The sequence below is a fragment of the Aquarana catesbeiana genome, linkage group LG10, assembly GCF_042186555.1.
Source record: "Aquarana catesbeiana isolate 2022-GZ linkage group LG10, ASM4218655v1, whole genome shotgun sequence".
Lineage (NCBI taxonomy): Eukaryota > Metazoa > Chordata > Amphibia > Anura > Ranidae > Aquarana > Aquarana catesbeiana.
The window spans coordinates 38,249,314-38,393,492 of record NC_133333.1 but is presented as its reverse complement, the minus strand read 5'-3'; the positions used below and the strand labels follow the sequence as shown (position 1 = coordinate 38,393,492).

General features: G+C 43.1%; 2 protein-coding genes across 9 annotated transcripts in view; both read left to right on the top strand.

Moving 5' to 3' along the window:
* Window positions 1–34,029: 34,029 nt before the first annotated feature.
* On the top strand, window positions 34,030–110,764 carry POU2F2 (POU class 2 homeobox 2). The gene is made up of 16 exons (XM_073602022.1): window positions 34,030–34,232; window positions 46,589–46,648; window positions 53,471–53,505; window positions 53,588–53,632; window positions 60,852–61,010; window positions 62,886–63,080; window positions 66,553–66,658; window positions 67,291–67,382; window positions 67,729–67,875; window positions 72,800–72,941; window positions 73,027–73,175; window positions 80,682–80,861; window positions 82,790–82,853; window positions 84,683–84,845; window positions 91,122–91,195; window positions 93,413–110,764. Exons 1-16 carry the CDS (start codon window positions 34,205–34,207, stop codon window positions 93,694–93,696), a joined length of 1,923 nt encoding a protein of 640 aa, XP_073458123.1. The 5' UTR covers window positions 34,030–34,204; the 3' UTR covers window positions 93,697–110,764.
* Window positions 110,765–141,647: 30,883 nt separating this feature from the next.
* ZNF574 (zinc finger protein 574) overlaps window positions 141,648–144,179 on the top strand; it is an 11,882-nt gene continuing 9,350 nt past the window's right edge. For 2 of the 8 annotated variants that reach the window (XM_073602019.1, XM_073602016.1), the window contains exon 1: window positions 141,677–141,881. The gene's annotated coding sequence lies outside the window, so the exon portion shown is untranslated. Of the gene's footprint in view, window positions 141,882–144,179 lie in introns of all 8 variants that reach the window. The other 6 variants (XM_073602020.1, XM_073602018.1, XM_073602014.1 and 3 more) reach the window with 5 other exon arrangements.

The window sequence follows — 144,179 nt, the reverse complement described above, 5'->3', positions numbered from 1 at the left end:
GTCCCGGATTAAGTGTCTTAAGGAGCGAAAGAGATTTTCCTGTGTCGGGATGGATGCTATCATGAGATAATCTATAGGACATAGTCCAGTGATTCCCAGTCATTGCGGTTAGACATGTTTTTGTGTCACAAAGATCGACAAGCTGCAGTTCGCAAGACTTTTGTTGTCATACCTCCAGAGATAAGTCGTAACAAGTGAAAGGGTTAGAGGAGATGCCGTGCTTGATTTTTCATTTGTAGATTTCATTAAAAATTAAAATAAATAAATAAATAAATAATACTTTATTCATTTTTATTCTTATTGGGAATTATTGAGGATGTTTATCTATATGATTTTATAGGTATTAAAATGGATCTTCCCCCTTCCCAACCACTTTCCATCATTGCACTCCCAACCCCGCCCACAATTGTATACTTAATTTTTGCTTATCCTTTTTAATACCTTTTTTCTCTCCGGAACCTCCTATATTCTCTATCTATCTGTCTATATCTCTATCTATCTATCTATCTATCTATCTATCTATCTATCTATCTATCTATCTATCTATCTATCTATTGTACATCTCATTGCCTCGTATAAATTGCTCACTTATGCTTTTACTCTGTATGTTACATTAATATGTACTCTTATTCTCCCTGGAGAAGAGACGCTTAAGAGGAGATATGATAGCGATATACAAATAGCTCAATGGTGATTCTAGCATAGGTAGAAAACTATTCAGTCCCAGGGAGCTTAAAGTGGAAGTAAAGTCTCATTTTTGACTTGTACCTACAGGCAAGCCTATAATACGGTTTACTTGTAGGTACTTTATAGGTACGAGAAGGGAGGGGAGGGGGGAGGAGGACAGAGGACACAGACAAAGGGAGAGCTGCAGATAGGAGAGCTGTAGCTGACAGAATCACGCAAACAAACTACGATGTCAGGGTTTAGCAGCCATGATTATCGTGGTCTGTTTGCACGGGGGAGGGTATAATCAGGCAGGATCAGCCAGGTTTTTTAGGGTATACAGGGGGCCAAATGACACAGCACAAGCACTGTGCTATATAACATGCTTTAAAAGAACAGTATCTGTTTTTTTTTTTTTTTTGTTTTTTTTTGGGTTAACAAACGCTTGAGGTTGTAAACCTCCAAAAAAAAAAAAAACCCTGCAAGACAAAGGCATAATGAGCTAGTATGCATCACATACTAGTTCATTATGAAATACTTACCTTAGAACAATGCCCTGCAGTGCCGCCCGCACTCCGCTCCCGCGGCCGACATCTTTCACTGGAGTTACTCCCAGGATCACAGGCTCCAGCGATGTGATTGGCCAGAGCCGCAAGGACGTCACAGGCCCTGAAGAAACGGCACCAGCAGGCCATTTCTTCAGTGCGCACGCGCCGATGACGTCGGCAGCAGCGTATATAGTGAATATCTCCTAAACTGTCCAAGTTTAGGAGATATTTTCAGTACCTACGGGTAAGCCTTATTATAAGCTTACCTGTAGGTACAAGTGGGGTAACAGAGTTTACAACCACTTTAAATGGGCATCTTAACAAATGCAATATACAGGAATATGGGAAATGGCTTTGACATAAACACACACACAAAGGTTGAACTGGATAAACTGGTGTCTTTATTCAATCTTACAAACTATATAACTATATTAGATCAAATAGCCATTTCCTATTAAACAGTCAGTATCAACCCCAAGCTGAATATTCGTGGTGCTGGGGGGCTGAATCTCCCAATGTCTTCTTCTGTCTATTTCAGGTTCTCCCCACACGGTTTTCTATAACGATATATTCTCTGTATGGAAACAAATTTAAATGAGTCCGTCCTGTAATCAATGCAGTAGGTGGGTGGAGTCGGGAACCCAGGTGAACATATTACACCAGCAGGGTCCTAAAGGGCTTACTCGCAATTTTTCTTTTTTCTACAGTAAAACATGTTTATTTTACTGCATGAAAATGAAATATTTCAGATAGAAATCCTATTATTTCCTGTGTGGCCGGTTCACATTTCTGTGCTGTAGTTCAATGTGTTTTTAAGGAGGAACTCTACAGGCCCATTTACATGTGCATTACTATTTGCATATCTTAGATGTAAAAGGACCCTTAGAGATAAAAGGTGCTTATCACTGATATATCATGCTGGTGTCTACGTGGAACTGGACTATACCTTTTAGGTGGACGTGTCCTTTAAATTGTACGGCAGGCGCCTTCCATTGAACATGAAGGCTGTGCTCCAAAGGGGTAAAATGTATGAATTTTTCTGGATGTTACTTGTTATATATTGGTGCGTTCTAGTGTTACCGTGACTACAGGGGTAGTATATTCTTGAATTCATACATTTCGCTGTGTGGTCTTTCACATTGGGTTATTCAAGAGGTCTGTGCTTGTCTGGGTCCACATCAATGTTGTATGTGTCTGCTCAATATTACATTGTGTCTACAGAATCCACATATCGACATTGTGTCTATCCACCCGTCTTATCCCCCCCATCCGTGCCAGATCCAGCTCGCTAGATTGTATACACTTCTTGTGAGTCTGCACATTATTTGTAGGTCTCTGCTAGTTACACTGAGCTGTATATACAAAAAAAAAAAAGCGTGCTCTAAACTAAATGAAGCAGATAGCATAGTAAAGAATCAATAAAGAGGAGTATAATATAATTGAGGGAGGGGAAGATGAAGACAAATACTGGCACATCCAGCAATTGTGATAGTGGCTACTGGGTACCACACTCTTCATCCTCCTCTGTGTGAGGATGTCAGAGGCTTTTACTAGTCTTAGAGTGCCCTCTGCTGGTCAGCACTGGAATTTCCTCCCTTTCTTATTTTGTAGAGCAATACAAAGGGCAATGATTTATTTCCCGTATTTGTACAGCACTGACATATTTCCCTGTATTTTATAGACTGCCCTGGTCCATTTACATCAGCCTCTGACACTGAAGGAGCTTAGAGTCTAAAGGATGTAGTACATGTACACACTCACCTATTGACACCATAGCTCCCAACTGTCCCTGATTTGGAGGGACTGTCCCTGATTTGGAGCAATGTCCCTCTTTCCTCCTCATTGTCCCTCATTTTGGTCTGATCTATATAATTGTATATAAAATGCACTATTTATCTTTTAAAAAGTGTTTCCCAGTGTTAAACCTTTCATCCAAATTCTAAATTGCTGCATTTGCAAATTTTAAAAGGAATAATAGTGGTGAAAATAAAGCCCTTGTGGATTTAATTAACCTTTTTTTTGGTTAATTCTCCTTTAAAGGGGTGTGGCAGGGGGCGTGTCCTATGCCTACATATGTATGCTAGTAGGTGTCCCTCATTCCCATCTCAAAATGTTGGGAGGTATGTTTACACTGAGGTCCGTTTTAGAATGCCATTAATTAATTTCTGGTTTGTAGGAGAAAAACCAAACATGAAACGCCATGCAGATTTTGTCAGTGGCGGGAACTGAATTCAGGAGTCTGGTGTTGCAATGCAGGAGTACGGCATGTATTCTGAATGCAGAGAGCATGTGTGCAAGACCCAAAGTTGGGTCCCCTTCCTCAAGACTTTACGCTATTCCACCCTATGTGAGCGCTTAGCTGCACCCAGCGTGTATGAGTCCAGTGACTGCTAACCTGTGTGCAAATGATTTGTGTCCAGGCTTGGACAGAGGTGCTGATCACATATAACCACTTGTGTGCCAGAGCCAGCCATTAACTTGCCTCCAATAAACTTGTGCTTCTCATATCTAAGACCTTTAGACTGCACACTATTACCTATTTTTTTAACTAGGATTATTTAAAGAACCAGTACTTGATTTTATTGGATTTAAAAAAACAAAAAAAAAAACTTTTATTATCTGGAATCGTTTGTAGGGACTGGCGAGGCCTGTGCATCCACTAGTCTGGATGTGAGAGGTGCACGTTCATTTTCTGCATGCTCTTGGCCAAGAACCTATTGTTGACATTGTAGTGAGCAGGTAGAGTGCCGTCATATGCAGATCTCGTTTGAGCTGCAGCTGGAAGTGACAGGCATGGGTAAAGCTCAAAGGATGGCGCTGTGGCTCGAATCGATCCTCAGTGTGTGCATTGAGTGCACAGTGCGCCCATTGGGGATCCTGTGCACTGCACACATTAGGGACACACCAGTGACAGGAGTGCTAGCCACTTAAAGCAGTTCTTTGCCCTGTTTGGAAAAAAATATAATTCAGCAGCTTCAAGTCCTGTAGCTGCTGACTTTTAACATACCTCCCAACTTTTTGAGATGGGAATGAGTGACACCTATCAGCAAAAGTATGCAGGCATAGGACACACCCCCTTAAAGGAGAATTGTACAAAAAAAAAGATTGGTTTAACACACAAATGCTTTTTTTAACACTACTATTCCTTTATGTTGGCTTTTGGAATTTACAAATGCAGCCATTTAGAAATCAGCTGAAAGGTTTAGCACTGGGAAACACTTTTTGATAGATAAAAAGTGCATTTTATATACATCTATATGGATCAGATCAAAATGAGGGACAAAAGAGGAGGAATGAGGGACAGAGGGACATTGCTCCAAATCAGGGACAGTCCCTCGAAATCAGGGACAGTTGGGAACTATGCTTTTAATACAAGGGAAGAGGAAAGAGCAGTGCCATCTAAGTGCAGCAGGACAGCACCAGGACATACATGTCAGCCTCCATGACTATGTACTGGGTTCTTCTACACCATACTGTGACCTTTACACCCCCTTCCAGCATATAGACTTCATCTCCCCTTGTGTATTCACAGTACTGGGCCTATATCATTAATTCTGTCAGCTTGGATCTCCTTTATTGTTCTATTAGTGGCTTTTTTCTGTACAACCATCAGTGTCGCCAACATTATTTGTATATTGTGCTGACTTTTAATAAAAGGACACTTACCTGTCCAGGGGGTCCAGCACCATGCTCACATGAAACCCCTTCTTCGGCAGTCTTCCGGTCCCCGACACCAGCATGTTTACTGTGAGCAGCCAGCTGTGATTCCTTGTGGGATTCACAGCCGGCTGCCTGCTGCACTTTGTGAATGATATGGCAGCCTTCTGGGACCTATGATAGAACTCAGAAGGTTGTGGGGGCAAGGGAGGGACTTCCGGTGGATCGGCATGGCAATCCAAAGGGAAGTAGGAGCGGATACCTGTCAAAACTATGTACCTGCTCCCCACCTCCCCAAAAAGTGCCAAAAACTGAAGGAGGGTGGGAGGAGGGCATAAAGCAGAACTTCCCTTTTAGGGTGAAGTTCCCCTTTAAGCTGAAACTAAACCGCCAAAGGCATTTACCTCCACCCTCTAGCCAAGCAACAGTCAGATCCCTCGCCAGCCGTTGTCATCTTCTCCTGAGTGCCAGGTTTTTGGTGATGGGGAATGATGTCCTCTTGCGCATGTGCATGGGAGTCGGTCATTTCCGGCACAGCTGAAGTATGTTGGGAGTGCACACTGAGTTGTGCATGCGCAGCCCAGTGTAGATCCTGTAGAAACCTGCAGGCAGCAGGTAAGTTTGTATTATGCAGAAGAGTCATAGGGGTTGATTTAGTAAAACTGGAGAGTGCAAAATCTGGTGCAGCTCTGCATAGAAACCAATCAGCTTCCAGGTTTTAGCCTAGGTTCACACTGACAGCGGGAATTAAATCAGGTGAGTTCAGCAGAACTCACACAATTTCATTCCCACATGTCAGTCCTGACTTCGGGGAGGGATTTCGGAGACATCTGTGCGAGTTTCTGAACAGATGTCTTTTGAAATCACACCCCAAAGTCGCCAAAAGTAGTACAGAAACTACTTTTGGGAATCGGTGCGGTTCAGCGATATCCGCCGATTTGGGATGGGATTTGACACGTCAAACCTTATGCCAAATCGCTGCAATGTGAACCAGGGCTTATTGTCAAAGCTTAAAGGGGTTGTAAACCCTCGTGTTTTTTCACCTTAATGCATCCTATGCATTAAGGTGAAAAAACACCTGTCAGTGACCGGCCCCCCAGCCCCCCCCCCCCCCGTGTAACTTACCTGAACCCTCAAACTTATCCCATGGGGACGTGCTGTCTCTCTGCCCAGGGTTCTTGGCTCTTTATTGGATAGATTGATAGCAGCGCAGCCATTGGCTCCCGCTGCTGTCAATCAAATCCAATGACGCGGGCGCCGCGGGCGGGGCCAAGTCCTGCATTCGGCCTCTATGGACGCCGAATGCAGGACTCTGAAGGTAAACCCCCTGGAGAGCGCTTCTCCCAGGGGGTTATCTGATGTGGGGAGGGGCCGAGAGAGCCACCAAGGGACCCCAGAAGACCAGGTTCGGGGCCACTCTGTGCAAAACGAACTGCACAGTGGAAGTAAGTATGACATGTTTGTTATTTTTTTAAAAACGAACCTTTAGTGTCACTTTAGTTGAACAAGATGAAGTTAGAAGCTGATTGGCTACCATGCACAGCTGCACCAGATTTTGCACTCTAAAGTTTTAGTAAATCTCCCCCAAATAAAAAGCTGTCTGCTTGCAGTTTTTGAATATGTAGGTTTGGCTCTACTTTAACCACTATGCCGCCTCCCATTGAACACCATATGTGGCTCCGGTAACCCATAGCTAACTGTATAGTGTAGCCAGATTAATGAAAGGTGATTGCTGTTGGATAATACCCTTTGTACTTCTCATACTGCCTTATTTTTATGCAGTAGAGTCTCTCCAGTGTCATACTGGTTATAAAGTGCCGCACCCACACTCATACCGATATCGTACCTAGCTTCTGATTATTGAGGATGATGGGTCTAGAAGATATTTTGTTTGGGTGGTACTGTATACTGTATGTACCCAATGCAATGGCTTAGGATATGATTTTCCATAGAGAACTAGGTAGTCAGGTGTTAATCTATAGGGAAGTGATTATGTGTAAGAATGGGTCTACTTGCCAGCAAATATGTCCATGTCTCCGAGTGTCATATCTGCTGGCTGTATTTGTCATTGTGTGCGTATTTGAAGGGTCAGACGCTCTCGTGCAATTGGCCAGCAGTGTCTCTATGGAAACCACCAGGATGTAGTCACTGGCTTTTCTGTAACATCTTCAATAGAAGAGGACCTGTGCGGACATCAAGTCACATGATGTCGCCAACACATAAGTGAGTCTAAATTGGAAACAGCGTATTTGACCTGGTCAGGAGAGGGGGAGGGAGGGTTGCAAAATCCCTCGTATGTTCTGTATGACTCTTCAGTAGCAAGAAGGTTAACAGAACTCCGTATTATTAACCTACCTTTCTGGACAAAAAAATATGATTTTTTTTTGCTGGGATCTGTAGTTTTAGGCAAGGTTCACAATTTGTGCGCGTTGACGTATGTTACTTGGCGTGTTAACGTGTGCTGTCTTAGGGAAGCTTGCTTTCTAATGCACTAAAATGCACTAAAAAAAAGGTTCAGGTATGCGTTTTTCAAAGGCAGCACACCACAACGAAGGGTAGTTGGGGTGTCATTAAGAATGAACGGCACCACAGCACCCTAATGTGCAACATGCATGTTTTTGTGCATTGCTCTATTGTGCGCATTCCCGCAGCACACAGGTGCAAACCCAATACACGGGCAGCAGGTGTTGAGGCTCTCTGTCCTATACCCACAATCAGGACATTCCACAAAGTTCTCCCCAATTTGCCTGATTGATATTTAAGGCACAATCCTCAGTTCCCATTTCTACATTGCAGAAAATGAAGTGGCAGCAAAACACACAGCAAAAAAAGCTGTTAATTCAGCACAGTTTTCTTCTCTATGTATACATTGGGGTTGATTTACTAAAATTGCAGAGTGCAAAATCTGGTGCGGCTGTGCATGGTAGCCAATCAGCTTCCAACTTCAGTTTGTTCAGTTCAATGGTTCTGCACAGAGCAGCCCCGATCCTCCTTTTCTGGGGTCCCCCCCCCCGTCGGCGCTCCAGGCCCCTCCTCTTTGGCGAGTGCCCCCAAGGAAAGTGTCTATTGACACAGACTGGGTGACTCGGCCCTGTATCCCGCTCCCTCATCGTGGTATTGTATTGACAGCAGCGGGAGCCAATGGCTGCCACCGCTAGCAATCTGCCTAATGAGAAGGAAGACAGCGGCAAGAGCCACTCCTCTCGTGCACGTCACTGGATCAGATCAAGCTCAGGTAAGAATAAGGGGGGGTGAGGGGCTCTCCTGAAGCACAGAAGGTTTTTTTACCTTAATGCATAGAATGCATTAAAGCGGAGGTCCACCTGAAAAAAAATGTTTAAAGTCGGCTACAAATACTGCAGCTGCTGACTTTTAAAATAAGGACACTTACCTGTCCAGGGCGCCCGCGATGTCCTCACCCGAAGCCGACCCGTCCCTCAGCTCAGGGTGCAGACGCCGGCATCTTAAGTAAGGGAATCAGGAAGTAAAGCCTTGCGGCTTCACAGCCTGGTTCCCTACTGCGGCAGTCGCGCTGCACGGTCTGAGTGGTCCCTGCTTTCTTCTGGTACCTGTGTGTCTCCCAGAAGACAGCAGGGGGGCTGGAGGAGGGGCATGGCGTAGATTTCCGCGGATCTTGCGGCGATCTTTCGCTGAAAGTGGGAGCAAATATCTGTATTAGACAGGTATCTGCTCCCTCCTCCCCCCTGAAAGGTGCCAAATGTGACACCGGAGGGGGGGGGGGGGAATCCGGACAGCGGAAGTTCCATTTTTGGGTGGAACTCCACTTTAAGGTAAAAAAACCTTGAGGCTTTAGAACCACTTTAAGCTTTGACGAAAAAAAACCTAAAAGCAGATTTTGCACTCCAGTTTTTGTACATCAACCCCATTGGGATTAGTGTTTTTGTTTTTTTATTCAGAACAGGAGTTAGGATTCATTGTGCATTTGAAAAATTAGCAAATTTCCATTTCCATTTAAAGCGCTTGTATAATGGATTTCTATATATGTTCGTTCTTCTTTTTACAAATATTTAGCTTTTTTGAGGGGGAATTTGAAAAATTGCATATGAATATATTGTATTCTCATTTTCAGGCAGCAGGCCGAGCTTTAGACTCCCTTTCACGTTTTCCAGGCTATCCCTATCTGCTTTACTGAAATAAAGCCTGTTGTTTACAGAGCCTATAGCTCAAGCTTAAACTGTATCTCTAGGCAAAACCTTTTCTAAATGTTGGCACCTTGTTAAGTTTTAAAACATAACTAAACTCTCTCAATCATCATTAACTACAGGCATACCCCACTTTTAAGTACACAATGGGGTTTATTTACTAAAGCTGGAAAGTACAAAATCAGGCTCACTTCTGCATAGAAACCAGGTATTTTTAATCCTTATGCTGCTAGTCCTAGTAAATAGATAGGAAGGTATATTATAGTTATTTACTTTTTACAGTTCTTGCATTACTTCCTGGTTTCTGGCCTAGGCTAAAATGATGTCATACGTCCCCAGGAGTCTTCATGGGCATTTTATTCCTTGCATCTGAAGGAGAGGAGGAGGGGCTTTCTCAGCTAAGCACACCCTCCTGTCTGCATGCCTGAGCTAAGGATAGATGGATGCCAGAAAGTAAATGCTACATGAATCATACGTAGCTACCAACTGTCCCTGAATTTGAGGGACTGTCCCTGATTTGGAATAGTGTCCCTCTGTCCCTCTTTCTTCCTCATTTGCCCCTCATTTTGGTCTGATCTATATAGTTATTTTTTAAAGAAAGCCTACAAAACATTGCAAGTACAAAGCTCCCACTAACATGTAAAAAAAAAAAGGTTTATCTTTCAAAAGGTGTTTCCCAGTGCTAAACCTTTCATCCAATTTCTAAATTGCTGCATTTGTATATTTAAAAAAAAAAATTATAATTTTTTTGTACAATTCTCCTTAAAGTGGCGTAGCAGGGGATGTGCCCTATGCCTGCATACTTTTGCTAATAGGTGTCCCTCATTCCCATCTCAAAAAGTTGGGAGGTATGATCATCTGCCCTTACTCAACTGGCATAACAGTTTTACCTTCTCCGAGGTTTACCCCCCCTCCCCCTTCTAGATTTACATCAAAACCAAATCTTAAGTGGTCCCGTCCTTTCATAAACCTACTAGGACTTTGGTCCTGAGAGAGTGCTCAAGCCTAGAGATTGCCTGCTGGGCCCCAAAACCATCACAGGGGAGCGAGTTACATGCTTCCCAATTACCGTCTTACGGTGTAAGACGATCAGGCAGGGCTTTTTTTTTCAGCGGGAACGTGGAGGAACGCAGCACACTGAATGGGGTGCTGGAGGGTCTATTGATCCCGGGCCCCGGCTGATATTGTTGCTGGGGGGGGGGGGGGTCATTTGTTGCTGGAAAAGGATCTACTTTTGAGTGAGGGGTCTATTGTTACTGTCTGCTTGGAGATCTACTCTATTATCACATTGAGGGTCTATTGTTGATGGGGGGGGTAGAATCTATTGTTGCTGGGGGATCTATTGTTGATGTAGGGGGTTCTATCGTTACTGTGGAAATCTATTGTTGCTGGGGGGATCTTATGTTAAGGGAGGGGCTATTGCTACTGGCTGCTGGGAGATCTACTATATTTTTGGGAGTCTATTGTTGATGGGGCAGTATATTGTCGCTGAGGGTCTTTTGTTGCTGGGGGGGGTAGAAATTATTGTTGCTGGGGGGGGGGCTATTGTTGCTGGTGGATTTATTCTTGCTGGAGAACTATTGTTGCTTCAGGGCTCTATTGATGCTGGGGGGTGACTTGTTGCTGGGGGGGATCTACTGTTGAGGGAGGGGTCTGCTGTTACTGGTTGCTGGAAGATCTACTGTATTATTACATTGGGGGTCTATTGTTGATGGGGGGTTATTGTTGGGGTAGTATTTTGTTGCTGAAGGTCTATTGTTGCTGAGGGATCTATTGTTGTTGGAGGGGGGTCTATTGTTGCTTCAGGGATCTATTGTTGCTGGTAGGAATCTGTTGTTGCTGGGGGGAACTATTGTTGCTTCAGGGATCTATTGTTGCTGGAGGGGGGTCTATTGTTGCTTCAGGGATCTATTGATGCTGGGGGTCACTTGTTGCTGGGGGGGTCTATTGTTGAGGGAGAGGTCTACTGTTACTGGCTGCTGGGAGATCTACTGTATTATTACATTGGGGGTCTATTGTTGATGGGGGGGTTATTGTTGGGGTAGTATTTTGTTGCTGAGGGTTTATTGTTGCTTCAGGGATCTATTGTTGCTGGTAGGAATCTGTTGTTGCTGGAGGGGGATCTATTGTTGCTTCAGGGATCTATTGTTGCTGGGTATCTATTGTTGCTGGGGGGGGGTATCTATTGTTGCTTCAGGGCTCTATTGTTGCTGGGGATCTATTGTTGCTTCAGGGATCTATTGTTGCTGGGGGATCTATTGTTGCTGGAGGGTCTATTGTTGCTTCAGGGATCTATTGTTGCTGGTAGAAATCTGTTGTGGCTGGAGGGGGATCTATTGTTGCTTCAGGGATCTATTGTTGCTGGGGATCTATTGATGCTGGGGGGGTATCTATTGTTCCTTCAGGGATCTGTTGTTGCTGGGGATCTATTGTTGCTTCAGGGATCTATTGTTTGCTGGGGGATCTATTGTTGCTGGGGACCTATTGTTGCTTCAGGAATCTGTTGTTTGCTGGGGATCTATTGTTGCTGGGGGATCTATTGTTTCTTCAGGGATCTATTGTTGCTGGGGATTTATTGTTGCTTCAGGGATCTATTGTTGATAGTAGGAATCTGTTGTTGCTGGAGGGGGGTCTATTGTTGCTTCAGGGATCTATTGTTGCTGGGGGATCTATTGTTGTTGGGGGGGATATCAATTGTTCTAACTGCAGAGGATCGTGCTCAGAGGTGGGTAGGGGACGTAGACAAGGGGTGAAGCAGGGAGTCCCTGTACCTATTCTCTGGGAACAAGTGGGGTATCATTTCCAGAGACACTGCCACTTTCCCTCACATGGGCGAGGTGACAGGGTCTCTTTAAGCAATTATTTCTAAAAAAAAAAAAAAAAAAATGCGGCTTGCCTAAATCTTCATACAGAAAAGTGAACGTTGTTCCTCCGGATTAATTTAGTGATTCACAAATGGTCTTCGCAGCTCTGGATGGGGCTTTCTGCTTCCTCCGTAACCTCCTGCTGTGCTATTTACTAACATTCAGCTCACATCGCCGGCTAATAAATAAAAAAATAATATCACATCCCCTTCGCCCTCCTAATCATTAACTGTGATTTGTTTTGTGAGAGTTCAGGCAGCTGCTCATATTTGGGAACCACAAAGGGTTTCTCTTTCAATACGGACATCCAGCAGCTTAACTAGCAATCTCCATAAATTAGAACAGTAAAAATTGTATAAGCAGATCGAATATGTCAGCCTTTCATTGATTCGCCCACTCAGGCAATACAGCAGAAGGACAGGTTTAGAGCGGGATAGCCTTGTTTACAAATCCGGTGGCTGTCTTGCGGTTAATATGACAAGCGGCTGTTTCGATGCTCGAAGTGCGTAATGAAATTATCGGGATTAACTGCATACTGTATACTTAATTGACTGGCTTGTAATTACTGCACATATCGGCGGTGTGTGTTTACCGTAATGGGAACACTTGGCTACATACAGTATATCAACATACATAAAATACACCTTAGGTGGACTGGGGTGGGATTCAGTATTCTGCTGTCCAGGACCCCCGAGATCTTCCCCCACCTCCCCCACCAATCACAGCCTGAGAGGTGAGCTGAAAGCTACTTTTGTCACCGGTCCATGATTTCTTCATATATCCCTATTAAAGCGGAACTAAACTCAATCACAAACTATTTTTTAACCACTTTACCCCATTCATGACTAGGGCATTTTTTTGCTGTTCAGCTGGCAATTGCGCGGTCATGCAATGCTGTACCCAAATTAAATTTATATGATTTTGTTTCACACAAATAGACTTTTCTTTTGGTGGTATTTGATCGCCATTTTATTTTTTATTTTTTTTCCAATATGTGAAAGAAAGACTGAAAACTTTGAAAAAAACTCCAATATTTTCTACTTTCTGTAGTAAAAAAAAACAAAAAATATAATTTCTTCATACATTTAGGCAACAGTGTATTCTGCTACATGTCTTTGGTAAAAAAGAAAAAAAAAAAAAAAAAGCCCAATGTCTGTATAATAATTGATATGTGTGAATAGTTATAGTGTCTACAAACAATTTTTTATAATTATTTATAGTTATTTATTATATTATAATTTATGATTTTGTGTTTCAAACTTTATCATACCCGGGATGTCTACTAGACTCTTGTTTGGACTGATTTAAGTGAGTTATTCCAAAGAATGACAGGCCTACAATATAAAACGCCAAATTTCCATGCAAAACAATGTACCGCTTTGACATTAAAAAATCAGACATAATCATACCGCCAGAGAGGTTAAGGTAAAAAACCTTCAGCCTTCAGAACAACTTTAAAAGAGACTGATAACAGGTCAAATTCAAGTACTTGCACTACCTGCAATAAATAAAAATATATGTGTAATGATATATTAAAGAATGAATGTATATACACTATCTCACAAAAGTGAGTACACCCCTCACATTTTTGTAAATATTTTATTACAGGCATATCCCACTTTTAAGTACACAATGGGGTTTATTTACTAAAGCTGGAAAGTGCAAAATCAGGCTCACTTCTGCATAGAAACCAATGAGCTTCTAACCCCAGATTGTTCAATTAAGCTTTGGTAATAAAACCTGGAAACTCATTGGTTTCTATGCAGAAGTGAGCCTGATTTTGGTATATCTTTTCATGTGACAACACTGAAGAAATGACACTTTGCTACAATGTAAAGTAGTGAGTGTACAGCTTGTATAACAGTGTAAATTTACTGTCCCCTCAAAATAACTCAACACACAGCCATTAATGTCGAACCCGCTGGCAGCAAAAGTGAGTACACCCTTAAGTGAAAATGTCCAAATTGGGCCCAATTAGCCATTTTCCCTCCCCGGTGCCATGTGACTCGTGTTACAAGGTCTCAGGTGTGAATGGGGAGCAGGTGTGGTAAATTTGGTGTTGACGCTCTCACTCTCTCATACTGGTCACTGGAAGTTCAATATGGCACCTCATGGCAAAGAACTCTCTGAGGATCTGAAAAAAAGAATCGTTGCTCTACATAAAGATGGCCTAGGCTATAAGAAAATTGCCAAGACCCTGAAACTGAGCTGCAGCACGGTGGCCAAGACCATACAGCGGTTTAACAGGACAGGTTCCACTCAGAACAGGCCTCACCATGGTCGACTAAAGAAGTTGAGTGCACGTGCTCAGCGTCATATCCAGAGGTTGTCTTTGGGAAATAGACATATGAGTGCTGCCAGCATTGCTGCAGAGGTTGAAGGGGTGGGGGGGTCAGCCTGTCAGTGCTCAGACCATACACCGCACACTGCATCAAATTGGTCTGCATGGCTGTCGTCCCAGAAGGAAGCCTCTTATAAAGAAGATGCATAAGAAAGCCTGCAAACAGTTTGCTAAAGTTTGCTGAAGATGAGACCAAGATAAACTTATTTGGTTCAGATGGTGTCAGGCGTGTGTGGCGACAACCAGGTGAGGAGTACAAAGACAAGTGTGTCTTGCCTACAGTCAAGCATGGAGGTGGGAGTGTCATGGTCTGGGGCTGTATGAGTGCTGCCAGCACTGGGGAGCTACAGTTCATTGAGGGAACCATGAATGCCAACATGTACTGTGACATACTGAAGCAGATCATGATCCCCTGGACTGGGTCGCAGGGCAATATTTCAACATGATAACGACCCCAAACACACCTCCAAAACGACCACTGCCTTGCTAAAGAAGCTGAGGGTAAAGGTGATGGACTGGCCAGTGGCAACCTGTGAAGCTCTGGGGAACTCCATGCCCAAGAGGGTTAAGGCAGTGCTAGAAAATAATGGTGGCCACACAAAATATGGACACTTTGGGCCCAACTTGGACATTTTCACTTAGGGGTGTACTCACTTTTGTTGCCAGCGGTTTAGACATTAATAGCTGTGTGTTGAGTTATTTTAAGGGGTATTTTACATTGCAGCAAAGTGTAATTTCTTCAGTGTTGTCACATGAAAATTTATAATAAAATGTTTACAAAAATGTGAGGGGTGTACTATATACTGGAATTTATGCAGCTATGACATTATACTAGTAATGATCAGTGATTAATAACCATTTAGTGCCGCGCTACCTATTATAATATACTCCTCACTTAGAAATCCACTTTTATGATATCCCTATTGTATACCATCAATACACAATCAGTGTCAAACTATATGTGCCAAATAGTGACTTAGTATATGTCAAAATATATATAGATCTATATCTATATCTATATATATAGATATAGATCTATATAGATTTATAGATATATCTATATCTATAGACAGATATAGATATCTATATATATAGATATCTATATCTATATATATAGATATCTATATATAAAGATATCTATAGATATCTATATATATATAGATATATACAAAATGCCTACAATCACATGTAAAAAACATATATGCATCCGAAAATCATATATATAGCACAATTATACTCCATTTGTAAGTCCCATCCCAATAGGGGATGCACATGTAATTGCATTAATAACTTCTTTGGAATTAATCTTCTGTGTTTTAAAATCACGTCTTCGTGCACCAAAACTGCTTGCAACTGTGTTCACCCTCCACTTGATGAATTCTCACCTAAAATATATGACCTTACGACTAAGTAGGGTCACAATGCGTTTTGTCTCACTTCTGGGGACTCAGTTCTTGGAGTGGTTCAGATGTAATCAGCCTGCTCCTCGCTTTATTATCCCTACTAGTTAGGTTTCCATTCACCCATATGTGCATGAAGAGAGAAACCACCAGACATAGAGTTTTATCACTTAAAAAACATAAATAATTTATTAAAACTCTAGGTAGAACATTCACATTGTGAAGGTGCTTAGAGCGCACCACACTGTACATACATATATTTGAACCCTGATAACTGACCTTTGTCAGTATTCTAGTGCAGTGTAATCGCAATGCATCGGATCCTGGTGTCATGATGTCATACAGCCTCTCCCCTACGCGTTACACCACAGGGTCACATGGCTTCATCAGGAGGACTATTATAGTGCGGTGATCAATCTGGCGCTGACTGGGAGGTATACTAACTGACTGACACTGACATCAATAGGGAGATGAATACAGTGATCAGTGCTAATGCTGTCAACAGTCACTGTACTATTGAAACTGGCTGGGAAGGGGTTAACATCTAGGGGCAATCGAAGGGTTAACTGTGTGCCTAACAATGTGTAATGTGTGCTGCTTTTACTTAACTATCTGGCTGTTTTTTCTCCCTGCTTTGCAGGGAAAAGAAACAGCCAGATCGCTGTTCATAGTACACAGAGTTCTGTGTTTTTGTAACTATGTAGTACTCATTTAAACTCATACGTAAGTGTGTGTGCGTCTGTATGAGTTGAAATGCAGTACAGATCACTTTTTACACAGGATCTGGCTGCCAGCAACATAGGATATGGCCATGTGCATGGGGCCTTACATATTGCTGGTTCCAGCTAGGGGCCACTTCTTTCTGAGTCAGAGGCACTGATTAGCAGTTCAAGCCACAAAGCTCCTTCAGCGCACTGACAAAGCACAAATACGTCCACCTGTAACATCCGATCAGATTTCAGTTACTGGTCAGATCAGAGGATCATGACCTTCATTAGGTGTTATAGGTCAGTGCAGTCTTTCTTTGTTGAATAAACCAGTGTCAAAATGGTCGCTACTTTGTAACTGAACTCTCGCCTGTACATTTAGGCTTTGTGTTGAGTGTCAAAGCTGACAGTTTGTGATTTATGTGGTGAAATTCTGGTTTCTGTGGTGGGATTCCTGTCTCGCTTACAGGAAGTTGTTGTCTAGAGAAGTGTTTAAAGGACCACTAAGCTCAAAATATGTAAATCCCGTAATATGCGTGATGTAAAATAGCCCTTATTGCTCTGGAACGCACACGTTACATTTTAGGGGAAAGAAACATGTTGCAAATAACAAACAATCAGCTTTCAGCTGTGATTTCTTAAGCAGTAACTCCAGTTTCGTGTCGAAAAAAAATTGTGAAAAAAATATATACAGTATCTCACAAAAGTGAGTACACCCCTCACTTTTTTGTAAATATTTTATTATATCTTTTCATGTGACAACACTGAAGAAATTACACTTTGCTACAATGTAAAGTAGTGAGTGTACAGCTTGTATAACAGTGTAAATTTGCTGTCCCCTAAAAATAACTCAACACACAGCCATTAATGTCTAAACCTCTGGCAGCAAAAGTGAGTACACCCCTAAGCGAAAATGTCCAAATAGGGCCCAAAGTGTCAATATTTTGTGTGGCCACTATTATTTTCCAGCACTGCATTGACCCTCTTGGGCATGGAGTTCACCAGAGCTTCACAGGTTGCCACTGGAGTCCTCTTCCACTCCTCCATGATGACATCACAGAGCTGGTGGATGTTAGAGACCTTGCGCTCCTCCACCTTCTGTTTGAGGATGTCCCACAGATGCTCAATAGGGTTTAGGTCTGGAGACATGCTTGGCCAGTCCATCACCTTTACCCTCAGCTTTTTTAGCAAGGCAGTGGTCGTCTTGGAGGTGTGTTTGGGGTCATTATCATGTTGGAATACTGCCCTGCGGCCCAGTCTCCAAAGGGAGGGGAACATGCTCTGCTTCAGTATGTCACAGTTCATGTTGGCATTCATGGTTCCCTCAATGAACTGTAGCTCCCCAGTGCCAGCAGCACTCGTGCAGCCCCAGACCCTGACACTCCCACCACCATGCTTGACGGTAGGCAAGACACACTTGTCTTTGTACTCCTCACCTGGTTGCCGCCACACGCGCTTGACACCATCTGAACCAAATAAGTTTATCTTGGTCTCATCAGACCACAGGACACGCTTCCAGTAATCCATGTCCTTAGTCTGCTTGTCTTCAGGAAACTTTTTGCGGGCTTTCTTGTGCATCATCGTCCTTCTGGGATGACAGCCATGCAGACCAATTAGATGCAGTGTGCGGCGTATGGTCTGAGCACTGACAGGCTGACCCCCCACCCCTTCAACCTCTGCAGCGATGCTGGCAGCACTCATACGTCTATTTCCCAAAGACAACCTCTGGATATGACGCTGAGCCCGTGCACCCAACTTCTTTGGTCGACCATGGCGAGGCCTTTTCTGAGTGGAACCTGTCCTGTTAAACTGCTGTATGGTCTTGGCCACTGTGCTGCAGCTCAATTTCAGGGTCTTGGCAATCTTCTTATAGCCTAGGCCATCTTTATGTAGAGCAACAATTAAATTAAGATTACATTTCCTTTTCAATCTGCAGCTGCTGTCATTTTCTGTAAAATTCAATGTAATACGGCCAAAAAGTCCCTCTTTATCATGACCTAAATAATGAAATAAGGACATCTGTGGACTCAAAAGGGCTAGTGACCAGGGAGATCTGTAATAATTCTAACTATAACCTGCTGATAGACTATTGATGTGCGAACAAGATCAGTGGCAGTTGGCTACATTTGGGTTGGTGCAGCATGAAGTGAAGGCTCAGTATACACCTGCACCAGCAGCGTAACAAGAACCTTCAGGGCCCTGGTGCAAGAAACCATGAAGGGTTACCCTGGCCCCCGACCAAGGCACTGCCAACTGATTCTGGGGCCCTTTACTCCCATCGTGGGACCCTTTAAAACGGTCTCGCAGTGGGCCACCTTCCTGCCTTCTTGGGGTCATACCATGGTGACAGTATGGAAATATTTGCCAGCACACCATGGAACAGCGTAGATAGCGTCCAAACATGTAGTTTATTGCATGATCACAACACAAAGAGAGTGCAACGTTTCGGAATCACGCAGGACCCCTTCGTCAGGCATGTGTATCACATGCCTGACGAAGGGGTCCTGCGTGACTCCGAAACGTTGCACTCTCTTTGTGTTGTGATCATGCAATAAACTACACATTTGGACGCTATCTACACTGTTCCATGGTGTGCTGGCAAATATTTCCATTTTGACTTGAACCAGTATCCAGCTGGTTGTTGCTGCAGCACCCATATTTCATGAGCTTATCCAGGAAAGTGTGCGATGGGAATATGAAGTATTACCATGATGACAGAACACCAGAGCTCAGTCGCAAGTGCAACCTTTGCGACCATGGTAGTTCCGCCACTGGTGTCATAGTTTTTTTATTTTGTTGTTTAATTTTTGTATTATTTTTTAAATTTTATTTCATTTTATTTATTTTTTACAACTATATTTTTTACATTTTTTTAGGACCCCCATTAGGGGGCCATGGTGAAATATCAGGGGTCTAAACAGGCCCCTGATGTCTCCCTTTTGAGAAAGAAAGGGACTGAGGACAGATTCATCAGTCCCCTTCTCTGCAGCCTCAGCTGCAGAGAAGAATGAACAGGAATAGCTCTGTACAGAGCTTCTCGTTCATTCATAAACTGGGGCATAGGAAACACAGTTTCCTATGCCTCCGCTATGAATGAAAAAACAAAACAAAAACATGGTACCGATCACTGACACTATTCATTAAGACAAGGAAGGGGCCTGTAAATGATACCTTCCTTGCTCTCCATCCTGACAGATCCCCCGCAGCAGCCGGAGGGAGGTGGTAGGGGGAAACTTGGCAGCACTGCAGAGGGCAAGGGGGGCCAAGGAAGCACACAGGGGCCCAGGGCAGCAGGACAGAGATAGGGAGGTGTGGGAAGCGGCATGCAAAGGAACCGATGCGCTCAATTTACCTCCTGCAGCTGCTGAATATCTGCAGGAGGGAAAGGAAGAGAAGCAGGTATTCAGCAGCTACATGGAGGGACGGGTATCTCTACATGCTGCCACCCTCCTATCTGGGTGTACAGGGGGGCCACACGGGCCCCTGGAGCATGGGTCCGGGTTGCAATGGTAACCCCTAGTGTCTTTATTCATCCTTACAAACTATGTAACTATGTAAATATACCCTATCAGACCTGGTGGTTGGGGTTTGCTTGACAGGTGTTGAAAAACCTTGACAAGTGTCCCTTCTTGACATTCCTGTAAACTAACACTTAGCCTCTTACAAATCAGTAGGTGCCAAGCAACCCTACCTTACATCTACGCATCTTTGTTCTTCGCGCTTCCAGTAGACAGTTGTGTTGTGGAACGGGATCAGAGAGAGACATCAGTGGAGTTGGAAATTCTTGGACGGCAGAATCTTGGAATCATTGTTGGGTGTTCCCAGAAAACCAGGTTAATGTGAATTGGAGAATTTTATACAAAAATGTGGCATGGTGTACCTAGAATAAAACTATAGAATTAATCATATCATTGTATCATAACTGGCCAAAGATAGGCACTGCAAAGTTTGGCACAGACTTTTCTTGACAATCTTTTCCTGAACACTTCCAGGTCCCTCAGAGAGCGAACAAATATTCAAAAAGAAGCTTTAAAATCCTAATAAATAAAACTCAGTGGCTTTGGTCCTGGGGGGCTCTAATGGGGGTCCTCTCCCCATCTCCCCAAAACCCTTTACCTCTCCTACTCTTCTCTCCCTATTTAGGTACCTTGACCTCCCACTCCATCTACCTAAATATACTTTACTCTTGTTCCTGCTTATCCTTATTACACCCTCTTTCTTTCTCCTCTACCCTCTCATCTGTAACCCACCCTCAATGCTGCCTCGCTTTTTCCTTGCAACAAGCCTAAACCCACCCCACTGTGCTCTTCACAACTTCCCTATCTTTAATATCTAAATAAGCTCATCTACAACAAACAGGGGTTTCCCCAGCCCATCTCCTTATCTTGGATATGATTAGTATCGCTCCGGTTTCTGTAATTGAAGATATTGGCAGCATTGTTTGCATATTTGGTTTCCATCTAGCTACACTTTTTCTTTTATGTTACAGTAAATCTTAACTTTTTAAAACTGAATAAAAAAAAAGATTTTACAGGAAGAAACTTAAAGCTGAACTCTAGTTAAATATATAAAATACACAAATAAATGCAGATTTGTAATGATTAATACATCATTACATTTTTTTTTTTTTACTTACAAGTAGTGTAAGTACCTGAAGTTGACCTGCTATCAGCCTCTTGCATTCCCTATACAGCAGGGCTGGAGTATGAGAAGAAGAAGCAGCACAGGCAGCCAATCAGTTCATGTGGATGCTTAAAGGAAGACAAAACAGGGTGACAGGGGAACAGCACTGTGCTGCTTCTCCTTTTACTGTCCAGTCACAGACTGGGGTGGGTCCAGGATGACCTGGGTTTAGAGTAAGTGGGCATCAAGCCAAGGACATCTAGTGGTAGTAAAAATGGACTGCAGGGGAAATCTCTGGATCAAATGTGAATATTGCAGCAAAAGTTGTTTTTTATTTCATCTCTAATGGGCTAATACATTTTATCTTGTTATTTTTGGACGAAGTTTTGCTTAAAGCAAGCCTTAACTTTTTTAGTGTTTCTAAAAAACACTCTCGAATTTGAAATTCTAATAGGTAACCAGAAACTCTTTTTACAAGTTATTCCCCTCACTAGGCATTGCTATCTTGACTCTCATACAACCTAGAGAACGTCAAGCAAAGCTAGGAAGTAAATGTGCCTAGGCCACCTCTGCCCTTCCTGTGACAGTCATGGGTTACTGCTTTCTGTAGGGCAGAACGTGTATAGCACAGGCCAGAGGCAATGGTTTAAAATGGAGATGATGATTTGTTGACTTTTGACAAAAACATGTCACATTTTGGAGAAGGAATGAGTGTATTTGAAGCAGTGAATAGAGCAGATTGTAAAGGTATCATCAAGCTTACTGCATATGCTTGGGGAATGGGAAAGTTCACTTTAATTTGTATGTCAGAGCCCACCTGCTGCTGAAGACACCATTACTGAGATCTCCTGGGTTTGGGTTGCTACTGGAGTGGTTAGGAATTTAATTAAAGCAGACCTATGATCAAATGGGAACAAGCTAGGCTAGGGGATAGAAGGACAGATCTACTCATCTTGGAGAAAATACAACTCCAAGTTCTTTTCTTTGTTGACCGCATGTCAAAAAGCCTGGGCACTTGGTCACATGATCTCTGCTAAAGGGGAGACTCGGCCAATCTAAAGACTATTAACAAATGTTTATGTTAACATTTCATAGATGCTTTTTTGTACCCTTGTTGGACAAGCTTTTAGATGGGTGTGTTCACCCATGCATGTGATGCTGAGCCTCCATGACAGAAACGTAAATCCAATGAATGAAAGGGATGGGGCAGAGACAATCTAGCTGGGGAGAAAAGGCCTAGATTAGGCATCACTAAATGGCAGACTGCGGATCTGATCCAGACACTGTCACTCCGGACCTCCATGGTCCCACCAGGAGGCATTTCTCTCCCCCAGCCTCTGCACCTGTCCTTCTCAAAGCAGAGTGGAGAGCAGGAGGCAGGACAGCTCTGGATGGAGGGCAGGAGTGGGATCTGCCGGACTTAACCTTTCAAGTTAACCAGCAGGTGATTGGTTGCTAGGGAGCAGGGCGGTCCTAGCAACCATTCACCAGCTTGTTAATATAAAAAGTTAACTTTGGCTGCTCCCGCCCTCCCTCCACAGCTGTCCTGCCTCCCGCTCTGTGTACCCACGTAAGGTAGGAGAGTGAATGGGGCAAAGGACATAGTTGGGGGGCGATGTGACAATGTGAACTGGGGGAGAAGGACACCGCTGTGGTGGTGGGGAGGGGGGAATAATGTGAAGAGGGTAGAGGACATGGCCAGACTGTATATACACAATACAAAGTTTTCTAGGGCAGAGGACATGGCTGTGAGGGGGGTTGATGTGAAACGAGGCATAGGACGCTGCTTTTGGTTGGGGATGATGTGAAACCAGACCAGAGGACACTGCTGGGGTGGGGAGAGTGATGTGAAAGGGGGACATAGGACACCACTGTGTGTAGGGGGGTGATGTAAAAGGGGGTCAGAGGACACTGCTGGGCTGGGGCTGGGGGGTGATGTAAAAGAGGGACAGAGGACACCACTGTGTGTAGGGGGGGGTGATGTGAAAGGGGGCCAAAGGACACCACTGTGGGGGATGGATTTTGGTGAAGGGGGGCAGAGGACACTGCTGTGAGGGGAGTTGATGTAAAAGGGGGCAAAAGACACCACTGTGGGGGAAGATGATGTGAAATGAGGCCAGAGGACACTGTGGGGGGGAGGGGTGATGTAAAAGGAGACCAGAGGCCCCTGCTGGGGTGGGGTGATGTGAAAGGGGGCAAAGGACACCGCTGTGGGGTGTTGATGTGAAGGGGGGCAGAGGAAACCGCTGTAGGGGGGCAGTGATATGAAAGGGGGCAGAGGACGCCGCTGTAAAGGGGGGATTGTGTTATGCAGGGATGACTAAGGAAACTCATGTAAGACCGGGATTGTGATATAAGAGGAAGGAGGCTGTAATTTGAAGGATCGCACAAATATGCAAATCTGACCTTGGCTGGAAGAAAACTTTACTGATCGGACCTCAATGAATTTTAAATTCAGTACTCCATGGCTAGATGATGCCGGACATCCTCCAGGCAGGAAAAAAGGCGGACTCTACAGTATCTCACTTTCTGCCGTTTTTAATGCCCTGTCAGGGTTGTTTACTAAAACTGGAGAGTGCAAAATCTGATTCAGATAGAAACTAATCAGTTTCCAGGTTTTATTGTCAAAGCCTAATTGAACAAGTCGAAATTAGAAGCTGACTGGCTACCATGCACAACTGCAGCAGATTCTGAGTGTTCCAGCTTTAGTAAATCAACCCCCATTGTGAGAAGCTTGCAATGTGCAGTGAAATCAGAGTAAGCCAATTCAGTACACGAGAGGAGCCAGTACAACTGTTCAAGGCTGATGTTCAGCTTTAATAAAAATTTAACAAGTCCTGCAGTGGAGGCAATACATCCTGTTTACCTCTCTGTATGCCAGTGTACAGCGAAAGCCCTGTGCTACGTACGTCACATTATAACAGGTGCTGTCTGTGTCAGCATGCCACCGAGATCTAGGAGGGACCTGTTCCAGGTCGCTGTGTTATTGCAGGATGTGGTTTACGGGACAGTCCCACGCTCCAACGATCTCGCTCTGACTCTTACCTTAGTGTCAGAACATGCAGTCATATCGCACCCTACTTCACTTTCTGTAACTGAAAACACATCTAAAGTATTTATTTTAGTAAACACACAAAATAAAGTTTGCTTATTCCGAAATGAAAAGCCGCAAGAGCATCTGATGTCAATGTAAAGAGTCACCATGGTTTAATATTGCAAGGTAAGGATTACCGCTTTGTTCAGAGAATCTGTACGTAAAAAAAGTGTTGTCAGCAATAGAGGCCGTGGGATAAATTATTTAGAGCAATTTGGTGAGTATAATGCTTTATCTCTTTTTTTTTTGGGCCAAAACCAAAAAAAGATGGGCTGACCTATATGGGTCCCTATCCTGTGATTACATGCTCTGTATCTCCTTATTCACCTGAGATAAGTCTTCTACTGAGATACAGGGAGGTGGGCTCTGTCATGCCAGTTGCTATTTACCACAAGCCTGCACAATACAGATACACATATCCCAGCTGTAAAGTGGGCAGATAATTCATAAGGAGGATTTTTTTCCATCTGTTTATTGACTAGTTTCTACTCCTAGTAATTTTAGTAGCACAACTGAGTTACTACAAATCTTCTGTGTAACTCTAGCCCAGTCATTCTCAACCAGGATTCCATGAATTCCGAGTATTCCTTCAAAGGTAACTAGGGGTTCCTTGATCTGTAGCTATGTAAAATCCAGAAGTCCGTGCGGCTGCACTCCAAAACAACATCCAACTTTATTGAGTAAAAAGCAAGCAAATAAAGGACAGCAGTAGTCAGTGTGTTTCATGACTAGTGAGTAAGTGCTGAGCTAGCATGAAACGCATTGACTACTGCTGTCCTCACAGTGTCGTGGTACTATATTTGCTTGCTTTTTACTCAATAAAATTGGATGTTGTTTTGGAGTTCAGTTGTCTGGACTTTTGGATTTTACATTCCATGCAGTCAGATGAACTGGGCTGGCACCTGAGGCTGAACGGAAAGGTGGGGAGGATAGGGGTGGTCAGACGACATGGAGCAGTGGCTTGTCTGTTACACTATACCAGATTGAGCTGTGGCTTATTTATCTCCATCTGATGGTGCCTGGTTAGTTTTGAATCCAGCATCTTTGGCAGAGCCTGCGACATGACACCCGTGATCTTTTTAGCTGCCTGTAAGGGTGGCATTATGACCCACTGACCACCAATAAATTAATTTTACAAGGAGCTTCCTGAAACCTGAAAATGATTAATTAAATTGTAACTAAAGGCAAACCTGTCAGATGTTATTGCTGTCTGTGCCCCCAGATTCACCCTCTCTATTTGTCCTGTTTACTGTTATCATTGAATGTGAAAGTAGTAGAACATCCCAAATTTTGGATTGACATCAGAAAACTAATAGAGGGGAAATACTCCAATGGGGACAATAGCTCTGGTGACACCCTGGAATACCCTCACTTTGGAGGGATTTCCTCTCACTTTCTGTTTTGGCTATGAGACAGAAAGTGAAGGGAAATCCCCCCCAATGGGACACAAATGGCAAAAAAAAAAAAAAAAAATTGACAGGGGTTAAAATCTCCCTTACTCTATTCAAAATGAAAAAAATTGCCTTTAGTTATACTTTAAGGGTTCTTCTACTGAGAAAGGTTGCTCTAACCCAGTGGTAGTTAGAAGTCCCATGTTGAATAGTTGTCTACCTTAGGCTGACTTACTGTCAGTGTTAAGGTTTTATGGCTCAAGCTTCATAGGTGATTACATAGTCAATCACACAACATTCCCTCATTCACTTTTATCGATCATAATAGGTTTTTGCAATAAGATCATCTGCAATCATACAATGCTACTACTGTCCAAGAGAGCATAACAGTAGCCCACAATCACTGAAGATGGTGAGAAGACTTAACTGCAACTCACCAATTGAACATTTCTCCAAAATGGCCCATGTACCTCACTGCTTCTGCAGCTGGAGACCATCCAGACTTTCCCTTTTAGTGCTGCTGGCATTCTCCTTCAACACATTATATTAGGAGACAACTCAGATCCCACAACGCATTGGGAACCAGATGGCAGACAAGGTTATGTCATCCAATCTCCTCCTTTTGGTTGGTCGATTGTGTGCTCTGAGTCATCCTTGATGACCTGTGACTTTGCTTATAGGTGTTCTAAATAAAAACCCAACTTTTTTAATTTTGAAAACAGTGGGGAAAAGTTAGAAGCCCTGGCAGGTTTTTATTGCTACCCATGACGCCATTGCTGAGATTGACTTTGTGTCCCTGTGACACCAGAACAAGAAAAGAAGGAAAGCGAGGGGGTTACAGGGATGGAAAAGAACAGACAAAAATTAAAACTTTCATTATAACCTTTACATTAAAACAGAGGTTCAAAGCTTTCCACACTCTGCTAGAAAATCTATTGTCTATTGTACATACTTTGCATAATTTCCTATCTCACTAACCCCATTGTCCGTGAAATAGGATGTAAAGGCAAATCTCTTTAATGGGGATACAGACGCCAATAAAAATCTGAGAACGTTCTAATCCTTTTCCACACTATTGACACACGTGGCAACCAAATGCCAGAAGACTGGTACACTGAATGCGCATATTACTCACTAGGGTCCAGCAGATGGCACAAAAAGGAAATTAAACTTTGTCTGTGACTAAATGTATTTGGGAAGTGTTAATAATGCTTTTGTACTTAGTAGTTTGCCCAAGGATCCCTTTTATGTTGACTTGTAGTGTATGCACACATCAATCTGTGGGAGACTTTAGGTGAAGGAATTGTATTAAGAGGCAGGTAAGAGTTAACTTGTAGGCCTGTCACAGTGAATACATTGCAATAAAGTGACATGCTAGTTATTCATAAATGTATAGGGGGTATAAATTATGCAGCATTTCTATCAATGAGTACGACAGAACCGAGCTCCAGGGAATGTGGTTTTATAATGTAAATGTAGTATGTAGAGATTTATACTGTAAGGAAAGCAAGATAATGCAGGGAGACAATGGGCTTTATTTGATAATATAGCACAAAGTGTGCTTCTTTTGTGCAGATAATCACAGCTCAGCTTTTTATTCACACTACTTTGCACTGTGTTATTGAACGCATGATAAGACAAATAAACAAGTCACCTTCATGTAAAAGAGTGAAATCATTTACAAATATATATGTATATAGATTTTCATATCTTGACTTATGTGGTTACAATGCTATGAAGCAAGTATAGGCTATCATTATCAGCTATATTTCAGGATGGATAATGTGATGATCAGATGATGTAATATTTACGGTAGCAGTGAACCCCTTTCAGATGACTGGCTCTTAGGGAAATGAGAAAAGATTGATTGGACAAGTTTGGCAGGTCAATAGACTCTAGGAGAAGTGAGGAGAAAGGAATCGGTTGGACAAGTTTGAAAGAGCAATAGGCTCCTGGTGAAGTGGGGAGAAAATATTGGTTAGACAACTTTGAAAGTGCAATGGGATCTTGGGGAAGTGGAGAGAAGATCAATTGGAGAAGTTTGAAACAGCAATGGGCTCTTGGGGAAGTGGGTTGAAAAGATTGGTTGAACAAGTTTGAAAGAGTAATGGGATCTTAGGCAAGTGGAGAGAAGATTAGTTGGATAGGTTTGAAAGAGCGATGGGCTCTTGGGACAGTGAAGAGAAGATCCGTTGGACAAGTTTGAAAGAGCAATGGGCTTTTGGGGAAGTGGGAAGAAAAGATCGGTTGGACAAGTTTGAAAGAGCAATGGGCTTTTGGGAAAGTGGGGAGAAAAGATCGGTTGGACAAGTTTAAAAGAACTATGGGCTCTTGGGGAAGAGGGGAAAAGACAGATTGGACAAGTTTGAAAGCCTTACACAATGGCTTTTTTTTCCATCCAGAGATAAGCAACAGTTGGATCATCCTACTTCGCCTCCTACTCCCATCCTTATTCCTCTGAACATGTACATTATGGTCCAAGGTATGAGGACACCCCCCCCCCAATTACTGAGTTCAGGTGTTTCCAGTGAAGGGTACTATCAGTGCTACAGCATACAAGATATTTTAGACAATTGTGCACTTCAAACTTTGTGACAACTGTTTGGGGAAGGTTCTTTCCAATTCCATCATGACTGTGTCCCTGAGCACAAAAAGTTCCATGTAGACATGGTTTTATGAGTTTGCTTTAGAGGAACTTGAGTTACCTGGACAGAGTCCTGACCTCATCCCTACTGAACACCTGTTGAAATGATTGGAAGGGAAACTTCAAGCCAGGTCTTCTTGTTTAAATTGATGTCTGACCTTACAAACTTTATTTTGGCTGAATGGGGCCAGCTACCTATAGACATGGCTTCTTCAGAAGAGTAGAAATAGGAAAAAAAAGTCCGGGGGGTGGATACTCCATATTTTTAATATGACCATGGTTTTGCTAAATGTCAGCTTTAAATCATAGTGTTGCCTTAAATCAAGCAAACCCGTCACTATCTAGGCAAAGTACATGTTCTCTTTAAGGCTAGGGTCATATGACTGCTGTATGTGCCCGCGCTTTCTTGTCTGCAATCCTTTCGGATTAGAGGATTACAATAACTGCTGGCAGTCAAATGCATTGTGCCCTAGGGGTGCGGTCAAACAGTTGGTTTTATGTGCCATCTGACAGTTGAAAACTTTAAAAAGCAATTCACTAGAGCTTCCTCAGGCCCTGTTATGAAAATTTTGCACGTTTTACGTGACAGGACCAGGGGGATTTCTATTCAATAACTTGTGAGTGATGTCTACTGAGATGCTGGCCGCAAAATGTCTTTCTAAAAATGATCCTCTAACATAACCTGCTGAAAACTTTTTAGCCGGTTTAGTTACTTTGTAGCACAAACGTCAGAAAAGGCGTCACGGAAAAGGCGCATCGTAACAAAATGCCTTCTGATTTTTTCACCAACGTTGTCACCAAAGTGTGATTACTGGGCAGGAAGTCATCTGTGTAGAAGAATATAGACATAGGACAGCGTCAAAAAATCTGAGTGCTGTGTGATCATTCTATAGCATGTGCTTGGCATGAATGTACATGACTGTATAGGCTGAGCATGCAGGTTTATGTGTAGTGATCAGCCAGGCAGGTCTATCCTGGCTAATAATTTCTCCAACGAGAATGGTGACTCTGGGATATTTTTCCAGGTCAGGGCTAGATTATAGATTATGGATACTTGCCAATTTGACCAATATTGGCTTGATCGAGTAGCTTTCATTTACAGCTGTGCCCCAATGCATAGCAACATACCTGCTTTAGCTACAGTGCATTTTGGTGCCATTCATCATGAATGGCACCCCAGTACATTGTACAGTAGAGCCCAACATATTGCAGTGCACCACAATGCATATATGTTGCATTGCCGTGTGCTGCATGTTGAAAAAAAATATGTGCATGGTTTTAATCCAGTACCATGCATTGCCGTGTGTTGCATCTTGAAAAAAATGATTTGCGTGAGTTTAAAAAACTCTTGGCTTGACATATACTTTAACATTAGCTGATCCATATCAGGGGGTGCTTTAAAGTCTTTAGGCCCCATTCACACCTGGCCATATGGAATTGCGGGCAAAACTGGCACGATTCATTCTAAATGGCACCCCAAATGCAGTGAGATTTTGCCTAGTTTGTCATATGATAGAACTGTGCGGCAGTTGTGGAAAACCGCGTCCTTAAAAAATTGCGTACAGCCTATCACCCACAAGGGTGCAGAAGCTTATTTTGGGCGACAAATGGGCATAGGGTAGCCCCTTGAAGTGAATGAGCTACTTTATGTGCAACACACCGAATGGCCTGAGAATCACGGACACAAAATCGCAAGCGGTAATGTGAGTTCCCACTATGCAAAGTGTGAGTCGCCATTCACAAATCATGTGGCAATTGGTGCAAAACATACAATGCGTGTTTGGGTGCCATTCATTTTAAATGGCACCCCAAACGCAGTGCAGCCCCTTGAAGTGAATGAGCTACTTTATGTGCAACACACCGAATCGCCTGAGAATCACGGACACAAAATCGCAAGCGGTAATGTGAGTTCCCACTATGCAAAGTGTGAGTCGCCATTCACAAATCACGTGGCAATTGGTGCAAAACATACAATGCGTGTTTGGGTTCCATTCATTTTAAATGGCACCCCAAACGCAGTGCGATTTTGCCACGATTGACAGTTCTGCAATTGAGCCAAAATGCAACTTTAAATAGCTTGCTGTCCAAAAAGGAGCTGGAGCTTCATTTGGGGTCACAAATGTGCATAGGGCAGCGAATGGGCTACCTTACATGCAACGTGTGGAATTTGCATGAAAATCGGCCACACAAAATCATGAGTGGGAATGCAAGTACCCTCTAGGCAAAGTCTGAATGATGCCTTAAAGCCCAGCTGTGGGAATTATGCAAAAGTTACCCTTGCTTTGCCCCCCTACACACACACACACACACTGCAAGGGTTAAATGCTTGTTAAGTCTATGGGTAGAGGAATAAACTGTAAGGCCCCTTTCTAATGGGCTTTTAGCCGCGATGAAAACCCCAGCAGTTGGAATCTACTGATTTCTGCTGCTTGGTTTTACAGTTGCGTGCGGACAGCAGAGGCTACCGAGCCTGTACTCTGCAATGATAGGCTGTTGGTGGCCGCAGATATTCTTGCCTGTTTGCACAGCTTTTTTTGTGTGCATCCAGCTACGATCGGTGGCTTTGCACACAGGCGCAAATAGCTGCAGCCACCGACAGCCTGTCATTGTACTGTACCCGTTTAGGCGGCTGCTACTGTTCGCAGGCAGCTGTGGATCCTAGCAGCGGATTTCTGCTGCTGGGATTTGCACCGTGGCTAAATACACGTGCAAATGCAGCGTTATACTTATCTTTTTCCTCACTTTGTTGTGCTTCAGGGCTCTCCTCTTAACTCTGTTGCTCCAGGCTGTTGATGTTCATTTGCCATGGGACAGAAGGCTGCACCCTTCAATGAGTTAAGATATAGCAATAATTAAATATGGTACTTAAGTTAAATAGAAAAACACACACACAAATAATTTTGGCATAGAAATGGCCGTGGCACTTTTATTGGTTTAATATGAATAAAAAAATCCTTATTAAATCAAATAACATTGAGATAGTAAAAAATTAAACACATATCGCTTAGTCACAGAACTCAAGTGAAATATAATCCAGAGTAATCATAACCAAAGTCCCCCTTTGAATCAAGGGTGACATACCACATAAAGTGCCTGCGACAAGGGTGGGATAGAGGGGAGCCCACCAAGCAGATGCCAGTCAGCGGTGAAAGACCCTGGCCGGGACCCCTTTTATATAGAGGTACCAGAAAATTTGAGAAGGGTCATGTGGACTTCAGCCTCCCCGTCACTATTCACGCGACAAGTGGGCTGAAATCTTGAAAGCCTGTCGCCCAGTAATTTACCTAAATTTTATTTATTTTTTAATTAAAGGAGGCTATTTTTTTCTTTTTTTTTTTTTTTCTTTTTTTATTCATAAGGTGCCATTCTCTGTCCCATATGCGTGGGCCCTAATTATGTTCCCTCTTTTCCATTCTCAAGTGCAGTGCTGGGCTATTGGCCCTGCATTGTATTTGATGACGTAAGCATACAACTGCCAGCTGGAGTGCCCTAGGCAAGCCGTGGATCAGTGATATCGAGCCTTGGCATCCCAGATGTTTTGGAACTACATTTCCATAGCTCTCAACTGTCCCTGATTTCGAGGGACTGTCCCTGATTTGGATCAATGTCCCTCTGTCCCTCGTTCTTCCTCATTTGTCCCTCATTTTGGTCTGATCTATATATAGATGTATATAAAATGCAATTTTTATTTATCAAAAAGTGATTCCAGGTGCTAAATCTTTCATCGGATTTCTAAATTGCTGCCTTTGTAATTTCCAAAAGCCAATATAAAGGAATAGTAGTGGTAAAAAAAAGCTTCTTTTTTTTTTGTACAATTCTCCTTTAAGGGGGCGTGGCAAGGGGCGTGCCCTATGCCTGCATACTTTTGCTGATAGGTGTCCCTCATTCCCATCTCAAAAAGTTGGGCGGTCTGCATTTCCCATGATGCTCATGTACACTGCAGTGTAGTTGAGCATCATGGGAAATGTCGTTTCAAAACATCTGGGATGCCAAGGTTTGTCATCACTGCCATATAGGGTTGCCACCTCATCCCTTTAATCCCAAACACATATGAATTACACAGGTTCTGAGGCTAATTTAATGCAGCTAAGGCACCAAGTGAGTTTAATTACCACCTTAATCAGCCACAGAAGCTGTGTAATTACTGTTTGTTGGGGTTTAAAGGGATGAGGTGGCAACCTCAGACTCCTTTCACACCGAGGTGCTTTTCAGGCGCTTTAACGCTAAAAAAAGCACCTGAAAAGCTCATGAAAACCTATTTTCAATAAAATCAATGAGTGCTTTTACACAGTGGGCTGGCAGGGCAGTGAAAAAACACCCCTCTCCATTGAAATGAATGGAAAGCTCTTCAAAAGCACCTGAAAAGCTCTTCAAAAGTGCTCAAATGTTTTATTGGCAGTTTAGAAGCGCCTCAGTGTGAACGGGGGCTTACTGCCATAGATGATTCAATTTTCTTTCCTGCAACCACAGGTCATTTTTGATGGGAGAATCCCTACTGCAGCACTATTGTGTACTGCCAGCAGGTGGATGCGGGGAGCCTTCCTGGCTGGCAAAACACAATGATTACTGCTAACAGCTAAGAATGAGCTCAGGTGTGTTCGCAACCGCACGTGCAGAGCCTGCCAGGAAGTCGGCACTGCGCAGCGCTTATCACAAGCAGTGAGACATTTTCCTGATCCGCGGCTGCAGAAATTTGGGGAAATGTCTCACTGCCCGTGATTAGTGCTGTACAGTGCCAACCTCCTGGCAGGCTCTGCACGTGCGGTTGTGAACACGCCTGAGCTCATCCTTACTAACAGCTATAGCCGCCGGCAGTAATCGCATGACCCAAATCCGACAGGGTGCTTGTACTGAAGTCAATCAATTAACTGACATGACCATACATGGATCGAATCTCGGCCAGTCCCTGCTGAACGGGCTGAGATTCGATCCATTTATGGCAAGCTTTAGGCACAGTTCACACTATTGCGGGCCGTGTGTTCAGGTTGCGGGAATCGCACCGACTCCCACACCTGCAACCACCCACAGCCGAATTGCACTGTTCTTGCACTTTGAATGGCACGCCTCTCAGCCCACATCGTGATTGCAGGTGCGGGAACCCCATGGTCAAAAAGACGATGCAGTTTCCCTGTGGCCGCGTTTTTAAGAAGGTACATGCACCTTTTTTTTTTGTTTGTTTTGCATTTCACGCGGCAGAGCAGTCAATTAAATTTATTTCAGAGCAACTGCGGGACGCACGACCTGCACTAGTATGAACCAAGGATTCAGGGGACCAGTTGCACAGATGGAAGAAGCCTGCCAGTGCAAGTAATAGCATAGCTCCCAACTGTCCCTGATTTCGAGGGACTGTCCCTGATTTGGAGCAATGTCCCCCTGTCCCTCTTTCCTCCTCATTTGTCCCTCTTTTTGGTCTGATCTATATAGTTGTATGTAAAATGCACTTTTTATCTTTCAAAAAGTGTTTCCCAGTGATAAACTTTTCATCCAATTTCTAAATTGCAGCATTTGTACATTTTAATAGCCAATCTAAAGGAATAGTAGTGATAAAAAAAAAACTTGTGGATTTAATTAACCTTTTTTTTTTTTTTTTTTAATGTTTATTTCCCCCCGGTAAGGGCGTGTCCTATGCCTACATACATTTCCTAGTAGGTGTCCCTCATTACCATCTCAAAATGTTGGGAGGTATGTAATAGTGTAAGTTTTACACCGTATTCCTCTACTCCTGGGTACAACAAGCATCTACCCATTGCAGCACAGGGAAAGGCGCACGCGCACTACAAGGGTGATTTTTGTGTAATCCCCAAAGTTGAGCTCTATTAAAGGGGTACAATCTATGGTAACATGATTGCAGTAGAAGATTATACAGCTGTAGAGAAAGGCAATCCTGCAGAAGACTGAGAGTGCCTCAGTGAGAACGAGAGTGCACAAGCAGCAAGTGCAGTTCAGCTTACTGTCAGCAGTTTCACTCTCCTCCCTAAAGGGTTAATGCAGTGACTGTGGCAGGGTTGGGGTTAATGCCGGGTGTGGGTGGGTTAGTTCCTACAGCCGGTCTCTGTCTCATCGCTCTCACATTCGCTGTGATCTGTACTGGCTTGCAGCTCCCATCATGGTGATCTCTAATCATTGGGCAACAGGTGAGCAAAGTGGTTGGGGAGGGGTGATGGGGACCGCATTGCATTTTCAGCATGTTGGGATGCTGTGGTTAGATGAAGGATGCTGGGGAAGCATGGCAACATCTTCTCAGGGTATCCATTCAATAGTGATTTGTTTACAGCCAACTTTGTGCCCGATCTAGGTCAGCCTGAGCAACCAGTAAAAGATGGGATGGCAGGGCGCGTTAACGCACCAATCAGCTTCTAGTGTTAATGAATGCTTTTCTCTCATTGGATAGAGTTATTACAGAGAATTGACATTTTCAGAAAGTTTTTGAATAATTTTTCCAGTTTAATCTTTAAGATCTTAAAATTTGGAGCTGTAATAACAAACTGATGCATTTTTACTATTATTTTTTTTTTTTTGCTTCTAATTGAGTAAGAAAAAGGCAAATTAAGACCCTGACCCTAGTTGTGCACTGGTGCCTACCCTCTCCAAAGCATGTGCAGGAACAGAGCAGGGAAAACTCTTCTAGAGCTTGTTCACACTCCTATGGTATCAGGGAGCATTTGACCCCCTTGATCTCGAACTAGCCCGTCGCAGCTGTGTGCTTTGCGGGGGGGGGGGGGGGGGGGTTGTTGAGTGGCCCGATTCGCTTGAACGGGTTGCGCTCAACAGGCAATAAGGTTGATGGGCAGCACACTGGTGTAGTGGGTAGCACTTTCGCCTAGCAAAAAAAAAAAAGGGTCGCTGGTTCAAATCCAAACCTGCCTGGAGTTTATATGTTCTCTCTGTGCTTGTGTGGGTTTCCTCCGGGTACTCCGGTTTCCTCCCACACTCCAAAGACATGCTTGTTGGTCAATTGGATCCTGTCTAAATTGGCCATAATATATGTAGGAATGTGAGTTAGGGACCTTAGATTGTAAGGTCAATGAGGGTAGGGACTGATGTGAATGTCCAATATATATGTAAAGCGCTGCGTAAATTTTTATTTTTATTTTTTTTAATTCTATATTTTATTTTTTTCAACAATTATTATATGTATAGACAGACACTTTTTTTTTTTGTTGTTGTTGCATGCATATCACAGAATATATCTTAACATAAATCAATTCTTTTTTTTTCATCCGATATATTTAAGGCCATTATTTAAAAAAAAAAAAATACAAAAAGGGAAGGGAGGGGATACCCCCCCCCCCATTCTCCAATCTATCCATTCTACCGTTCATAAATATTTTCCCACCTTCGCATCTCACTTATACACAGATATATTTTACTACAGCGGGAGATATATATATTTTAATAATAATAAAAAAAAGGGGGATTTAGAGAGAGCGTAAATTGACAGCGCTATAAAAGTACCTTTAAATAAATTTGCACTCCCCAATTTTAGTAAAATCTGGTGCACCTCTGCATAGAAGCCAGTCGGCTTCCGGGTCGTTTTTTTTTTTTTTTTTTGACAACGCTTCTTTGAACGCGCTGAAGTTAGCAGCTGATTGGCTACCATGCACACCTGCACCAGATTTTGCACTCTCCAGTTTTAGTACATCAACCTCAATATGTCCAACAAAAGCAATAGGGGGTATAATTCCTGCCACAAAGCAAAGAATCACGGCTGAGGCATGTGTTTGCACCTGGCTGCTGCCTCTGCAGTTAAAGGTGGAATAGCAAAAACGTGGCTGAACGGTGGGGTTTTAGCACCCGTTGACCGTTAGTGTGAACAAGCCCTTAATAAAGGCCTATTTACGCATGTGCAGTGCATTAATGCATGTTATGTTTAGGCAGCCCATTGAAAATGAGTGGCCTGCCAAGGAACCCTAATGTAATAAAAAACATACATGACCCTTTATTTATTTATTTTTTTTATTATAACACAATGTACCACTAGAGTTGCCACCTCATCCCTTTAAACCTAAACACATTAATTACACAGATTCTGTGGCTGATTAAGGTGGTAATTAAACTCACTTGTTGCCTTATCTGCATTTAATTGGCCTCAGAACCTGTGTATTCATATGTGTTCATGTTTAAAGGGATGAGGTGGCAACCCTATGTACCACCGTGCGTTGTGGTGTACTACAGTGCAGGTGCCTTGAGATACCATTCAAAAATGAATGGCGCTGCAGTGCAATAATGCATGTTACATGCCTGACAGCGTGTTGCAGGGGATTTTGCTTGCATTACCGCAATGTAGATGCGTCAATGGGCCCTTCGCCTTCTATACTACGGCATGCTAAGGAAAAGTAGGAAAAAAAAAAATACACAAAGTTTCTAAACTTTAAATTTCCGCCCGAATTTAGAGACATTGACCAAACTGTATTTTGGTGGTTGTTCTAAGGGACACCATACACAGTGCAATCTTTTTACAATCCACTTTAACTTTATATTATAAGCGGGCCTACCTTACCTAATCTATCTTTTCAATTTCACTACATTGTTGCTGGTAGATCAAAAGGGGATTGTACAGTCAGATTGTAACATGTGTGGTGAGCCTCGGATTGCGCTGAAGTCATATTATGACCAATTTGAATTTTGGGCCATTGAGCATAAAGCCAGCCATAGGCGGTTTGAATCTCGACCAGTATGTAATGTATCTGCTGTGTGGTCTCCTTTTAATTCACCTTTCATTACCCTTTTCATTGATTACTATCCCCTCCCCACACATTACGGTAGTTGCTATAAACTGACCACAGTGCAGTTCTGTATTTAGGGAAATTAGCTGCGGGAATCATGCTACTGACTGTATCTGCCAGGTGTGCACAATGCAGCTCACAGCAGCCTCTGGAGAGTGCCAGTAAATGATTTGCCGTATTATCGGCTGACTGCACCGTGCAGGGATCAGGGGTAGCTGATTTAATCTAACACAACGCGTTAATGCAATAGCGTTTGGTCAAACCTTTCAAAACAGACATTTCCGAAACCTCCCACACGAGCGCACAATACTCTCGCAATGCATTTTTATCATAACATATAATCGCTTTATACTTTTCACTCCACGCAGACCGGGGTAGAATGTTTCTCTCACTTTCATTTCCCATTGTTCATGTACAGCAGCACTCTCACTCTGCCTACTCTATATACAAAGAGTCGGTACCATTCAGGAACAATTTAGAGCAGACCTGCTATTTAAAATTCTTTTTCTTTGCCTGAATCATTAGGGGGCATGGAAGCATTACCAAATCAATTATTTTGAGTCACAGCTGAACTCCAGGAATAAAAAACCGTCATTTAAATATATATCCCTAATAGCCACAAAGAATACAAATCCACTTTGTGTTCGCTGATCGCCTTTACAAAACCAGGCGTTACCTTGTAAAAGTAGCAGTGACCCAGAGCAGAGCTGTGGGAGTGGCCCAGCAGGCTCCACCTACTACAGGCTGTCTACAGAAAATGACAGGAGGGGGGTGGAGACAAGACCAGTCAACCCTGCACAAGGTGAGAGAGCAGCAGTGAGCGGTCTTTAAGAAGGAAAAGTCACAAGCCTTGTACACACGATCGGATTTTCTGATGGGAAATATGTGATGACAGGCTGTTGGCGGAAAATCCGACCGCGTGTATGCTCCATCGTGCAATTCTTGGCCAACTTTCCATGGACAAATGTTGGATGGCAGGTTTTTAAATTTTTTGCTTTAACTGACAATTGCGCAGTCGTGTGATGTTGCACCCAAACAAAATTGACGTCCTTTTTTTCCCACAAATAGAGCTTTCTTTTGGTGGTATTTGAGCACCTCTGCGGTTTTTATTTTTTGCGCTATAATCAAAAAAAGAGCGATTTTGAAAAAAAAAAAGCAATATTTTTTACTTTTTGCTATAATAAATATCCCCATAAAATATATAAAAAAACAATTTTTTTTCTCAGTTTAGGCCGATATGTATTCTTCTACATATTTTTGGTAAAAAAAAAATCACAATAAGCATATATTGATTGGATTGTGCAAAAGTTATAGCGTCTACAAAATAGGGGATAGATTTATAGCATTTTTATTATTAATTTTTTTTTATTTATTAGTAATGGCGGCGATCTGTAATTTTTATCGTGACTGCGACATTATGGCGGGCACATCGGACACTTTTGACACCATTGTTATTTATACAGCGATCAGCGCTATAAAAAAGCACTGATTACTGTGTAAATGACACTGGCAGGGAGGGGGTTAAGCACTAGGGGGCAATCAAGGGGTTAAGTGTGTCCTAGGAAGTGATTCTAACTGTGGGGGGGATGGGCTACCACAGACATGACAGCGATCACTGCTCCCGATGACAGGGAGCAGTAGATCTCTGTCATGTCACTAGGCAGAATAGGGAAATTCCTTGTTTACAAAGGCATCTCCCTGTTCTTCCACTGCGTGGCACGATCGCAGGCACCCGGCAGACATAGAGTCCACGGACACAGAGCACGCGCCCACAATGCGGTGATTTAAAGGGGACATACCTGTATGCCCATTTGCCCAGCCGTGCCATTGTGCCGACGTGCAACGTCGCGCGCTGGTCGGCTAGGGGTTAAACTCTGCAGAGCTTGATGAGAGCTGATTGGAAGGAAGGGACACACCCCCTTCACACAGCAACAGAGCTGAGGCTGTCAACCACAGGCTGTGTGCTGAAGATCCCTGTCGCCTTTTGTCTCTTGGTGTCAGGAAAACTTAATTGATTCATGCAAATAGCAGAGGATTGAAGCAGCAGACAGAAATCACACTTGTTGCTCTTAATTGGGACAAGTACACACTATAGAGAGACATATTTTGTTCATATTTCATATCTGAGGTTTACAACCATTTTAAAGTTGGCCACACACAGATTTATTTTGTTCAAACTGAGGGCTGAACAAATGACCTCTAACAGCTTCCTCTATCCACACTATAAAGCCCAGATGGAAGAATCGCAACTGCAAGCTATTGTATTCTGACAGCCAGCTCTGTCAGCTGTCAGAATACCCAAAGAGAGTCGACAGCTGATTGGCTGCTGTCACTGCTTTACTGACAATTTTACATCCAGCTTCTTCTGCAAAAGTCGACTTTGACAATCAAATTTTGTCGAGCTAGGTGGTGCTGACAGGGGTGCAGTGGGTGCTCCTGTCAGCACCAGCTGCCTATAATGTTGACACGAATAGGCAGAAATTCTAGGCCTATATCTGTATGCAGGCTTTTGAAGTATAAGAAGTATAAGACCTCATGCACACAAAGCTAAAATAATGTCACTTATGAAGGCGTAAAAGACATAAATAAATGCAGCTCTGTGATCCTTAATATTTCATTAAATGTATTTTTTTTTGCATGCAATGTAAGTATCTGACTTGGTATCAGACACTTTTAGTCTACTGTACAGTCGGTACAGCAGAGCTCAGAGAGAGGGGAAGGAGGAAGCAACACAGAACCAGCTAGGTGTGCTGAAGTGCAAAGAGCATGCTGATAGGAGGAGAGAACAGAGTGACAGAAAAATTAGCTCATCAATGTGCTGCTGCTCCTTTCAAACGAATGCAGCCACCACAAATAAGGACTAGTTAGCTGCAAAATATTACATATTTGTGCTTGGATTTAGATATACTTTAAAGTGGAACTGCAGCCTTTTCTAGACGCCCCCTTCACCCCAGTTGATTTTAAAACGCACAAAAACCGCTATGCATACTTTTTTCCTATTATCTTCTAGCCAGTTCGGTAATGTCACAGCTGCTTCCACAGCGGCGGGAGTATTCTTACAGGATTGAGCGGCGCTCACATAATGATGTGTGAGCACCACTCAGCCCTGGAGTACGAGCCCAGCCTGCATCACGACATGTGAGTACCATATGCCCAGTGTACGTCATGACATGTGAGTGCCCCTCAGTCCTGGAGTACTGTGAGCCCAGTTTAAGTCATGACGTGTGAATGCCCCTCAGTGCTGGAGTGCCGTGAGCCCAGTCTACGTCATGATGTGAGTGTGCCCCTCGGTCCTGGAGTACTGTGAGCCCAGCCTGCATCATGACATGCGAGTGCCTCTCAGTCCTGGAGTACTGTGAGCCCAACCTGTGTCATGACATGTGAGTACCATATACCCAGTGTACATCATGACATGTGAGTGCCCCTCAGTCCTGGAGTACTGTGAGTCCAACTTGTGTCACGACATGTGAGTACCATATACCTAGTGTACGTCATGACATGTGTGAGCCCAGTCTATGTCATGACATGTGAGTGCCCCTCAGTCCTGGAGTACTGTGAGCCCAACCTGTGTCATGACATGTGAGTACCATATACCCAGTGTACATCATGACATGTGAGTGCCCCTCAGTCCTGGAGTACTGTGAGTCCAACTTGTGTCACGACATGTGAGTACCATATACCTAGTGTATGTCATGACATGTGTGAGCCCAGTCTATGTCATGACATGTGAGTGCCCCTCAGTCCTGGAGTACTGTGAGCTCAGTCTACGTCATGACATGTGAGTGCCCCTCAGTCCTGGAGTACTGTGAGTCCAACTTGTGTCACGACATGTGAGTACCATATACCTAGTGTACATCATGACATGTGTGAGCCCAGTCTATGTCATGACATGTGAGTGCCCCTCAGTCCTGGAGTACTGTGAGCCCAACCTGTGTCATGACATGTGAGTACCATATACCCAGTGTACATCATGACATGTGAGTGCCCCTCAGTCCTGGAGTACTGTGAGTCCAACCTGTGTCACGACATGTGAGTACCATATACCTAGTGTACGTCATGACATGTTAGTGCCCCTCAGTACTGGAGTACCGTGAGCCCAGTTTATGTCACAACGTGTACGTGCCCTTCTGTCCTGGAGTCCTGTAAGCCCAGCCTGCATCATGACATGCCCCTCACAGAGTGGACAGAGTGATGCGAGTTCTACTTTACCTAATCGGCGACAATGGAACCTATGCACAAGCCACACATCGCGCCTGTCTACAGCAAACTCTGAGAAGTTACCAGTAGGCACAGTGGATAATTCAAGAGCCGTAAAAGCATAATGTAACTAGATGGATGATAAATAATATTTACTATTCCCTTATATTATTAAACTTGCCATAAAATTTATTTTTTTATTTAATGCTATTGTCTATCACTCCGGCACCAAAAATAATTTCCATGAGAAAAGAGTTGAACAACATTGTAGGTTCTCTTGGTGTTGTAAGCATAAGGCCACGTGTCTGTGTATAGAATATGCGTGTATTTTTAGTTGATTTCGGTAATTAGTCTGTTTAGCAGGGAAGCCAGAAGCAGAAGTGAGAGTATCCCCTGAATAACCTTCTCACTAGACTGGTTATCCCATCACCTCTTACCTCGCTCGCTCTCACATGCAGCGCTGTGCAGCCGACCACTGAGCAGCTGTTACTGGATGCAAGGGGATCATTTTTTTTTTTTTTTTTTTAATTTGCTTCTTTTTTTTTCCTTTTCTCTCCCCCCCCCCCCCCCCCCCTTTTATTTTCACCTGGTGATCCTGCCAGCAGAGGCGGCTCTAGGCTTTGTGAGGCCTTAGGCAAATCTGAGACATGAGGCCCTACTCACACCCATAATGGGAAAATATATTCAAGCAATAAAAATTATAAACGGTATAAATAGAATTTATATTCAATGAACCATGAATTCACTGTTTTATAGAATTTTCTCTAACCAATTCTTCTTTAAATATATATATATATATATATATTTTCTGCATTTACATGAAGGTCAGGTTAATATAACCCAGCCAGCACAGAGTTCCCCCATATATCAGAGTCAGCAGGATTCCCCCTTACAGTGCAAGGGGAATGCTAATGTAAAGGGGAATGCTGCGGATCGTGAACTAAGGGGGAACCTGCAGACTTTAGTGTAAAGGGGAACCCTAATGTAAGGGAGACCAAAGATTACCTTATATCAGAGTCCACTGCATTCCCCTTTACATCATTGTCCACAGAGTTCCAAATTGCATTTAAAATAGAAACTCTCTAACGTGGAGGGGGCTCTGGAGCACCATCCACAGAGTGTGAGAGTCAAAGACATTATACAGGAGATGATCAGAGACAGCAGACGTGTTACAGGAGATGGTCAGAGACTGTGCAGACATGATACAGGAGATGGTCAGAGACTGTTCAGACATGATACAGGAGATGGTCAGAGACTGTTCAGACATGATACAGGAGATGGTCAGAGACTGTTCAGACATGATACAGGAGATGGTCAGAGACTGTTCAGACATGATACAGGAGATGGTCAGAGACTGTTCAGACATGATACAGGAGATGGTCAGAGACTGTTCAGACATGATACAGGAGATGGTCAGAGACTGTGCAGACATGATACAGGAGATGGTCAGAGACTGTGCAGACATGATACAGGAGATGGTCAGAGACTGTGCAGACATGATACAGGAGATGGTCAGAGACTGTGCAGACATGATACAGGAGATGCTCAGAGACTGTGCAGACAAGATACAGGAGATGCTCAGAGACTGTGCAGACATGATACAGGAGATCAGTGGCGGCTTGTGCTCAACATTGTTTGGGGGGGGGCGCAAACAAACTGAAAAAAACCCAAGTGCAGCCACTGTGCCCCCCCCGGCGGCATTTAACTAGCACCCGCCTGCCTTGTCGGGTCAGGCAGCTGGTGATGGCGGTGAGCTGTGGGACAGGCAGCGGCGAACTGTTTCCTCCATGCTTCCGCTGTGCATCTCTCTTTCCTGCAGCTAGGCATCCAATAGGATCGCCTGTGCTTTCAGCCAATCAGGTCACTGGTATCAGACCCGTGCTTCCTGATTGGCAGTTCAGTGTTAGAAAAGCGAATATTCATTTGCTTTTCTAACACACCTGGGTGGGCTCCGAGTCCACCCTATTTTGAAGCCTATTAGAGCCTCTGGCTCTTATCAGGTGCTTCAAAAAAACACCCCCGTCACTGTAATTCAGGCGGCCGGCATCCTAAAAAAGGCTGGACGCATAAATAGGGGGTGGCCGCAGCTGCCATGGATAGATTTATGCTATGCATGAATCTATCTAGTAGACGTATAGGGGGGTGGCATGATAGAGGGGGCGGCGCCCGTGCGCCCAGTGTGATCGCAGACATTGCATGGGATTCACACCCGCACCTGCCGTGCCAATCACATGCGATGTCTGTGAGATGCGAGTTCAGACATACAGTTGTTAGATTCACAGGAAAAAAAGTGCAGGAACTTTTTTTCCCTGCACTGAAATCGGATTGCATGGGTGTTCTCACCTATGCGATCCGATTCCTGTGCGAATTCACATTTTGCACTGCGGTCTGTGAACCGACCTGGGGGTGTCATTAACATTGTATTGACACCCGCAGTGGTTCGCAGAGGGCAGTGTAAACTGCCTGCGGGGGAGATGCGATGCGGGAACCAGCGATGTAATCGCGCTGGTTCCCGCATAGCATCAGTGTGAACCCAGGCTAATGGACAGCCACCACTGCAAGAGATGGTCAGAGACTGCAGACATGATACAAGAGATGGTCAGAGACTGCAGACATGATTCAAGAGATGGTCAGAGACTGCAGACATGATTCAAGAGATGGTCAGAGACTGCAGACATGATACAAGAGATGGTCAGAGACTGCAGACATGATACAAGAGATGGTCAGAGACTGCAGACATGATTCAAGAGATGGTCAGAGACTGCAGACATAAATGGGATGAAATTGCACTGCACTCGTGTCACATGTGAATTGCACAGTGCGTTCCTGTGCAATTCATGGTGTGAACCTGCCCTGTGTCTTGGAACCCACACTTTGCTCCACTAACTTGCCTGGTAGGGGGGGCAATAGTTTGGGCAGCGGGAGCATTTATCCACACCCACTTTGTGGCAGACAGCATTGCGGGTCTCTGATTCGCCGGGACTCCGGGTCTAAAATGGATCATATTGCGGGACGGTCCCAGCAAATCTTCGAGGTTGCGGTATGGGCAAACAGGGGGCCACGAGACCCCTGTAGGGGCGAGGCCTAAGGCTACTGCCTAATTAGAGAGCTGCCTCTGCCTGCCAGTAATGCACTTCCTGTTCTAAGGTGACAGCACTCACCCTAGTGGAACAGGTGGGAAACAAATTATTATTAGAGAACATGGAAGGATTAGCATCTCTGTTGGGTCTTTACTGTTATCTCTTTTCTAGCAGTTGCTAGAAACGGAGACGCCACACCAGATGTTGAAAGTCTGAGGACCTGCTAACACTGGGAATTGCACAGGAACGCTGTACATTCTGTGAAATTCACATTGACCACCAAATGTTAAGAAGATAAAATGGAAAGCAAACTTTTCAATGCATATTTTGTATCTTATTCTTACCAAAGAAGCGCAGAGGTGCGCTATGTGCAGAGTTCAGGGGTGCACCCATAGATGGTTCGAATCTTAGCCGGTCCCTGCTAAACCAGGCAAGATTTTTAATCATCTATGGCTTGCTTAACTGACTAACTGACACTGACATCCACAGTGAAACTAAGGGAGGGGAGTGCAGAGTATATGACATTGGGTAGTATGTGCAGGATGGTGTCAGTAGGGCAATGGACAGTGTCAATTTTTTTTTTCTTTATTTTATTTGTTATTTTTTAAAATTTTTATTTTTGTATTTTTTTACAAACATTTTGTTAGGGCAGTGGACAGTGTCAGTAGAGCAGTGGATGGTGTCAGTTTTTTTTATTTTATTTTTTACAATTTTTTTTATTATGATTATTCTTCTTCTTCTTTTTTTTTTTTCAAATACTTTTTTTCAAAGTGCTTCGGTTGGGGGTAGGGGGGCTGTGGATGGTTATGGCTGGACAATGTCAGTAGAGCAGTGGACAGTGTCAGTCATTTTTTATTTTTTTATTTTATATCATTTTATTTATACATTTTTTGCAAATTATATTTATTTATTTGTTTTTTACAATTTCTGCTCATTCAAAAAAAGCAAGGAGTCGGTAAATGACATATTTACTGGCTCCTTCCTCCGCTCTCCATCCTGACAGATCTAGGACGAGGGGGGGAATCGGAGGAGGAGCCAGGGGAGGGCACGGGGACCCAGAGATTAGGGACATTTGATGGGCAGTCGGGGATGATGGGTGCGGTGGTGGGGGAAGTTACAAGCACCGATCTCCCTGTGTGGCTTTCAATGAAGCAGCTGACAGCCACGGAAAGGAGAGGAGGAGAAGCTGCTTCATTGAACGCCACACAGGGAGATTAGTGCTGGTAACTCCCTCACCACAGCTCCGATCAGTGCCAGGGACAAAACCAGGGACAGACTCCTCAGTCCGGGGATGTCTGGTCACCTTAGTTTAAAATCACCCGACAATATGCTCATACAATAACTATAGTATAACTAAAGGCAAAACGTTTTTTGTTTTGGATTGAGTGGAGATGGATTAGAACCCCCTGTCCGTTTTTATTGCTGTCTATGCTCCCGTTGGGGAGATTCACCCTCTCTATTTGTCTAGTTTACCATTATTGTGGAAAGTGAAAGTAAGAAAATCCCACATTTTGTGTTGTCTCCAGAATAGTAATAGAGGGGAAATGTTCCAATGGGGACACTAGTTCTCGTGTCCCCAGTAGATTCCCTTTGCAGGAATTTCCTCTCACTTCCTGTTTGGTTATGGAACGGGAAGTGAAGGGAAATCTCCCCAGTGGGACAAAGATGGAAACAATAAACCTTACAGGGGTTATAACCCTTCCTTACTCTACTCAAAGCGAAAAAAAAAACTATTTGATTTCAAAGCCTCATTCAATGTGAACGAGTGCTAAACAATCAGTTTGCTTTTAAAAATGTAATCAACAATTAGGCTGGGTTCACATATATACGGTGTGGGACACCGCATGCGATTCCTGTTCAGATCACCTCAATGATTCAAGTCTGTGCGATGTGATTTGTGCCAATTATTTGTATGGATCAAATCGCACCAAATTCGCACAAAAAAGGTGCAGGACCCCCTTTTTCCCCCCTATACTGGAATTGGATCGCATGGCATTCACAACCATGCGGTCCAATTCTGTCAATCGCACTGTGTTTTGTGAATTCAGCCTTAACCAAACACTATTGTAATTACATTTTTTTTTTTTTTTTTTAAATGGCTTTTCATTTGTGTCTAGGACAAAAAAAAATATTTTGATTTGATTTTCTTTTCTTTTTACGGCTTAAATGCAGTAGGTGTTGAGCACAAAGACTATTTCTCCAAGATTTCTTAAACCTGGTTTACTGCTATGCTGTGAATAGCTTGAATTGGCCTCTCTAGCGGGATATCAGATTACATTAACACAGGTGATTGAGACAAAGGAAGGGTTCTTTAACTCGGCCAATAAAGTTGTTAGGTTTTTATCATTCTAAATTCTTGTTTCCCGGTCAGCAGGTACTCCATTAAACAAATACAGAATGTTTGTTTGAGTTTTGATGTATGCACATGCAATATTCACTGTATTTTTACACAACATTCTGATGGATTTTCTCTCTCTTCATCCACAGAAATAAGAATGTCTAAACCGGGACACCTCGGAAAATTGCACACAGAAGGGGGTGTCGCAGGTAATGTGACTAGTAAAAACAAATGAATCATTTTGTATAACTCCAGCCAAAACTTTCTCTGAATTTGGGTTTTGGTGGGACGTGGTATAATGTTTACTTTAGCATGACATTTATCTTCAACCCCCAGACCAGTGGACACCTCATGATAAACTAATAGACTTCCTTTTGGAGTACATTTTGGGTACACCTATGGGGAAATCTACTGGTTGACAATCGCAGGTCTATGGAATATATTCCAGGGAGGAGCCAGGCAGTTCAGCTCACAGCAGGCTTTTTCTGGCACTTTTTTGTTTACAAGTTTAAATCCAGTATTTTTTGCTAGAAAATTACTTGGGGCACTTTCACACTGGCAGCACCCAGGCATCGGCAGTAAAGTGTCGCTATTTTTAGCAGCGCTTTACTGTCGTTTAAGCGGCGCGCATTTAACCCACGGTAGTGGCCGAAAGAAGGGTTAAAAGTGCCACTTTGGCGGCGCTGCCCATTATTATTATTATTATTATTATTATTATTATCATTATTAAACAGGATTTATATAGAGCCAACAGTTTGCACAGCACTTTACAACATGAGGGCAGACAGTTCACTTACAATACAAATCAATACAGGAGGAATCAGAGGGCCCTGCTCGTTAGAGCTTACAATCTAGAGGGGAGGGTCTTACAATCTAGAGGGGAGGGTCTTACAATCTAGAGGGGAGGGTCTTACAATCTAGAGGGGAGGGTACATTGATTTCAAAGGTGCTGCTTGCAGGACTTTTTTTAGCGTCCTGCCAGCGCACCATTCCAGTGTAAAAGCCCTTGTGCTTTCACACTGGAGTGACAGGAGAGGCGTTTTATAGGCGCTATTTTTAGCGCTATAGCGCCTGTAAAGCGCCTCAGTGTGAAAGTAGCCTTAGAACCCCACAGATATATATATATATATATATATATATATATATATATATATATATATATATATATATATATATATATATATATATATATATATATATATAATATAATTTTTTTTTTTTTTTTTTTTTTTTTTTAGTAGAGACCCTAGTGAGCGCCTTGACAGGTTACCTGTTTAGAGTAACAGAAGAGGTCTAGGGCTAGAATTATTGCTCTCGCTCTAACATTCGCAGCAATACCTCACATGTGGTATGAACACTGTTTACATATGTGTGCGCGACTGGTGTGTGTTTGCTTCTGCGAGCACGGAGGGATGGGGGTGCTTTTTTTTTTTTTTTTTTTTTTTTTTTTTTTTTTCTTATTTTACTTTTTAATTTTACACTGTTCCTTTTTTTTTTTTTTTTTGACATGTTCTCTTTATATAGAGATCTGAGGTAAAAAAAAAAAACACACCACATCTCTTCTTTAAAAACAACAGATCAAAAGGAAATAAATGTTTTTGCTCTAAAATAAAAAAAAAAATTTACTTTCAGGCAGGAAATGACGTCATGACATCACTCCAGTTCTCAAAGGTCATAGAGTTGATCAAAGAGTATCTACTCTCTGATCGCCTATGGGAGCAGCAGGTCGCACCGCCGGATCATTTCTCAGGCGAACCGGCGGAAACTGTAAGCCTGAGAAGCATTCCAGGGGCTCATGAGCCGCTCTGAATGCTTTCATGAGATAGCCAGTCGCTGGCTGCAAAAAAAACGATACTGGGGGGGGTTATGGCCGATATCTTTGGCCATAATCCCCTTAAACCACGTGCAAACCGCAACCTATATATACGTATTGCGGTTGGCAAGTGGTTAAAATTGAAATTAGTGGGGTTGCTTAATGACAGTTAAAAATTAATAAGGGGGCTCGGTGGGGCTCCACTTTTTACCTGCACAATAGCTAAAATTTTTAATCAACAAAGATTTGTTTTTGTTTTTCCCAAACTCTTGGGAAGAGGCGGAGGTTGCAATTCCAAATCAAGAGGGAGCTTTCTTATACCTGGGGTGTCCTCAAGGGGCCCCCAGGTTAGTATAGTAAATGTAAAAAAAGGATGAGGGCCTCGTAGCACTAGTAAAGTCCAGTCAATTGTACAGAAAATAAACCCAACGTGATTCGGGGCTCAAAGCTCCCCCTTCCTCAGGGTTCAAAATGCCATCAATAGAGGATAAAACCAGGCAAGAATTACTGTGCATAACTGCATAAGATTTATTACTGTAACAGGTCACTGGTCAGGCAGGGATTATTTTTTTTTTTTTTTCTCAGAAGGTGAACATAGGCCTCAAACCACAACAGAAAGCTGATGCAATGTAACTAATATAAGAGCACTTTATGGTGACCCCCATGGCTTCTGTGTGACAGCGGGATCCACTTCCTCCATGTTTCTTCATCGATAACACATTGCCGTATCCTTCACACACTGAGGAAACCCCATTACCGGAAAAATGTGACAGTTTTATTGCAAGGGAAGTCCTCTTCATCATTCTGGAATCCCCCCCCCCCCCTTCCCTTTCTCGGTGACCCGATGAGGAAGTCTCCTCCAGTGTGTGATATAATTCTGCTGATCTCGGCTGCTACAATCTGCCATTGACCAATTCTCACATACTTATTTTTTGCATCAACTTTTTTTTTGGACTTCTTTTGTTTTTTTTAGCAGTATTTTCGTAGCTAGTGCCCCACACATTTGCTAATTGTTTGATAGGATCCAAAGTACAATTAAAATATTATTATTTTTTATTTTATTTTTATTATTATACATTATTATTATACCGGATTTATATAGCACCAACATTTTGCGCAGCGCTTTACAACATGGGGGGGGGGGGGGGGGGGGGGACAGTACAGATACAATTCAATACAGGAGGGATCAGAGGGCCCTGCTTGTTGGAGCTCACAATCTAGAATTTTTATTCAGAATATTATGTATTATTTTTTTTTTTTTTCTACTATAAATGTTTGAATGAGAACACATGTTGAGAAAATTTTTTAACGCCGCTTTGATTTTTCACAGATCTGAATACAATATCAAAGCCACTCAGATGACTGAATCCAATAGTTTATGCAAGTTGTCTATACAATTTGTAGCTTTAAAGTGGTTGTAAACCTCAGACATGAAATATGAGCAAAGCCTATCCCTCTCTAGTGTGTACTTGTCTCAATTAGACCCCTTTCACACCGAGCTGCCTATAGTGTCAGTGGTAAAACGCCGCTATTTATAGCGGCATTTTACCGTCGGATTTGCGGCGCATTTCGGCCGCTAGTGGGGCGCTTTTACCCCCCGCTAGCGGCCGAGAAAGGGTTAAAACCGCCCGCAATGCACCGCAATAGTGGAGTTTTGCTGGCGGTATTCCAGCGCTGCCCCATTGATTTCAATGGGGAGCAGAGGTGGCGGAGCGGTAAACACACCGCTCCTTCACCGCTCCAAAGAAGCTGCTGACAGGACTTTTCCAGACGTCCTGCCAGTGCAGCGCTCCGGTGTGAAAGCCCGAGGGCTTTCACACAGGAGACAATGCTGCAGCTGTTTGAGGGCGGATTGCAGGTGCTATTTTTAACAATATAGCGCCTGCAAAACGCCCTCTGTGTGAAAGGGGTCTTAAGAGCCTTAACGTGGTTTTACACCCTACACCCTACAGGTAAGCCTTTATTAAGGCTTACCTGTAGGTGCTGGAAATATCTCCTAAACCTCCACATTTTAGGAGATATTTACAATAAAGCCGTGTGCTTCTAAAGGGGGTCATGCCGTGACTGGCAGCTCCAGCGCGCATGCGACTCCGGCCAGTCACAGAATCAGAGTTCATGGCCCCGGAAGGAAGAGGGGTAAAGATGGATGCTCGCTGCTAGTGGGGACGGCGGTGACATTGCGGGCTTTGGTTTCAGGTAAGTGACACATAATGCGATGCATAGTAGCCCATTATGCTTTACCTTTGCAGGAAAATAAAGAAGAAGTAAAACCCATCAGGGTTTACTTCCTCTTTAAGTGTCATTTCTATCTGCTGCTTCTTCCTCTGCTATTGGCATGAATCGCTTCTGACAAGTTTTCTTGACATGAAGGAAAAAAAGTATGGGGAGGGACCTCCAGCACACAGTCTGGGATTGATTGACAGCCTCAGCTCTGTTGCTTTACTTCCTCTTTAAGTGTCATTGCTATCTGCTGCTTCTTCCTCTGCTATTGGCATGAATCGCTTCTGACAAGTTTTCTTGACATGAAGGGAAAAAAGTATGGGGAGGGACCTCCAGCACACAGCCTGGGATTGATTGACAGCCTCAGCTCTGTTGCTGTGTGGAGGGGGTTGTGTCTCTTCCCTCCAATCAGCTCTCAGAGCTCTCCTCACTGAGCACTGCAGAGTGTAACTTTAGCCCCCCCTCCCTTTTTTCTGAACTCTCAGACAAGCTTTATAATTCTGAACAGCTGTAGAGGAGAGTAGCCTGCAGATAAACAGGTTCAACTTATGTAGGAGGATTTCTTTCACCTCCGTGTATCACCTGAAGCCAGTCGCTTCGCTAGGTATATGTATAGGGTTTACAAATACTTTAATAATTATTATTATTATACAGGATTTATATAGAGCCAACAGTTTGCGCAGCGCTTTACAACGTTAGGGCAAACAGTACAGTTATACAATTAAATATAGAAGGAATCGGAGGACCCAGCTCATTGGAGCTTACAATCTAAAATTAGAATAATTCCTGGTGGTCCTAAAGGTCCTTCTTCAGACACCTTCTGATATAGGATGATAACTGTCTACCAATAGGTGTCCTGCGTTGTCACCATGTTGCCTGTTCCCTTGGTGGAGACTACTAGTGGCCACAGTGACACTGGCATAGTCCGCTATTGTTACTATCAGGAAGCCAATTGAAGAATGATGTGCCATTGGCCATGGAGCGTGGAGGCAGGAAGTGTGTAAATGAGGCTGCAGGGGATCAGCGGCAATGAGATTTAAAAAAGCGCATATAAAAGATGCAAGCAGTATTTTATGACTAAATAAAGGCAATTGTGTATGATACATAGTATATTCGCAAACTAAATGTCATCCATTTAGGGTTTGGCTATGCTTGAAATCTAAATTCTAGCTTTCTCTTAAGTTTTGCACAATTGTACAGGCTGTTCTCCTGTACTGGAATAGCTTACTCTGATTTCCCTGCACACTCTGAGCTTCTCACAGTGTGCATTAGAAGCTGCAGCAAGTCAGAGCCCGTCTCATTTCCTGACTGAAGGGCATCGGGCATCATCTAGCACTTTTTAACCCAGCCTGACGGTCTCTGACCCTCCCCTTTTCAGTTCTATCAATCATGCAGACTTGGCATCACATGTCGGTCTTACTTGAGGGGTGATCTGCATGCAAATGCAGTCTGCCCAGGAATGCCCACATTTTCAGACTGACACCCATCATTTTGATATTTGCATAAAATAACTCTTCCCAAGCACCAGCCCAATGCTTGCATCCTGGCTGATGGCTATTGGAAGTATTACTGAGGGAGGTTGCCGTAAGATTTTTGGGAAGCGATGTGCAGTACTCTGCCAGCCTCTCCAGCCAGTCACAATCTGCCTGCATTGTATAGAAAAGCACAGCGATGCAGTGTAGACAGGACCGCATCTAAAATTAGGTCTGTAATGGGAAAACCTAAAGGTTTGGGCCACTTTCACACTGCGGCCGCGTTGGCGGTAAAGCGCCGCTCGTTTTAGCGGCACTTTACGATCATTTTAGCAGCGATTTTTGGCCGCTAGCGGAGTGCTTTTAACCCCTTCTAGTGGCTGAAGAAGGGGTTAAAACCACCCATGTTGCGGTGCTTCCGAAGCATTGCCCATGCATTCCAATGGGCAGGGGTGGTGTAGGAGCGATGTATACACTGCCCCAAAGATGCTGCTTGCAGGACTTTTTTTTTTCCCATCCTGCAAGCGCACCACCCCAGTGTGAAAGCACTCAGGCTTTCACACTGGGGAGGCATGAGAGGCGCTTTTCAGTCACCTTACAGGTGATATAAAATGTGCTAAAATGCCTGAAAACTGCCTTCAGTGTGAAAGGGGTCTTGCTGTAAAAAATAGCGTGTTAATGAGAGGGGAGGGTGGAACCAGGGAAGGTAAAATATAATTAGAATAAACTTCAAGGAAGTGATCTTCTAAAGCTCTGTGTATACAAAGGAGCTCATGTCCATAATAGGGATGATATTGACATGAAATTATCCACTATGGCTCTAAATTGATATGGTCCAGAAGTATGTAAATAGAATAAAGGTGAATAAAGCACCTGGACCAGATGGCATAAGCCCATGGGCCTTCTAAAAGAATTGAGCTCTGTTATCTAAAAGCCATTGTTTCTATTTTGTAGGGACTCTAGTCTCTACTGGCTTAGTACCACCGGATTGGCATAAGGCCATTGTGGTACCTATAAAAAGGGGTCAAAGTCTTATATACAACATTTTAAAGGTTTTCTTTGTATTAATATATTATTATTAATAATAATATTATTATCATTAATAGTGACAATAATACCATTTCTATTCTTTGGCCTTTCATATGGAATGGTGTTCAGGTTATTACTTGAATTTTTTTTTAATTTTTTTTTTACCATTTTTATTTCTTTTTGAGGTTTAAAGGTGTTCAGGTAATGTCCTTTTCCTCTGTGAAAATTTCCGGAAGTGAAAGTAGTTGGTTCACCGCTAATGCTGTTTTCTACAAAATTGTACATATTTCCATAGATCTGAGAAACAGAGACTAACCACATGAACGGTGGTTATCTTTGTCCCAAAGTAGATTGTCTACCAGTATGACCTCAAGCTGTAGCTGGTTCTCATTGACATTCTGTAGCAGCCATGTAGAGTCTGTCAGATGGTGGACTGCCCCAGGTTTTACTAGCCTCCGATATCAATGTCTGATTTATATCTTATTATTTTCTTGCAGACAATGAAAGGAATGGTGCAGATGCCCTACATGAGGTAAACCATCTTTCTCTGTTCAGTTTTACTAATAATCACCTTAGAATATATGCCCATTAGACATGTTGTTTGTGTATTTCAGGTGCAACAAAACAAGGGATCATCTCCCTTCTCCCTCTCTCCAAAGGTATGTAGAGCAAGAGTTTTCACCATAACACAAACGTTTTCACCATTTAAAGCGACAAAATCTTCAGTGGTTATTTCATCCAGTACTAGGCTTCATTTAGCAGTTTCCTAAACAGGGAATGCCTATAAGGAATTATTACGGATGTAATAAGAGCTCCATACTAATGGTTGTAGAGTCCCAAGAGTTACCCCAAGATGATTTCATCTTGGGGTAACCTAAAACACAAACGAGTTTCGGGTTCAGGCGTTGCCCCTTCATTAGGACTACAATATACAGCAAACGTGTTTTTGGATGGTTCATGCACTGCCCCTTCATCAGGACCTAAATACACATTTCAAAACATGGGGTCTGTAAAATTAAAAATGGTTGCAAAGGCAGAAGGTATTTTTACCTTTAATGCATTCTCGTTAAGGTAAAAAAACATTCCGTAATCAGCGTTATACGTACCTGAGCTTTGTCCATGAGCAGCTTTTCTCCCTCTCCCGACATAGAATCCTATCCATTGAAGAGGGGGCAAGATCAAGCCTCTGTGTGTGTTAATAGAAGCACACGTCCCAGCTCAGGATCAAATGCCCTCCATAGCAAGCAACTTGCTATGGGGGCACTTGGAAGGGCCTCCTTCCCCTTCCAGAAGAGGAGGATCGGGGCTGCTCAGAGCAGGTAAGTATAAGACCTCATGCACACTGGACGTTTTTACAGCTGCTGTTTTTGGCTTCAGACTTTTTTTTTTTTTTTTTACAGTCAATAAACTATCCAGCATGTTATCCTATGTGTCCATGCACACATAGGCTGTTATCAACTGTTTTTGACAGCGGCATTTTTTTGGCTATAAAAAAACAAACAAAACTAGAGGGTTCTGAGAGGAGTTTTTCAGCTGTAAAAACGTTCTAATGTCAAAAAACGCCAATAAACACTCAAAAACGTGGCTCGCCTGCATTTTTTTTTTTTTTTACATTTTGATCCCATTGATTTAAAAACAAGCTAACGCTAAAAAAAGTTATTGCAAAAACTTTGAAAAACTCATTACAAAGCTACAGGCATTTTTATAACATCCATTGTGCATGAGCCCTAACATGTTTTGTTATTCAAAAAGAAAAAAAAATACTTTTCATTGAGACAATAAAAAATTGTAAAAAAGGTAAACTAAGCAAGTGGTGATGCTATATCATCAAGAGCATAACAAGAATCATAGGCTTAAAGGGGAGGACTTTATATACTATTACGTGTGATATGACCTAAATTCATCCCCTTTTGAGCCTGTTAACCTTTCTGTTTTGCCCCGAGACTGACAATTTGTGAAAACCCCAATTTTTAGGTTGTCACCAGAACAGGAATAGATGTGAAATCTTCCAATGGAACCACCTTTCCAATAAATATTCTCACAGTGGAGAGATTTCTTCACTTCCATTGGGGCTGTGGGGCAGGAGGTGAAGGGAAATCTCTGCAATGAGGCATACAAGGAAAAAAAGCTTAGTTTTTAACCCTTTTTCTAGGTTTTAAAAGTTTTTACCCCTTTTTCTATTCTATGCGAAAAAAAAAGTTTTGACCTTCGATATTTTAAGGTAGAACTATAGGCAAAACTTTTTTTTTTTTTTGTTTTTGTATTGTTTGTTTTTTATATATTTTTGATAGCGTAAGGGGGGGTTATAACCCCTGTAAGGTTTATTTTTGCCACCTTTGTCCCGTTGAGACGATTTACCTTCACTTCCTGTCCCATAGCCAAACAGGAAGTCAGAGGGAATCCCTGAAATTTAAGGGGATCGCTCAGGGACCCTTAGGTCACCAGAACTATTGTCCCTTTCAGAAGTTTCCTCCTCTATTACTTTTCCGTGGACAATCGAAAATTTGGGTTTTTCTTTTACTTTCAATGATAATGGTAAACAGGACAAATAGAGAGGTTGAATCTCCCTAACGGGGGCACAGATAAAAATGGAAACTGACAGGGGTTCTAATATATTTACCCACTATCCACACTAAAAAAAATGTTTTGCTTTTAGTTATACTTTAATGCACAAGGCATTCACTTTTGCTTTCCATGAAATAAGCTGCACCAGCAATGTCCACCTTCTTATAGCTCCCCCTGCCCCCTCGTCACAAACTAGGGCAAGCAAAGCTTGCTTATAAAAGGTCTACTGGCAAACTGCCATCTGATGTCTGGCCAGTTCCCTGATATTACAATACACAACCCAATGACTGCACTGCTATATAGGTAAGGACAAACCTCCACACGCTTTATTTACAAGGACTTATAAAATTGACCTTTTTAAAGCAGCACCTTTTTGTGTTAGTCTCTGTATATTGGTAATGACATTTTAGATGCACCAGTCAGCCATATTGCTTGTGAGTGCATGATGGGAGCACTGGGGGTTCAGTGTGGCCTGGCGATACATCTGGGACATGATAGGGGAAACCCCCGTGCTGTCACAGTATTGCACTAGTTTTCTGACTTCTCTCTTTTACTTCCTCATACACCCATTTTACGGTATATTTCCCCCTAGACCATCATTCCGAACACATTGTCTATCTTTTCTCACAAATGAGTCAACTTCCTAAGCTTATTTTAAGATCATTAAAATATAATACAAAGGGATTCTTTACCAGAAAAGGCAGATTCTTCCGAAATGAGACAAGATTTATAACACTGCATATAATGTTTGTAACAGCTACTGGGATTCCAGTTGTTGTTTTTCTAGTGTAGATTATAACATTTGTTAAACAATATGATAGCTTTGACCCCTTTCATTGCATTTTGTATTTCCTGCATGAAACCTTTATAATGCTAATTCGTTAAAGTGCAACCAAACTCAAAAAATGAAGATTGCTATGTTATAGGGAACTTTTTTTTTTGTGTCTGAATTATTCCTGAAAAATAGCAGTGCATTCCCTGGTATGTAAGGGTGCTTATAGCCTCATAGCTGTACTGTACATCTGCAGTATGAGATGATGTCACTACTGTGGTGCTCACTATTTTCCTTGCTGGAGGCTCTGGCATGAGGAAGCAAAGTCCTGCCTCTACAAAGATGGCAACCCCCATACAGAGACAATGCAGAATAAAGCATAGTATGTCTGTAATAGGAAAAGATCAGTGGTAGGGAAATCCTATGCAATACTGGTGAAATAGCCCTATGTCCTTTGGCTCTTTTTTGGGGCACAGCTTTCGTAATAATTTAAAAAATATGTGTGTGTGTGTGTGTATGTATATGTGTGTGTGTGTGTGTGTGTGTATATATATATATATATATATATATATATATATATATATATATATATATATATATATATATATATATATATACACAGTATCTCACAAAAGTGAGTACACCCCTCACATATTTGTAAATATTTTATTATTTCTTTTCATGTCACAACACTGAAGAAATGACACTTTGCTACAATGTAAAGTAGTGAGTGTACAGCTTGTATAACAGTGTAAATTTGCTGTCCCCTCAAAATAACTCAACACACAGCCATTAATGTCTAAACCGCTGGAAACAAAAGTGAGTACACCCCTAAGTAAAAATGTCCAAATTGGGCCCATTTTTCCTCTCTGGTGTCATGTGACTCGTTAGTGTTACAAGGTCTCAGGTATGAATGGGGAGCAGATGTGTTAAATTGTGGTGGGAGTGTCATGGTCTGGGGCTGCATGAGTGCTGCCGGGACTTGGGAGCTACAGTTCATTAAGGGAACCATGAATGCCAACATGTACTGTGATACACTGAAGCAGAGCATGATCCCCTCCCTTCAGAGACTGGGTCGCAGGGCAGTATTCCAACATAACGACCCCAAACACACCTCCAAAATAACCACTGCCTTGCTAAAGAAGCTGGGGGTAAAGGTGATGGACTGGCCAAGCATGTCTCCAGACCTAAACCCTATTGAGCATCTGTGGGGCATCCTCAAACGGAAGGTGGAGGAGCGCAAGGTCTCTAACATCCACCAGCTCAGTGATGTCGTCATAGAGGAGTGGAAGAGGACTCCAGTGGCAACCTGTGAAGCTCTCGTGAACTCCATGCCCAAGAGGGTTAAGGCAGTGCTGGAAAATAATGGTGGCCACACAAAATATTGACACTTTGGGCCCAATTTGGACATTTTCACTTAGGGGTGTACTCACTTTTGTTGCCAGTGGTTTACAATCTGTACACTCCTATACATTGTAGCAAAGTGTAATTTCTTCAGTGTTGTCACATAAAAAGATATAATAAAATGTTTACAAAAATGTGTGTGTGTGTGTAAAAAATTTATTTTTGGCACTGAAAACCGAGATTTACCATCCTATCCTGTCAATAAGCAAATGGAAATCTCTCCTGTGGGACACACAGCAAAAAAAAAAAAGGGAAAAAAAATTATTCAGGGGTTAATTACTCCAGACTTGATATGAAAAACTAAGATAAAAAAAAATCTGTCTTTAATAAACTAAAATCTGCGCTTAGGCTGCTTTCACACTGGGGCAGGCGGGCATTGACCGTAAAACGCCGCTAGTTTTAGCGGCGCTATTTGGCCTCTACCGGAGCACTTTTAAACCAGTAGCAGCTGGTGGTCAAGATTTTGGCACCCCACAGTGGCTTGCGATTGATCACAGCGGCGATCTATTCGCAAGACACCCCCAGTGGCTCGATAGGCTGCGATCCTCGCACTACCGATTAAATCTGTTTGTGGTGAAGCAGGAACACTTGGATAAACTAGATCTAGCGTTAGAAAATTCTGTCTCCATAATTTTACATCCAGCTGCAGTTTTAAAGTCTTGTTTTTCTATCGACCGCTCATATATTGATGAAACAATCTTCTGAATTTACAGTCGGAGCCTGATAAAGTGAAGCAGAGTATTAAAAGTTAGTGTATCGTAACCAGCGCATACAAAAGGTGGGTGGATGGGGGAAAAATATTCCAAATAGCATTTAACAGGGAAAATTATCTACGATATTTTTAGGGATTCAAATATACCTAATTTCAAATGTCTCTATTAAGGTTTAACATGGATGGACATGAAAGTAAAAAAAAAAAAAAAAAAAAAAAAGAACAACAATATATGGCCTAAAGTTTGTTAACATCTGACCAATCTATCTTAATGAGCTTGCTGAATATCCCATTTATATGCCCCGTACACACGGTCGGACTTTGTTCGGACATTCCGACAACAGAATCCTAGGATTTTTTCCGACGGATGTTGGCTCAAACTTGTTTTGCATACACACGGTCACACAAAGTTGTCGGAAAATCAGATCGTTCTGAACGCGGTGACGTAAAACATGTACGTCAGGACTATAAATGGGGCAGTGGCCAATAGCTTTCATCTCTTTATTTATTCTGAGCATGCGTGGCACTTTGTCCGTCGGATTTGTGTACACACGATCGGAATTTCTGACAACGGATTTTGTTGTCGGAAAATTTTATAGCCTGCTCTCAAACTTTGTGTGTCGGAAAATCCGATGGAAAATGTCCGATGGAGCCCACACACAGTCTGAATGTCCAACACGCTCCGATCGGACATTTTCCATCGGAAAATCCGACAGTGTGTACGGGGCATAACACCACAGGCATTAAAGTAATGTTAAAGGCCAAGTTCACCTTTTTTGGGCATGTTACATGTTCCATTCATATTTGGGGTGGAACATGTAACGTGTTCCAGCTCTTGCCCCCGATTTTTAAAATTTTTTTATTTTTAATTTTTTTCCCCCTTTCCCTCTTTCTCCCCACACACGCTGTCACTTCTTAAAAAACACACGGCTGTGCAGGGCTCCACCCACGCAACTGCCTCATTCATTTGCAGATTCCTGTGAATGAATGAAACTACAAGTACGTCTTCCACCGCGGCAGATGGACTTGGACTTGTAGTTTCAATGGACTGCAGGGCACTGATGAGCGCTCTCATAGTACACTGACATGTCCTCTGGCTTTCAAACAGAAAGTCTGTACAGAAGTCTGGGCTGAAAGCCAGAGGACATGTCTGCAGGAGCCCACATTGCACCTGTGATCAACTGAACATGGATGCAATGCTTTCCGCTGACGTCAGCGGCTGCATGCAAGGGGAATATCTCCTAAACCGTACAGGTTTAGGAGATATTCATTTTACCTACAGGTAAGCCTTATTATAGGTAAAAATGTGCTAAAGGTGTATACAACCACTCTAAGTAAAAAAAGATGTTATACTTACCTGCTCTGTGCAACGTCTTACCTCCTCTTCTGAGTCTCCTGCTGGCTCTGTCTTATTCTTCCTATGAGTGCCCTCTTAGCAAGCCATGTGCTACAGGAGCACCCGTGTGGGTGCACTCCCGAGCTGGGCTGTGTGCGTTCATAGATGCACACAGCACGGCTTGACCATGCCCCCTGCTCTCTCCTGACAGAATTTGACTAAAAGCAGCAGGAGCATATGGCTCTGGTTACTCTGAGTCTCCTGTGAGACCCGGAAGAAAGAGCAGAGGCTGCAGCCAGGACAGCACTGGAGTGCAAGAGGCAAGTGTTTAGGGATTTTAGGGATGGGGGGGGGGGGGACAGGTATTGGAGGGTTTTAACCTTTTAATGCATTAGGGTAAAAAAAAAAATTAACATTTAGAACCACTTTAATATGAAGTTGGCCTCCTTTACAGCTACAGCATCCTCCGCTCTTCTAGGTATGGGAATTTGTGCCCATTTAGCCAAAAGTGCATTTGGTTTGGAGCAGTTGGGTGAAAAGGCAACTCGCAGTTGGTGTTCCAGCTCATTCAGAGGTGTTCAGTTGAGTTGTGCAGCCCACTCAAGTTCCCCCACATAAAATCATGTCTGTATTAGGTTGGCTTAGTGTATAGGGGCCCAGTTATACAGGAAGGGCCTTCACCAAACTATTGCCACAAGGTTGGAAGTGCACAGATGTCTAAAATGACTTTGTATGCCGGAGCACTAACCATACTGTTCACTGGCAACACCTGAACTCATTAAGTTGGATAGGCGTCCACATACTTTTGAGATTATGTATATATATATATATATATATATATATATTTGTCAAGCCACGGTGCTAAAATTGTCATCTTCACCAACAAAAAAATTGCAATCTTCATTAGGACAGAATTTGATCAGCTTTGATAGGCTCCTGGATCATTTACAGATATACTTCTTGATGATGTTTACTCTTCTGTACTACTCAGTAGTAACTCTCAATTTTGGCATCGAATTATATGAATACAAATCGGTGGTTATCCCAGTTAGTCTCTTATCCATTCTGAGTTATGTTGTCTCTGTGTAGATTACAGATGAAGAATGTGGGGAAAGATCCCCGTCTCTCCCTGGCACTCCAGTTCCCCCAACTGCCCCACCTACCCCACAGGCTCCTTCTGTCCCACAGCAACCGCCTACCTCCCTCCCACAGACACAGCTTCTCCTTGCTGGCAGTCAGCTTGCTGGGGTAAGTACCTGTCCTGTTTTCTGCATGCTATGCTTCATTGCGCCTTCACGGGGAGCCTAACATCACATCAGCTGACCACACAATACATTTAGTCCCGCTGGACCAAAGATATAAATGATCAGTTTCAAGTCTGGCCATGTCTAATATCATACTGTATAATTATACTCCCAACTGCTTTATAGGACTATGTCAGTTTTCCCATGATGCCAGACTGAATGTTTACAATAGTTTTTTGCTAAAACAGCGTTATTGCACTTATATTTGTTACATGTAGTGGGCATTAGTAAAACATTTATTTTACTCAAACTTTTTAGGGTGCACTCATACTAGCACTTTAACTGGTCCCAGGCACGGTTCACCACCTTGGGCCGGTCTGTTTGTATAGTGTGAGTGCTCCAAAGCACTCCCGGAATCTGTTAAGTGCATCGCGTCCGGGACCACTTGGAAATGGGGCCCTGAACATGGTTCACTTGTGGTCCAGTGCAGTTTGCTTCACTGTGGGTGCAACTCTCCATAGATGACAATGTACTAAAGCACGGTTCACTGGTCTGGTTAGCAACGGAGTGTGCCTGGGAACACTTCTTTATAATCCAGTGTGAGTTCAGACCAACGTGGGGGGAATTTGAACTCTAACGCACTTCGGTTTAACAGGCCCCAGTGTGAGCGCAAATTTGCAATTTTAATTAGCATCTTTTGGCTTTATTTAAGAACTTGTCGGGTGCAAATTGACCTAATAACAAGACTTCAGATGTCTGCTACTGCCACAGGCACTTTAATGTGTTGGAAGTGGGGGCAGACTTTTTGGTGATATGGGTCACTTTATGTAGCTCACAAGCAGGGCTTGATGTGTCATTACTAAGAACTGGAATTACTTTCTTATACCCTTCATTTCAAGTCTGTCCTGAATATGATTTGGTGGCCGGGAAGAATTAACACTAGTTCATAGCACTGATGATGCATGATCCTGCCTGGGCCTACTGAAATGCAGTGCCTTCCAGCCCCCGTTAAAATCTTCAATTCACTCCTGTTGGGACCTCTAGATTTTTGGCTTAGGCTGTATACTGGGCCTAGGCTTCTGTCAAAGTTGGCACTAATCCCCACCCCTGGAATCTTGGTGGCTAGTCTCTGACACTAGGCTGTTGAATCGTATGGAATACACCGAGAGTGCCAAGCCAAAATATATAGTCTAAAATACTTTAGCTAAAGAACTACTAAAATAATTATTAAAGTATTTTGGACTGTATATTCTGGCTTGGCACTGCTGGTGTATTCAATATGCTGCTTTTAACCACTGCCTTGGTACCCATGGGAGGGTGGCAGCCGTGTTTGGGCCAGTGAGCTCACTGAAGTTTTGAATCTTCAAAAAAAAAATAAAAAAATGAAGCTCCAGGACTGCTTCTGTGAATTAGACTGCTAAATGGCATGGGTGGGGCTTAGTGATGGAAAGGCATAGCGCTTGTGCTGACTTGGGCAGAAGTCCTGGTTCATTGAATAGTAGGTTATCACAGACACATAATTTCAGCAGTATTGGCACCCCTTTAAATGAAGTGCATAGCCTAAAAAAGGGTTCAATCACTTAGAATCCATCAACCAGCTGAAAAGGTGTGTGTGTGGGGTGGGGGGTTATAAACGGATATTGTAGGATTCTAGATAAATCTGTGTGATATGCTTGGCTTTGAGTTCATATTTAATGCTGACTGCTTTGCTTTTGTTAATGTTTTCCTTTTCTAATTGCCTTTACTGTCCCTTTTTCCCTTAACCTTTCCTACTCCTAAATACTCTTCTACTTTTTTTTGTCTCCTGCATTTACCCCTCTACCCCCTCCCTCCTTTTCCAAACCTCCCACCTTCGCCCCTTTCATCCCAATGGCTACAGCTCACTGCCCTCCTCCCTGCACAGCAGCAGCTGCTCCTCCAGCAAGCTCAGCTCCTTGCCGCCGCTGTCCAGCAGTCCAATGTTGCCGCTGCCGCCAGCGCCTCCCAATCGGGGTCTGACACTCAGACTACCCCCGGCAGCCAACAGCAACCCCACCAACTTGCTTTATCCCAGCCTATCCACCTTACTGCACAGGTGAGCTCTTCTGGACTGCCATGGCGCACAGTGCTGTTTTATCAGGTTCTGTATTCTGTTTAGCCAACATTGGAGGTTTTGCCGATGGCAGACAGGTTCTGTTATTTTTCTATTGAGTCTCTGGTTCCTAGGGGCAACAAAGATTTCCCATCCTATGTGTTTTTCCAGTCCAGGCACTGCTAAGTGCACAATTACACTCTATGTATTTAAAGAAAACCCCTGCAGAGAGAGGCTGTTATTTCTGACCTTCTGAAAGTGCTAGTCAGCTGGCTGTCTCTGTTATCAGTACTTTTAAAATTGAGCTAGAACAAGCATGCAGTCAGTGAAGTCAGAATTCCTGATCTTTATACCTGCTCTGGGTCAGTGACCTGTAATAGTTGGACATTAATAATACTTGAAGCCAAGCTTTGGATAGAGTTGGAAAGAGTTCTGATTTGATAGGTTTAAATTTCTATCTGTAACCTCTTTTTACCCCTCACTTCCAGTCCCTATGACAGTTATACAAGATATAAGGGGTTGGGTTGTCACTGGGACAGGAAGGCACATGTAGCAATAAGCATTGTCAGAAGTTCTAGCCCTTCCTTACTCTACCACAGATTTTTTTTTTCTTTTACATCCCTATTGGCAAAGTTTCCCATCTCTTGTCTTTCCTAAATTTATTGGCTCCCCTTTGGTTATCCAACAAAATGGTTTTCTAGCATTCACTGCACCAAAATTGCTACTATTTACCCCATCAAATTTTTTACTGTTTAAGTATGTAAACAGTAAAAAAGGGAGGACAGACCATATTGGCCCCATAAAGAATGAGGAAGGACATCTGGTTACAAAGGATGGGGAGATGGCAGAGGTATTGAATTTATTCTTCTCCTCAGTCTTCACGAGTGAATCGGGGGGCTTCAGTAACCAAAACTGCAGTGTTTATCCTCATGACACAACACAGGAAGCACCTACATGGTTAACAGAGGACGGAATTAAAATTAGACTTGAGAAACTTAACATTAATAAATCACCGGGACCAGATGGCTTGCATCCGAGGGTACTTAGGGAACTCAGTCAGGTGATTGCCAGACCGTTGTTCCTAATTTTTACAGACAGTCTATTGACTGGAATGGTTCCAGCTGATTGGAGAAAAGCCAATGTAGCACCAATATTTAAAAAGGGCCCAAAAAACATCCCTGGGAATTACAGACCAGTTAGCCTAACGTCAATAGTATGTAAACTCTTGGAGGGGATGATAAGGGACTATATACAAGATTTTAGTAATAAGAATGATATCATTAGCAGTAATCAGCATGGATTCATGAAGAATCGTTCTTGCCAAACCAATCTATTAACCTTCTATGAGGAGGTGAGTTGCCATCTAGATAAAGGAAGGCCCGTAGACGTGGTGTATCTGGATTTTGCAAAAGCATTTGACACAGTTCCCCATAAACGTTTACTGTACAAAATAAGGTGCGTTGGCATGGACCATAGGGTGAGTACATGGATTGAAAACTGGCTACAAGGGCGTGTTCAGAGGGTGGTGATAAATGGGGAGTACTCAGAATGGTCAGGGGTGGGTAGTGGGGTCCCCCAGGGTTCTGTGCTGGGACCAATCCTATTTAATTTGTTCATAAACGACCTGGAGGATGGGATAAACAGTTCCATCTCTGTATTTGCAGACGATACTAAGCTAAGCAGGGCAATAACTTCTCCGCGGGATGTGGAAATCTTGCAAAAAGACCTGAACAAATTAATGGGGTGGGCGACTACATGGCAAATGAGGTTCAATGTAGAAAAATGTAAAATAATGCATTTGGGTGGCAAAAATATGAATGCAATCTATACACTGGGGGGAGAACCTCTGGGGGAATCTAGGATGGAAAAGGACTTGGGGGTCCTAGTGGATGATAGGCTCAGCAATGGCATGCAATGCCAAGCTGCTGCTAATAAAGCAAACAGAATATTGGCATGCATTAAAAGGGGGATCAACTGCAGAGATAAAACGATAATTCTCCCGCTCTACAAGACTCTGGTCCGGCCGCACCTGGAGTATGCTGTCCAGTTCTGGGCACCAGTCCTCAGGAGGGACGTACTGGAAATGGAGCGAGTACAAAGAAGGGCAACAAAGCTAATAAATGGTCTGGAGGATCTTAGTTATGAGGAAAGGTTGCGAGCACTGAACTTATTCTCTCTGGAGAAGAGACGCTTGAGAGGGGATATGATTTCAATTTACAAATACTGTACTGGTGACCCCACAATAGGGATAAAACTTTTTTGCAGAAGAGAGTTTAATAAGACTCGTGGCCACTCATTACAATTAGAAGAAAAGAGGTTTAACCTTAAACTACGTAGAGGGTTCTTTACTGTAAGAGCGGCAAGGATGTGGAATTCCCTTCCACAGGCGGTGGTCTCAGCGGGGAGCATTGATAGCTTCAAGAAACTATTAGATAATCACCTGAATGACCGCAATATACAGGGATATGTAATGTAATACTGACACATAATCACACACATAGGTTGGACTTGATGGACTTGTGTCTTTTTTCAACCTCACCTACTATGTAACTATGTAACTATAAATGCGTGTCCACTGTTATTATACAATATGGCAGTCTACTACTTGTCCAACAAATGGCTACCTTCTGATATATACTACAAAAAAAAATATCCACTATTTATCTCATCAAATGTCTGCTTCAAGCTGGCCATACACTGATTGCAGGAAAGAAAATCACTTGATTCACCCATCAACAGTCAGTGCTGATGGGGTAATCCCTCCGTGAAGCGTCTGTGTTCTCCCTGGGGGGGGCGAGAGAAGCCGTCTCTGCCGGGAGAACACGGTGATTATTGCTAATGGCTCAAACGGCCACTAGCAATAATAGCATGTAAAATCCGACAAGCTGTTTGTACCCAAGTTGATCAATCATTTGATCAACTTGGGTACATTCAGCCTGCCCATACATGGTTTGAATCTTGGCCGGTTCCTGACGAACCGGCCAAGATTCGAACAGTCAATGGCCGGCTTACGTTTTCTCAATTTCCCCATCCACTCTCAACAACATGGAAGATCAAATCTCCACTCCCGGCTTTTGTATTGGATTGGATGTCACCACTGTTCAGCTGACAATCTTGCACCTGGCTCCTCCATTTTTCAGATCAAATGATGTTGGGGATGGGCGGTGCTGACGGTGCCACCAACGGTTCAAAAATGCACTTCATGTAGGGCCACCTTAAGGCTGCCCTATTTTTAAATTGTAATTTTTAGGGTCTATGTTGACAGGCTTTTGTTCACGCAAGAACTGCTCCACTACTGTTCATCCTATACAGGTCTATGAGATTGGACAAAAAGCCTGCAGACCAGATGCACCTATCTGTGTAATCTGATTGATTTTAGAGGTGTCTCAACATTTGCTCATCAACACAAGCCCAAAGCTCGTTGACACAGGCTCCCTTCCTTCTAATGATATTTTATTTCCTTTTCACTGTTCAGGATATTCAGCAGTTGTTACAACTCCAGCAGCTTGTTCTTCTTCCTGGGCATCATCTTCAGTCCCCCACACAGTTCCTGCTACCCCAGGCAGGACAGGGCCAGCAAGGTGAGTGAAAGTCATTTGTATACCAAAGAACTTTTTTCTATCTCAAGTGAACACAAAACCCAGCTATAATTGGATAGACCGGTGGTCTTCAAACTGTGGTTTTTTTTTTTGCTTGCCTTTTATCTTGCTCCTGGGGCACTATTTCATCAACCGACACTAATGATGTGACAACATTCCTCCCACTAACACCATCAATGGCACTATTCTTTCCATTGATACCAATAATGGGGCTTCTTCTCCCAATAAAGCATTATGCCCACTGATGCCAGGGCGTGCTCTTGCCCTCTTCATATAAAGCTTGGAGACCCCTGGTATAGACGTTACAAACACTCTCTCAGTTTAAGACTCGTTCACCTGATCTTGTGGCGACGCACAGCAACATGTTACATGTGTTGATAACACTACTATTGATTCTCATTACCATCCCCAATGCGTCTGCTTAAGTGTTTTTGGATTTTTGGTTCCAAATGAATGGGCTGCTCTAATGTGTAGCATGTTTACCTGCAATGCAGTTATCATGCTTTTAACCCAATGCAGCAGGTCAGACTAGTGTGAATGAGCCCTTTAGTGCTATTCTGGAAATAATAGATTTGATGCTACTCTTCCACTGAACATATTTTTGTCATCTCCAGGCCTTCTATCTGCACCAAATCTCTTCCAGCTACCTCAACAAAGCCAGGGGAATCTCATTCCGGGTCAGCCAAGGCCTGGACTTCCCACTCAGGTGAGGGAATGTTATGGTCAGATCAAATATTTACCTACAAGGTCTTTGTAAGTGAACACGTTCTAAAACATTATAGGGGTTGCGATTGCTGACCTCTCCTGAAAATACTAGTTGCATATCTTCCATGCTAATCCAGTGGCTTTTATGCTTTCTCTGCGACTGTTGACCTCTTGTCACATGACGTGCTTTATAATTATCTTGGAATAGGGGTGTGTATGCTTGTTCCTGGTCAGTGAATGTGTTATAGCCAGGGGCAACTGGTATTCTCTACAGAAGTTCTCTAATGACGGCCCTGTTTTTCTCTGAGTGTGGATCCCTTCTCAGAATGCCGGTTTCCTTTTTTCAGGCTGTGCCCCGTCCAGGGCCCCAGGATCCCCCCATACTGTCACACACAGAGCCAGCATCTCATCCCGAGGAGCCCAGTGATCTGGAGGAGCTGGAGCAGTTTGCTCGAACCTTCAAGCAGCGTAGGATCAAGCTGGGATTTACTCAGGTAGGAGACAGCATTTGAATGTAATTTTGTATTGCGAAACAAAATCTTTTTCCCGTTTTTGTTGAGATGTGGGTTTAGTACAATTTCCCCCTTTTGTGTTGCTTAAAGTGTTACTAGACCCACAACAGTAAAATCAGTCTGTATATGCAATAAAGCATGCTTGTTATACTCACTGTGGAAGCTAAGGGGTTAATCCTCCGCATTGTGGAAAAGGGCTGTTTGATCCTGTCTTCTCTCTTCCACTGTCCCCAACCCATCTTCTGACAGTAGAGAGCCTTGTGGCCACTCTGCTACGACTACAAAGGCAGCTCAACAGATGGGAGCATACACAATATGACAAGTTCCAAGGCGGGCACAAACATTCTTAACTGAGAGGGCCTAGTGGTAAATATCTCCAAAGTTCCCAGCCTATATAGAAAAGCCCTAACTTAGTAACGCAACCCTGTCGGGAGAGATCCCCCGTCGGCCAATATAACCCGATAACGGAATGAGATATATCAAACATGGTCAGATGTATATGAGCAGCAAGGAAACTACAAGGGAGGTGTTTCCAAGCTAAATGTGTACATACAGAAGGGGAGAGCAACAGAAAGGGGCACGGGATGGCAAAGAATGGATGGAGAAAGAGAAAGGAAAAAGACAAGGACTTGGAGAGCCAGAAGAACTAGAAAAACGGATTCCCTCATCCAGGGCCTTGCAATAGTCCTACAAAAATCAGCTATGTTGTGAGACCTCATACTGTAGATGGGCATTAGTAAAAAATAAGTGTTGCCATTATCTCCAGGTGTCACAAAAGGACTTCTCCCGATTGTGGAGGGTAGCCGTAAGGTCCTCCATGTCCCTAAGTTCGTTTATTTTAGAGAATCAAAGAGGCCTTGAGGGCGGGTGCACAGACCTCCAACACAAGGGAATGCACGCCTTGGCTGCATTTTAAAAGCTGCATGGTAAGAGAGGTCTTGTATTTTTTAATGAGCCGTGGCATGAGGTGCAGCAGGCATGCCGCAGGTTTGTCCGCTAGGTCAACATTAGTCAGGTGTTTGATAGTACTAGCCCCCTCTTGCCAAAATAGTTTAAGTTTTAGGCATTCCCAGAAAATGTGCAACATGGTACCTTGGCCAACGTTGCACCGCCAGCACCTATCGGGCACCTGCGGGTGTAGGGTTGTGGGCACCCTATACCACTTTGTCAAAATCTTATATCTGGTTTCTTGTACCTTTTAGTTACTATGGAGGATTTCTGCACAAAATGGACAATTTTTTTCCTTTGACGAGTCAGTAAATTGCATAGCAAGGTCAGATTCCCACCGCGAGAGGAAGGTAGGGGTAAAGTCAGGCGCTGGTCAGGTTAGGGCAGCGTAGATGTTAGAGAGGCTATAACAAGTTGGTTCCCTCCTATGACACATGAATTCCAGCTCAGTGAGCTGAGGAGAGATGCCTGGGATACGGGAGCATTGACAGAGAAAATGCTGAAGCTGGAGACCACTCCAAAAATCTAAGGGAGGGGGGGTCTGCAGCAGAGGCAAGTGCAGCGGAGGAGAGTTTGGCCCCAAGAAATCCCAGAGATGAAGATGGTCGCCAGACCATGGGGTTCTGGAGACCGGGCTCAAATACTGGATTGCCTAATATAGGGATCATGGGGGGAGGCAGAGGGGAGATCGAGGAGCTATGGAATGCATCCCTAGATACTAGTAAAGTGCTTCCGAAAGTGGGATGATTACTGAGATTCTTTGGCAGTGGTGAGGCAATCCATGGCCAGCTCTTTGCCGTACCTCCTGAGTCCTCCAACTCCATAGTCACCCAGTGATTTGCCTCAGCATGACAATACCAGTCAACCAACCTCATGAGATGAGCCGCTCTATAATAAGCCCGTACATCAGGTAAGCCCACTCCACCCTAAATTTTAGGAAGATTGAGAACCTGGAGCTGAATGTGGCTTCCGATGGGACCATACAAACTGTGGGAACAGGGAGTTTATGCATTTGAAAATAAATGAAGGCAGATAGATAGGGAGAGCCTGCATCAAATACAGAATCCTAGGTAGCAAAGTCATCTTAAGGGGCACTACAGCGACCAAACCAGGTCAAAGTGAGCGTGTGCCAGTGAAGTGAATCAGCCCTCAATAGGAGAAGCAGTAGATCAAAATTAGCTGCATAAAGGGCAGCAGGGTCTGGCCTCCTACAAGCTTTAACCAGTGCGTGGCTGGTTAACAGAACAGATCTTGTGAATGCAGGGTCCTAGGTCTATTAACACTTTAAGGGGTAACAGGAAAATTAAAGGAACTAATAGACTTCTAGCAAAGGTGTGGTTTGCCCTTGCAGGGCAAAGAAACAGGTTTACTGTAAAGCTAGCTCCTCTCCAGCAGTACACGCTCACCTTTCCTTCAGTTTCCCTCTGCTGCTAGGAGAAAGGAAGGGCAGTATGGAGGAGCATCTGGCTCATTCCCTTTTTTCCCAGGTACCAATGCTGGAGCTTGCTGATTGGGCCAAAGCTGTCACGTGGGTATAGGGCACAATCCACAGCCTTGTTTAGGCTCCAGCTAGAGTGACTCAGAGCTTAAAGAGGTTATAAACCTCAATGTGTAACTTGTACATATAGGTAAGCCTAGAATAAGGCTTACTTTTTAGGTACTGTAAAAATCTTGTAAATGTGCGCTGTTTAGGTGATACTGCGACAATGATGTCATCGGCGCATGCGTTCTGAAGAAACGGCCACCCGTGCCGTTTTTTCAGGCGAGTGTGCCGTGACTGGAGGCTCCCGTACGCATGCGCAGAAGTGACGTCATGCAGCTCTGGCCAGTCACACAGGCGCAGTCCACGGCCCAGGAAGGAAGACGGTGAAGATGTGGCCTGCAGCGGGGATGGCGTGGGCTTCGTTGCAGGCAAGTGTCACATAATGTGCTAGTATGCGATGCATACCTGCACATTACGCCTTTACTTTGCAGGGACCAAAAAAAAAAAAAAACCCGGAAAAAATACTTTACTTCCTCTTTAACCTATCTGGCAGATTAACAGAGTAGCAGAAAAGTGAGGAAAAGGTGAGTTAGACCCCTTTCACAGTGAAGGTGCTTTTCAGGTGTAAAGTGCCCCTCAAGCCAGGACGGAAAAAAAGTCCTGCAAGCAGCGTCTTTGGGGTGGTGTGGTATACTCCTAAAACACCCCTGCCATTAAAATCATGGGCAGCGGCACTTTTAACCCCTTGTTAACCCCTTTTTTGAGGTTAAAAGCACCCCACTCCTGCCTGCACAGCGCCGGTAAAGCGCCGCTAAAACTGGCAGTGTGAAAGGGGTCTAAGTGTTGCTTAGGAGGGTGAGAGTTCAATCTGAACTTCAGCATTCCTTCAGTCCTGCAAGTTAGTATTTGCTTACTCTAATTTCACTGTACACTCTGAGTTTCCCACAGTGTGCATTACAAGCTACAGCAAATCGGAGCATGCCTCGTTTCCTGTCAGGAGAATATCCAGGATTATCTAGCTCCTTCCTCCTCAGCCTGACAGCTAGCCCCTTTTCTTTCATTGGATTTCAGTTCTTTCAATCATGGAAGCTCAGAATCACGTGTGGGCTTTACCTAGGATAGTTTGCATTGAATTAGTCTGCCCAGGAATTCCCACTCCTCCAGACTGACATCCACCTATCAAGGAATTTTGATATGTGCATAACTCCTCCCAAAGGCCAGCTCACTGCTTGCATCGGGCCTGGGGGGCTCTTGAGGAGTACCGGGGAAGGGTGCTGTGATGGTTTCAGGAAGCTATGTACAGCACCCTGCAGGCCCCTCCCACAAGCCATGATATGCCTGCAATGCATAGAGAAGCACAGATACCAAGTGATGACATAACAAAATAAAATAAGGTCTTGTAACAAAGATGAAAAGGTTTCATTTAAAAATTAAATTGGCATGTTGATTGGGATGGGGGGACCAAGGACAGCAAATAATTAGCAGAATAAACCTTTTAAGCAAACCTTTTGCTTTCTTCTGCATGTGGGAAAGCACAGGTTTGCTTTGAGGGGAATTTATACCGTTTAAAGCATGAGTGCTAAATTTGTGACCCTCCGGCTGTTGCGGAACTACAAGTCCCATCATGCCTCTGCCTTTGGGAGTCATGCTTGTAACTGTCAGCCTTGCAGTGCCTCGTGGGACTTGCAACAGCTGGAGGGCCGCAGGTTGAGCACCCATGCTTTAAAGAACCACTTTCACTAAAAATGTTAAATTTTAAGAACTGTTATATGAATAACAATGATTTACTACACATAAATATAAATATAACTTTATAGTGTAAGGAAAGGTTGGAACTTCTGTTTTTATTTCTGTACTTGTACTGGAGATATTCTCCACACTTCTGTTTTGGTGACACGAGGGATCAGAAAGACAGCAGGAAGTGTTGGCAAAGCCTTCTTAATGGGTGGGGAAAGATTAGAACTTAATTGCTTTGTTCTTGTGACACCCTTGCCCCCCTCCCCATATTTTTGCCCTGGTGTCACAAAGATAAAAAAAAAGTAAGGAGACCTCTTAACAGCAGTAATAACCTGAGTGTTTTAACCCTCTTCCTCACCGTATTTATAGCTAAAAAGAAAGTTTTTTTGTTTAAGCAAACCTCTTCTACCCCCCCCCCCCCCCCTTTTTTTTTTTCTTTTTTTTTTTTTAACGAGGATTTAAATCATTTAATCATTGTAATTGCCAGTAGTATAGATTGTCTTGGCCCCTGTCACTGTCACGTTTTTTAATGAAAGATGCAGTTCTCAATTTCTGTTATGATATAGAGGGTGTTTTCCAAGATGTTATGATTTGTGCCTTCCTGCAGTACCTCAGTATAATGTAGGGGGTGCTGTAGTACAGGTGGGTGATGTTATGCATCACTATATAGTGATATAGGGAGTGTTCTGCTCCAATGAGCTTTTGCCAAAGATAATGATGATTTTCAATCCTTCACAGGGGGATGTCGGCCTGGCCATGGGCAAATTGTATGGCAACGATTTCTCTCAGACAACCATTTCACGATTTGAGGCACTTAACTTAAGTTTCAAGAACATGTGTAAGCTTAAACCGCTGTTACAGAAGTGGCTGAGCGATGCAGGTAAGGCAGATCGGTCTTGGATGCAACAGCTGATCTCTTTTCTAGCCCCATTTTCTGGCTACTAATTATCGATCTCTCTGCCTAGAATCCATGTCTGTGGATAGCACTCTGCCTAGTCCCAACCCACTGAGCAGCCCCGGGGGAGTGTATGATGGACTCCCTGGCCGTAGACGCAAGAAACGCACCAGCATCGAGACTAATGTGCGCTTTGCACTGGAGAAAAGTTTTATTGCGGTGAGACGGACATAGTTGACAGTAATGAGACAACTTGCATGCATAATGTAAAGAAATAGCGTGAGGACTTGGCCGCTGCAATACACGTGGCAGTACAGGTTGTGTTGGCATGCATTTTTATGTATTTTAAATAACCAGGAATAACAGAGTATGAGTCAATGCAAAAAAATGCCGGATTTTTTTGCAGTGTACTGTAAATGATCAGGTCCTATGAAAATAACCTGTTTTCTCTTGACCATGTATTTTTGGTAAATGTAGTAAAATGCATCCATTGTGAGTGAGCCCCTAGTGGTTGTAAACCTTTTCATATACACAGTGAAGTGACTGGTCTCAGGTGATACACAGAGATGAAACAAATCCTCCTACGTAAGTTGTAGCTATTCATCTGCAGTCTTCTCTTCTCTACATCCATACAAAGTTCCGAATTTATAAAGCTTGTCTGAACTTCCAGAAAGCAGGGGACGGGATGCTGAGATTACACTATACAGAGCACAGTACGGAGAGCTGACTGGAGGGAAGGAACCCCCCCCCTTTTTCACACAGCACACAGGAACAGACCTGAGGCTGTCAATCTCAGGCTGTGTTCTGGAGCTCCCTCCCGTCACCTTTTTACTGGTGGTGTCAAGAAAAACTTGTCGAAAGTGATGCAGATAGCACAGGAATTGGGGAGCAAAGAGGAATTATACTTGGGAGTTGATTTACTAAACTGAAAAGTGCAAAATTTAGTGCAGCTCTGAATTTATTTTTTTTGTCAAAGCTTGATTGAACAAGCTGAAGTTAGAAACTGATTAATTTCTATGCACAGCTACACCAAATTTTGCACTCTCCAGTTTTAGTAAATCGACCCCCTAGTGCTCTGGAAAAGCAATATATATATGCTCTGTTCATTTTTTATGTCTGAGGTTTACAACCACCTTTAACTTCTTCAGATCCGCACTATAGCCGAATGACGGCTACAGCGCGGACCTGCTTTGTCAGGAGACGTCTATTGACATCCTCCTGTGCCCGAGCGGCCTGCGTGCCTCCTGCAGGGCGCGCGTGGCACGCTCTGTGATCAGCGAGTCTGAGACTCGCTGGATCACAGATCGGAGTAAGCGGTCGATCCCGACCCCTTACCACGTGATCAGCTGTCAGCCAATAACAGCTGATCATGTGATGTAAACAGAGCCGGTAATAGGCTGACAGCGTGAGGAGTAAAAAAAAGCGATCACTGGTGGCTGTGAGAGGGACATCAGTCCCGGTCATGGAGAGCTGCCGCCAGCTCCTCAGTGCCCACCTGTGCCACCTGCCAGTGCCACCTAGCAGTAGACAACAGTGCCGCTTACCAGTGCCACCTATCAGTGCTCACAATCCGTGCCTCATCATCAGTGTCACCTATCAGTGCCATCTATCAGTGGTACCTATCAGTGCCATCCATCAGGGCCCATCAGTGCCATCCTATCAGTGGCCATCAGTGCCGCCTTATCTGTGCCTATCAGTGCCCACCAGTGCCGCCTTATCAGCGCATATCAATGAAGGAGAAAAATTACCTGTTTGCAAACTATGAAACATGATTTTTTTTTTTTTTGTAAAATTTTCCATCTTTTTTTGTTTGTTTAGTAAAAAATAAAAATCCCAACTGTGATTAAATACCACCAGAAGAAAGCTCTATTTGTGTGAAAAAAATGATAAAAATTTCATTTGGGTACAGTGTTGTATGACCGCGCAATTGTCATTCAAAGTGCGTCAGCGCTGAAAGCTGAAAATTGGTCTGGGCAGGAGGGGGGTTTAAGTGCCCAGTAAGCAAGTGGTTAAAGGCTAAGTTCACCTTTTGGAGAATGATAGAGCTGGAGGCAGTGTCTTCAGGAGCCTGACATTGCACCCGTGATCTAAGCCTGGATGCAATGGTCTGTAAACCAATATTTTATCTATTATAGGTACTTGTATAGCGCCCTCAATTCAAGCAGCACTTTACATATAAAGTGAGGGGAAAAAAGTATTTGACCCCCTGCTGATTTTGCGCGTTTGCCCACTGACAAACAAAAAAAAGTGATCAGTCTATAACAAACAGCTATCTCTTCAGAATAACAAAAGATAGGAATCTGAAGGTTGTTTTTTTTTTTTTTTTAAATCCCTGCAGTGTACACGGATCAGCCAGAGAGGAATGTTGTTTTTTTTTCTCAACAAAAGTGGAGTTACTCTTTAACCTTTTTCTACTCAAACCAAAACTAAAAAGAAAATGATGTTTTGGTTATACATACTCTTGAAACCAGGGCTGGACTGGGACAAAAATTTGGCCCTGGACTTCATCCAGACTGGCCCACTTTGACAGGTCTCTCCCATGCCGGCTTGCCACCCAAGCCCCCCCCCCCCCCCCACACACTAGCCATTAGCCGTTCTACATTATTTCTCTTATAGGCAGTACCAGTGGGGAAGCTAGACATTATTTCACCTGGGGCAAAGAATCAGTTTGGCGCTCCCCCCCCAATGGGACAAGATTAGGCAGGAAAGTGAGGCCGCCCTCCTTCCAGATCGTATGATGAGCTTCTCAGTGTTGACTCCTGAGCATCATGTCTGTATTCAGGCGCGCTGCATAACTAGCCAGGGAGAGGAGGTGAGCACTGCGGGGGGGGGGGGGGGACGGACAGAGGACTGGAGGGAGGCAGCGGTCCACTGTCACTGAAATCGGCCCACTGAGCCATCGGCCCACCGGGAAACTCCCTGTAGTCCCAATGGCCAGTACATGCCTGCTTGAAACTGTTGTCAGGAACAGAAAGCGGACAGCTGCACATCTGTACAGTAAATGTCTGCTCAAGATCCCGGGGTATCTGAAAATTGGAGCGCTCCAATACGGAAATTTGGACATTGGTAGGAAAAAGTTGAGATCTGTCTGTCCCCCTTCTCTCCCCCAGCACCTCACTATTGGTGGTATTATTATTATTATTATTATTATTATTGCTGCCCAGTAGTGATATGCTGGGGATGGGAGAGGGAGGGCCAAAGCTTGACTTTTTTTTTTCACTGACATTGAGCAGCTGGCTTGTGATGTGCGCAGCCTCCGGCAGGTGCTTCCTTTTACTGCCTGGGGAGAGTATAATACGTTTAACAACAAAGCGTGTCTACTAGGAGAGCCAGTCATCCCTCATTAAAAATATAACAATGCATACTTACACTGAGCATGCTTTGTTGTAGTTATCCAATCCATTATCCAGGTGTATTGTCTAAACCATGTGTGTTTTTTTTTTTTTTTTTTCTGTTTGTAATTTTGCACCATGATTGCTGCACCTTATACAGTAAATTCTACAGTTTCAATTTACAGTGCCTTGCAAAAGTATTCACCCCCTTTTTACCTATTTTGTTATATTACAGCCTTTAGTTTTTTTCAATGTTTTTTTAATCTGAATTATATGAGATGGATCAGAACACAACAGTCTAAGTAAAATTAGAAAAATATATACATAAAACTATTTCTCTTTCGTTCATTGACGGACACAGCACTCTTAGTCTTGACCTTAGGGTTATATTACCACCTCTAGGAGTAGGACTAGGCAGAACATAAAACAACAAGCACAGCACCGCCCAGGGGCGGTCCTTACTGGCAGTAACCCCCCACTCTGCTCCCGCCAGCTCAGTTTTTTCTGCCTAGTCTAGTAGAAGGACCTGGCTCTCTGCTGGGACCAGTGAATCTCTGAATTTTGTTTTTTTCTTTTTGTTTGTGGGTGGAGTTTATTATTTTTTTCTGTGTTCCCACCCCTTGTTTTTGGCACTGCTTTGGGATGTCCCTAAGGTCAAGACTAGGAGTGCTGTGTCCATCAATGAACGAAAGAGAAAATTGGATTTTTTTCCACTTACCGTAAAATCCCTTTCTCTGAAGTTCATTGACGGACACAGCACCCACCCCTCCTATTTATGTTTGTATTGCTTCTTGATGGACTGAGCTGGGGGTTACTGCCAGTAAGGACCGCCCCTGGGCGGTGCTGTGATTGTTTTTTTTTTTTTATGTTCTGCCTAGTCCTACTCCTAAAGGTGACGATATAACCCTAAGGTCAAGACTAAGAGTGCTGTGTCTGTTAATGAACTTCAGAGAAAGGGATTTTACGGTAAGAAATAAAAAACGTATACTTGGCATGTGCGTAATGTATTCAACCCCTTTGTTAGGAAGCCCATAAAAAGCTCTGGTGCAACCAATTGCCTTCAGAAGTCACATAATTAGTGAAATTATGTCCACCTGTGTGCAATCTGTGTCACATGATCTGTCATTACATATACACACCTTTTTGAAAGGCCCCAGAGGCTGCAACACCTAAGCAAGAGGCACCACTAACCAAACACTGCCATGAAGACCAAGGAACTCTCCAAACCAGTAAGGGACAATGTTGTTGAGAAGTACAAGTCAGGGTTAGGTTATAAAAAAAACATCCAAATCTTTGATGATCCCTAGGAACACCATTAAATCTATCATAACCAAACGGAAAGAACATGGCACAACAGCAAACCTGCCAAGAGACGGCCGCACACCAAAACTCACAGACCGGGCAAGAAGGGCATTAATCAGAGAGGCAGCACAGAGACCTAAGGTAACACTGGAGGGGCTGCAGAGTTCCACAGCAGAGACTGGAGTATCTGTACATAGGATGACAATAAGCCGTATGCTCCATAGAGTTGGGCTTTATGGCGGAGTGGCCAGAAGAAAGCCATTACTTTCATCAAAAACAAAATGGCACGTTTTGAGTTTGCGAAAAGGTATGTGGGAGACTCCCAAAATGTATGGAGGAAGGTGCTCTGGTCTGATGAGACTAAAATTGAACTTTTTTGGCCATTAAAGAAATGCTATGTCTGGTGCAAACCATCACATCACCCAAAGAACATCATCTCCACAGTGAAACATGGTGGTGTGGGGATGTTTTTCAGCAGTCAGGACTGGGAAACTGATCAAAGTTGAGGAAAAGATGGATGGTGCTAAATACAGGGATATTCTTGAGCAAAACGTGTGATTTGAGGCTAGGACGGAGGTTCACCTTCCAGCAGGACAATGACCCCAAACACACTGCTAAAGAGACACTTGAGTGGTTTAAGGGGAAACATGTAAATGTGTTGGAATGGCCTAGTCAAAGCCCAGACCTCAATCCAATAGAAAATCTGTGGTCAGACTTAAAGATTGCTGTTCACAAGCGCAAACCATCCAACTTGAAGGAGCTGGAGCAGTTTTGGAATGGGCAAAAATCCCAGTGGTAAGATGTGGCAAGCCCATAGAGACCTATCCAAAGCGACTTGGAGCTGTGATAGCCGCAAAAGGTAGCTCTACAAAGTATTGACTAGGGGGGTGAATAGTTATGCACATTGACTTTTTCTGTTATTTTGTCCTATTTGTTGTTTGCTTCACAATAAAAAAAAATAATTTTTAAAGTTGTGGGCATGTTCTGTAAATTAAATGATGTAAATCCTCAAACAATCCATGTTAATTCCAGGTTGTGAGGCAACAAAAGACGAAAAATGCCAAGGGGGGGGGGGGGGGGGGTGAATACTTTTGCAAGGCACTGTATAAAGCTCCCTTCCCCTTCAAATAATCTTTATCCTTCCATGTACTTTCGGACGTTTTCCAGTTTCTCATTTTACTAAATGCTATCAATGATTTTCTACAGATATTTTAGCCTGATTCTAACATCCTTTTATCCACATTGCAGCTCACAGCAGCCTCTGGAGACGCTTTATAATGTTACATCTCACCCCCCATAAAGAATATTCAAGATTTACAATCCATACCCGTAACTAAAATGATGAAAGCCAAAGGTCCTTTTTGTTAAAAATAATGAATATCGTGGTTGACCCCAAGGAATTTTTTGAATTTATTATGAAAAAGAGGACAGTAATGCTAGACATACACTATACGAAAAATCGTTCAAACTCCTTTTAGAATAACAAACGCTCGGTCGTGAGAGCAAACGACAGTGTCATCATGTAATGACTGAATTTTGAGCGATAAATTCAGTGGATTGTTCAGTGGATATAAAGTAATACGTTTTTTGTCACATATGCGCAGTGCGAACAGTTCAATTTTTAATGGGCGAGAAATGCGTTCAATTTATCATTTGTTTAACAGAAGTTTTCCAACCTGTTCCTTTGATTTTTTTATTTTTTATTTATTTTTTGTCTAGCATATGGGGACCATTAGTTACATGCTCCTTCTTCTTATTTGGAAGTATTGGATACTTGCTTTTTATACACGGCAGTGTATAAAAGAGCAGTATGTGCTGCTGGGAAGGGGAGCAGTAATACTTTCACTGCCAATGAAGTGTTCACCATGGGGGAGATTTACTAAAACTGGAGCATACAAAATCTGGTGCAGCTCTGCATTTTTGGTGAGTTACTCTCAAAGGGAAATAAAGGGATGCAGACCCTGCCATTTTCCTCAGAACCCTGCAAGTGCAGCTTTGCATAGCAACTAATCAGCTTCCAGGTTTTATTGTCAAAGCTTAAAGTATAACTAAAGGCAAAACTTTTTTTTTTTTTTTTTTGGATAAAGTGGAGAGGAATTGGATCCACTGTCAGTTTTTAGACCCCTTTCACACTGAGGCATTTTTCAGGCTCTTTTGGGCTAAAAATAGTGCCTGTAAAGTGCCTGAAAAACAGCTCCCCTGCAGGGCTTTCACACTGAGGCGATGCGCTGGTAGTACGTTAAAAAAAAAAAAACTCCTGCAAGCAGCATCTTTGGGGCTGTGAAGGAGCGGTGTATACACCGCTCCTTCACCGCTCCTGCCCATTGAAATGAATGGGCACTGCTGCCGAACTGCCGGTCGTTTTAACCTTTTTTGGCCACTAGCGGCGGTTAAAAGCGCCCTGCTAGCGACCGAAAACCTCTGCTAAAACGACGGCAAAGCGCCGCGCCGACGCCCCAGTGTGAAAGGGGTCTTATTGCTGTCCGTGCCCCCATTCTGGAGATTCACCCTATTGTCCTGTTTACCGTTATCATTGAAAGTGAAAGTAAAAGAAAAAATCCCAAATTTTGGGTTGCCCCCAGAAAGATAATAGAAGGGAAATCTTCCAACGGGGGCACCAGTTCTGGTGACTTGGGGGTCCCCAAAGAATTCCTTTAATTTACAGGGATTTCCTCCCACTTCTGTTTTAGCTATGGGACAGAAGGTGAAGGTAAATCTCCCCATTAGAACAAGGAGAGCAAAAATAAACCTTACAGAGGTTATAACCCTCCCTTGAGTATTCTGTATTCCCCTATCCAAAATGGGGGAAAAAAAAAAAGTTTTGCCCACAGTTCTATTTAAATTTGAACAAACTGAAGTTAGAAGCTGATTGGTTACCATGAGTGGAAAAAAAATAATTGTCCAGAAATGAAAAGGTCAAAGAAGCGCTGTTACTTTGCTCTGCATGGACAACAACCAGGTTTGCTTTTAGGCAATGTAATAAAATGTAGGTATTGATGATAGTTTCCCAATTTATGTTTTCCCGTATTTTTTGTGCTGTACTCTTGTTGCATTCTCTTATGCCTTATCTGTTCTTTACTGTGCCACCCAGAACCAGAAACCTACCTCCGAGGAGATCCTTGTGATTGCTGAGCAGCTGAACATGGAGAAGGAAGTGATCCGCGTGTGGTTCTGTAACCGTCGACAGAAGGAGAAGCGCATCAACCCATGTAGCAGTATGCCACTCATCCCCACCAGCCAGGGCAAAGGGCAGATGTATGGGACGCATCTGGTAATGAGCCGTCCTGTCTTCTCAGCATGACATGGGGAAGCTGTATGGGGCACATGTGGTGACCACAGTCTCAGTTCAAACACTAAGAACCATTTGTAGTCACGGAATCCAGGCAGTGCCTATACATAGTGGCCAGAAAAATAGATCCCCCACTCTTGCAGCAGAAGTGGGCCCACTTTTTTTTTTTTATTTGTAGGCTAAGACATGCCACACTAACTCCACTTTCACACCTTTTTTGCATGTGCATAATCCAACTCCAGCCAAATTTTTAATTTTTTTAATCTTAGTTTTGGAGGGGTTGGAACCGCTTTTTGTCCTTTGATTGCAGTCCTCTTTTGGGAGCTTTCACCTCACTTCCTGTTTTAATTGATTAAACAGGAAGTGAGAGAAAAAAAATCACCCCACTAAGAACACAGCATCAGTCTTGATATGAGGACCTTAGACCACTGAAGCATAGGGATGCTGAAGGGTCCAGCCTAGAAGTGCAGAGGCTTGGGTACAGTAAGTAAAACTTCTTTGCCCCCTAGACCTAAACAAGTAGTTAACTTTAGTTGGGCTTTAAAGCAACTCTGTTGCCTCTCATTTTTTCCTGCAAAAGGTGGAGAATATTTAGAGTATCAGTCCAGTAGGTGGTTAGTCTTGTCTTCACCCTCTTGAAGAGGTACAGCACTCAAAGAATCTTCTGCATCTGACACACTTATGCTTGGTCCCCCTTGCTGGACACTGTGGTTCCACCCACTAGCTGCCTAGATGTCCCCACTGTGTCTTGTTGGGATATGGGGACTGGTGGTTGGAACCACACTGCACAGTGGGGGAGTCAGACAACCAGCACTTCCGTGGCACAGATACTAAAGATTCTGTTGGTGGAAACTGGCCAGAGAGATACGTTTTAAGAGGTCTATTTTTATAAGGCCACTTTCACGCTGAGGCATTTTACAGTCGCTTTTGCGCTAAAAATAGCGCATGAAAAGCGTCTGTAAACTGCCTCTTCTGCAGCTCATAAACCCTAAATCAATTTTTTCAGTATTTTTGGCATAATTCTTCACTGTGTACACCTATTTTAAGCAAATACGTTGCAAAGTTTTTTTTTATCTAGAGATCCTGCACTTCTTGTTTCAGCCTGACAACGCTAATGTGCACGATCAGGTAGACAGGCAAATGGCCTACTGAAGAAGCATACACAACAGGCTAACAGTGCTCAAAACAGTGAAATTAGTACTGCTTGAAAGCCTCCCAAACCTCTGTCAGTCGGATCAGCATATGAATTGACTGGTGCAAGACAGACCGAATCGGCTTGTCAGGCTCTAGTAGACTTCAATAAAATGGTGACGTTCTGCACACAGACACTGACTCACTGTTGCACAAATGTGTTCTCCACCTACGATTAGGCCCCGAAAAGGGCAAAACGTGTCTGAGGAGTTTTCCTACAGATGGAAAACAGGAGCTGAAAGCATCTTTTAATCGTCTCATTACATTTATGCAACAGAGAGTTGGTGTCTGTGTGCGGATGGTCACCATTTTGTTGAAGGCTGACAATGCTGTTGCTAATTGAAAGGCTCACTAGCATTCTCAGCCTGTGACAGGAAGTGCGGATAGATTTTATTTTTGCATACACTTTATTGTTGGGCAAATGTTTCTTTGCATTGTGTGTATAAAATGTTATATATAATTTTTTATATATTTATTGCTGAAGGGGAAGAAGACATTTTTTTATTTTTTTTTATTTTTCTATTTTTTTTAAATAGAAAATTGCACTGACACTCTTAACAAATTTATGCTAGGCATGGATATTCACCGTACAGACACTGGCAGTGATCCACATGTCTTGCACCATACAGCAACCCCAATTTTTACCTCCTGTCTCTCCTCTGTTTTCCTCATCCACCCTTCACAGTCTCATATCTCCTCCTTTCCTTGATCTGCTCCAGGTGCACACCCCGGTGTCTGCCCCCACGCTCACTTCCCAGGCTTCCAGTACTCTCAGCACAACAGGTAACCGGCCACCCATTCTCCTTGCACCCTATAACCCTCCATGCTCACTTCATTTTCGGCTGTTTTTTATTTAAAGGTCAGTTCTGTCCAAACCTGATATGTCTGTTTTTTGGGTAGGCATCTAAAGGTTAAATCACCCCCTGGCTTCTCAGACAGTGAGATATCCCCACTAAGCTATAGCAAAGGTGTCCCCGCTAATATGTATGTTCTAGATTTTAAGGAATCCATTTGGAGAGATACAAGATTACAGTATGTGATTTAGCTTTCCATCTACCCCACAGTTTTCATTTTTGGGTGGAAGTGACCTTTAAAATTGAAGTTTATTCTGCTTTATTTTTTGCCTTTCCTAGTTCCTCCTTTATCCCCACATCAACATGCTAATGCAAATTGTAATAAAAACCTTTCAGTTTTTCATTACATACCATATTTTAGACCCAGTGATGTCATCACTTGAATTGATGACTAAATCATTTCACGAGCAGAGCAGTTTGGTTGGGAGGTGTGATGAATCCTCTTTTTTTTTTTTGTTTCTGATTTGTTCTATATAAATGAATTAAATGGACTTGTCAGGCATTGAAAATGTTTTAATCTGATCTCCAGGCAAATGGCTAAATACGCACATAAAATAAATACGTAGTAGCTGCTTTACCTCTCAAAGGATTCATATTTCTGTTCATTCAGCCCTAAGATTTACACAGCTCTGCCACACAAAACAGCCCTGTCTAGCAGGGGAGGGAACCTGATTTTCTCTGCTGCAGTTTAACTTTAACAGCTCCCCTCCCCCATCCTGTTTATGGACAGTAAAAGGAGAAGCAGCACACTGATGAGCTCATCTCTGTCACTCTGCTCTCTCCTCCTATGTTTCGTTCACTAGAGCACACTTGATTAGCTCTTTGTGGTGCTTCTCCCTCTTTCTTTCTAAGTACTGTTGCTCTACCGAGTCAAATTCAGTTTCTTATGCTGGCACTCCATATAGAACCAAGTTAAAGTGATTGTAAAGTCATTTTTTTTCTTTTTTTTAATTAACAAACATGAATTGCACAGAGCAGCCTTCCAGTCCCCCACCAGTGCTCCTGGCTCTCCCTCTTCTTGGTGTGCCTAGGAAGTCTCTTCCTATTGTGGTACACCAGTAGGCACTGCCTGCACCCATAGACACAGAGAGCACGGCTTTACCCCCGCCCCCTGCTCCCTCGCCAGAGGATTTGACTGACAACAGTAGGAGCCAATGGCCCAGGCTTGGGGGGAGCCACTAAAGATGGGCACAGTGCTTTTTTGAGAGAGAGCCTAGGTAAGTATAAGGGAGGGGTGAGGGGGGACACTGTTACTTAAATTCTTTTTATTTTTTATTTTTTTTTTACCTTAATATAGGGAATGCATTGAGGTAAAAAATGTTTAGGCTTTACAATCACTTTTAATAGATTTTCATTTGGAATCTAAAAATTTGATCCAATTGTATTTTATTTTAACACACAAAAATGCATTTTATTTATTATGGTAAATATGGACTAAAACAGATAAAAATGTATTATTTACCACTTGCAGCTAGCAGATGGAGCTCTAAGCAAGTCTAAAGTCTCACATAGTAGCTGTTGTGCTGCACAGAGACCTGAATGAATCAGAGGAGGACCCTTCCCCTCTGCTAGTAGAGACAGTAATGTTCTTATTGGCTGATTGGTGTTTAAAATAACATTTTATACAAATGCTAATGAACATAAAAATCTTATCAAAACCATTATCACTTCCCTTTTAAAGATAACCTCTTGATTTATTACATCCTGTTGTAACCCAATCAATGGGTCTGTGCCTCACTTGCTTTCTCTGTGTTTCAGTGACTACCTTACCTTCCGCTTTGGGGTCTCTTGTCCATCCTCGTCCACCTTCCAACACAGCGCCCCCCTCTGCCACACCCCCACCAAGCAACAGCACAAGCGCCAGCCCACAAAGCAGCACTCATTCTGGGCTTAGCCTGACAGGACTTAGCCCCAGTACAGGGTAAGTGATGGAAACCAGCATGGGGACAGTTATGCTTGCAACAACCACAAGATGCTTTTAAGTTTTTTTTTTTCCTTTCAGTGATCAAACATGGAAAATAAGACTCTGTTGTAATGTCTGCAGAAAGTGGGCAGAGCTGGGAACTCAAGTGCAGGGGTTATGATGGCAAAAGGTTCAAGGAGCCACTGAGGAATCCAGTTTGCATACCTCCCCAATTTTTTGAGATGAGGGAATGAGGGACACCTATCAGAAAAAGTATGCAGGCATAGAACACACCCCTTGCCATGCCCCCTTAAAGGAGAATTGTACAAAAAAACAAGATTGGTTAAACACACAAGTGCGTTTTTTTTTTTTTTTTTTACCACTACTATTCCTTTTATATTGGCTTTTGGAATTTGCAAATGCAGCAATTTAGAAATTGGATGAAAGGTTTAGTGTTGGAAAACACTTTGATAGATAACATGTGCATTTTATAGACATCTATATAGATCAGACCAAAATGAGGGACAAATAAGGAGGAAAGAGGGACATTGTTCCAAATCGGGGACAGTCCCTCGAAATGAGGGACAGTTGGGGAGCTATGAGTTAGTAGCAGGCTGACCTCTTACTACACTTTTCTTAATCGAAAAATTGGAATGGTCGTGTTTTGTTGCTCATAGCAGCAAGTGCCCTTCCAACTGACAGATTTAAAAATCAAAATAAGGATTCTGATTGTCTGCTATAGGCAACAAGAGAAATAACATATTCCATTTTAAGTCCTTCTTTCATGTTGCAGGCGTGTCATTAAAAGAAAAAAAAATCCTGGTATGGTATATTGTTACATACAGTGGGGAAAATAATTATTTGATCCCCTGCAGGTTGCATAAGTTTGCCCACTTACAAAGAAATGAAAGGTCTATATTTTTTTAATCATATGTATATTTTATATGATAGAGACAGAATATCAACCAAAAATCCAGAAAAAACACATGATACAAATGTTATAAATTGAGTTGCAGTTCAGTGAGTAAAATAAGCAAAACATGACTTGGTACTTGGTGGATAAACCCTTGTTGCCAAGCACAGAGGTAAGACATTTCTTGTAGTTGGTTACCAGGTTTGCATGCATCTCAGAAGAGAGGTTTTATTTATTTATTTTTTTTATTAAAACGGTTTGAATTTTTTACAAACATTCAAACAACCAAATAAATTCCTTTACAATCCAGACATATCAGCTAATGTCTTGGCTTTACCTACATATGCTTACCTCAAACACCATTATAGGCCCTGCAAAATTGACATAGAGACAGGAGCTATAGGAGCTAACCCTGGAAGGATGAATTTTGGCCCACTCTTTCTTTACCGATCTTCTCTAAATCCTTAAGGTTTCTTGGCTATCACTTGGCAACTCGAAATTTTAGGTCCCTCCATACATTTTCTATAGGATTAAGGTCTGGAGACTGGCTAGGCCACTCCATGACCTTAATGTGCTTCTTCTTGAGCCACTCCTTTGTTGCCTTGGCGGTATGTTTTGGGTCATTGTCATGCTGGAAGACCCATCCATGACCCATCTTCAGTGTTCCGGCTGAGGGAAGAAGGTTCTCATCCAAGATTTTACAATACACGGCGAGTCTAGTTAATGCCAAAGAGCTCAATTTTGGTCTCTGAAGTTTGGCAATGAACATCTAAATGATTCAGAGAAGGATTGGGAGAAAGTGCTGTGGTCATATGAGACCAAAATTGAGCTCTTTGGCATTAACTCGACTCGCCGTGTTTGGAGGAAGGAAAATGGTGACTATGACCCTAAGAACACCATCCCTACAGTCAAACATGGAGTTGGAAACATTATGCTTTGGGGCTGTTTCTCTAGTAAAGGTACAGGCCAACTTTGCCGCATTGAGGGGCCAATGGACGGGGCCATGTATTGTAAAATCTTGGATGAGAACCTTCTTCCCTCAGCCAGAACACTGAAGTTGGGTCTTGGATGGGTCTTCCAGCATGACAATGATCCAAAACATACTGCCAAGGCAACAAAGGAGTGGCTCATGAAGGTCATGGAGTGGCCTAGCCAGTCTCCAAACCTTAATCCTATAGAAAATTTATGGATGGAGCTGAAACTTCGAGTTGCCAAGTGACAGCCAAGAAATCTTAAGGATTTAGGGAAGATCTGTAAAGAAGAGTGGATCAAAATTCCTCCTGAGATGTGTGCAAACCAGGCCACCAACTACAAGAAATGTCTGACCTCTGTGCTTGCCAACAAGGGTTTCTCCACCATGTACTAAGTCATGTTTTGCTTGGGGATCAAATACTTATTTTACTCACTGAACTGCAACTTCATTTATAACATTTGTCTTGTGTTTTTTCTGGATTTTTGGTTGATATTATGTGTCTATCATTTAAAATACACCTATGATAAAAATTATAGACCCTTCATTTCTTTGTAAGTGGGCAAACTTACAAAATCTGCCAGGGTTTAAATAATTATTTTCCCCGCTGTAGTTACATGTAACTGAGTGTATACCATACTTGGCTGATGCCACATAGCAGGCACCATTACTCAAGCGATCTCCAGTTGCTTCAGGGTCCTGTACTGAGTGGCCAGCCTGATGCATTGTGAAATACAGGCAGTCGGCTCAGCAGGGGCACCATTCAGAAACTGCTTTTCATTTTCTGAATGAATGCAAATCCTTGTCTGATTGGACGAGGTGAAGAGCAAGACTTCATTGTACCTACCTCTCCACCTCGGATAAAAACTTTCTCTGAATGGCGCCCATGCTAAGGGGCCAACCTCCCTGTATTCATAATGCATGTTAACAATGTTTCTCTGATTGGACAAGGTGGAGAGACGGAGCATTGACATCATTCTCTGCACCTCCTCCAATCATTTTGCATTTATTCCAATCGATTTGCATTTATTCAGTACATGAAAAGCAGTTTCACAATGGCACAGGACCCAAAGTAAGTGGAAATTGCTGGAGTAGTGTTGTCTACTTCAGTGATCCCCCCCCCCCCCCCCCCCCCCCCCCATCATCCAGGTATTGTATATACATAGTTATATTGGTCCAAGCTTGACCATTGCAACTATGTACAAATATACCGTACATGGAATTCTTTAAATAAAGCACAGTAAAGTTTTTATTATTTTGTTTTTAATGACCGCCCTGAAGGGAGATTGTGTTCCAGGTGAACAGCAGGCAGGAACTGAAGGTGGCATCTAACAATTATTTGTTATGTGTAGATCTAAATGATAAATATATCAAAAAGTACAGATTTTTATTAAACCAGGAACAAAGACGTGCTACATGGACCTCTGTTCCAAGTTTGTGTAAAATTTTATATATTTTCCTCTGTTATAATAATTGTTTAAGATGGAACAGAAGACAAATTTGTATTGTTCCCGTAAGAAAGAACCTTCACCCTGCGCCACGCTGCTTCTCAGTTTGCGTTACATGATGCTGGCAGCAGCTGGAGAGGATCACATAGATGCCTTGTAATGCGTCTGACAGCATGGGTAGCTGCGAGCGGTGATCTTATTAGTGGCATGTCATAGTACTGCTACATAATCACCTTAGACAGCTGCTTCACTTCACTACATGGAGCAGCCTTTGCAAACGAGAGCATTTTTTTTAAAAGCATGTACAAGTTAAGGAAAAAAAAAAGTTGTACAGCCTGTTTAATAACTATTCCTTCTGTTACAAAAAGGACTGCTAGTCCCATCAATCCTTTAAATCGGTCAAAATGTCCTTTCAGATATAGTGAAGTGTATGCATCATCCAGAAGTAAAAAAAAAAAAAATACAGTCAAAGATCTCTGCAGTCTGATGAAGCATTGAGATCCTCTAGCACAGGGATTTCTAAACTTTTGAAACAAAGCGCCAGTTTAATGCCCTTCAAACTTTTTAGGGAGGGGGGGTTCGGATTGTGGCCAGTGGGAGTAGAAATTCCCTGGCATCAGTGGGAGTAAATAATGCCATAGGCTTGCTGGCCAGTGGGGGTAAAAATAAATGGAAAGATTGGTGTTCGAGGGAGGAATAGTGCCCCATCACTGGTGTCAGTGGGAGGAATAGTGCTTCATAATTTGTGTCCCTGTAAGACATTGTCAGTGAGAGGAACCGTGCGCTGTCTATGGTGTCAGTGGAAAGTATAGTACCTCATATCAGTGGAAGGAATAGTGCCAAAAGGGACAGATAAAGGCAAGAAAAGGGTCATATTCGGCCTGCAGGCTGCAGTTTGCAGACCCCTGCTCTGCTCTAGCATATGATTAGCTTCTAGCCCAACTTTGGGCTCCAGGCTCTCCTCAGTGGCACCCCATCCCCCAGAAAGCTCCACTGGTAGTGTTTCTATTTTTTCTATTTGCCACTTTCCAAAACCTTCAGGCTGGTTGCACGACATGTGGGTCCTACTCCATCTCTAGTCATCTTTTGTGGTGGGTGGTCTTTGATAATACAGAGTTATGCTCAGTGTCAAGACAAGCTCCTTCAGCACCCAAGGCAAAAAGTCCAAAGATTGCGTTTTTGATTTGGGTTAGGTGCCCCACCTCTTCCTTCCATGAGCTGTAAACCTTGGGAACATAGGTTGCAGGTCCTGCCCTTTTTGCGTCCCACTCCTGCTGAAGAGCCCAAGGTGATTGCCTCTTTTGCCTACCCATCAGCCTGTCCCTTGATATGCTCTATGTATTACACTGAGTGTAGGGAACCATGATCACACCCCTTAGGAAGAGGATTCATAATTCCCAGTACTCATAGTATGTCCTTAATTGGAGTTGAATGAGGCCAAGCGTCATTCATCCTGGAAAACAGATGCGAGTGCTCTCTGCTGCTCCCCCTCGCTGGGAAAGGAGCCCCCTCAGCAAGTGTGGTGCTAAGGGAGCACCCGTGTGGGTGTGCTCCTTCTGGGCTGAGTGTCTCCATAGATGCACACAGCCCTGGTAAGCCCCACCCTCTTTTACTTCTCACAGGAGTTTGACTGACAGAAGCAGTCAAACTCCTGAAGCCCTCTGTTTTTGGAGTAAAAGCACTTAGATTTTAGAACAATTTTAAGGGTGGCCACTTCAACCATAGCACTGCTATTCATGTCAGTTGAGTGGCACATATGATTGTCTGGTCTTGGAAGGTTATTGGGACTTGTCAGACCATACATTATTCATAGTGAAACATGTGCCAATCCTAATAACCTAATGGCCACCCTAAGACCAACCTGCCATTTTAATTAGGATACATTGGACCTGACAATCTGGTACCAAATGAAACCTCTATCACACAGATTAAGCAAAGGCTCCTGGTGCTAGAACATACCTTTTTTATGGGTCTTTGTAGACTGCTTTTACGAAACCTCTGATGGTACCTTGAACTTTCCCTGTAAACACTCTTTCTAAAAGTTTGAATATTAGAAGTTTATGTACCCCAGCATAACGAGAGGCCTAAGCTTAGAGTGACGGTATGTGTGCCCATGCTTCTACTTGCAGAAAATGGCTTGATAGACCTAGACCTCAGTGTAAGATATGATCCATGTCTCCTAACCTCCCATCCTAGAACTTTTTCTGTTGCTAATGTCTCCTGCACCTCCCAACACCCCCAACTAATTTACCACTTCCATCAGCTCATTCCCCACAGTTACAACCTTTTGTACCACCTGCCCAATCCCATTAGATTGTAAGCTCTTATATAAATCCTGTATACTAATAATATTATTTACCTCTCCCCTGCACCAAGCCAACCCAACCCCTACACCTACCTCGCCCTTGTATTGTGTCCCCTTTACTCCAGAAGAAGTGTTTAAGCCACCACACTTGCTTAAGTTGAAGAAGCCATTTACATATCGCTAAGTAGGCCATTTGTGCCCCATTGCAATCCTAACCTCTGCTATCCCTGTTCCTATGCTGCAGACAGTACATTCACCTCTTCCTGCCTGCACTTGTTTGTCAGTGTTGCTTTGTACTTATTAGTATAGATGGGTTTACTGCAGAATTAAATTCCTTACCTGTATGTAAATCTGTCAAAAACCTATACTTGCAAATGATGGATTTACACATAACTGAAGAATGGTAAGTGAGGTTTGCAACATTGTTAAAGTGTGATTTCATAACCTGCTTGAAAAACACTGGTGTGCTATAACTCAGGACAACCAACTTCACAGTAACTGAAAGAATAGATAATTAAACCCTTGGTTGTTATGAGTTACACCACAACATTGTTCATTGCAATAATGTGTGAATATAAAAGCCTGTGTTCAAAAAAATCGAACTTTTATTTGCCAGGTTTCAAACCTTCCCATCTTCTCCATGTTCTTGGTCTTACAGGGGCACAGTGCTCGGGGTCAGTCCGGGGTTGAACCCGGCCCTCATGGCTGGAAACCCACTGGCCACCATACAAGGTTTGTAGGACAGGACAAGTCACATGATGAATCATGGCATGCTTCATCCCATTAACCATTGTCATGATGCCTGTGACCTTTTCACCACCACATTTCATGTCACTGTGGACACATCCATTCACCAGGTGAACTGTTTGGCAGTTGCCATAAGCTGTCTTAACTAAAACACCCCTAATTCTCAGCTGGAGTGTTGGAAAACTTAACTAAAATTAGTACAATGCGTCAGGGGGCCTTGAAATAGAACCTCAGGGACAACAGTAAACTAAGAAAGGTAGCCATAAAATCAGACTAATAATTTGTTTGGCAGAAAAGCTAAATCTGGTTTTGGCCCACTTTAACCCCGTGGCCTGCTTGTGAAACAGTTGTTTCCACTGAAGATATGAACCTCAGTAGTCAATCCTTTGTCACTAATTAATGTGATTTGAGCCAAGAGTAGACCCTTGGGGCTGGAAGTGCAGGTGGGCCAAACATCTGTGCAAAAATGTGTGGAGCTTGCATCTAAAAATAACAAAAAGATTATTTGTTAGGAAATCAGTTAAAGGTCACCATGATGACTAATAAATCTCAGGCTATGAGATCTTAACTTAATTAGATGCTTAACTTTTTTATTCTCGTCCAAGCCCTTAAGGGTGCAGTACGTTTTTTTCTTTTTAAATGTTACACCCAAAGTAGAAAGCAGAGGCTGCTAAAGAACTGTTCCCTGCACATATCCACTTTTGTGTTTTTCATGAAGTCTACAATTGAAAATGGATAAGGGTCTTCAATGATGTTGATACCTTTTTGGGCCCATTCATGTAAAGTGTTTCTTTAACACATGCTAAGGTGGGCTGCATTAAGGTAAGCAACTCTTTTTTGCATGGACTGGCAGTGATTTTTTTTGCATGGAACAGACATGCACTATTTTTTGTAACGCAGGGCAGTAGAAGTGCAAGATGGTTCACATGTGTCCATTGCGGTGCGCTACATTGAAATTGTGTTGCACTACCTAAGTGTGTTAGGTTGTCATTCAGAATGAATGGCACCACAACTCTCCACAATGTAATGTGTTGCAGTAGCGTGTTTTACACAACACAATAGTGTACAAGGGCCCTTAGTCTGACTTTTATCCTAGGTTGGTAATGTACTGTGCATTTATCAAATAAAATGCATCTAATGCCCTCTAGTGTCAACTGTAGGTACTTTAAAGAAGGCATATCAAGAACAAATTTGTATGTTATTGTTGACTTCTCTTTAAAAATGAAAATGTAGTGGCCTCTGCAGTACATTATCACTGAGCTGCAAGGAGTTTAAAGTGTCAGAACTCTTGATCTGCACATTTAGCTCCATGATCCATAAGTCCAACCACACCACAACAAGAATTTTCTTAAGGAGATTAGCGATGACACGCTACATAGCTCTCAATACTGGTTCCTTTGATGTCTCCAAAAGACCAATGTTGCAGAGAACCAACGCCAGAACTTTGGTTCCAAAAATGCCATCTGCAGTAGGGGATATATATATTTCTGTGTACTGCTGACCTACAACTGTGCCATGTACTATAGGAGTTGTAGTTACAACTGGGGTTTGAAAGTTGACAGTTATTTCTGTAGAGAGTCATAGATAAATCTACTCATCCATATTTCAACCAAATTGTGTCTTTCACTTCATGATGGGGGTGTATTCTATAAAAGTTTTAGCCTTTATTGGTATGTTGCACCTTTTTAAGTTGCTCTTCAAAATCAAAAAGGCTGGTAAAATGAATAGAACAAGATGGCCAGCTAAAAAAATCAAGAAAAGAAACAAAAAAAAATGTTTTAGGAGCTGCGCCAAACACTTGAAAAGAAGGCAGTACAAGCCCAAATTCCATCATTTAGGACAGTGGTCATCCACCCTGTCCTCATGGCCCACTAACAGGCCAGGTTTTATGTATTACCTTGGGGAGATGCAGACTAGAATACTGCAATCACTGAGCAGCAAATGATATCACCTGTAATGTATTTCAGTTATCTTGCAAACCTCGCCTGTTAGTGGGCCCTGGGGACAGGGTTGATGACCACTGATTTAGGACTTTCCAGTGGCTACGGTAAAAAAGCACTGTAGAAAAACATTTTATAGGAATTATTTATAGGACATATTAGAAACCACATAGTTTTTGTCGTAGAAGCTTTTAAAGAATACCACCTCCAAATCTGTACCCTTTGCTATATTCTGTCCTAATTCACCTCTCTTTTCTTTTAGCTCTGACCAGTGGTGGCTCTCTGCCACTCTCCGGTCTTGATGCCAGCGGTAACCTCATACTTGCCAGCGGTTCCTGCATTTCCAACTCGCATAGCTTGGTGAGTCCTCCGCTCTTCCTGAACCCTGGAGGTCTCCCCCTCATCGGCCATGGCATGGGACGCATTGCATCTGCTGGTGGTACCCCAAGCCTCTCCCCAGCCTCCTCCACTTCCTCTGGAGACGTTGCCATGACCTCCTTCCAGCACAGCCCAGGAGGCTCCCAACACAGTGGGGAGAGTGATTGAGAGAGGAGCCCTCTCTCTCCCCTTTAACCTCCACCAGCACCCATGCTGAGTCTCTACGTACCTGGGGGCTCCTGGATACCACAAGGGGTTAGAGGCAAGAGCGTGTTTCAGAAGGCGCTGCCTCTGGCCCCTTATTCCTCCCAGCAAAGAAGTGATATGTGTGGAGGGGGGGATTGGAACTCAAAAGAACATCCTAAAAAACCAAACAAGCCCGGAAACCTAAACCAAATAAGAACCAAAACCAAAAACCCAAACCTCGGAAATACTTCAGAGAAACCAAAAATTTGCTGCACCCCCAGCGGGGGTGTACAGAGCTCCCCGACCAAAGGAATTTCCAAAGACTGAACCCCTCTGCTCTATCTTGTTTGTCATGTTGAGCTTTGTGCCATTTTTTTTTTTTCAGTTACAGATGAGTATGAGCTATTAACAGGGGGCAGGGAGTACCTCCATCCACCTTCCTCCTCGTGCTCTACGTTCTCCTATTATGGGGAATGAATGTTATAAATTTTAAGAGGGAGCGGCTGAAGCCTCACCGTGAGAGTGTCCACTTCAAGTAGGTGGGGTGTATGGGTGACATATAGGGGCTAAGGTGAGATGCACCCTTTTTAATATGGCCACCACTGCCCCCCTTTATACACCAAATACCAAAACGACAGCTTTATCCAAAGCCTAACGTACCTAGAACCTCAGAGTAACTCTGTGTATATATGTGATTGTCCATATTCAAAAAGACACACATAGATTTATTTATAACTTTTTATGTTTAGCCAGCACTGAAACCCTTTCCCTTTTGCCAACTGATTTCTAATTAATTTATTTATAAAACAAATCCTTCCCCACAAAAACTATTCAAACCAAGAGTTTTCAAAAATATTCCTGTGGTTTTATTTTTTTTGGTTTTTTTTTGTTTGTTTTTTGTTTTTTTAAACCTTTTTTTTTTTTCTTTTATCTGATAGTAAGAAGACTGCTATTTAGAATTTTACAGATTGAACCAAAATCGCTTGTCCTTTTTCCCTAGTTATTTTCCATTGACATTTTTTTTAAATGACTACTTTTGTAAAAATGACTACTTTACGTTCTCCATATTGTATTAATTCCTTCTCTCCCTGCCAAATAGTCCTTTTTTTAAAAAGAAAAATCTATTTATGTATTTTAACCCTCTCTGTGCACAATAGCATTTTAAGCTTTATGTATACTAGCAGCATTGCTTTTTGCCCCTATCTTTTGCTCTCTTATTTTTATTTATTTATTTATAATGATGCTAAATTTTTGTTTTTTTTTTAACCTGTGTCTCATGGGATAAAAATCCAGGATCATGTTTCCGTGGATGGACAAAAAAAAATACCAAAAAAAAATAACAAAAAAACATACAAAGCAAACCAAAAACGAAACCAAAATAAACACAACCAAGATACCAAAAAAAAAAAATCAACCAAACAAGAACTTGATCTTTGCTGACGCTGTGCCAAAGTACAGACTCTTGAGCGTTGGCAGAGTGAGGATATATACCAAGAAATAGTGTTACCAAAAATTTTTACGTTCCCCCTCCTTCTGTGCCCTGACACCCGCGGATGATGATAAAATGGGGGTCAAAGGGTGAGGGCTGCAGGGGCGCGTCTTTCTCTGTCTTATATACCTCATCTGAAGAAGCCGATCTTATTGAAATGAAACTCAAGGAGGGAATGTTGTTGAAACCAAAAAAAGAAACTTTAAATTTCGGTGAGCTGCGAGGAGCTTAGATTGTCCCTCCTGCATCCACGTCAACAAAAGCTTTAACGGCCTCTTTAAAGACTTCTCATTTTATTTTTCCATTTAATTTTTATTTGTGGGTTTTACAAAAAAAGTTCTTCTCTTGTTTTTCTCTGTGCCAAAGTGTTTTTGAAAAAAAAAATAAAAAACCTATAGACTTATTGAACCTTCAGAGAAAGCGCCATGTAAAGAGAGGGGGAACAAACCGCATACCAAAAATTTCCACGACAGGTGGAGGACTTATCAGAAAGACGGATTAAAGAAAAAAAAAGAGGAATCAAACAAGACCAAAAAAGAAACACTCTTTTTTTCCTTGTTCTTTATCCTTTTTTTACATTTTATTTTTTTTTTTTAGCTGTTTGTTTTTTGTTTTTTTTCTTTATGAAAAGTGAACTTGGAACTTTCTTAAAGGGACATGGGCCTCATTCTAGCTTTAGCTTTAGACGTGATGGGAAAAAAAAGTGAAGATTTGTAATCAGGGGTTAAACGAAAGATGATACTGTGAAAGGGGATGCTTACCAAATTACGTTGTTTGGCCCATTAGCTGCCAAGGAAGATTGCCTTGTAATGTCTTTCAGAATTGCTTGCAGTGAAAAGGGTTAATCACACCTTGCTTTTTTTTTTTTTCTTTGCTTTATCTCTCAAACTGTTTTTGAGAAGGGCAGTAAGAGTGAAACCAATGGGGTAAATTAACCAAAAATGGGACTGTATGCAGGTCTAATTTTGTGTCTACTCCTATGTGGCAGTGGTGGGTTTAAATATTGGTGGCTTGGTACAGATATTGTTAATTCTAGACACCTGTCTATTACCACAACCTGCTATATAAACCGTTACCTCTCTTTTTTCTAACCATATAGCGCATGTTCACATTTAAATAACTAGTAAAAGGGTCAGTCCACCCAGGTCGTAGTTTGGGTCTGACCAGCTGAGTCATTTCTTGATGTTGTATATCATTTGGGAACTCTAGTGGTGAAATCTGCCTGCCATTGGTTTGGCTATATTTCAGCCTACTATGGTGGTTCCACTTCTTAGTTTGCATTCTTGTTAATGCAAATAAGTAGGAAAAAAAATCCAAGTGAGGGAGCAACTCCGTATTCCTCAGAGTGAGGCAGATATGCAGACCTGAGAAACCAAATGCAGAGATCTCATCACTGGAGTCTCTCTAGACCAGTCATTCTCAACCAGGATTCCGTGGAACCCAAGAATCCTCAAGAAGTTGCTAGGGGTTCCTTGAGCTGTGGCTGATTTGACCTCTGATCTGATGGTGCCTAGATAGTTCCGTACCTAATGCCACTTGGCAGAGCCAGCAACCTGACACCAGTGATCTTTTAGGCTATCTTAAGGGTTGGCATTCTGACTACCACTGTAAGGTAGACATTCTTCATTCTGACCACCAGTGTAAAAAGTATTTTAACACTGAGCCATGATGACTTAAATTTAGCAGTGGTTACAGGACATGAATTTCTTTTTTATTTCCCCCCAAGGGTTCCTACAGGCTAAGTAGGTTGAGAGAGGCTGCTCTAGACATTATGGGGTTGATTAACTAAAACTGGAGAGTGCCAAAGCTGGTGCAGCTCTGCAGAGAAACCAATCAGTTTCTAGTTTTTTTTTTTTTTCTTCAAAGCTTAATTGGACAAGCTGAAGTTAGAAGCTGATACCATGAACTATGGCTACCATGAACAGCTGCACCAGACTTTGCACTCTCCAGTTTTTGTAATCAAAACTAAGTAAAATCAACCCCCATGTGTTGTCCAGCATCTTCCAGATACTGAAAAAATTGTTTTAGTTCATATCTGCTGTAAGAACTACAGCATGGATAGTTCAGCTGATCATGTTTCCATTGGAATACCAGCTGTGGAAACACCAGTTTTCTTTAAGCTAACTAAACACTCTCTTCTAAATAGGTTATCTTATGTGTGACAGCTTTTCGTTCCATTCACAGTTATGCATGTCAGACTTGCCATACCTTTCCCTTGTCAGTGTGTCTGATTTATGCAGCTCTTGTGATAGTGCCGTGCAAAGTGTATGGTGTGACTAATCTGACTCAACCTCGGTTTGGTAGAAGTGAAGTTCCAACATGCTAGTGGTGCTCCATGATTGTTTCTAGGGACAGATAGCATCTGGAAGGCCTATCAGTCTATGGCTGCCCTCACAGAGAATTTGAGCTAATGGAACTAACCTTTAACTTTCGAACAGGAGTGGCTTACAGCATGTCCTCAATTCTGACAGCAAGGCAGTGCTGGAAGATGCATCCTTTCAGGATTAGAACATGTATCTCATATCTAACAGCTGTGGAGCCCAAGTACAAAATCTAAGCACAGGCCACTCATATCACATATAAAAATCTCTAACCATCACCTAACCTACTACCAGCTCAAACAGCACATAAATGAATTGAGAAGGAAGCTCTACTTTTATTTTGTAGAGTTGATAAATTTACATATTTGGGTTGGAGTGTGTCATGGTTTCGGGGCAGTTGCAAGGGCTGCTTATCCTCTAGTCATGCCTTAGTCTTAAATATATTTTGTCCCGGTTAGGCTCTGACTATATTGCTCTGACTATATTACTTTTATACTATGTGTGAATGAAGGTAAAACCAAAATCACATTAATATCTAGAAGCACATAATGGCAAACTTGCCAAGCGTTTTAAAAGTTCTCTCTAAGGGCAGGCATTGCAAGGAACCCAATGTTACCTCTCTAAGCCAGAAAGCTCTTTCCAGTGCTCCCCTCTGAAGCTAGCTCTACTTAGTTTATAAGGAAAGTCAAGTCCTTGGTAACAAAGGCTTCCCTACCCATCTTCCTCCTGTCCATTGAGATTGCTTCTATTGACCAAAGAGACAGGGGATAGCAGGTGGTTGTGGCTTGGTCATACCAAATCCTCAGCGTTATTTTTAGCCTAACACATTGAACACAATAGAATAAACATTTCCCAGTAAACTATTTGTTAGGTTTCTTACCCCAGCACTTAGTTTACAACTTTCAGTGCTGCCGGCTCTTGCTCTCTCTGCTGCTTCCTTGAACATTCATTCATTCTAGTGAGGAATTAACTAACTCCAACAGCTTGGAGAAGGGAGGATTTGGAAGGAGCAAGGAGTGTCTTGACATCATAATTTATGGGGCTGTGTGTTCCTATTGATGCACACAGTGTAGGGAGACACAACTCTAGTACCTGCATGCAAGGGTGGCTCCATAGCACACAGAAAGAGAAAAGAGCCATCCAGAAACCTGGAACAGCAGCCATGGCCCCAGCAAACCTGGAAGAGCAACCATGGGTGGCCCCAGCAAACCTGGGGCAGCAGCCATGGCACCAGCCTCAACAGGAACATAGGCAAGGAGTAAAAGATAAAGTAGCTGCATGCTTGTTACATGATTAAATCAGTCAACAGGTGCATATTCTGTGGATTAGGGAGGGTGATGGGTAGGTCGGGTTAAAGTTATGGAGGCAAATGTCAAGTAAGTAAACTCTTAGTCAGAGGGGCACACATGAGAGGTTTTTCCGGCAAAATATTGTAATAGCAGCAACCTTGTCCTTCTCATTTATTTTTTTTTAGGCAGTACATCTACTATTTAAACTTTAACATAAAAGTGTAAAACTTCTTTAGTATTGGATAGAGTGGGGAAGGGTTAGGACCTATTTTAAATGCAGTCTGTGTCCCCATTAAGGAGATTTTTTTTCCACTTCCCGTTCAGTCTGACATCCATCACCTGCACAGGAAGTGAGGAGGAATCCAGCCAATTGGGACACAAACGCTGTAACAACCTGATGTTTTAATCCTTCCCAACTCAACTGAAAAACCGTTTTTATTGCTGTAGTTCTCCCCTGTGGGAATATTTCTCCTCACTTCCTGTTGTGTACAAATTAGTCAAATAGACAGGAAGTGAGGGGAAATCTGAGAGCACAAACAGCAATAGCAACCTGATAAAAGTCCTAATTCTTCTCCATCATATCCAACCTCAAATAGACAGGAAGTGATGGAAAATCTCTCACACAGGAGAGTAATAATAATTTGCAGAGACTCTGACCCTTCTACACTATCCAAAACTACAAAAACAAAGTTTGACAGGAGTTAGGCTTTGAAGCCCAATTCTGGCTATGCATATTTTTTTCATTCAGCTTGCTAATAGTATGGATGGATGCATAACGTGCCGGCTATTATATTCTGGCTGATTTCAGGTCTGATTGGATGCAAGCCCCGTTTGGGCAACAGTTTTCTGCATGGCTCCTTTGATATTTCTTTAAAGGATGTTGGGTAGGAGGAGGACGACAAGGTCACCCAATAAGTAAATTTTTTGCTGGTTTATCAGAAACTGGCCCAGATTTAAACAGTGTATGGCTAGCTTTATCCTGGGCAGTCAAGAAATAATTAAAAATGCCCCCCCCCCCCTTTCTGCTGTAGTATCATCTAAGGCTCATTTTGCCTATGGTTGTGGCCATGGGTAGAAGTTCCTGCCCACTTTACTAACATTTAGGTCTTTTTTTTTTTTAAGCAGTAAATGGGAGGGGATCATTTAAATTATTTCTTCAATAGCAGACATTCGGCTTTAAGAGATTGTAATTTGTTTTAAGACCCCTTTCACGCTGAGGCGGTTTTCAGGTGTTTTAGCACTAGAAATAGCGCCTGAAAACCACCTCCCATTCATTTCAGTGTGACTTTTCACACTGGGGCGGTGCGCTTGCGGGATGTTAGGAAAAGTCCTGCAAGCGGCATCTTTGAGGCGGTGTGGGAGCGCTGTATTTAGTGCTCCCAAAACGCCCTGCCCATTGAAATGAATGGGCAGCGCTTCCAAAGCACCTGAAAAGCGATTCGGAAGTGCCGCAACACGGGCGCATTTAACCTCTTCTTTTGGGTTAAAAGCAGCTGAAAAGCGCCGCTTAAGCAGCGCTAAAGCGGCCATGGCCCCAATGTGAAAGGGATCTTAAAGATTACATTTGCTTACAGCTCCTTGCCTGACTTTACTGAATAAGCTAATGGAATGTATACATATAGCAATAATTAAACCATGTATTTAGGCCCTGATCACTCATAAGATTGAAGGTAGGAGACAACGGGGTTGAGTTGCTAAAGACAAATAGACTGAAGTTGCACTAATTTTCCCCAGGGCTTGGTGAATGTGGTAAAGCTCTGAGTTCCACCATCCAATCATGAGCAAGCAAAATTGTTTTTTTTCCCTTTTGCTTGCAACTTATTGGGCATTCTTTACAAAATGAAGCTTCACTACATTCCCTAAGTTCTGGGGAAAATGAGTGCAACTGTACTTCCAAAGTTTTTAGTCTGTTTGCTTTTTAGTAATTCAATCCTGGCAATGTGTAGATACAATTGACACACAATATACTACGGTATATAATTGTGGGACTATACATTGCTTCAACCATAGGATCACCTTGTCTTATATGTAATGATCGATTACAGGGATTTCACAATCAGTTGTCACCATTGTAGTTGAGCCCTATACTAAGACCGTCCAGCTGAATTTCGATCCATCTATGGGCAGCCTAGTTGTACTCAAGTCGATCTAACAATTGACTTCAGTACAACCAGCCTGTTGGGTTTTTCTCGTGCGATCACTGCCAGCAGCTATAGCTGCCGGTAGTGATCATTGTTTTCTAATGGTGGAGAAATCTCCAGCTGTCAGAATACAGTAGTGCAGCGGGAGGGATTCCCCCATCAACACCCATGCCCTGTACACACGGTCAGATGTGCGATCGGAGCTTGTTGTCGGAAATTCCGACCATGTGTGGGCTCCATCGGACTTTTTCCGTTGGAATTTCCGACACACAAAGTTTGAGAGCAGGATATAAAATTTTCCGACAACAAAATCCGATCCCTTAAATTCCGATTGCGTGTAGAGAAATCCGACGCACAAAGTGCCATGCTCAGAATAAATTAAGAGACGAAAGCTATTAGCTATTGCCCCATTTATAGTTCCGACGTACGTGTTCTACGTCACCGCGTTCAGAACGATCGGATTTTCCGTCAACTTTGTGCGACCGTGTGTATGCAAGACAAGTTTGAGCCAACATCTGTCGGAAAAAAACTATGGATTTTGTTGTCGGAATGTCCGATCGTGTACAGGGCACGGCTGTGTTGATGGGGAAATTGTGCAATTTTCATAGGCAAAGCCTTGAGTAGAAGTTGAGCATGATGCATAGACTTGTATTTTTCCTCCAAAGTGAATTTACAAGTAAAATGTGATGCAATATGCTTAAAATGCATGCCAATGTACTTCAATGCAACAAGTGTGAACGCAAGCATTGTGGTGTGACTATAGATGTGCCAAGCTGTGTCTTCCCTCCATAAACATGGTAAAGTTTCTAGAACTGTCTTGTGATTGGCTTTATCAGCTGACAACTCCTGTTACAGCTGGCAGTTAAAGAGTAATGCTACCCAAAAATAGAGTTCTGTTTAGGTTCTTCTTTTTAGCAGACTTCCTTGCGTCACTAAGTTTTCCAGTTTTTTGTAGAATTCAATAGGGCACATGATGCATGGTTGTCATGCCCTTTGAACTCCATGGATAACCCAGTTGGAATAGTGGTGCAAGTACTTTGGCTGAAAAGACAACCTTAGACTTTTAAGCCCTTCTGGAAGTGAGAAGAGACCACGGTACCAGTGTCCTGGACAGCTGTAAAGACCCAGATGGTGGATGTAACCATGCACCTCTCCGTCTCAAATATATAATTTTTTGGTTGAAGTTGCCTTTTAAAGAAGGTGGTCATCAAAGTGTCAGGACAGAGAAATGTTATCTGTGGAAGGGTTGTTTGTTATTGGACATCTTGCATCAACTTGAAACAACTTGAGTTGGTCATACACAAACATCAATATTGGTAGCCAAGGATTTTTTAGGGGAACAAATAGAAACCAAAACACTGCATATATAAAAACTATACAGTTTATTATAAACATTCAATAAAATACAAACCACAGATAAGAAACAAGTAAGAAAATGCTTTGGGGTTCACACAACTGTTTTAGATCCAATGTAATCAACATGTAGACTTGATGCATTTCAATTGATCTTCCTCAGGAGTACATGTGAATGATCAGCATTATGAAACCCACAGACCTTAATAAAAACATAGATTCACTGGAATCCAACAGCTATATAGCATCTTTCACCTATTGAGGGGAAGGCAGAAGGTTCTTGTGGTACAAGGTATATACAGAGGAATGGTAGAAAGTGTTTAAGGACCCTCATTGGTCATCCATAATTTTGTTAAGTAGGCATCCAATAGGGAAATATCAGTACCATGCGTCAATTAAAAGATCAGGGCACAACACGACCTATACATCAACATGGTAGAGAGGTCGGAGGGCTTAACCACATCCTTTTGTCAGACCACTCTACATATCAAAATATCCTATTATTATTACCCAGCAGTCTTTGGATCTAAAGAATTGTGTGAACCCCAAGACTTAGCATTTTCTTTTTTGTTTCTTATCTATAGCTTGGATTTTATCAATTGTTTATAATAAAAAAATGTATAGTTTTTATATTGTATATGCAGTGTTGTTCTTGTTTCTATATGTCCCTCTGAAAATCCTTGGCTACCAATATTGATGTTTGTATGAACTAAATTCAGGGATGAGGGCATATACAGTATATTGGATAATCCATTTGTACGAGCTAGTCATACACTGCTTAATTTCTTACAATCCTACTAAATCAGCCAAAATTCAATCCCTGGGTTGCCTTGCTGGTAGGTAGTCAGGCAGCTGAGGGTGTTGCTGTTGTCTGATACAACAGCTGGCATGGGAGATTCCTCCATCCGTGCTGTTTGGCATGGATGGGGAAACTGACTGATTTCTCTCATTCAGCTCATGGGGGGAGAGATCTACATATGTGTTGCTAGCCTTACTCTGTTTCATAGGACGACTTAGCTGGTGGAAACATAATTCTGGAGATAAGAGAAGTCATTCTAATATCTAGCATTGGGTGAATGATTGGGCATTCCCATTTGTAGTGTGGATAATAAATGCTGGCCACGGTGCATGTTGTATACTTCTACTTCTACTAAAAGTTCTATACAATGCGCTCTAAAGTGTTTCGATCCATTTGTAATCTTACTGCTGCAGAGCAAAGGTTGGTTCTCTTACACATCTTCAATTCCCTTCAGTTATCATTTGATAACTGAAGGGAATTGGATGATAAAATGTTCTGTGGACACTTTGATTGTAACTGTGAATGTTTCAACTTTAAGCAGAAAAAAAACTTTTATGTATGTGATCAAATATCTGAAATTTATGTAAGGCCTTCACAATGGGTTTTGCATGGTCAAGTAGCGGCAGTTGACAATTGAATTGTCACCATCCAGTTTGATTGAAGAAAATCACATGGGCTGATTGAATCTTTCTGTGGTTGTATTGCTTTAGGATGGGTGCCATGATGTAAACTTGGCCAATTCGATCTTAAATACCAAGCTATATGCATTTAACGTATGTCATCCAAACCAATGTCCAAACTCTTATAGGGCGTCTACACGGTTGGACTTTGTTCGGACATTCCGACAACAAAATCCTAGGATTTTTTCCGACGGATGTTGGCTCAAACTTGTCTTGCATACACACGGTCACACAAAGTTGTCGGAAAATCCGATCGTTCTAAACGCGGTGACGTAAAACACGTACGTCGGGACTATAAACGGGGCAGTGGCCAATAGCTTTCATCTCTGTATTTATTCTGAGCATGCGTGGCACTTTGTCCGTCAGATTTGTGTACACACGATCGGAATTTCCGACAACGGATTTTGTTGTCGGAAAATTTTATATCCTGCTCTCAAACTTTGTGTGTCGGAAAATCCGATGGAAAATGTGTGATGGAGCCTACACATGGTCGGAATTTCCGACAACAAGGTCCTATCACACATTTTCCGTCGGAAAATCCGACCGTGTGTACAGGGCATTACAGTTCATTCTTTAGAACATGGCCAAAGTCTGAGTAGAAAAGCATGCTGTAGATAAGGACCCTTTCTCTGCGTGAAAGGAATGGTCTCTCTGCAGGGGTCCAACACACCACTAATTAATAAAGCTCATGTTTCCTGCTGACTGATGCGCTCTAATTCTGAATCCGCAGAGGTGTGTTGGACCTTTGCAGAGAAACCGCTGATTCTACACAGAGAGTAAGAGTCCTTTTCTACAGCATGCTGGCAGGGGACAGGTCTACTTAAAGTAATACTAAAGTCTCTCTGTTATTTTTAACAAAAAAAAAAACATGTCTGTACTTACCTGCCTCTGTTGCAGTGGTTTTACACAGAGCCGCCCTGATCCTCCTCTTCTTGGGTCCCTCTTCGCTGCTCCTGGCCTCTCCCTCCTGTTGAGTGCCCCTCACAGCAAGCAGCTTGCTATGGGGTCGCAGCTGTGTCCATTCAGGCAGGGAGGCGCGGCCGGGCACCAACCCCTCTCTCTCCTCATTGCCTCATTGACAGCAGGAGCCAATGGCGCTTCACTGCTGTGTCAGCCAATGAGGAGCGAGAGTCCTGGACAGCCGAGTCTCTTGTGCAACATCGCTCGAGATGGGGCTCGGGTAAGTATTAGGGGGGGGCTGCTGCACACAGAAGGCATTTTATCTTACTACATCAAATGCATTAAGATAAAAAACCTTCTGCCTTTACAACCACTTTAAGCTTTGGCTGTTTTATAAAGAACAAACTGTAAAAGTGTACGCACTTTGTTTAGATGTTTGTGGAATGCATTTGGCTGATTTGGACTGAATGTTCAAATGCGCTTTAGCAATATCAATATGTCTTGCGTTATCAGCGATGCAATTTCTATATGTGTCCGGAAGACCGTAATTGGCATTTTTTATTAGCTTGGTGCAGTGACCTCAATCATAGCTCAGCTTTCATATCTAACTACAGGTCCTTGCCAGGTGTTGATTAATAACTGGTTACAGCCTAGCTCTGTTATCCACCCTTACAGGCATAGTTTCTAATATCATAAAACCTAAAATGGCCAAATTTTAAGCTCTGTTCCAAGAAATCGTTATCCAAATATGACCTGCCCACTTTGCCAAATACTTTTTTTTGTTCAGTGCCTATCAAGCCAAAAATGGATTTAGTTGTGAGATATGCTTAAGGTACAACTTCACGAAGGTCGCAGAATGTCACAACGTTTAGTGCGCCTTTGTTGTTTCTGTAAACATGTATCTGAATATAAGCCCTGGGATGGTATTGTATCTATCAGATTGTACGTATTAATAATGGCTACTACAGCATCTGTCTGTTTAACTTGTGCCAAACAAGTATTAAAGGGTACCTGTCACTTTTACATGGTAAAGGTAAGAGAAACTGATATTATATACAATTCAACTTATCCATTCCTTAGATATTAGTGAATGTATTGGTTAAATGATGGACAAGCCTAAAAAATATCTGCCTTTATAAGTGACACACTCTTAAGTTGTCAGTCCACCCCAAACTGAAATTTTCTGTTGATACTCGAGGGCCTATTCACCCCACTGACTATTGCAGAAAGAATGATACCCTCCTATGGTGACCATGCATGGTGGCTGGAGGAGCTCAGTTGGAGAGGTCTAGCTACTGGAGTCCTAAATAAGGGACTAGTGTGTGATTGGACCCACCAGCATCTACCCAAAACTGAAATACCAATATTGGGCCAAAATGTAAACCATTTATAAATGGGCGCCAAACAATTTAGGTGAAAGAGTTCAAAAAGAATTTACTTGTAACAGTTGGACAATATAAAAAATATTCAACGCATTTTGGTAGCAGCAACACTCCCTCTTCATCAGGGCTTAGAATAAGGGAAGGAAGATTTACATGGACTTGGAACATTAAATTAACATCAGAAAAATGGGATTGGTATTTTCTGTGATTCTCATTTTAAAGCAGAACTGATAGTAAAATAAAAAAAAAATGCAGACTGAATCTTTATTGCACAAGAGACATGCTATGTCTCTTGTGCAATAATACAAACTTGCCTGCTTGTTCAGTCTCCCTTAGAATGTACACTGAGCTGCACATGCACATTAAAGTGTACATTTTTGGCATGGATCCTTGGTGCTAGTATGAAAGAACGCTTGTGGATGCATGAGTGTTACGTTATCCTGCAGTGGCCAATCAAGACAGGCAAAAATAAAAAAAAACTGAAGAGCTCACTGTACTAACTTATGGAACACACTGGTCACGACTCTCAGCCATTGGCTGAAAGCGCTGATTGGATACCAATCGCTAGATCTTTTTCGGTCATGCCCCTTTGGCACACATGGGCCGAATGACAGCCGGTATCAGCACCGGCCGATATTGTGGATATACTATATGCTGTGCTCAGCAGCTAACCACGGTGTAAATCTGCAGTGTTAAAAGGAGAATGAGAGCAGATATAAATCCCTTAAAGCCCCATTCACTTTAAGCGATTCCAAATCATGGCAAAACGCATGTCGTGCATTTGGGTGCCATTATTCCCAATGGCAACTCAAACATGGCGCGATTCTACCACGATTGGTGCATGGCACGTGTTTAAAAACCGCACTAAGCTTATCGCCCAAAAAAGTAACAGCTTCTTTTGGATGGCGAACATGCATTGGGCAGCCCATTGATTGTGCTTTCAGAATCACAAGCGGGAGTGCTCGTTGCCGCACTGCAATATCTGAACGGGCCTAACACAGGTTCTTCTGGTTTTTATTTGATGTTCCAAGTCATTTCAAGTCTTCATTCCTCTTTTCTAAGCCCAGCTGAAGGAGAAGGTTTTTTGCCCCAAAAACATATTGGCTGTTTTTTGTTTTTTTTTCTTTTTTATATGGTTGTGATGTGAATATTAAAAACCTTCATGGACTCTTTCACCTTATGGTTTGGTGCCCATTTGTGTAGATTTGGTATTTTGAGTCACATTCTGATACCATTGCAAGAGGCCTCTTTATTTTGGGACCTGCCTTACCAAAGCCAGTGAGCTTCCTTGCGTTTGATCATTTGGACAAGCATTGGATCTCTAAAATATTTCTTCCTGGAATGCCGGTAGCAGCTGGCCCTATTTATTTAATTGATGCAAGCACGGATGTATAACGGTCTAGATTAGAATGTATATAATGTGGCGGTCCTAATAAAAGAAAAAAAAAAGTATTGCAAAAATGCCCAAACCATAAACTGTTGTGTTTGGCCATTTATGACTGTTAAATTGTATGCATTATGTATGTCTGTTTCTACATCCATGGTATTTTAGGATGTCTTTGTCTAGTCTAAAGGATTGTACTGCACTGTTCTTAGCAACCAATTAACTTTGTGCAGCACTGTCCTATAAAGAAACTATCATGTGATCAAATGCCATAGATTGCAGAGCACAGGGCTCAATAAAGCTCTGTTATGCTTGTATGGTCAGCCCAAATATATATGAAATTTATGTACATGTGTTCAGGCTTCAATAACCAATCAGATTTCAGTTTACTGAAGTCACTTCAGTTAAAGATAATTGCTAATAGGTGACTTTGGGTTGTTGCTATTGTACGTTCTCCTTGGCCAAGCCTGTTTGTGTTCTGTATAAGGATCGGCATCCAAAAAAAAAAGGCAAGCTTTGTTCTGAAAGTAGAATCAGACTATTGAGATCAATAGAGCAATGACGATTGTACAATAATGCACCACCAGCATTCATGGGATTTATAAAGAATCTTTAAGGAGACCGCCTGTGCTAAGTATATACATTTTGCTTAAGTATACTGAAAATGAAAATGAACAATAACTGTTTTCGCTGTAAATTGTGCGAAAGAGCACTGTGAGTTTGCCACCATTGCTAAACGTCAAGCAAATCGCAGGAAAAGCCGGAGAACGTTTAACTTAACCAGGGGCCTCAATACAAAAACCAAGGGGATAGGAAGTGTTAAGATCGTAACCACTTGAAAGTCTGCTTTCCTTTTTTGAAGCTACACTAGAACCTGGCCTGTTGGGTGCTATAGGCAAAGATACCCCCTTTTTTTTTTTTTTTTTCATACGTTTGTATGTGAGGCCCAGATTCTAATATTATAACGAAGGATGTATGAACTTAAAGTATAACTCAAGGCAAAACTTTTTTTTTACATTTTTGGATAGAGTGGAGAGGGATTAGACTATTTGTCCTGTTTTACCATTATCGTTGGAAGTGAAAGTAAAAGAAAATCCCAAATTTTGTCCCCAGAAAAGTAATAGAGGGGAAATCTTCCAATGGGGACACTAGTTCTGGTGACCTGGGGCTCCACAAGGAATTCTCTTAATTTGCAGGGATTTCCTCTCACTTCCTGTTTGGTCATGGGACAGGAAGTGAAGGGAAATCTCCGCAATGGGACACAGATGGCAAAAAAAAAAAAAAATTATAGGTTATTTCCCCTCCCTTGCCCTATCCAAAATGAAAAAAAAAAAGTGTTTTGCTGTAGTTCTCCTTTAATAGTATACTGTGTATATACATAGTGAATGATGCTTCACACATCTGTGTTAAAGTGTATGTATACTCAAAATCTTTTTCATTATGTTTGGCATCATGCCATTAGTATTTAGTTGTCTTAAAGCGGACATGCCAGGGATGTAATTGTCACATTGGTTGTGCTCTCCACCAAACTGTCAAACCATCCAATGGTTGGTGTCATAACTGATCACATGTGCAGCATCATGGCAGTTGAAGACTAAACAGAGACCAAGATGGCAGCTTCCTTGGCTGAAAATGAAAGGAGGGTTTACTTCCAATTTAACCAATGTTTTTATAACAACAATTTTCTTAGCTAGAGATCCTGCCATTACCAGCATCTCTTGTGGCAGGCTGATGGTGGGAAGCTACTGCCTCGCAATTGCCGGCAGTGTTGTCAGCCTACCGTGTATGCTCCTTCAGTTGCCCTTTGGGCTGCTGCTAATTGCACAGCAGTCTGCAACAGGAAGTGCTGTTACTGGCAGGATCTCCAGGTAAGAATTTCACAAAAGGCTTACAAAAAATAATTTGCTTAAAGCTGAACTCCAATTACTTTCTAAAATGTGCTGGCTTCCTATGGGCTAAGTCACTACCCACCTTTCTTTTTCTTCTTTTTTTTTTTAAATCCTTTGCTTATCTGGTTGTGGGTCTGCACAGTTACTTGCCCAGCGGATTCAGTGTTGTCCTGCTAAGATACTTTTCTCTTCTGCCCCTCCCCCCCCCCCGCCGCTCAGTCCTGCACCGCCATCTTCTTTCGTGATGTCATTGGAAAGCTGCTGACTCTCCCAAAGATGTGCCTCTAGGCCCGTCCCCATCTTCCTTTCTCAATGAAGGACTGTGCCTTCTGGGATTTGCGACATGTATATCCCAGGAGGCACAGCGGGCACAGTGCACGTCCTTTGACTTGGTAAGTGATGTGCATGAGGGGGCAGGCCTGAAGCTTTTCAGTTAAAAAAAAAAACAAAAAACTTAACCAGCATAGGGGAGGAAGGAAGTTAAAATTGAGGGTGGAGATCCTCTTATGGCACATGCTCCCAAACGTGAACCAAGCCTTTAAGAAAACTGTACATACATCATGCCAAACATATAAAAAAAAAAAAGATTTTGGGTATATATATATATGCTACTATAAGCATAATGCCTTTATTTTATTCTAGAAACGTAGCCTCAGTCCGTTGACTGGTTTTAGGTGCATTCCAGTATTATGAAACTGGGGGAAGTGCTGAATTTAGACCAAAATGATTGCCTCAGAACGGGCAGATGAACAGATTACTGCAAAGGGTTGTTTTATGAGGCAATATTTACCAGATCTGCCGATGGACCGAGATGTTCAATTGTACCAAAGTCAACAAATAAATGTAGTTAGTTGCCAAATGAACTCTTGACTTTCTGCTCCCGAGTCCTGTCGCACTTTGCAAAGCACAGCCTTGGTAGCGGAGGCAAGGTTAAAGTGTGCCCATAGGCCAAACACAGCGAAGGCCACCATCTCCTGAGCTGGCAGAGAATTGCTTTGACCCCACCAACAATGGCGGCCTCCAATGGGTGTAGGCCTAATGTACACTTTAATGGTGCTGCCTGACCTCTGTCTGTTTTTGTATAAATACCTTCTCTTGAATTGATAAAAATGGTTCATTTTTTTCTAGGTTTTAACCAAAAATGATGTAAAACATTTTTTTCTGTTTTTTTTTGGGGGGGGGGTTTACAAAACGGCTTTTTTTTTTTTTCCTTTTTATAACCCAAGAGCTGCTTCTTGCCATCACGATCCTGGTTGCCATGCCAAGGAAATCGACGCAGCACCTGTTCCTCAGTGAATGTTCTAGCCCCTAAAGAAAGCAATGTGTATTGTATATTCTGTGGTATTTGTCGTTGTTCTGTTATGAGTTAGGCCTGTGTGGCCTACATTTGAAAAAGTTATTAAACATATCTTAAATCATGAAACGGGAGGTCAATCTCCAGCCGCAAGCTGCCTCTTGACTCGAGTCCTTTTATTGTGTCTGTGGAAACGGCAATGATTGGGGATAAGGAATGAAATATGCTAACTGCTTGACCTTGCTGCTTCAAAATTGCTAATACTGTTAACAAAGATCTAAATTTATCACCAGCTGAGAAAATCACGTAATCTCACAAATGACTTGCTGACTGAATAGAGATTCGCGGTTCTGCAATGCGCCGAAGCTGGGGAACATTAAGATGAGGTGATAGTATTTTTATTGAGCTCACAGTAAGACATTGCGCTAAAATATTATTTTGAAAACAATACAGATTTAAAGATCCATTTTCAGTGACAGATTTAATATATCCTACCACTTCGCTGTTGGAAAGATTTGTCAACAAAACTGTAACCCATCAACAGTTGAGGAAGCCATTTTGGCCTTCATGTGTAAAAATCCTTAAAGCGGTATTAATCCCAAAACCAAAAATATACTGTGGAAGGGTGTGAGTTGAGTGACCTTAAGAAATCATCAGCACCTCATCCCTTGTATTGAGTCAAAGGAAGGGGATTTTGATAGGGATTATAGCGGTGCCACATGTAAAGAAGTACAGTTTTTCTTAAAAAAAGACATTTTATTACAAAGATACATTGCAGAAAATAGGGTACATAAAAGAAGGAGCAGAGTATATATATATATATATATATATATATATATATATATATAGATAGATTAACGAATACTGGCCAAAGTATCCATTTTCTATGAAGTGGTCACTGATGCATATCATGTCCCTACATGTTTTGCCAACATTGGCTTCCTCAGGTATGGTCACCAGTGTCAACAATGGCTCTAATGGTAATTAATACATAAACAAAAATCAATAATTAAGTAAATAAACATGGCAGTCACAAATCACAGATCATGTGTCATGGTTCAAAGCCCTCCCACCCTACAAATACCAACCAACTTGCCAAAGGGAGCCCGATGGGATGCACGCACCTGGACCAATCCAGTAACCGCGACAAAGGGGGGTTCTGTGCGTCCGCAGAGGGCATACAGAGGCCAGGCTGTGTCAAAGGTTAATCAAAAAATTTTTTAATAATAATAATTATTGGACATAACACAGTCCAATATAGAGGGCTATCATAACCTCAATAATACTTACGTAAACTCTGCTTATAAGAAGGTATAGATACAGGGGCGCCAAGAATTCAAAATGCAAGTTGAGGATATAAACCTGGCAAAAACCATCCACTATAAAAAAAGATGCAGAGCAATTCAAATCTACTAATAGATATAAAAGGACGTTTTAGCAGAAACAACAAGTAATGGTGGTGGGATTTGAATGATAAAAACAGTTAAAAAATACATTAAAAAATGTGAAAAAAGGGGGGAAAATAAGGAAGGAAAATAAATGAAGATAAAAATAAAAAGGGAACCTAAGTGGAACTGGAGTGTATTAATGCCTACAAAGGCATTTTACAAATGACAGATGTAACTTAGCATAAAGGGGGGAAAAGAGGTAGAAAGGGGACTAATCCCTGAAGAATTCATTATTTGTAGATCTGATGACCATCAAGGGTAGCCTGGTATGTGGGAAGTCTAAACAGTGAACTAATGACAGATCAAATAAAGAGAGTCAATCAAGCAGCACACATGTTTGCACATAGTAAGGGCAAGGGCCAGGTCATATGGTATAAAGCTATCCAAATTTACCTTGTACAGAATGAAAAAGCACAGTGGTCGCCCCTATCGTCCAGCTGATGTGGACCTGGACTTGCTGGCCTTATATGCCCCCCACCTCGGTCGGCATCTGACGTCACCGACCGAGTGCGGAGGAATCAGGGCCACTGCGCGTGCGTCGGAAGAGGCCCTCCGTTTGCCTGCAAAGACCAGTATGCCGAGCGGCAGACATGGGCTGTCATATGACACAAAAAAATGTACTATATTGCAGCTTACCAATCAGTAGATGTGGTGACTGCATTAGTTTTATTTTTGTAGGCTCCCCCCCCTCTCTGTTTTCACCTGGTAATCTTCAGTAACACACCACCTGTATTGGTACTCATGCTCACAAGACGTTTATTTACGCTGGGTTCACACTTATGCAAATTCAAAGAGCAGCTTGCTCTGTGATCAGCCAATCCTGGCCCCTTACCACGTGATCAGCTGTCAGCCAATGACAGCTGATCACGTGATGTAAACAGAGCCGGCTTCTTTGTTCCTCATGGTAAAAGCATGAGGAGAAAATAAAAAGCGATTGCCACCTGGAGTACACGGGACATCGGTCCCGCTCACTCTAGACCCACTGCTGCTAACCAGTGCCACCTATCATTGCCCATAAGTGCCACTTATCAGTGCTGCCTCATCAGCGCACATCAATGAAGGAGAAAAATTACCTGTTTGCAAAATTTTATAGCAAACTATAAAAAGTTTTTTTTTTTTCAAAATTATTGGTATTTTTTTGTTTAACAAAAAATAAAAACCCCAGTGGTGATTAAACACCACCAAAAGAAAGCTCTATTTTCGTGTGAAATAAATGTTAAAAATTTCATATGGGTACAGTGTTGCATGACCGCGCAATTGTCGTTCAAAGTATGACAGTGCTGAAAGCTGAAAATTGGCCTAGGCAGGAAGGGGATTTAAGTGCCCAGTAAGCAAATGGTTAAGTGTGAACCCAGCCTGAAAGTGTTACTGAACCCAGGGCCCTGTATTCACTATATCTGGTCTCCCACAGTATACAGAACATGGAAATGCAATTATTTTAGTAAATATAAACTGCTAAATACCTTTTCTCGCCAGCAGCATATACTGTAACATTCTTATGACTTCTATCAGTGTCTGGTTAAAGCTTGTAGGAGGAGTTTTCATTCTCCTCTGACTGTCCTATGAGGCTGCAGGACCACTGACCCTCTGGGCAGTGCTGATTGGCCCTGTGCTGATCACATGTACTCTCCTAAGAAAAAAAAAAAACCTCCACCCAACTGAGCATGTGCAGCTTGCCCCCAAGGCTCTGTACTATCAGGAGATGGATTAGGGACCGTGGAAGTAGAGGAGGATCAGAGAAGACAGGATTAAACTGCCTTTTTACACAATGTGGAAGATTAACCTATTCGGTTCCACAGTGAGTATAACAAGAATGCTTTACTGCATATACAGACTGATTCTACTGTTGTGGGTTTAGTAACACTTTAACTCTCCTAGAAGCCAGCAGTGTTTTTGTAGAAAAAATGCCTGACTTTTGTGAAAATGTCTAAAGCTTTTAGGAGCTTTTACAGGCGTCAAGCTCTTGGGTGTTAATTAATTTAATTGGCCAGAATAATTTATTCTGCCCATTGAAATGAATTACTGCTCAAGCGCTAAACGCACATTTAACCCCTTGATTGCCCTAGATGTTACCCCCTTCACCAGTGTCATTAGTACAGTGACAGTGTATATTTTTAGTAAAACCAAGAACAATTTTTTTTGCCTATGGGACTTTGCTGAGTGATGCCAAATAAAGTGATTCACCAGGTTAAAAAAATACAAACTTTATTTCAAAGTGCATAAAAACATCAATATTGACTGTATCATCATAAGAAACATATCATCACATAATACTAATATTAATGCATAAACATAATTGCACAGCATTTGATGCCTAATTTTCAGGAGCAGTCATCTCTACGCGTTTCGTGGGACAGCGCCCACTTCCTCAGGAGACAGCCAAGGTTTAATTTTGTGTATATTTTTAGCACTGATCGCTGTATTAGTATGACTGGAGATGTCAGTGGCAGGCAGTCAGTTCCTCCCAACATTTGTGTCAGATTGCCTGCCGCATTGTCGCAGTCCCACTATAAGTCGCTGATCGCCGTAAAAAATAAAAATTACAGTATATATACCAACGTTTGTATACGCTATAGCTTTCACGCAAACCAATCAATATACACTTAATGGGATTTTGTTTTACCAAAGACATGTAGCAGAATACATTTTTGGCCAAAATTTCTGAAGAAATGTTTTAATTTTTTTATTTCATATGTTTTATAGCAGAAAGTAAAAATATTTTATAGCAGAAAGTAAAAAATATTTTTTTTTTCCAAATCTTGGGTATTTTTTAGTTTATGTCACAAAAAATAAAAAAGTGCAGTGGTGATCAAATACCACCAAAAGAAAGCGCTGCATGACCACGCAAGCGCCAGTTTAAGTAGCACAGTGCTGAATAGCAAAAAATGGCCTGGTCATGAAGGGGGTAAAATCTTCCGGAGCTCAAGTGGTTAATGCGGCCATCACATCTAGGAATTGGTAAGTTGCAATACAATGCATGTTTGCTTTTGAGCTTAATACTGCTTTAACCACTGGAAGATTTACCTCCCCCTTTTACGATACGGCACTGCGGTACTTTAACTGACAACTGCGTAGTCATGCAATGCTATACCCAATAAGATTATGTCCTTTTCCCCCACAAATAGAGCTTTCTTTTGGTGGTATTTGATCACCAAAAAAAAGACTGACAATTTTGAAAAAAAAAAAAAACAATATTTTTTACTTTCTGCTATAAAACCTTTTTATAATGAAAAACTCACATTCCTTCGTAAATTTGGGCCAATATGTATTCTGCTACATATTTTTGGTAAAAAAAAAATCCTAATAAGCGTATATTGATTGGTTTGCACAAGCGTCTCTACAACCTCTAGGATATTTGTATTTATTTTATTTTACCAGTAATGGCAGCGATCAGCAACTTATAGCGGGACTGCGATATTTTGGCGGACTTCCTGACACTTTTGACGCTGTGTGAGGACCAGTGACACTAATACAGTGATCAGTGCTAAAAATATGCACTGTCTGTCACTGTACTAATAATGACACTGGCTGGAAAGGGGTTAACATCAGGGGCGCTCAAAGCCTTAACTGTGTGCCTAACCAGTGTTTTCCTGTTCGGTGTGCTGCTCTTACTAGGGGAAGAAATGGAATTCGCAAACTCCATCCCTTCCCTTCCCGGAACGGCGATCTGCCTTGTTTACATAGACAGATTGCAGTTCTGTGTGTTTGCCTGACGATCGGTGGTTGTGGGAGGACATTGAGCATACCTCCCAACTTTTTGAGATGGGAATGAGGGACACCTATCATCAAAAGTATGCAGGCATAGGACACACCCCTGTGCCACGCCCCCTTAACCAGTTGCCGACCGCCGCACGCCGATGTACGTCGGCACCAAGCGGACCCCCCCGTTGCCTGCGGTGGACGGATTATCGCCAGGAGCGATCCAAGGTGAGGGGGAGGTCACTGATTCATGGCCACCCCCTCACGATCGCTCCTGGCGAATGGAATGCTTCCTCTGCTGCTGTAATGTAAACAGCGGCAGAGGAAGTGATGTCATCACTCCTCGTGAAGCCTTTTTGTTCTGGCTTCCGAGGAGAGAAGACATCAAGTAAGTTTGCACCAACACTACACGTACAGTAGAACACTCTAGGCACACCCCCCGATCACCCCCCTGCACCCCCTGTCACAGTGACACCAATAGCAGTTTTTTTTTCTGATTATTGCATTGGTGTCATTTGTGACAGTTATAAGTGGTGGGGCAGTTAGTGTTAGGCCCCTTTAGGTCTAGGGTACCCCCTAACCCCCTCTAATAAAGTTTTAACCCCTTGATCACCCCCCGTGGCCAGTGTCAATAAGCAATCGTTTTTCTGATTGCTGTATTAGTGTCACAGGTGACGCTAGTTAGGGAGGTAAGTATTTGGGTTCGCCGTCAGCATTTTATAGCGTCAGGGACCCCCATATACTACCTAGTAAAGGTTTTAACCCCCTGATTGCCCCCTAGTTAACCCTTTCACCAGTGACCACCGTATAACTGTTACGGATGACGCTGGTTAGTTCGTTAATTTTGTATAGTGTCAGGGCACCCGCCGTTTATTTCCTAATAAAGGTTTAACCCCCTGATCGCAGATAGGGTCTGCGTCACCCCAGGCAGCGTCAGGTTAGTGCCAGTACCACTAACACCCATGCACGCAGTATACACCTCCCTTAGTGGTATAGTATCTGAATGGATCAATATCTGATCTGATCAGATCTATACTAGCGTCCCCAACAGTTTAGGGTCCCCAAAAACGCAGTGTTAGCGGGATCAGCCCAGATGCCTGCTAGCACCTGCGTTTTGCCCCTCCTCCCAGCCCAGCCCACAGTGCAGTATCGATCAATCACTGTCACTTACAAAACACTAAACACACATAACTGCAGCTTTCGCAGAGTCAGGCCTGATCCCTACGATCGCTAACAGTTTTTTGGTAGCGTTTTGATACAGTCGCTAACAGTCAGGAGCTTTTTTGCCTGTCAGTCTCACTACTGTACCACTAAATTTAGAGCCCAAAATGGCAAATCGAAGGCACACTAGTGAAGAGGCCTACACGTTTCTAAGCATGACAGATAGTGAAGAGGAAGTCACTCATCTGTCAGATTCAGGCTCAGAATACGATCCTGCAGAGGACAGCGGCTCTGTGACAGATAGCTCTGACGACGGAGTTGTGGTCCCTGCCAAGGTCAGGCGTACCAGACCCCGAACTTCTTCTGTCGTTGATGTGCAAGAACCGCAGGTCCCTCGTATGGAGCAGAGAAGTACTAGCGCCGCTATTCCTTCTGGTGAACTGGCAAGCACCAGCGGCCTAGTACACTCTGGTTGTACATCCAGAACTGCAGTAACACTTGGTGACGTGGCGAGTCCCATAAGTGCAGTTCAAGCTGGTGAGGTGGCAAGCACAAGTAGTGTCCCGCTGCCACCAAGAAGACGAACACAGGCCCTACGTGCCCATAGTGCCCTTCCTGCTGCATTCGCCAATCTGAATTGGGAACCCACCACTTCTGCAGCACCCGTACTTCCCCCATTCACTGGCCAACCCGGCATTCAGGTGGAAACAGTTGATTTTATGTCACTTGATTTTTATTCGCTGTTTTTCACCGAAGATCTCTATAGATCTATTGTGGACCAAAGCAATTTGTACGCTGGTCAACGCATCGCCACTATTCCCCAGTCCTCCCTTGCCAGAGATTGGAGACCAATTACGGTTTCCGAATTTAAAATCTTTCTGGGCCTTTCCCTCCTCATGGGCATAACTAAAAAGAGTAAGTTGCGGTCCTATTGGTCCACTGACCCAGTTTACCATATGCCCGTGTTATCTGCCTCCATGGCCAGGGCACAATACAAGCAGATTTTGCGGTTCATGCACTTCAACAACAATAAACTCGTGGAGACCCTGGATACGATCGGCTCTACAAAATTCGGCCCCTCGTAAACCACTTCAACCAACGTTTTGCAGACTTGTTTACTCCCCATCAAGTTGTCTGCGTTGATGAGTCCCTGATTAAGTTTTCTAGCAAGGGAGGGACACACCTGAGACAGGAAAAAAGGAGTGCTGCTCACCCCTAATGCTGAAAATGCTGATTAAGTTTTCTGGCCGCTTGTCATTCAAACAGTACCTTCCCAGCAAGCGTGCCAGATACGGGGTCAAGATGTATAAGCTCTGTGACAGGGCCACAGGCTATACATGTAGTTTTATGGTTTACGAGGGAAAAGATAGTCACGTAGAGCCGACAAACTGCCCTGACTACATAGGAAGCGCTGGCAAGATTGTGTGGGACTTGGTGTCACCCTTATTCGGAAAGGGGTACCACTTATATGTGGACAATTATTACACGAGCGTGCCACTTTTTAGTCACCTTTTTGATCATCAGATTGGAGCATGTGGCACCGTGTGACCTAATCACCGGGGATTTCCCCAGCGGCTTGTAGATTCCCGTCTTAGGCTGGGGGAGAGAGCCTGCTTGCAGCGTAATAATTTGCTTGCTATGAAGTGGAGGGATAATAAGAATGTTTTCGTTCTTACCTCCCTTCATGCAGACACGACGGTCCAAATTACTACGGCGACTGGTGTTGTGGAGAAACCCCTCTGTGTCCATGAATATAACCAAAATATGGGAGGGGTGGACCTCAACGACCAGTTGTTGGCGCCGTACCTAGTTGCCCGTAAGGCCTGACGCTGGTATAAAAAAGTGTCTGTATACTTATTTCAATTGGCTTTGCTGAACGCTCATGTGTTATACAGAGCTTCAGGACAGACTGGATCCTTCCTTAAATTCCAGGAAGAGATCGTCAGAGCCCTTCTGTTTCCAGACGGTGCTCCACCTCACCATCCCCAACCAAATGAAGTAAGCCGGCTACATGAGAGGCATTTTCCTTATGTCCTCCTACCCAACGAGCCCCCCCAAAGAAAATGTTGTGTCTGTAGAAGGTGCGGATATAGGCATGACACCCGCTATTATTGTCCCTCCTGTCCTGACAATCCTGGTCTTTGCATTGGTGAATGTTTTGAACGCTACCATATACTAGTATTAGCGTAGGGTACAGCATTGCACAGACTAGGCACACTTTCACAGGATCTCCCAAGATACCATCGCATTTTGAGAGACCCAAACCTTTAACTGGTTACAGTTACAAAAGTTACAGTTATAAAAAAAATGTTAAAAAAAAAATACACAAAAAAAATATAAACTAAAAAAAAAAAAAATAATCATTTTATTGTTCTCTCTCTATTCTTTCTCTATTGTTCTGCTCTTTTTTACTGTATTCTATTCTGCAATGTTTTATTGTTATTATGTTTTATCATGTTTGCTTTTCAGGTATGTAATTTTTTTATACTTTACTGTTTACTGTGTTTTATTGTTAACCATTTTATTGTTTTCAGGTACGCCAGTCAGCTGCAGCACGGATTTTTTTATCTTGACAGCAACAGCGTTTGCTCCCACGATACATAAAGCCGTTAGTCCAGCGCTGTCGGAGGTGATTTCACCACCACAGTTAAAAAAAAAGCATATATGCCGAAGCATGGGGGCAGCAGGGGCGGAGGAGCGATTTGCTCCTACCTTTTGAGGGTGGATGCCTCCATGCTTCGGCATATATATATTTTAGGCACAGGTTGCGTTAAAAAATGTTTTATTTTTTACTGTTTTTTTTTATATTTGCTTTGCAGGTATGGTATGTCTTACTGTTATACTGTAATGTTACTTTGTTTTATTGTTAACCATCATTTGCTTAGCAGGTACGCCATTCAGTTGCAGCGCGGATTTATTTATCTTGACAGCAACAGCGTTTGCTCCCACAATACATAAAGCCGTGACTGCAGCGCTGTAGGAGGTGATTTCACCACCACAGTTAAAAAAAGGGCATATATGCGGAAGCATAGGGGCAGCAGGGGCGGAGGAGCGATTTGCTCCTAACTTTTGGGGCGCGTGCCCCCATGCTTCGGGATATATAAATGGTGCATGTATGCCCATCATTAGAAGTGGGTGGATGAAGGGAGGTATTCTAATGGTGGGCATACCCACCGATCAATCTCTTTTTTTCGTTCAGCCCACAGGCTGCATGAAAAAAAGATTACAATATATGCCCAACAAGGACCAGCAACGTACTGGTATGTTGCTGGACTTTGAGTGGTTATACCAGAATGATGCCTGCGGGTTTAGGCATCATCTTGGTATCATTCTTTTCAGCCAGCGGTCGGCTTTCATGTAAAAGCAATCCTAGCGGCTAATTAGCCACTAGACTGCTTTTACAAGCAGTGGTAGGGAATGTCCCCCCCTCCCACTGTCTTCCATGGTTTTCTCTGGCTCTCCTGTCCCAACAGGGAACCCGAAAATGCAACCGTTGATTCGGCCAGCTGTTTATTCCAAGTTTATTGGATTTTTTTATAACAAAAATTTGAAAATTTGTGAAAGAAAAAAAGTGTGAAAGAAAAAAAGATGTGAGCGTGGCGCCGTCCCAAATCCTATTTTTAAGACCGGCTTCACAAATGAATTATAGGTGTAAAAAATTGTATATTAAATTCAAAGTGTCTTGTGCTATAATTCATCAAAAACAATATACTGATAAATAATAAATCAATTCCTCCAATAAATAAATAAATAAATCAACTCCTCTAATAAATTATAGATATCAAAGTGACTTGTGCCATAATCATTAAGAAAGTAAATAAACACAATAAAATGAAATATATCACACGTGACATGCAAAAATATCATAAACCATAATTTATGTGACCATTAAAATAAACAGTCCATATAAATTTGCTATTTAAAACTAGCTGTGATATGTGCCCAGTGCACTATAAGGTGAAAAACAACGTTCGCTGTGAAATTTCTTGGTGTGTTTCTTTAAACAAGCAATAGGTGTATTCCAAGTGCTGGTGTCTCGCGTTGTGATTGTGCAGAGACTCACCAGCTTTTTATCCCCTTCAGGGGTAGCGTGCAGTCACAGTATGTGTCACTGTGCGGCAGTACTTGGCAAAACCAGGATCAAGGTGATATCGTTAGGACATGAAGGAGAAAAGAAAGGGTTCCATAGTGTAAAACCGTTTACCACTTTTTATTTGGTCAGATACAAGTAGTACTCACATTGTGGTAGATCAAAAATGAGCGATAAACAGTAAGCATTAGGATGTTCCAAAACGTCAGCTACAAGGAGATGTCTGCAAGGCGTCCAGTCTAAGCCACGCCCTACGTACGTTTCGTCACACGGACGTCTACGGGGGCGTGGTCCTTGCGTCATCTCCCCTCCCTTATATACTGTGCGGTCCATAATAAGCTTGCGTTCCAGCGGCCATGTTTTTTATGTGCTTGTGTTCCAGCGGCCATGTTTTTTATATGTATTTGCGTTAATTTAAATAAACCTATCGGTATAGAAACAAAAGGGTATAAAAAACATTTAAATAAATACAAAAGAAAAAATGAAATAAAAATGAATGGAAATAGGGATAAAAGTAAAATAGATAAAAATCTTTTATTAAAAGTTAAAAATATTTAAAAATTAAAAATAGTGGATATTGAGGGTGGGTTACTGGCTCCTAATATAGGGGGTACCAACAAACAGACCTAAAAGAGGAGCAAATAAATGTGAGTACTACTTGTATCTGACCAAATAAAAAGTGGTAAACGGTTTTACACTATGGAACCCTTTCTTTTCTCCTTCATGTCCTAACGATATCACCTTGATCCTGGTTTTGCCAAGTACTGCCGCACAGTGACACATACTGTGACTGCACGCTACCCCTGAAGGGGATAAAAAGCTGGTGAGTCTCTGCACAATCACAACGCGAGACACCAAGAAATTCTACAGCGAACGTTGGTTTTTCACCTTATAGTGCACTGGGCACATATCACAGCTAGTTTTAAATAGCAAATTTATATGGACTGTTTATTTTAATGGTCACATAAATTATGGTTTATGATATTTTTGCATGTCACGTGTGATATATTTCATTTTATTGTGTTTATTTACTTTCTTAATGATTATGGCACAAGTCACTTTGATATCTATAATTTATTAGAGGAGTTGATTTATTTATTTATTTATTTATTTATTGGAGGAGTTGATTTATTATTTATTTATCAGTATATTGTTTTTGATGAATTATAGCACAAGACACTTTGAATTTAATATACAATTTTTTACACCTATAATTCATTTGTGAAGCCGGTCTTAAAAATAGGATTTGGGACGGCGCCACACTCACATCTTTTTTTCTTTCACACTTTTTTTCTTTCACAATTTTTCGCTTATTCCACTTTGGTGGAGTCAGCGTATGTGAGGGCAGCAGTCCATCATTTAATTTCCCATTTAGTTTCCCATCCAATTCCATTGTGCGGATTCCCCATTCCTTTTGTCATATAAAAATTTGAAAATATCATTTTTTTTCAAAATTTTATTTTTTTTTCCGTTTATAGCTCAAAAAATAAAAACCGCAGAGGTGATCAAATACCATCAAAAGAAAGCTCTATTTGTGGGAAGAAAATGACGCAAATTTCGTTTGGGTACAGCATTGCATGACCGCGCAATTAGCAGTTAAAACGACGCAATGCCAAATTGTAAAAAATGCTCTGGTCAGGAAGGGGGTAAAACCTTCCGGGGCTGAAGTGGTTAAGGAAGAATTGTACTAAAAAACAAGATTGGTTAAACCCACAAGTGCTTTTTTTTACCACTATTATTCCTTTATATTGGCTTTTGGAATTTACAAATACAGTAATTTAGAAATCAGATGAAAGATTTAGCCCTGGAAAACACTTTTTGATAGTGCATTTTATATTCAACTCTATGGATCAGACCAAAATGAGGGACAAATGAGGAGGAAAGAGGGACAGAGGGACTTTGCTCCAAATCAGGGACAGTCCCTCAAAATCAGGGACAGTTGGGAGCTATGCATTGAGTACCTTGCATCTGCGGATCAGCCTCCGCTGTGTGTAATTAGAGCGGAAGCGTGCATGCGCGCCCTCTACCCGGAAGTGTCCAATCACGTACATTAACTCACTTTACATATATATTGTACATTCACATCAGTCCCTGCCCTCAAGGATCTTACAATCTAAGGTCCCTAACACACATTAATACACACACATACTAGGGCCAATTTAGACAGGAGTCAATTAACCTACCAGCATGTCTTTGGAGTGTGGGAAAAAAAACATAAAACAAAAACAAAAAAAAAGGACGCAGGTCCAAATATGCAATATTCTTACTTTTCTGTGCATTGGCAACCCATTCTAAATGAAACTTGTGTGCAATGAGTAAAGACAGTCCATTTATATTCTCTGAACTTAGGGGTCACATGGTTTAGATCTGTGCATTGTGGTGTGCTTGCTGCGTGCATTTGGTTGCTATAAAAACAAATGAATGGTACTACAACACACTAAGCCCTGGTTCACACCAGTGCAATTTTGAAATTACGCTACTTCAGCACGATTTCAAAGCCACAGGTCAGTGCGATTTGCACCTCCAATTTCATTGCTCCCCCCGCCTGCCTGTGTAACTCATTCAGTATTCTGTGAATGGAAAAAGTACACGTCCCGACTGCCTTTGCGGCTGTTGAATTGTAGTTTTCAGTGAACTACCATGACGCTGTGGAATGCTGTGGAAGGTCATTGATGCTTCCTTTCAGATTGTACCTGCTTCCCCATACGATGTACGTTCACACAGATAAACTGACAGTTCTGCAGGATGTGCAAAGCTTTATGCCGCGTACACACGGTCGGAATTTCCGACAACAAATGTTCGATGGGAGCTTGTTGTCGGAAATTCTGACCATGTGTATGCTCCATCGGACATTTGCTGTCAGAATTTCCGACAACAAATGTTTGGGAGTTGGATCTCAAATTTTCTAAAAACATAATTTGTTGTCGGAAAGTCCAAGCCTGTGTAGACAATTCTGACGCACAAAATTCCACGCATGCTCGGAATCAAGCAGAAGGAGCCGCACTGGCTATTGAACTTCATTTTTCTCGGCTCGTCATACGTCTTGTACGTCACCGCATTCTTGAATTTCCGACAACATTTGTGTGACCGTGTGTATGCAAGACAAGTTTGAGCCAACATCTGTCGGAAATAAATCCACAGTTTTGTTGTGGGAAATTTCTAATCGTGTGTACGCGGCATTAGAGTGCAATGCTATAGAGGCCCCTGCAAAAAAATGGTACATTTATTTTTATTTCTTTTTAAAAGGTGAACTTATCCTTTAAAGCCTGCACAACCGGGTGCACTCGCAACAATGTGAAGATGATATGTATCAGCCAGGTTGACAGCGTCTTTTAAGAGAGCAGAATGTGGCCTGGCCGTCAAGTGCCCAAACGGGAAGATGTCCAAGGGAGATGCGACTCTTTCCCTCCTCATCAGGAACCTTTCTCTACCACTAGTACTGTGCCTAACAGGTCCCTGCCCTACCAATTCGCAAAAAGCATGCCAAGCCCAGGAGTCAGGGCCTTAGGTAGGCTCTGCCTGACCCAAGATGGCTGCTGGAGGCATCAGCTTCCAATTGGGTGCTTCCCCAGTGACCCAGGAAACTCCTCTCCAGCTGTGGTGCTGCTGCTACAGAAAGTCGCCACCTACAGGGGAGAATTTAGACTGCACCTGCCTGCATTCAGTTATTGTTGGAAAAAAGAGAATGGAGTCATTCCAGGTGGAGATAATTCTATGATTCATGATGAATTAAGGCCCGTTTCACACATGCATACCTCCCAACTTTTTCAGATGAGAACAAGGGACAACTATTAGCAAAAGTATGTAGGCATAGGACCAGGTCTGGTGCAAGGATTTTTGACACCCTGGGCGAAACCACATTTTGCCGAACCCCCCCCCCCCCCCCGGCTCCACCTCTATCTCCATCCCCTTTGCCCTGCCCATGTATATGCCACCTTTTTAATGAAGCGCCCATCAAATGCAGCCTCTCCAGCGCCCATCAATGCAGCCTCTCCAGCGCTCATCAATGCAGCCTCTCCAGCGCCCATCAATGCAGCCACACCAGTGCCCATCAATCAATGTTTGCTTGCTTCCATTCATTCGGGAGTCAGGAAACAGACACAGTCCTCCACCACTGCTGCGCCTGTGACACTATGTGCGAATGGAGTGGTGGCTGCCTGCTGATGCTGAGACTTGGTTGCTTTCTGCAGAGAGAAGAGAGTAGGAACACCGGTGGCCAGGTGCCCTAGGTGGCTGCCTAGTTTGCCTAGTGGTAGCACCGGCCCTGCATAGGACACAAACCCTGCCACACGCCCTGAAAGAAGAATTATACAAAAAATACTTTACCACTACTTTTTTTACCACTACTATTCCTTTATATTGGCTTTTGAAATTTACAAATGAAGCAATTTAGAATTTGGATGGAAGGTTTAGTGCCGGTTCACACAGGGGCGGCACGACTTGCAGGTCGCCTCAGCGAGGCGACCTGCAAACGACTTCCGAGGCGACTTGCAAAACGACTTCTGTATAGAAGTCTATGCAAGTCGCCCCAAGTCACCCCCAAAGTAGTACAGGAACCTTTTTCTAAGTCGGAGCGACTTGCGTCGCTCCTATTAGAACGGTTCCGTAGCACAGAACGGGAGGCGACTTGTCAGGCGACTAGGTCGCCTGACAAGTCGCCCCTATGTGAACCGGCACTTAGCACCAAGAACACTTTTTGAACAATAAAAAGTGCATTTTATATACAACTATATAGATCAGACCAAAATGAGGGACAAATGAGGAGGAAAGAGGAACTGAGGGACTTTGTTCCAAATCAGGGACAGTCCCTCGAAATCAGGGACAGTTGGGAGCTATGCACAGGCTTCAACTTGTATAAGAGCAGTGTGAACAGCAAGTGTTGAGAAAGCATTTGCAGAGCTTTTAGCAAGCTTTGTTGAAGCTTTTAAAAGAGAAGTATGGGGTTTTCAGGTTTTTTTTTTTATTCATACTTACCTAGGTGGATAGAGCATCAGACTGATGCTGCAGCTGTCCCCCCGGCGTCTCCGCACTGAGAACCAAACCACCGAACACCGCTGATGGCTCAGTTCTCACTCCTCCCCGAGTGGAGAGATGCTGCCTGTCAGTCAGCATCGCTCCTGCTCTGATCCTCCACGCTCATTGGAGCGATGAGCTGTGGAGGGGCGGGGAGCAGCTCACTAAGACTGCCATTAATCAAGGCAGCTGACGGATCCAGACCTGGGAAGTCCGGATGACGCGGTGCCTTCACTTATGGCAGTGACGTCAGCAGAGAGCGGACTATAGACCGCTCTCCAGACATCCCAACCTGCAGAAACTCATTTCAGGGGGGTGGCGTTTTGCGCCCACCCCCTGCGGCAAAATATTATTTAAATCACTTGTTCAATATTTTTTCGCAGGGAATGGGTGGGGGTGGGTGGTATGTGGATGGTGTCAGTAGGTTTTTTTTATTTTTAATAATTGTTTTTTTTTACAATTTAATTTATTTAAATTTTTTTTTTTACAATGCATTTTGGGGGGAGGGGGTTGGGGCAGTGGACAGTGTTGGTAGGGCAAGGGAGAGTGGTGTCAGTGTTTTTTTTTATTTTATTTTTTTACACTTTCAATTTTTTCGAATTTTTTTACAAATTCAGTTTAATATTTTTTGGGGGGCTTTGGTGAGATGTCAGGGGTCTAAACAGAACCCTGACATCTCCCCTTTGAGACAGACAAAGGGACTGAGGACACATATTCCTCAGTCCCTTTCTCGGCACTAAAGATGAATGAACAGGAGACAGAGGCTCCTGTCCATTCATAAACTCTGTTTACTCTGCTCATTTATCACAGGACACAGGAGCAATCTCTCTCGCTGTGTCCATTAACTAGTTCCCGCTGGCGGGAGAGGAGAGGAGAGGAGGGGATCCGGCTACGGGGGATGAGAGGGGCCGGAGGACAACAGGGGGGGGGGGGGGCGGAGAAGGACATGGAGGGGGCCGGAGGAGAACAGGGGCGGAGAAGGACATGGAGTGGGCCGGAGGAGAACAGGGGCGGAGAAGGACATGGAGGGGGCCGGAGGAGAACAGGGGCAGAGAAGGACATGGAGTGGACAGCTGTGATCACCCATCTCCCTGTATAGCTTTTTAGCTGACAGCCGCGGGAGGGAGAGAAGGAGAAGCGGCTGTCAGCTAAAAATCCATACAAAGGAGATCAGTGATCACAGCTGATCCCCGCCGCGCCGATCATTACCGGGAGATCGGAAGGTGCTTGCGGGTGTGCGGGAGCCGCCGCAGAATTGCGGGAGTCTTCCGCACCTTCAGGGAGACTTGAGATATCTGGCTCTCTGCTAAAAACGGGTCACAGAAGTGCAAAACGAATTGAACTCCTGTGACCCTTATGCCGCGTACACCCGAGCGGAACGTCCGAGAGAAAAAGTTCGACGGAAGCTTTTCATCGTCTATTCCGATCGTGTGTAGGCCTCATCTGACTTTTTCTTTCGAAAATTCTGACGGACCTAGAAATGGAACATGTTCTAAATATTTCTGACGGAACCAATTCCTATCGGGAAAACCGATCGTCTGTATGCTGTTCCGAAGGACCAAAAATGACGCATGCTGTGAAGCAAGTACGAGACGGAAGTTATTGGCTACTGGCTTTTGAACTTTCTTTTTCTAGTCCCGTCGTACGTGTTGTACATCACCGCGTTCTGGACGGTCAGACTTTGGTGTGACCATGTGTAGGCAAGACCTCTTGAGCGGAATTCCGTCGGAGAAACCTTCAGAGTTTATTCTGATAGCAAAACCAGTCGTGTGTACAGGGCATTAGGAGAAGCCCAGCCTAAAAAGCTCAGGCTGGACTTCTCCTTTAACCACTTCAATACAGGGCACTTAGACACCTTCCGGCCCAGACCAATTTTCAGCTTTCAGTGCTGTCGCAGTTTGAATGACAATTGCGCGGTCATCCAACACTGTACCCAAACTAAATTTTTATCATTTTTTTCCCACAAATAGAGCTTTCTTTTGGTGGTATTTGATCACCTCTGCGGTTTTTATTTTTTGCGAAACAGATAAAAAAAGACTGAAAATTCTGAAAAAAAATAAAAGTTTTGCTTTTGTTTTTGTTTAAAAATTTTGTAAATAAGTAAGTTTTCTCCTTCACTGATGGGCACTGATAAGGCGGCACTGACGGGCACTGATAAGGCAGCAGCGATGAGGTGGCACCAATGAGCGGGCACTGACGGGCACTGACGATGGGCACTGATATGCGGCACTGATGGGCACTGGTAGGTGGCACTGATGGGTGGCACTGATATGCAGCACTGATGGGCATTGATAGGCGGCACTGATGGGCACTTATGGGTGGCACTGGGTGGCACTGGTGGGCACTGATGGGCACTGTTAGGCAACACCTATGGGCACTGAAAGGCTGCACAGAAGAGTTCTTATGGGTGGCACTGATGGGCACTGATAGGCGGCACTGCTGGGCACTGATAGGCGACACTGATGGGCACTGATACGTGGCACTGATGGGCACTGATACGTGGCACTGATGGGCACTGATACGCGGCACTGATGGGCATCCCTGGTGGCACTGGCAGTGGTAGGCATGGGAGTGGGCACTGATTGGCAGCTGCCTGGGCATTGATTGGCAGCTGCCTTTGCACAGATCAGTATTTCCCTGGGGGTCTAGGGGGCATACCTGGTGGTCCAGTGTGGCTAGTTTCCCTGGTGGTCTTGGGCGGCTTCCCTGGTGGTCCTGGGTAGGATCCGAGGGGGGGCTGTGCTGATAAACAATCAGCACAGACCCCCCCCTGTCAGGAGAGCAGCCGATCGGCTCTCCTCTACTCGCGTCTCTCAGACGCGAGTGAGAAAAAGCCGATCACCGGCTCTTCCTATTTACATCGTGATCAGCCGTGATTGGACACGGCTGATCACGTGGTAAAGAATCTCCGTCAGAGACTCTACCTAGATCGGTGTTGCGGGGTGTCAGACTGACACCCCGCAACAACGATCGCCGCGATGCGCGCCCCCGGGGGCGCGCAGCGGCTCAGTATCCTGAGGACGTCATATGACGTCCAGTCAGGGTATTGAAACCACTTTGCCGACGTCATTCTGCTATATGGCGGGCGGCAAGTGGTTAAAGTGCCATTCAACTTCAGTTTGTATATGTTGAACATAGAACCTAATTGGAGTGTTGGTTGCCACTTTAAGCAAACTGCTAAGAGGCTTCAGCAGCCTTTCAAAAGTTCTGAAGCCTGCTAGCAGCTTGTCAACACTCCCATTAGCATAACTTCCAACTGTTGCTGATTTCGAGGGACTGTCCCTGATTTGGAACAATGTCCCTCTGTTCCTCTTTCCTTCTCATTTGTCCCTCATTTTGGTCTGATCTATATAGATGTATATAAAATGCACGTTTTATCTTTCAAAGGGTGTTTTAGTGGACTAAACCTTTTGTCCAATTTCTAAATTGCTGCATTTGTAATTTTCAAAAGCCAGTATAAGGGAATAGTAGCGGTAAAAAAAACAAAAAAAACACTTGTGGGTTTAACAAATCTTTTCTCCTTTAACACACGAGCGGACTTTCCGGCAGAAAAGGTCAGACTGAAAGATTCCGTCAGACATTCCGATCGTGTGTGGGCTTCATCGGACCTTTTCTGTCAAAAATTCAGATGGACCTGGAAATAGAACATATTTCAAATCTTTCCGACGGACTGGATTACTATCGAAAAAAAACGTTCGTCTGTACGCTAGTCCGACGGACCGAAAGTGACGCAAGGGCAGCTATTGGCTACTGGCTAGGAACTTCCTCATTCTAGTCCGGTCGTACGTCGTCACGTTCCAAACGATCGGACTTTGGTGGGATTGTGTGTAGGCAATTTAGTTTCCTCGGAACTCCGTTGAAAAGTCTTTCAGAGTTCAGCACGTGTGTACACGGCATAAGGGGGCGTGGCAGGGGGTGTGCCCTGAGCCTACATACTCCATCATTACCATCTCAAAGAGTTGGGAGGTATGCATTAGTATCTGTGTTCAACATTTACAGACTGTAACTTAAAGTGGTTGTAAACCCTTTTTGTGTGACATTTACCTATAGGTAAGCCTAGAATAAGACTTACCTATAGGTAGTGGAAATATCTCCTAAACGTGTGCCGTTTAGGAGATATTTCACGTGTAGTGCGCCGATGTCGTCATTGGAGCATGCACTGTGAAGAATCGGACTACCGTGCCGTTTCTTCCCCCAGGGTGTGCCATGACTGACGACTCCCGTGCGCATGCGCGGGAGTGACGTCATGCGGCTCCGGCCAGTCACAGAGTCGGAGTCCGCGGCCCGGGAAAGAAGAGGGGCGAAGATGGATGCGGCCTGCTCAGGGGACAGCGCGGGCTTCATTTTCAGGTAAGTGTCGTATAATGGGCTAGTATGCCATGCATACTAGCCCATTATGTTTTTCATTTACAGGCCTTGTGGGGAGCAAAAGAGGAAGTAAAACCCATCTGGGTTTACTTCCTCTTTAATGGTACTTTTTTTTTTTTTTTTTAAACTTCTTTTTATTAGAATTTTCATATGCGAGTACAAAACAAAGAACAATCAATAACATTCAGCACTACATCAGCACCGATAAGCAATGTGGCTCCTATATAGGATATTGACATAGCCATTGACAGATACTTCAACACATTACATTGTAGACAGTTGCGAAACCCAATATAGTCAATTCCCAGAGGAACAACAAGCAAATATACCATATGCCTACAGGGACCCTCAAAAAACTAGTGGCTTATGAAATCAAAGCAGCATATAAACCATAGCTCCCAACTGTCCCTGATTTGGAGGGACTGTGCCTGATTTGGAGCAATGTCCCTCTGTCCCTCATTCCTCCTCATTTGTCCCTCATTTTGGTCTGATCCATATAGTTGTATACAAAATGCACTTTTTATCTTTCAATAAGCGTTTCCCAGAGCAAAACCTTTCATCCAAAATCTAAATTGCTGCATTTGTACATTTTAAAATCCAATATAAAGGAATAGTAGTGGTAAAAAAGATCCCTTCTTGATTTAACCACTTGCTTACTAGGCACTTAAACCCCCCTCCTATCCAGACCAATTTTCAGCTTTCAGTGCTCTCACACTTTGAATGACAATTACTCAGTCATGCAACACTGTACCCAAATGATTTTTTTGTCCTTTTTTTCATACAAATAGAGCTTTATTTTGGTGGTATTTGATCACCTCTGGGTTTTTTATTTTTTGCGCTATAAATGAAAAAAGACCGAAAATTTTGAAAAAAAACACATTTTTTTCTAATTTCTGTGATAAAATTTTGCAAATTCGTAATTTTTCTTCATAAATTTTGGCCACAATTTATACTGCTACATATCTTTGGTAAAAATAACCAAAAATTTGTGGAAATTATTTGGTCTGTGTGAAAGTTTTAGAGTCTACAAGCTATGGTGGAAATCATAAAAAAATGATCACATCTGATGTACTGAGGCCTCATTTCCTGAGACCCTAACAAGCCAGGAAAGTACAAATGCCCCCCAAATAACCCCTTTTTGGAAAGTAGACATTTCAATGTATTTAGTTAGAGGCATGGTGAGTTATTTGAAGTTGTATTTTTTTTCCCACAATTCTTTGCAAAATTGAGATTTTTTTTTTTTTTTTTTTCCCACATAATTGTCATTGTAATAGCTTATTTCTCTCACATGGCATGTGTATACCACAAATGACACCCCAAAATACATTCTGCTACTCCACCTGAGAAGTACGATACCACATGTGTGGGACTTTTTCACTGTCTGGCCACATACAGAGGCTCAACATGCATGGAGCACCATCAGGTGTTCTAGGAGCATAAATTACACATCACATTTCTCAACCACCTATTACACTTTTGAAGGCCCTGGAGCACCAGGACAATGGAAACACCCACAAAATGACCCCATTTTGGAAAGCTAACACCCCAACGTATAATCTATGAGGCATAATGAGTCTTTTGAATGGTTTATTTTTTTCCAGAAGTTTTTGGAAAATGTGGAAAAAAATGAAACCGCATTTTTTTTTACACAAAGTTGTCCGTTTATAAGATATTTCCAACACATGGCATTTAGATAGCAAAAATGACACCCCAAAATACATTCTGCTACTCCTCCTGAGTATTACGATACCACATGTGTGGGACTTTTTCACTGCCTGGCCACATACAGAGGCCCAACATGCATGGAGCACCATCAGGTGTTCTAGGAGCATAAATTACACATCACATTTCTCAACCACCTGTTACACTTTTGAAGGCCCTGGAGCACCAGGACAATGGAAACACCCACAAAATGACCCCATTTTGGAAAGCTAACACCCCAACGTATAATCTATGAGGCATAATGAGTCTTTTGAATGGTTTATTTTTTTCCAGAAGTTTTTGGAAAATATGGAAAAAAATGAAAACGCATTTTTTTTACACAAAGTTGTCCGTTTATAAGATATTTCCAACACATAGCATTTAGATAGCAAAAATGACACCCCAAAATACATTCTGCTACTCCTCCTGAGTATTACGATACCACATGTGTGGGACTTTTTCACTGCCTGGCAACATACAGAGGCCCAACATGCAAGGAACACCGTCAGGTGTTCCAGGGACACATAGCATGCACATACCAAGAATTACACCCCAAAATACATTATGCTGAGCAAAGCGTAAACAAAAAAGATTACCTGTGGTTGTAGTAGCGCAGTTGTACACAGGAGGATAGCACTGGTCCAGGCAGCAGGCAGGGACTTGGTCAGCAGCGGCGAACACAATTGTCCAGGCAGCAGGCAGGGTTACTGTCCATATAAAGTCCAGGGTCAGTGCAGGCAGAGATATTGTCCGCAGTGCCAAAAATATTGGTCCTGGTAGTAGGCAGGTCCATGTGGTGTGGTCAGTGCAACAGGCAGAGGCATGACGGCAGTAAGTCCTACAGGCAGAAGTAGGGCCTCATTCAGGACAGAATGGGGACAGGGGTAGAGGCTTCTCCCACCCAAATCTCTTTGAAGCCTCCGAGTCTCCAGACCCTAATCTAGGATTGAGGAAACAAAATAAATTGTTTTCTTCATCCAGAAAAACAATTCTGGAGCCCCTCACATATGTGAGACCCCTGTGTTGAATCCCACTAGTCCAGTTGCAGGGTACAAGATCAGTCCAAGAGGCAGGCAAATATCATGGTCAAACAGTCCAAGGTCAGTTCCAGATCAGGCAGAGGTATGTACAGAATCGTTGGGCAGAAGCATGGTCGAATAACAGTCCAGGGTCAGTTCCAGATCAGGCAGAGGTATGTGCAGAATCGTTAGGCAGAAGCGTGGTCAAATAACAAGCCAGGGTCAGTTACAGAGGAGGCAGTGGCATAAGGGGTGTGAGGGTAAATTGCAGGAACGGAGGCTTACGTTTACCATACTTCACTAATAATTTACTGAAGTATGGTAACGACGAAAACATTCACCTACGCAGAGGCCTGGTTCAGAAGGACATTGTGCACAATAATAAGATGTGTCTCTTATGAATCCAGCTCTGGTACACACCTTACATTTTTTTTGCCGTCGTTGGCCTGTTGGTTTGGGAGGGATCTTATCTGGAAAGTGGCGTTCGGAGAGTCGACTTAGAACATCAGATCGGATATTTTCTGGGGGGCCGTTCGGGAATGTAAGGGCAGTGAAAACGTCCTCCTGGTAGCCAAGGAAGCGTTTGGGGTTTTGGGTGGAGTTACGATAAATGACATAAGAATTGTAGATGGCCAAATGAAAAAAATAAATTGCGACTTTCTTATACCAATGGTATGTCCGTCTTGTGGCAAGGTACGGTTCCAGCATCTGGTCATTCAAGTCGACTCCCCCCATAAACAAATTATAGTCAAAGATGCATTTAGGTTTCTGTATGGGGCCATTTTTTCTGGGGATTTCCATGAAGGTATCATCGTGGATTGAAGACAACATGTACACATCTCTTTTGTCTCTCCACTTCACTGCCAAAATCTCGTTGTTTCGTAGACTCGCCGTTTCTCCTTTTCTCAATTTTTTATTGACCAGACTTTGAGGAAAGCCCTTCCGGTTCTTTTTGATGGTACCACATGCAGGCGTCTTCATCCGATGCAGGTTGTGGAACAGGGGCAGAGATGTGTAGAAGTTATCTACGTACAGGTGGTAGCCTTTCTCCAGTAGGGGGTATGTGAGATCCCAAACAATTTTCCCGCTTAATCCCAAGTAGTCTGGGCAATTAGGGGGTTGCAGCTGGGTGTCCTTCCCTTCGTACACTTTGAAGGCATACAAGTAACCTGTGACTCGGTCACATAATTTGTATACCTTCACCCCATAGCGTGCCCTTTTACTGGGAATATATTGCTTCATCTTAAGCCTGCCACTAAACTTAAGAAGGGACTCATCCACACATATGTTTTTGTCTGGGGTAAACAGCAGGGGGAATAGTGCAGAAAAATAATTTAAAAGTGGCCGAATTTTGAAAAGTCTATCATAGTTTGGGTCATTTCGGGGAGGGCACTGGGTATTGTCGTTGAAATGAAGAAACCTCAATATCATGAGGTATCTGTTTCTGGGCATCACCTTGGAGTATATTGGCATGTGTTGGAGGGGGTGGGTTGACCAATAGGACAGCAAAGTGTTTTTTTTCGTGAGTCCCATGTTAAATGTGAGCCCTAAAAAAACCTTCAACTCCTCCACCGTTAGGTCTCTCCATTCGTAGGGACGGGCATAGTAGGACGTTGGATTATTCGCAATGAATTGATGTGCATAAAGGTTGCACTGGGCCACAATACTTGACAGCATGTCCTCGGTAAAAAATAAATTAAAAAAATCTATTGGGGAAAAATTCTCCGTTTTCACCTGGACTCCTGGCTGGGCAGTGAAAGGGGGAATGTTGGCTTCTCCTGAATTAGGAGGAAGCCACAAGGGGTTCTGCAGGGCATAGGGAAGGCTGGCTTGGGTCCTTGGCCTTTCTTGCCGAGGCACTGCGGTGCTGATGGACGGGACTGCGGTGCTGGTGGACGGGACTGCGGTGCTGGTGGACGGGACTGCCGTGCTGGTGGACGGGACTGCCGTGCTGGTGGACGGGACTTCCGTGCTGGTAGATGCCACTGCCTCCCCACCAGAACGCCTTCGTTTGGCGGGCCGAATCTCTTCCTCCTCTGAGTCACTCAGTGTTTCACTACTGAGGACTGGCTCATAGTTTATGTCCGACTCGGAATCGGAAAGGGAATCTGAAAAAGAGAGCTCCCCGTTGCTCTCGTCGGCCTGGGACAGTATTTGGTACGCCTCCTCGGCGGAAAAGCTTCTTTTGGCCATGGTTGCTAAGCCTGCACTGATGAGGCGGCACTGATGAGCACAGATGGGCACTGACATGGCACAGAGGGGCACTGATGAGGTGGCACAGGTGGGCACTGATGAGGCGGCACAGGTGGGCACTGATGAGGTGGAACAGATGTGCACTGAGATTGCACAGATGTGCACTTATGAGGTGGCACAGCTGGGCACTGATGGGACGGCACAGATGGGGCGGCACAGATGGGGCGGCACAGATGGGGCGGCACAGATGGAGCGGCACAGATGGGGCGGCACAGATGGAGCGGCACAGATGGGCACTGATGAGGCGGCACAGATGTGCACTGAGGCAGCACAGATGTGCACTGATTGGCACAGGTGGGCACTGATGAGGTGGCACAGGTGGGCACTGATGAGGTGGCACAGGTGGGCACTGATGAGGTGACACAGGTGGTCACTGATTGTGCAGATGTGCAGCTGGACACTGATCACCGCTGGGCAGACAGGTGGACACCGATTGGCACAGGTGGGCACCAATTGGCACAGGTGGGCACTGATTGGCACAGGTGGGCACCGATTGGCACAGGTGGGCACCGATTTGGCACAGGTGGGCACCGATTGGCACTGTACTGATGCTGCACTGTATTGATGGGGCACTGTATTGATGGGCACTGTATTGATGGGCACTGTGGGCACTCTAGGCACAGTAAATGTTAAACACAAACTCACAGAAGGCTGACAGATCTCTCTCTCCTCACACGCTGTCTCTGTGTGAGGGGAGAGAGCCGGCAATGAGAGATGATCTCAATTGTTTACATTTTAGATCATCTCTCATTGGAGGCAGCGATCGCGCTGTAAACGGCCGCTGTGATTGGCCGTTTACAGCGATCTGTGATTGGCTGTGTCCAAGGGACACGGCCAACACAGAATTTCCCCGTTGTGCGCTCGTGAGCGCGCACGGGGAGCGAGGAAAGGGGAGGCTGTCATATGACGGCCTCCCGGATATTGACATCCGCGCTGAAGCCGTCATTCGGCTACGGCCGGATGTCAGGTGGTTAATTAACCTTTTTTGTTGGTTAATTCTCCTTTAAGGGGGTGTGGCAGGGGGTGTGTCCTATGCCTACATACGTTTGTTAGTAGGTGTCCCTCATTCCCATCTCATAATGTTGGGAGGTATGTATAAACAATCCGTCAGATACAATAGATTTATCATTTATCCAACCTCCCTGCACTTTTTCAAACTTAGGTGGTACCCCTCTATTGGTGTATGTGGCCTTATACAAGGGTAATGCTTTATTAACCAATGCCTTCCATGCAAATACAGTTAGGGCCACAAGTTTTTTCCATGACAGAATGATTATTATTCATGCATAATAAAAGAGTAGAGTAAGTAGCGTACGGATCACCTTTGTAGGTGCTAGTGGATCAAATCAGGCCCAATAAATAAACCTCCACTGATTAATACTGATGGTTGTGATTGACTGCACACAGCATACAACCTCTGACAAAAACTGTTGAATGGCCCTACAGTGCCGAAATACACTATCATTACCATTGAATGACCATACTATCATTGTCAAAAGTATTGGGACGCCTGCCTTTACATGCACTTTAATGGTATCCCAGTCTTAGTCTGTAGGGTTCAATATTAAGTTGGCCCACCCTTTGCAGCTATAACAGCTTCAACTCTTCTGGGAAGGCTGTCCACAAGGTTTAGGCCCCTTTCACACTGGGGCGGTGGGGGCGTTGGCGGTACAACAGCGCTATTTTTAGCGCTGCTGTACCGTCGTTCTTGCAGCGGTTTTCGGCCGCTAGCGGTTCGGTTTTAACCCCCGCTGGCGGCCGAAAAAGGGTTAAATCTGCTCGTACAGCGCGGCTATAGCCGCAGTATTGCCACGGTATAGCCGCGCTGTCCCATTGATTTCAATGGGCAGGAGCGGTTTAGGAGCGGTAAATACACCGCTCCTTCCCCGCTCCAAAGAAGCGGCTCGCAGGACTTTTTTTACCGTCCTGCGAGCGCACCGCTTCAGTGTGAAAGCCCTCGGGCTTTCACACTGAACAAACAGCGGAGGCTGTTTAGGAGCGGTTTTCAGGCGGTATTTTTAGCGCAATACCGCCTGAAAACCGCTCCAGTGTGAAAGGGGCCTTAGGGGTGTCTATGGGAATGTTTGACCATTCTACCAGAAGAGCATTTGTGAGGTCAGGTACTGATGTTGGACGAGAAGGCCTGGCTCGCAGTCTTCACTCTAATTCATCCCAAAGGTGTTCTGTCAGGTCTCTGTGCAGGCCAGTCAAGTTCCTCCACCCAAAACTCTCATCATGCATGTCTTTATGGACCTTGCTTTGTGCACTGGTCCAAATCATGATTTGGTGGAGGGGGGATTATGGTGTGGGGTTGTTTTTCAGGAGTTGGGCTTGGCTCCTTAGTTCCAGCGAATGGAACTCTTAATTTCATGCTCCTAACTTTGTGGGAACAATTTGGGGATGGCCCCTTCCGGCTCCAACATGACTGCGCACCAGTGCACAAAGCAAGGTCCATAAAGACATGGATGAGCGAGTTTGGGGTGCAGGAACTTGACTGGCCTGCACCTCAACCCGATAGAACACCTTTGGGATAAATTAGTCTTTATATTCATCTATTATCTTTATGGACCTTGCTACTTTTCTGGTGACAACCCAAAATTTTTCATTTACATTCGGTGATAATAATAAACATGACACACAGAACTTGAATCTCCTTAGCAGGGTCACAGACAGCAAAAAAAAAAGATATAGGTGATCTAATATTTCTCCACTCTATTCAAACTTAAAAAAAATAAGTTTTGCCTTTAGTTACACTTCAAAACCACTTGACCTTCAGGAAATGTACCCCCCTTCAAGACCAGGACTTTTTTGCGATACGGCACTGCGTTACTTTAACCACTTAACGACAGCCCACCTCAGATATACTGCGGCAGGGCTGCCGCTCTGCGCCAGATCACATACCTAATACTTGATCTGACACTTCCAGGTCTGGGGAGTGGATTATACATAACGGGAGCCCAGCGGCCAGTACCGTAGACTTGATGTCCCGCCGGTTACACGGGACACATGTAAACAAGGCAAATGGTCGTTCTGTCAGAAGGGACGGTATTGATAATGTGTTTCTGCAAAGCAGGAATGTGGACCTTTGCCTTCCCCTAGTCAAAGCACCTTCCCAGCAGTAGTAGCATGGCTCAGGCACACATTTAACCCTTTGATCGCCCCTGATGTTAACCCCATTAGTACAGTGACAGTGCATATTTTTTAGCACTGGTCACTGTAATAATGTCACTGGTCCCCAAAAAAGTGTCAACTAGGTGTCCGATTTGTCTGCCGCAATATTGCAGTCCCGCTATAAGTCGTTGATCGCTGCCATTACTAGTAAAAAAAATGAAAAATAAAACAAAATTCATCAAAATATCTCATAGTTTGTAGACACTATAACTTTTGCGCAAACCATCAATATACGCTTATTGGGATTTGTTTTACCAAAAATATGTAGCAGAATATATATTGGCCTAAATTGATGAAGAAATTAAATTTTTTTAAATATTTTTTTGGATATGTTTTATAGCAGAAAATAAAAAATATATATTATTTTTTAAATTGTTGGTCTTATAGAATACATATTGGCCTAAACTGAGGAAAAAATTTGTTTTTTTATATATTTTTGGGGGATATTTATTATAGCAAAAAGTAAAAAATAATGTTTTTTTTTTTTCAAAATTGACGCTCTTTTTTTGTTTATAGCTCAAAAAATAAAAACCACAGAGGTGATCAAATACCACCAAAAGAAAGCTCTATTTGTGGGAAAAAAGGACATACATTTTATTTGGGTACAGCGTCGCACGACCGCACGATTGTCAGTTAGAATAACACAGTGCCATATCGCAAAAAATGGCCTGGTCATAAAAGTGGTTGTAACCCCCCCCCCCCGGTTGTCACTTTTACCTATAGGTAAGCCTAGAATAATTCTTACCTATAGGTAGTGGAAATATCTCCTACACGTGCGCCGTTTAGGAGACATTTACCTTGTAGTGCGCTGATGATGTCATCGGCGCATGCGCTGTGAAGAAATGGACCTCCGTGCCGTTTCTTCGCTCGCAAGTGCCATGACTGATGGCTCCCGCGCACATGCGCAGTAGTGACATCACGTGGCTCCAGCCAGTCACAGAGCCGGAGTCCACGGAAGTCACGGAAGAGGGGTGAAGATGGACGCGGCCACCAGCGGGGACATCGCAGGCTTTGTTTGCAGGTAAGTGCCACATAATGGGATAGTATGTGATCATACCTCCCAACATTTTGAGATGGGAATGAGGGGCACTTACTAGCAAATGTATGTTGGCATAGGACACGCCCCCTGCCACACCCCCTTAAAGGAGAAATAACAAAAAAGGTTAATTGAATCCACCAGGGTTTTTTTTTTACCACTACTATTCCTTTATATTGGCTTTTAAAATTTACAAATGCAGCAATTTATTATGTGGATGAAAGGTTTAGCACTGGGAAACACTTTTTTGAAAGATAAAAAGTGCATTTTAAATACAACTATATAGATCAGACCAAAATGAGGGACACATGAGGAGGAAAGAGGGACAGAGGGACATTGCTCCAAATCAGGGACAGTCCCTCGAAATCAGGGACAGTTGGGAGCTATGGGTGATGCATACTAGCCCAATATGCTTTTACTTTGTAGTGGAAAAAAGAGGAAGTAAAACTCATCAGGGTTTATTTCCTCTTGAAGGGGGGGGGACCTTCCGGAGATGAAGTAGTTAACTCACAATTGTACGGTCTTGCAACGCTGTACCCAAATGAAATTGATGTCCTTTTTTTTCCCACAAATAGAGCTTTCTTTTGGTGGTATCTGCGTTTATTTGTTTTTTTGCATGATGAACAAAAAAAAGACCTACAATTTTGAAAAAAAAAAAAAAACATTATTTTTTACTTTCTGCTATAAAACATATCCAATAAAAAAAAATGTCTTAGTAAATTTAAGTCAATATGTATTCTGCTACATATTTTTGGTAAAAAAAAAAAATCCCAATAAGCGTATATTGATTGGTTTGTGCAAAAGGTATAGCTTACGGGATATTTTTATTTATCTAGTAATGGCAGCGATCAGCGGCTTATAGCAGGACTGTGATATTGCGGCACACATTCTGACACTAACTGACACTTTTTGGGGACCAGTGACACTCCTAAAAATATGCACTGTCACTGTACTAATGACACTGGCTGGGAAGGGGTTAACATCAGGGGCGAGCAAAGGGTTAAATGTGTGTCTAGCCAGTGTTTTACTATACTGAGGTAGAGGTGCTTTTACTAGAGGAAGAGATGGAATTTATTCTCTGCTTTGCAGGCACAGAAACATAGCTCCCAACTGTCCCTGATTTGGAGGGACTGTCCCTGATTTGGAGCAATGTCCCTCTGTCCCTCTTTCTCCCTCATTTGTCCCTCATTTTGGTCTGATCTATATAGTTGTCTATAAAATGCACTTTTTATCTTTCAAAAAGTGTTTCCCAGTGCTAAACCTTTTCATCCAAATTTTTAAATTGCTGCATTTGTAAATTTTAAAAGCCAATATAAAGGAATAGTAGTGGTGAAAAAAAAAAGCCCTTGTGGATTTAATTAACTTTTTTTTTAGTTAATTATCCTTTAAGGAGGTGTGGCAGGGGGTGTGGCAGGGGGTGTGTCCTGTGCCTACATATGTTTGGTAGTAGGGATCCCTCATTCCCATCTCAAAATGTTGGGCGGTATGAAGAAACTCCATCCCTTCCCTCCTGTCAGAACGGAGATCTGCCTTGTTTACATAGGCGGATCGCAGTTCTGTCTCTCTGCCTGATGATCAGCGGATGCCGGAGGACATCGATTACCTGGCACTCGCCCCGTTGGCTTCTGCTGTGTGTAATCACAGCGGGAAGCGAGACGCCGGGGGCATGCACGTCACGTGCGCGCCCCCCACTTGGAAGTCCGGAATCACGCATGATCCAGCACACAGCTGCTGCCCTGTAGCAAGTAAACTGCTCTAGGGTGGTTGGCAATGGGTTAAATAAAGCAAGGCGATGTAAATAAGAACCATTTTATTACTGAGAATTCTGCCATGGCAACCTCCATGACAACACAGTCAACCTGCACAAAACCTTCAACGCGTTCTATACACCGGCTGAGAACCTCACAGAGAATTCACAGGGCCACCCAGCCATGGTCATCTACACAAATAAGGGAGAAAACTTTTAAGGCGGTTTTTGCCCACAACAAACATGGCGCTCGCGGCGCAATGCGGTGACGTCAAGTCACCCGCCGTCGCTTCCTACGAACGCCTCGAAGAAGGGAGATTCCGATTGGTTCCCTGTCTCGTGAGGCCAGCCAACGCGAGGCCGCCTTGTAATCGCATTGAGAGAGCGGCGCGGTGTGTAGGTGAGAGGAGAAGAGGTGTACGGGGCGGGAGAGGAAGGGACCGGGCCTGTGACCCGCAGAGCTGACACTCTGACCACACCGGGAGCTGGTAGGCCTGCACCAGACTGGCGGTAATTTAAAGGAACAGTCCCTTAAAATAGGTGGGAGTACTGGAGGGTTTCCTGTAGTCAGTGAGAGGATGTTCCCTCTCTGGGGGGGTTGGGGAGTGTTGTGGGGCCTGTTCCTCATACAGAGAATGCCTAGAAAAGTCCATTTTTATACTTAGTGTGCCTTTTTTTGGTTTATTTCATCTCATTTTTTGTTTTTAGGAGATTTTGTGACGTTGTGCTCCTCTGGGGTGTCGCAGGACTCCGCAGTGTACAACGTGAGACCACCGCCGCGTCCTTCCTGTCCTATCAGGAGTCACATGGCACACCGCCATCCAGGCCCCGCCTCCTCAGCACGCCGCCATGCTGATCCTTTGGCTCCAATAATGTGAGCCGGGCCGCGTCCTGATTGGTGAACTTGTGCCGGGTCACGGGGGCCTCTCTTGGGACAGCTTTCCTTAAAGTGGAGTCACACCCAAAAATGGAACTTCCGCTTTAAGGGAAGGTGACCCCCTGAGATGCCACATTTGGCATGTCATTTTTTTTGGGAGGGGGGGGGGGCGGATACCCTCTTTTTAGAGGGATCTGGCTCCCACTTCCTCCCGGCTCACTGCGGCATCGGAAGAGAGATCACCTCTTTCCCCCCCTCCCTCTCGGCATTTATCTGAGACCCGTCACAGGTCCCAGATGATTACCTGGACAGTCACAGCTGGGCGCCCACAGTTACAATGGCGGTGCCACAGAGAGGAGGGGGAGGAGCGGGGCTTCGAGCCCCCGCATCGCTGGACCCTGGGACAGGTAAGTGTCCGATTATTAAAAGTCAGCAGTATTTGTAGCTGCTGACTTTTAATCTTTCTTTTAAGCGGAACTCCAATGTAAGTAGTCGTGACTCCCTGGCATGTTCCTCTTTTTGGGGAGGGCGGGTACCTAGTTTTCACAGGTACCCAGCTCCCACTTCCTCTTCTGGCGGAAGTGACGGACAGGTACACAGGTGTAGAGGTCGACCGATATGGGTTTTTCTCTGGCCGATGCCGATATTTAGAAATCTCGGTGGCCGATGGCCGATATGTGATGCCGATTTTTTTGGGCCGATATATTAGGCCGATTTTTTTTTTTTTCTTTTTTCCCTTCATCTCATAAAATTTAACAGTTAGACCCCTTTCACACTGGGGCGTTTTTCAGGCGCTTTTGGGCTAAAAATAGCACCTGTAAAGTGCCTGTAAAACGGCTCCCCTGCAGTCTCATTGTGAAAGCCCGAGTGCTTTCACACTGAAGCGATGCGCTGGGAGGATGTTAAAAAAAAGTCCTGCAAGCAGCATCTTTGGAGCGGTGTATACCACCACTCCTGCCCATTGAAATGAATGCGCACCGCTGCCAAAGCGCCTGCAAAGCGTTTCGGCAGCGGCGCTTCAGGGGCGCATTTATCCCCTTCCTCGGCTGCTAGCTGGGTTATAAGCTCCCCGCTAGCAGCCGAATAGCGCCGCTAAAACTAGCAACGTTTTACCATCAACACATGCCCGCTGCAGTGTGAAAGCAAGTAAGTGATACAGAAATTTTTTTACATTTAAACATTTATTAAACAAAACAAACCTCCAATCAGTTCACTTGTACGTAGAATTTAGATTAAAAAAAAATATAAAAAAAAACTATATCTTAAAAATAAATACACAAAAACAGGTAATCAAAACTTTTGGAGGAAAAAAAATGGGCTAACATTACTGCTTAGTTTTTTTTAAAAATTTATTAGTGTATTTTTTTTTTTTTAAATTGCATTTGAAAGACCGCTGCGCAAATACCGTGTGACATAAAATATTGCAACAACCGCTATTTTATTCCCTAGGGTCTCTGCTAAAAAAAATATATATATAATGTTTGGGGGTTCTAAGTGATTTTCTAGCAGAAAATACAGGATTTTTACTTGTAAGCAACAAGTGTCAGAAAAGATTTAGTCTTTAAATGGTTAAACTGAGAACTTCTACACAGGGAGCTCAGTTCATTCATAAGTGTAAACATTGTATCAATTCAGGTTCTTTTTATCAGATTTGGCAGGCTGCCCAGAGAGGGGAGAGAAGTGCTTCACAGAAGAATACAGGCAACTTGTATTGACTTCAGAAGTCATTTGCAAGTCGCGCTGAGTTATATCGGCCTTTTTTATCAGCACAATCGGCCGATGCCGATTAAGAAAAAAACACCAAATATCGGCCGATATATCGGTCGACCTCTACACAGGTGTGACCAATAGTGCTTTCTCCTGGTTTGCTGCAGGAACGTGAAGGTTGTAGCTGGAAACCCCCCCCCCCCCCCCCCCCCCCGGACATCCATTAGGCCCGAGGCTCCTGCCTATGTTGCCAT

What these genes read in the sequence shown, in the direction of transcription:
- POU2F2 (XM_073602022.1), top strand. Translation starts at nt 34,205, where the DNA reads ATGGTGATCTCTAATCATTGGGCAACAG. An exon ending in GAAGTGGCTGAGCGATGCAG is followed by an intron (nt 72,942 to 73,026) that starts GTAAGGCAGATC and finishes CTCTCTGCCTAG; the next exon opens with AATCCATGTCTGTGGATAGC. An exon ending in GGACTTAGCCCCAGTACAGG is followed by an intron (nt 84,846 to 91,121) that starts GTAAGTGATGGA and finishes TTGGTCTTACAG; the next exon opens with GGGCACAGTGCTCGGGGTCA.